The sequence below is a fragment of the Eupeodes corollae genome, chromosome 3, assembly GCF_945859685.1.
Source record: "Eupeodes corollae chromosome 3, idEupCoro1.1, whole genome shotgun sequence".
In the NCBI taxonomy this organism is placed as follows: Eukaryota; Metazoa; Arthropoda; class Insecta; order Diptera; family Syrphidae; genus Eupeodes; species Eupeodes corollae.
In genome coordinates, this window is record NC_079149.1 from 114,015,757 (window position 1) to 114,159,935 (window position 144,179).

Consider the following 144,179-nt stretch of genomic DNA (forward strand, 5'->3'; position numbering starts at 1 on the left):
TTTACGAAAATGGATCACTACACTATCGCACGACGCATACAAATTGTTAAAACCTACTACAAAAATGGTAGTTCTGCCACAGCCACATATCGTCCTTTAAAATGAAAAACAAAAAAATTGTGAAGACATTTTAAGAGACTTGCTTGGTTATAGATATTGTAAGGGTTATCATCGCTTCGCTCGTTCCAATGAAAATATCGCTGTTATGAGTGAAAGTATTGTCGAAGACCCAAATGTGTCGATTCCTCGTCGTTCTCAGGAATTAGGACTGTCTTACGCCACAATATGGCGTATTTTGCATTTGGATCCATATAAAGTCCAGCTCACACAACTTATTTATTCCGAATAGAGACTTTAGAAGAAAACACCGTACGTCTTGCTAGTAGAAGATTTATTCAAAGAGTTAGCTGTTTTTTTTAATAAATAGGGCACACTCAAGAGGTTATCAATACCCTTAACATGTTTAAATGTAAAACCTAATGCGAGCTTGAGCAAAATAGTGAGAGATTAAAGAGGAGATACCGGTGCACATTGGGCATTGGCAAAGTTTATCATTCACGACGTCCTAAATTCATCGATTTGGTGATTGAACAACAAGCGGTTGCGTGCGATTTATCGAAAAAAAATTTCTTCTCTTGGGCCCAAGAGTTAACTTTCGTCAAGTTATGGCTGAGATACCGACAATATGTGTCAAAAATTAGTCGAAAAAGAATCGATGCTTGCAACAATTCGCGTGTTAGTCAATTAAATGATTTAGTGTTTTACACATAATTTAAACGTTTAACTTTTATAATACAAAAGAAATGTCATGAAAACAAAATATTTTATTTGTTTTTTACTAACGTTTACTTTTGAAACCGCAAAATGGATAGCCGTATATTATTGATTCGGCAGATATTTTCAGTCAATCCGTTTCTTTTCAAATTTATATTTTGTAAACCCTTTTTTAACGTCTTTCTTCCATATTTTGATGTTATTATCTGTAAAGCAGAGTTTATTTAAAGTCGATATCTGCCGAAATTTAGCTGACGAAAATAAGTATCTTGAACGTACAGACCTTTTATTTCGATTCTATTGACCTTTACACGTTGGTAAATTTCAACAAACAACACCGATTGCAATAACAATAACCAATTACAATAACTTACCTTACAACTTCAGATTATTTTGAGAAATAATTGGGCGTTTAAGTATTTCAATTTAAATTTATTCTGCATGTACATTTCTTAATCTTAAAATAAAGGTACTATTTTTAAATAAAATCGAGTTCGTGCGAACCTGTCGTGCTTTTAATTTTTTGTTAGAATATAAGGATGGGTAAAACGTTTCGTTTAACGTTGAGCCACAGAAAATTTTAACCAACTCTTTTTTTCCACAGAAGTTGAAGACATGGATTTGGAAGACATAATAGTCCACGCAAGATGGCTCACCATGCCAAACAGCATATGTCAAAATCCATGTTTTGCCCATCACATAGCAAAGTCGTGTTATCAGTCGTCTTAGTGATGTGAATTGGATGTCTCGGAGGGGTAGCCGTGAATAATTCATAACAGGTTAGAATTTGGAAACGATAGGAGCACACTGTTAACATCGACAAAGCCCTTGCTTAACTACAGCTTAAAACCATTAGTAAGGCCCTAGAAAATTGAAGTAAGAGAATGTGATATTAGGAAGCCTGCTGAGGTAATCATCTCAACAGCGTTCTGTTCCATAATAATAATTGGTAATATTTCATATAATTGATAAAGCCATAATACATGGAATAAATGTAATATTATTCATTTAATTGCTTTTGGTCTATCCTTAAAATAGGTGGGAAATGCAAGCTTCAACTGTATTTAGAAGGTAATAAAACTTAGAAAATCTTCTTTAGTTAAGAAACTAAGAATTTTATAATTTTATTGATGAAAGTAATGTTAATATTATAGTTTTCAAATATAACTTCTAGTTTTTGTAATATTCCAAAATATAATTTCTAAATTGTGGTACTGCACTTCCAACAGAAATAAAATAACAGCATACAATTTGAATCTTTATTAGTGTAATATTTGTAAGCAATACCTTTAATATGTTTGAAAGAAAATCTTTAAAAGTGAAATTCTGTGAAAATTTAATAAAGTATTGAACCTCCTACAGCACACGTCTTTCTAAAGATTCGACTTTAAAAGTGATATGAACTTTGACTTATTTGGTTGAAATGTATATGAAAAATAAAAAAAAACTGTTTAGAAACGTCCCAAAATTACGTTTCAACTTTAAAAACTTTTCAATTAGCTTAATTTTGAGAAAATCAACTCTTGAGCTCTATATTTAAATGCAAATTATAATCATCATCCATTCAAGTCCAAAAATAATGTTGTAACCATTTGAAATCCTAAATATCCTTCTCTTGATACAAACTATATAAATTCATAGCAATACACATAACAGTACATAAACATTCAAGGAACACTACAGCATCCGGCAAACAAACTGAAAATCATTCGAACGCAATGCCTCTATTGTCAAATCTGAAGGAAATTCAGCTTCAATCATTTATCAACCAGGACAGCGTCATTTGCGGAAACTATAGAACTCGAACTCTGAAACTCGATATTCCTATAAACCTAATGCTTCTGGGTTCTGACATTCTGAAGCGTTGTAACTTGTACAATGTACAAGAGGAGGAGGGGTTGGGGAAATCTTATTCTATGCAGGCGCCTTTTGTTCCGTCTCGGTATTGGTATCGTTCTCGGTTACGGCATCGGGTCTCTCTTGATGATTTCTACAATCTATCTCTGCACCAAAATACTGCTAACAGTGTGGCAACAAACGTTATCCTCCTTATCCTTATACCGCCGCCGTCGCTGACGCTGGTGTTTGAGCGCCTGAGCCATTATGGCTCTACTCCTTTCGTTCTGCTGTAATACCTTCCATTCTAAAAATTGATTAATAATTGCGTCTGGTCTAGGGTGCTATTTTCTGAATTATTTTGTGATGATAAATCACAAGCGAAGAAGAAGACGAAGATTACGGAAATTAAAATCGACCAAATGGCAAGACTTTACTTCGATTGTCTTATTTCTTCTGTGATAAAAGGCAGGCGGGGTTGGATGGGAAAAGAAGAAAGAGCATATCATTATATCAATCGATCCTAGCCCCCAAATGATTTACACTCCATTTAAAGAAGAACAAAAATATACACACAAAATTAATCGCTAATAATTAAAATGATAACTAAGCCACGGTCTGTCACCGTCACCATCACCATCAGCATCACAGTCACTGTCATGATGATGGGGTGCAAGGATAAATATGATGTTGAATTTTGATGTCCTTGTGAAACAAAACGTGAGCTATTAAAAGGCATACAAGAAGGGGGGTTAGAAGGGAGTGATGAAACATGATTGTTATAGCAAAAAAGTTGAACAGATCATTAAAAATCCAATTACCGCTAATAACCAGGGTAATCATCCAGCATCATCATCACAAGGACAAAAAAGGACACGTAACATTAACGTATATAAGAGTATAACGAGGATACACCGAAAAAGGCGATTAACTTCTTGGTGTCTTCATCGCAGCCATCGAATGTATCATCGTTAGGTATTTTTGGTATTGCCATCATTCGAAGGACCATAGTAGATATACGAAACGATGCCATCGAAGACGTCGACAACCAACGGCAGCATCATAAGAGTCAGCAAAAGACATACCAAAAAAGAAGAAGACTTATATTTTTCTTTCTATACCTTATCCTTTATAGGCGAATTCAACATAGATCCAGACGGACATATTTTCCCCCTTTCTTTTCAAGGAGAGATTTTGCTTCTTTTTTTTTTGTTCGGTTTCTGTCTTGTTTGTGTAATCCGCTTTTAGTTAATCATGTCATGTTATTAGTTAGCAGACAGAGAGCAAGTCCTGAGTCACCCCTCAACTTTGATTCTTTTAATTACATTGAATCCATCATAGAGAGCATTTTTCTATGTCTATATGAGATTGTGAATGGAAAAAGGACACCACCCAGAGACACATCACGAAAACCCTCTTCTCTTATTACTCTTATGTTCGGCTCATTGTGTATAGACTTGTTGTAATAACTTGTTCATGCTCGGAATTAATTTTGGGCAGCATTTTTGGAGTTTCCAAGCAATAAAGGATGAAAGGACGACTTATACAATCACTAGAGATGTATGTTTACGACGACGCGGTGTTTTTGAGTGAAGATGTGATTTTTTTTGAACCTGTATGAAATTTTGGGGGAATTCCTATGAGGTATGTTTTCATTAATCGACATATCTGAAACTCAATTTATTTATGATGTATGATTTGTTTACAGAGTTTTTCTGATGATGTATGACGTTTCAAGTGCTGCATCCATATAACAGCGCTTACAAGTATTTAACATTTCAGCAGAATAATCTTAAAGCTAATGGAATTGGTTGTTTCCATATTTTGGACAACGTACCGAACTTTTTAGAGGTTGGGCGGATAGCAGTTCAAGTACTCATAGCATATTTAAAAAAATTTAATATTCAATTAAAAAATTGTTAACCTTTCCATTGAAATAAGGATTAGACAAAGCCTGACTTATTGTTTCAAAATGGTGTTGCTTTTACTATGGTCAATGTTGAACTTCTTCATTTATCAATATTGGTGAAGGTGAAGGGTTTTCTGCTAAGAATTTTTCATTTTGAATAGACTTCTATTTTGACAGTCACTTTAGACACTGTCATCTTTTGACAATTGATAAGTTAAAATAATAACCGATTACTAAAAATGGAACGATTAATGCAAATACGCAAATACGGTGAAAATTTAGCAGTCAAAGTTGTAAGACTGAAAGTACTTACATAATTATAATCATTTAACTTTGAACTAGACATTCAAGTAACGGCATCAGACAGTATTTTGCGTAATAACTGAGGTCGATCACTAGAAACCGTTTTGGAAGCTACGTTAGTAAGAAAAACTCTCATACTTAGGGTTTAGCAGATCTTAGAATGTTTATTAAAAATCCTCTTTACTCCCAAGGTCTATCAGTTTGTTTCGCTATCGTGATATTGGTGCATGGTAAGGTCCTTTCTTGTTCGAAAATTATGTTATGATTATAAATTTTCTATGGCTGGAATTGGATGATAAGATATGGGTAAATTGTGGTGCTATTTACGCAGACATTGATCTCACATGGGAATGGTTGAGAGTCGTAAGTCAGTAGGCCCTAGGGACATAATTTATTTATTTATTATTAAGTACACAGTACAGCTTTCATCTTAGCAAATATTGGGACAAACGTTTACATCATTCTGTAGTATGTAGGGTTATTGCACATGGATTTTCCAAGTAATTGGGTAAAGTCTGATATCTTGTTCTCTTATCGAAGATCCTTGTTCTCGGTATGAAAGAACTTTTACTTCGTTGGACACACTTTTTTTCTTTTTAAAAGTTCGTATAAGAAGCAATGGATATGGGTTCAAGTCTGTAATCCACAAAATAAAATATGGTGTGCCTCGGGGCTCTGTTTTGTCTCCGATACTACTCACAGCTTTTCATATTCGTTTTTAGATCCACATCTCAATAATATCTGGTACGGTTAAAGCGAGATATACCCCCCTTGCAACTATGGTATAAGTGGCATTTACATCAATGAAACTGAATATCTAGATTTTCTTCCCATATGTATTACCAAGAACCTCTGGTTAATGCGGTCAAAAATGCCGCAAGATCTTATTTTTTTTTAGAAAAAAAATGTTCTCTCTTTTTGAAACAACAAAACCTCTATAGGTACGTGGCCGGTGCTCTATAAAATTTCTTTAGACTTTTTATAGTTATTGTTGACAATCACATCATTAAATCAATTACAGCTCTGAAAAATCTTCCTCAAGTTATCATATGGCCTACGGTTTTTAACGATTCTAGTGAAATAGTCAGTTGTATTCCTTCCCTTAGACAGTTTAACCACTTTATTCGGGCTTCTAAAAATTCCATGTTTATCAGTTCAACTTTGTGTCTAACATCAATCGTACTATAAAGTTTAGAGATTCCTTCTTTAGCCATACTACTTGAATGTGGAATTCGTCTTTCATTATCATTGAAATGTTCAAAATCTCGCTCTTCCTTTCGTACTCCTTCCTCTTTTCCTAATGTTCACACTGTGTCTTTGGCATATCGCAGTTAAACAAAACCCTGAAACTTTTCGACGCTGACGATATTTGAACAAGACTACAACAAAAGTCTCTTCGGATCTAGTCTAATGATCAGCCTTACTTTTAAACCAACAATTTTCTATTATTTCTCAGAATGTGTCTCAAGGGAAAAAGTTGTTTAGTGTTTTTTAAAATCACGATTACAAAAAGAGGTTTTTTAACTTGAAATATTTGTATTCCCCAAAACTAAGTGGTAGGAGTTAAAGCGATGAGGGTTTATGAGCAAAAATGAATAATTGGCTTATTTACTTCTTTGTTTATGGCTTATAAGTCAGTTCGTTTTGAGAATTTGAATTTGTCTTCAAACAACAAAAAAAACGTATCCTTACAGGATATCCTTCTTTGCACCAGTCAATCTTTGCCGCCTTCATTTCTGTCCGTTTTCCGAAAAAAAAAATAAACACGTAAAGATTGTAAACCGTTTCCAAAAGCAATATTAACAAGTTAAAGGCTAACTTAATTTTGATGGGGCGTCCTTCGTTTTGATGTTTTTATGTATGTATGTATGTAGAAGGTATTCGTATAAGCTTCTTATATACTGAAATAAAATTCCATAAAAGATTTTTTTTCTTCTTCTGAACTACTATGCAATGCCACTCCATAACTGGTTCAGTGAACAATCTTCAAGATAAATTCATATCCACTTTCGGTTATGATACTTTATTGCCATAATGAAAATCATCTTCAAAAAGTTCTCCTTCTCATCTCCTTCAAGGATTTCCTCTCTGTATCCCTGTGTTTTGAGAATCTCCGACTCACAGCATGACTCAAAATGTGTAGGGTGGCTTTTTTCCTATACAGACATATATTCGCTATTATAGGGTAGGCGGTGGTTTGAAAGGACTATGGTTTTGGTCTTTGTTAAAGGTAATGGCCTCTGTGGGAAGAATGATGTTGCAACAAACACAGTTGGAGGTGCGTATACTTACATCATGTACTATAGTTATGTTTGCCTTTATATGGGAAGGAAATTTACTCGAAGAAGTCCTTGAGAACACCTCCTTAGCGACGACGACGAAGGTGGCTGACTGCTTGCTTAATGGGTAGGTTATAGAGGTTGAGGAGTTTCAGCTTTCACATTCAAACACTGCGATGATGGCAAAATATTATTATGTGAAGGTATGTTTCTCAATTTTATTATTTTTGTTCAAGTTATGATTACGTTTTTGGTGATTGTGTATGTATGCCAAAGACGAACTGTGAGCTGCGAGCTGAGAGCTTCGAGCTCTGAATTCTGAATATTGTAAGTTTTGACAAGATTTATGTTGTTCGGCATTTCTGCGTTCAAGTTCATAATGCCAGTAATAATATTAATAATGGAGACCATTTCTTTTGGTCTGGATCTGATGGATGTAAATTTGTTACAAACTGTCTTTAAGGACTTCAATTTTTTCTTCTATGGGAACGACACATACCTACGAGTTGTACTTTTGTATAATAGCTAAAAGTATATTCTTATTTTTCCTGTTTTTTTTGGCTTTGAATATTTTGACATGGCATATTTTTTGCATTCATTTTTAGAAGAAAAAAAGTTAAAGAAGTATTTCAAGACCACATGGTGTGGTTAACATGGTGTGAAGTGGAAAGTTATTTTACTGCTGCTTTCTTTTTTTCTTGGAATATCACATGGCCTAGTTTACAACAGCTTTGGGTTCTTTGGGATGAGCTTGGTGACAATAATTTATGGAACTCCTTTGACAGGGAATTGTATTTCAAAAAGGAAATGAATGTTTCATTGGCGGAAGCGTTAAGAACACAAAAAAAGAAGAAAACAACAGCAAACGCATGTGTGCGGAAATATGAAAAATATAAATCATTGATTTTGCGCTGTTTTTTTTTCGGGCTTAGATTAAGGCAGATGTGTGGTGATTTATTTTTCGAACGAGAGTTTAAGGTTAAGAGTTTTAAATATATAAGTGAAGCTTTGAAGAATAATGACACTATATGCCTACCTTTGTAGCCCCTACCTGCTAGAGTTTGTTCAGGATGCGAAATTTGGAGAAGATGAGGAGTAAAACCTTTGGGGTGTCTTTTTTGACACTACTCCATCTATTATTTTATATATTTGTGTTTTTATTATGAATAGGTTGATGTCAAAAGAATAAATTGTACTCAAAATTTGAATTACCTTAACGGCTATAATTCAAAATGTTAAAATAGGTTTTAACCTCTGTGCTTACGACATCCAGATCCAGTCAATAGGACATATTTTTATTTATAAGTGTGAAGGTACGATTAAAATTACAATATGGATCCTTAAAATATTGCAAATCTATGACTTCTATTGTGCATATCAATTTTTCATGAAGAACATGCAGAATTGAGCACCGGCTTAATATTGAAGAAGTTTTGCCAACAAACTTTTTTCTATATGACAGTTAATGGTACATTTTCTTCCCTACAATCAATGCCAAAAAGTCTTTGAACGACCTTTTGTAGGAAGATATCTTTACAACAGGCAACAAAATCATACAAAAGAAATAAATTAGTTCGACCAAAAGTTGGTATCATTCCACACTTTTCAATCGAAATTATTTTTCACTATAGATTATTTTTAATCCAGGAAAATTGTGTGAACAATCCAATACTAATCAAAGATCAAAAATAAGTTTGATGGGTACAATAATTAAAAAATAATAACAGATGGGGGACCTCAACATTTGTGACAATTAGGGGAAGGTGGGTGGTAAAGGGTAGTTTTCAGCTGCCACGTAATTTTTTGATAGATTAAATCTTTACTTGCATATAGAAAAAAGTATTTTCGGATTGAAAAGAAATTTAAATAAAAAATTTCATTTAATAAAAACTTTATTTTTGAAAATTCACTTTTCGCTGAATATTCGAGGGGTGCAGAATATAATTTATTTTTCTTTGTATTTTTTTCACTGCACAAGCTCTTGCATACATTTTTTTAATTATATTTGATGATCAAAAATGTCAAACATATTTTAAAAAAGAGGCTGGAATGTGACCCACACTGATAACTTCCATCACGTCTCTCGATTTGTCTTGCTTAAAAGTTTGTAGGTTTTCGTGTTGGGTTAAAAAAGTTGTCAGTTGAATTATTCTTAAAAAAATTAAAATTACTAACAATATTTTTCATATATAGTTAGTTTGAAAATCTAGATTTTTTAAATAGATTTTTAGTCGAAAACAAATTTTTACCAATTTTAGTAGCATTTCTTATATTTTTACAAATTTGATAAAATAACTTGAGAGATATCAAGAACCGAACATCAGTTTTTACCGAATTTGCGGACCGTTGGATTTAAAAAAAAACCTATTGAATATCGAAACAATATTTTCTCTGAAATAAAAATAAAATTTAAGACAGTATTTTTAATTTTTGAAAAGCTATTTGAGTCGAAAGTAAATTCTTACCAAGTTTTATTATTTTTTTATTTTAGGTTTTTATTTTTTGTAAAAAAACTATCAATTCATTTTTTTCTTAAAATCTTTCTGAAAGTTCACAACAATATTTTTTAATAAAAGTAGTTTCAAGCCAATATCTCAAGTTTTTGAAAAGATAATTTAGTCGAAATTCAATTTTTACCAATTTGGAGTAATGTTTTTTAATGTTATTTTTTTTATAAAAAACTGTCAATTCGATTTTTCTCAAAATTTAACCTTATGTTAAAAACGTTATTTTTCGTTGCACAAAATTATTTTGGAGATAAAATAGGTCTTCATTCGTAAGATTTTCAAGGTTTTTAGTTTTTTTTTTTGATTTATAAAAAAAGCCGTTAATTGGATTTTTTTCAAAAATATATTTGTTTAGTATCGCGTTACAATATACTATATACAATTTAATTTCAGTCTTAAGAAATTTTGGTCAGTGAGATATTTAGGGTTAACAAAAATTTTCGCATTTTTTTTAAATTGCTATGGTAAAAAAAACCACCGACGTAATTTTCTTGAGAGCCCTTTCTTCATCTTTCTACTTTATTATCTTTATAAAAAAGTTTATTTGAAGTCGATACCTCTTCTGGTTCGGGAACGTACGGACGTACCAATGTACGAACACACGCACGCACAGACATCTTTCTAAAAATCTCTTATATCTCTTCTAGAGACCTAGAAACATCGAGAAATGTCAAAATTTTCAATTTGACAAATCGGACCCATTGCAATAACTTCCTATGGGATGTTAATTCATTTTCAGCTCCTTGTATTACTACCCATACAAAACATTCGGATAAACAGTTTTAACCAAGTTCTGGTACTAAATTTGTATTTTTGATGTCAAAACATAATTTTTCATAATATTAAATTATGTTTATTTTTTTTAAAACGTCCAGTTTAGTTATTTTTAAATTCTTATCAATTCTACAAGACAGTGCAATATGTTGAACAAAGGTTAATTTAAGTCAATTCCTTTGCCAATTATAGAAATATAGATTACGAAAATATCAAAACGGCGCACTACAGCGCTAATTGGATGTCAGGCTAGGTTGCCTTGAGATCGCCATTTGTAGAATTCGAAAAAAGGATCAGGAAAATCGTACCAATCAATTTAAAAATTTGGAGCGACTGCTACAATGGGAGTTAAAAACTTGGTTCGGTCTCATATATCTCACAATCACATTATGCAATTAACTTAAATAAAATACTATCACATACATTGAAACTTTTCATAAAATTTATATGAAATACAAAATATTTAATAGTCAATGAATAAAAATAAAAAAGGAAATATCGTTTAAAAAATGTCAAATGTTTTCCTAATACAAAATATTGTTGTTAATACTTCCAAATAATCAAAAAATTCAAACAAATGGGACCAACGATGATAAATTATGCGTAAAAATTTCTAAATAATTGTCAGTTGATTTTTTCTTAAATTTTAACATTCTTAGTCAGTGAAGTGTTCGCATTATTCTCACCAACAATGTCTTCCCAACAGTAATCAGCTTAGTACTTTTTGAAAAAGAAAGCCATTTTATTGTTAGGGTTTTAGAATTGTTGCTGGTTGTTCGAATAATTCTATAAAATTTCAATTAAATTTTGAAATTATAACATTTGTCTTCCACCAGAATTCTTTCCATCTCAATGACCGAATGGGGTTAAAATAAAAGTAAGTACAATTAAATACCATAATTTCTAACCTTGAGGCACTTTTGCAAGCTTTCAAATCCCTGAATTTTATTCTCGCAGCTAAATCCTAATACTCGTAGTCCTTGCTTTCAGATTTTCATATTACATACGATTTTTCTTCATCAACATAATCATACCGACTTACATCGCATTCCACATCATTAGTTGAATAATTACTTTCCAAAATGTCTCTTTCAAACACATAATCGATAAATTAAGTCACTAACAAGCAATCGTATATAGAAAAGTGTGTTTTTGACATCGACGACTCATAAAAGAAAATGGCATTCCCCTTGGACACTTTCATTTCACTTGAGTACCTCAATTATACTTTCCTTGTTTTTGACATAAACCACCATCTCAGTCATAGATTTTCACAGAATTCTTTTTCGAAGGTTGCGTGTACATTTTAATCATCGACAAAACGAGGCATAGTTTGAAGTGCACAATCCCCTTTAGAAGGACCAAGCAGAACAGCTATCAACAAATTCGGGCGTCATTACGTCGTCGTCGTTCGTTCTCGTCGTTTGGTCCTATGCCTGGATGTCGTCGATGCCATAATTTATAGATAATCCAACTTCGATTTCTTCTTCCTCGATACACAAATTGTAGGTAGGTTAGGTACAACAAATAATTGTAGAGTTTAGTCGTAGGACCCTTTTTCTACATCGCATACGACTATACCCAACCGGCTTAGCATATGTGTGTAGACTAACAAACATCCTTTCCATGGACATGGACATCCCGGAAAAAACGTGATATAGAGATGACAAAATAAAAAAAAAAAACAAAAATTGAAACGAAGAACAGAGGAGGATTCCCCGAAAATATTCATCCATGTGGAAGGTGTTAAATCATCTGGAAATATTGCCTAATGGATAGTTAACACGATTTTTGCCTTAGAGCCAGGTCAGATGATCCTTGCTGGCTTGTGCTGTCCCAGGGAATATATCCAACACCAAATACCGAACACCGATAGAGAGCGGACCAATTTTAAGCCCTTTTTTCATGCGAAATCCATTCAAAAATAAGAAAAGAAATATTTTTTTTTCGTCACTTTTCCTGATGTATGCGATGGGAATGGGGAAAGCAATTGTAAGTGAGATAAGCCATTTTCTATCTATGGGGTTAACATGCATTTTCATTTTCAATCATATCCCTACCACCAACAAAAAAAAAAACCGGATTCATATTTTTGACTATATTCGCAGGATTATAAATGCCTTCAAAGGGAGCAAAAGTGAGGGAGCAAAATATCAGAATCCTTATAAATCATAAACTTGTGGTGTTTTGTTTGCGTGAAAGCTTATATCATTCAAAAAAAAAAACGCAAAAGAAGAAGGAAGAAGGACGATGAGGAAAAAGGGTCGAATAGACAGATTTATTTTTCTTGTAAAACTTGACAAACGATAAGAATTTATGTAGAGCTATGAATGTATAAGGAAGTACAAGAATAACCAACCACCATCTTAAATTGATGGTCTCTCTGTTATGTTGTTTCAGGCCATCCAAGCCATCAAAGAAAAGCTTAAGTTTTGACCTTTTCCTAATCAATCCATTAGTATTCAAACGTGACAGATGAAGGATCAAAACAACTTCCGTTACATCGCATCACACAATGTTCTTATAAATAAATATAGTATATGGGTATGGGTATTTGGAAGGCTATACAAGAGTACCTACAGCAGAAGCATTTGGTCCTTTAACCGCACATAACTTATTTAATTAAAGTTAACCCGAGAGAGGGTCAGATAATAATCGATTAAGGCGGGTATGGAAATTAGACAAAGACTCCCAGTTAAGTCAGTTTATATAGTTGGATACAGTAGTTGATAAAGGAGTATAGGATGTTTTTGAGTTTATGGTCAGTCAACGACGACATCATGGTTGATGGAAGACAACAGACTGTAATTTTGTATTTGGGTATTTAGTAATATTTAGAAGGATATCATGTTGGTTGTAGGGGATCATTGAATGTTATTTCGGAATTCCATCAGAGTCAACTTATTAATTGGTTGATGAAAATTGAAATAGTTTGCAAGTTTAACAAAATTTGTAAAACTATTTTGAAATTAATTATTGGGTTTTGCTAATTAATACAGAAACGAGTGTATTTATGATATGAAGGGAATGGAAGAATTTAATTTTAATAATGTTGTGCAGAACTATCAGAATTCTGATTAGAAACACAATTACGTTCCTTATTGAATTCGATAGTTTATATGCAACTTGAAGCTTGTATCATATCTACTCGCAGTATGTGTTTAGAAATAAGTAAGCAGTTTATCCTGATTTAATTTTTAAATAAATAAAATATACAAATTGAACACTAACCGAATTGGTTAAAAAACTTTAGTTTTGTCAAAAAACGTAATGTTATGTGAATTTTTAAACCAAAATTCGTTCAATGTCCTTATGTCCAAAAACTGTGTATATGGAAATATGCATTCTTCGGTGGAATTTGTCTGAATTATCAAAAAAATAATTCTTTGATAATTTGAGCCCTTAACGGTACTATTTTAAGTTATTACAGTATTTTAAGTTTCTTTATATAATATATATTTAAGTTTTTTTATTCAAATTTCTTGAGTTTTTTAAGCAATTTATAGTATCCCGCCCAGTTAATGGTTTTTATCGAAATTGAACGTTTTACAATTTTTTTTCTCAATCTCGAAAAATGGAAAGCTTACAGGAAAGAAGTGCACGATTTTAATTTCCTACAAAAAAGTGTTGTGCAAGGTGTCGTACGATGAGATTGATTGTTTTCAATAATAGTCATGAAAGTCATTAAGTATGAAAATTTAAAAATCTTATAGATAGTCCTGAAAAACTAAACAAAGTTTGTTTTTCAAAACATTGTTGTTTTTTATAATTTTAAAAATATGATATCATATAATTTATTTTTTGACCGATTCTAAAGGGTTTTGAGAAAACTCCTAAGAACACTCTTTAAAATTAATTCTGAAATTTCATTTTGGAAAAAAAACCCAATCTTACACTTTCCAAAATCATATGGTATTCCGTAGCAGGAGCCAGAGCAATATGTTCCGTTCCATATTTTTTTTATTGAAATCCGAATAAAACAAACATTGAGTGTAGTTTCTAGGATGAATTTTCTTCAAATTTAATTTAAAAACTAAAATATACAAATATAACATTTCATAACATTCATCTTCTTTATTTATATATACAAAACCGTGTTAGTTAAACTATTTATAACTAAAAAACGGCTGTACCAATATGAAATTGGGGTATGGCTAAGAGCCAAGAAACGGATAAAGCGTTCCCGTGGGACTTGACATAAACCGTCAGTCACTATAAAACATGGTATAATAAACACGAATCGGACTTGGAATAACAAAACGCATAATCGTGATTTACTCTATGTATGTAGCCCTATTGAATACCAAAAAAAGGAAGTTTATGATACTTTAATAAAGGCAACCGATGATGAAAATGGTGGTTTAAATTTCCTGGATGCCCTGGTAGAACTGGTAAGACATTCCTCATGTCATTAGTTTTAACCACTGTTCATGCAAGATCCAACATAGCGGTTGCAGTTGCTTCTTCTGGATTAACAGCCACATTTTTAAAAGGATGCCGTACGGCTCATTTAGCATTAAAATCACCGTTTAATCTTCAAAACATCGAAGAACCAACGTGTTATATTGCAAAAGACTCAGCAATGGCCAAAGTTTTATCGGCATCGAAAATCATTATCTAGCACGAATGCGCAATGCCGCATATACGTACATTAGTAGCACTTAGATATAGGAGATTTACACAATGACTCGATATGTTTTAGAGCAGCAATGCTCTTACTGTCTAGAAATTTCCGCCAAACAGTGACGGTAATTCTAAGATCTATACGGATTCCAACAAAATAGATGCTTAACTCAAATCGTCGAATCTTTGGCGCTATGTGAAGAAACTGCAGCTGACAACAAACATCAGAGTTGCATTGCTTAATGATACACCTGGTGAAGATTTTTCCGTAGTAATCATGCTTCGAAACATAAACCAACCGAAACTACGCAAGTGTACGCTTTTGGTGGTTAGAAAATTGATGAACAACGTAATGTATGCGACGATACTTAAAGGAAAATTTAAAGGTTTGGAAAGTACTCATTCCGAGGGTCCCGATGATCCCAACCGACATGCCCTTTGAATTAAAAATACTTCAATTTCCGATCCGTCATGACCATCAACAAATCACAAGGCAAATCCTTAAAAGTTTGTGGTTTGAATCTTGATCATCTATGTCTTTCCGATGGTCAATTATACGTGGCATGTTCACGGGTCTGACGACTATCTGCGTTGTTTGTTTTCGCTCCTGATGATAAAACAATGTCGTGTTTTTTAAGGTACTTAAGTAAAGAACAACCTATGTACTTAAATACAGATACAATAATGAATGGTTAATGCAAGTACTTGATTTATTTATGTATTTTCTAATAAAAATATAAAATCCGAAAATCTGCTTTTTATTGACTTTAAGGCGGAACAAAGTTAAAATTAAAAAGTTAAAAATTAGGTGGAGCAACAGTCATTTGAAAACTAGGACCTAGTGACAACTCTCTTATTCCTGTGTGCTAATAATATTGTCAGTAACAGAGGGGACCTACAGTTTTCAGCCGATTCAATACCTCGTTAGAGAAAGTAGCAGTGAAAACAACTTAAAATGACACAAGCAGGGTTTTAACCCAGGAACTCTGGCATCACAGCCCACCGCCATAACCATTACGCCACGGCTACTACTTATAACTCGAATAGTTCACTAAAAAATACTATTACCTTCAGCTCATATATGAAATTGTATTGTAAAAAATAAAAACTTTTAAAAAAACAACTAAAAATAAGTACGAATCCATTTTTGATTCAAATATTTTGAGAAATAATCAAGGTATTGATATTTTTTTGGTTAATACAAAAAGTTTATAACATCACAAAAAATAAAAAAAAATAAACAAAAATTAGCTTAAATTATTAATTGCATACTTTATAAATATATGTGTCTGTTTGCCAATGGAAAATTATGAGATGGGGTAAAACATTTTCACATCGCCGCATACTTAATTACGTTTTTTTGAATGTCAGGAACTTTCTCGTAGGCTTAAGAAACACTAAATATTTTAAATAATCATTTCCTTTTCATATGTTATATTCAAATGCGAATTTTTTAACCCAAAATCATGGAAGATTTTTAAGAACATTTCTTTATTTGTTCATAATAATGTATTCAATTTTTAACAAAACCTATGTAAATTATACCGAAGTAAAATATCTAACAAGACATGTCAAATTCAGTTCAAATTCAAAATAAAACAATACTTTTTTTTTAAAGATTTTAGTGTCCTGAATTTAAATCTCTGCTTTACATTTTTTATCACATGAGGTTCTTATGATGTTTAACTTTAAAAATAATAAAGACAACCAAGAGCGAGATTTTTAAGGCTAAGTCAAAACTCAACATATCTTTTTACAATACGTGTACGATCATTTTTCAAAGTAAAAATCTTTGTCTTCCGTAGATACAATTCAATTCATTTTTGAACCTTTCTGAGTTATTGAAAATTCTCATTAGATATGAGTCTTTATTTGACTCTATGTAATGCTTTAAGCAAACGAATAATTTTAATTTTGTGTACACTACGCTTTGGAGTGATGATTTCGAATCCAATCTTTGATTTTAATTATACCTGTTTTAAATATGATTTTTTTTTCAAAAAACTGATATAGTAGAATTATTAAAGCGACCGATTGGTTGTAAGAACAAAACTTACTTTCAAAATGTTTTAATTTTTTCTGTTGAAAACTGTTTTAGTGTCAGTTTAAGCGTTACTTTCACATTTTTCTTAAAAAGGTATAATCTAACAACTTATTAAGATTTTTCGAAAATAGTATGAAAAGATGGCTTATGACTCAAAAAATTGGTTTTCACTTTTGTTTTTAGTTATGATAGTTTTTGAGAAAACTTCTGGGAAAACCACAGGGTTCTAACTTGCTAATAATTGTACCAACAATTGTAGACAAACAAAACAAATAGAAATGGTTTAATAACTTTCTCAAACTCACTTTAAAATTATCGATATGAAAATTGGAAAGTAATATTTTGAGCAAAAGCAACACTGCATCTCTCTTGGTATCCTTTAACACCAAGAGAGATGCTGGGAAATGGTAAGGAAGGAGAACATGTACCAAGAATTGACGAAATGCATTGTTTAGAGTTAACAGTTGATCTATCGAAATTTTGTTTTTGAGTCATAAACCACCTTCTAATAGGCTGTGGTTAAATAATTTTGTACAATGAAATCGAAGTGACAAACAGTTTTTCACCTAATCAGGCTACAGGCCACTGCTTTGATACATAATTCTTAAATGGATGTTAATATTAATTCAAAAATTATACTGGAGTGTTTCGTCATATATAAATTTGGGAAACAATGAATTATGACATTGACACTGTGTGCTAGTTTTTGCATACTTACGTGTCCCTTTTAACATCTCAACCTTAGTGGTCTGCATCTTCCTTCTTTTTAAATAAAATAAATTCTTTTTTAATTTTATATATTTATATTTTTATTAATTTTTGTTTTGTAAGTCTATTCCGAAATATTTAACATTGTAAACAGTTTTTATTTTCTTATTATACAATACAATATTTTAACCATCAGCTTTGGTTTTTTCTTCTAAGCATTTTGTAGGTAGGTATATTCTATATAAAGTTTTCTTTTTTTTAAATATTTATTTTTGTTTTTAAGTTTTAGTACGTAAGTTAAGTTACACAGTCGATCAGATGTTTAAATTATATAGTTTTCATTTTAGACCTAAAATTATTATATTTTACAATATGTACTCGTATAACTTTTTTTGTAGTATTATTTATTTATAGTTTTCATAATTATTTTAATTACAATAATAATAATTTAACGAATTAATGCCATACGTTAAAAAACACTCTGTTTTGTTTGTCTTCTCAGCAAATAATAATAAACTTACGACTATTTTTTAGTAGGTATAGGTTTAGGTATTTTTTACTATTTACATTCTTTATAATCATTTTTTTTTAAATATAGATAACTATGTTTAATAATAATTAAATTTGCTTGCGTTTTTTCTTACATTTTGTTTTTAATTGTTAAATATCATCCTAACTAGAATCTAAGTTTAATTGTAAAATATAGAGAGACTCACATTAGGGATTTTGTTTTATAGGATCATTTTATGGCAGTTCTGCCCGAGACTATAATTGTGTGTGTGTTTTTTTATAGGCAGAACAATTTAATAGGTAAAAATCAAGCATCAAGTACTTCATACCCCTCCCCCCATTTTCGTCCCCCTTCTATCTATGTCTACATACATTGGCATCTCTCATCATCAGTCTTAAAACATAAAAATACAACAGTAATAGAATTCATTCCTTTATGGAGGAAAAGTCCTTTATCGCACAGCAACAACCCTATTTAATAAATCATCAACCATACATCTCCTCCCCACCACCTCTTTACAATCTTCTATTTCTATTATATTATTTCTCTCTTACATCACACCATATTCATGCAGGAGCAGAATCTTTAATTTCAAAGAGTTTGCTGTATGCTTTTAGGATTTTCGCAAAGGACTGATGACAGGTCACACGTTATCCACCTGAGCATTATAACTAATAAGACTCCGATCACTAGATGGCGCATAAATCACATCGTTATCGTTTGCTGTGGAAATTGTCGTCGTTGCAGCCACCGCTGCCGCCGACACCTGTCTACGTCTATTGTCAGCCACCGCCGCCACCGATGCCATTAGATTATCACTTCCATTGTCATTCTGTTCCAGGCTTAGAGTGCTGCTGCCGCCGATGCTGCTGCTGGCTCCAATGCTGCGACTGTACGAGCCCCTCGTTGGCTGGCCCCGCCAATTGAGGTAAGTATTATCCGGTGGATTGGTTTCGCCAACTTTTATATAAAGTTGCTCGTCCTGGGCATGCAACAGCGAGGGTGATCCGCAACCACTATCGCAACCTGTTCCAATTCCACCGCTAATGCTGTTGCCACCACCGCCACCACCGCCGAATCCCGAATCGACCATTACCGTCGTGGAGTCGAAGTCGAGAAGACTTTTGCTGGCAGAAGAAGCATTCGACACTATGGTTGCGTTGTTTGCAATGTTGCTGCTGCCACTATTCCCCGAAGAACCGCCATTGTACTTGATCTGATGGGATTGTGGCGGCAAGGTTGGTGGTGGTATCGCCTCAACACGTTTTCCATTGTCACCCAAATGGTGGCTAAGGAAGTTCTGATTCAGATTTTGATTCTGGGGGTGTGATACTTTGAAGCGATTGTTGTTCCGTCTTATTGTTCCCATGGGGCTGCCTTGATGCTGCTGCAGGACCCCCGAAGCCGTGGTCGGGGCTGGCTGCATTCCAACATGGGTTCGTGGGTTAAACGTAAGGCAATTTGTCATATTGTTCAGCTTGTTCTCGGTTATGTGAATCTTTTCCTTCGGGTAGTAGTATTGTTCGGAATAGGTGGACCTATTTGAATTACCCCCACCTGGATACATATCGTTGGCGGTTTGGTAGACGTTTGACGAATTCGAATGCTGATGATGGTGATTACCGTGATGGTAGCCAATTCCACTACCGCTGCCGTTGCCAGTGAATCGCTGATGTTGCATTGAATTTGGATAACTCTGCTGTTGTTGGTGATGGTTGTAAAGTTGGCCATGGGTTGATTGGCTGTGATATCCGGTCGAGCCACTGCTGTATTCGTTGGGATAACGGCCCGTACCAACTATCGAGGAAGTGGCATAGGGGGCCGGGGAATGTTTTCCAGTTGTACTGCCACCGTATTCACTTGGGGCCTTGCCAAAGCTCGACACCTCAGCATAATCCGTCGGAATATTGGAATACTCGCCCACGTACCTGCAAATATACAAAAACCGAAAAAAAAAATGAGAAAATTGTAAACGACCCTTGATTAATAAATTGCCAGATTATCGGAGTGCGAAAATAATTTTCTATGGATTATAAACGATTTACGAAGTGTGGTGGTATTTTATGTCGGTACAGCTATCAGAGCTTGGGCAGTCGCATATACATACAGAACCGGACGCATTGGTCGAGGGCGACATGTTTTGTGACCGGGTGAGATAGCATTGAATTTTATGCGATTCGACGCGACGCGGATGGCCGCGGCTGGCTGTGGCGGGCGTGTGTTGGCCAACAACCGACCAGTTTTACGAATGAATATTTAATTGTAAAATCCTTTGGGGGGTAACGAAGGAAGGATTTTTGTACAGAATTCACAACCCTATATAGGTAATGATAAACTCTATAACATAGACCAATGTTTCTTTCTCGAGTTGTGTTTTTCGAGGGAAAGAAGGGTGGATGGAGAGTAAGCTTTTTATCAGTCAGCAGGTATAAAGGTAAAAACAATACGACGCAAGTAAGCCGCTTAAAATGAATTTCATTAATATGCTCGTGGGTTTTAATGAATGCCATAAATAAATATATACATACGTAAATTAAGGAGCGTCCAGCCAGAATGTGAGTAGACTAGTTTTATTTTATGCCCTTTTAAATTAAATCGTATTTTAAATTTTTAATAAAATGGAAGACACTTTACGTATCAACTCAGCGTCCCTATATTGGACGAGCGGTAAGTCTTGATGTAGTTTTTTTTTGTCACAAGTAAAATCAACTTAAGATCTCAAGTATTCATTATGATAATTTATATGAAGCGTAAGGCATAAAAGAAATAATGAGTTGATTCATCAGTAAAATAAATATTAAAAAATAATTAAATATTCAAAAAGACATCGTGGAATATTTTACAATATTAAAGAAGGGATTTGGAAAAAAATATAGTTCGAATACATCAATATTAATAAAGTCAGCAAATTTTTAAGATTTTTATGGTGTAAAAAATATTGGGACGAGTAAATATTTAAGTACAAAATGCTTCAAAAATTTAAATACAAAATAAAAAGGCAACAAAAATGCCAAAGATTAAAGGTTTTTAGACATTAAACTAAAGCCCCATTGTCATTTAAACAAAAAGTTTAAGAACCACAAATTTGTGGATAATATGGTTATCATATTTTTTCCGACAAGAAATACCAAATTTTGATTTTGTAGACAAACCTTACTTTTAGAATTGAATTTCAATATTTGTCTGAACTCAGGAAAATTTAAATAAGTTTTACTAAAGTTTAAATAATTGTATATTATTTTATTTAATATTTTTTTAACATCGGTTTCGCATTAACAAGCGTTTTCCTTATAATGGTGAATTTCCTGTACAGTAAGTAGGTTTGAAAAAGAACATGACAAAAAAAACCGATTCCAAAATTAAAATGGAAGAATATAGATATATAAGTTTTAGGAACGAAAGCATTTTACCCAACATTCCTCTTTTGAATCAGTATATTTGAAAACTGCCAATTTTCTGATTTTTGTTCGATTTCAAAATCAAAATAAAAAATAATAATTGGTCTGTCTGACTCTAATCTGTGATTTTGACGACCGGCGATTTTTCTTAATTTGTTCGATTTCAAAATTAAAATAGAAAAATAAATCTGGACAAATTAATAGTTTTAAGAAGATGATCATTTTATCCATATTTTATTTTGTTAAATCAGTAAATTTGAAGAACATTTCCTCATTTTTTTTACTTAAACAAATCAAAATATTATTAGAAAAATTGACAGTTTTGTCAAAAACAAAAAACAATTGCCACAAGGCGACAATAAATGCCACAAACGTCATTACACGTTTAAAAAATCAATTTAAAGATTGGCAATTTTCTGATTTTTTTTTGTCAAATATTGGTTAAGAAACAAAGTTCATTACAGAAATTTGAGCTCAGAAACCAATTTACAGTTTTTTAAACAACATTTTTGGCATTTATTCAAATCAAAAGGATTATATCTCTTGAATTTAAGGATATGTGTCATTTTATCGTACCTGAAATTTTAAAGCAATCAATGGAGATGGACAAAGGTTTTTAAAAAGAGTACCAACTTAATGGAACACAAAGAGTTAAGAAATTTATAAGGAGCACTAAATGCTATACAAAACAGAATCAGTCAAATTAAGCTTCACACAATCTTTTTTTTTACAACAATGCTTAAATGTATTTATTTCAAAACATTTCAACGGTTTTTTTTCGTTAACAATCCTTACCATGTTTAAAAATAAACGTGCATACAAAAAAAGATGTTTAAGAACGCTTATACGTTGGGTCTAGTGCAGACGCAGTATAAAATATAATAAATATCAACGAACACACCCTCAAATGTGACAACAACTGTCCTCTACATTTCACAATCCGATTATTTCTTTCAATAATATTGTTTTATATTTAAGTATACATCTTACAGCCGTCTAAACGTGCAATTTTTTTGCGACAATACATGCCAGAAACGTCATTATCAGCTATTGTAAGATGACGTTAAAAATTGTCAAACGTCATTGCTTAAGACTTTTGACATAATACATAATCTGTGTAGACCTTAATTCGAATAATTGAATAGAATATGATATTTAAATTCCATGTTAATATTGATAGTTTTTTGACAACAACTGTTTTCTGAATACTGACTTGCAAGATCTGACACTCGTCTGGACTAAGGTTAAGCCATTTTGAATGATCTATCTATTGGATGGATAGATTCTTAACATTTATATTTATGTATATATCTTACAGCCGTCTAAACTTGAAATTTGCCAGAAGCGTCATTATCAGCTATTGTTAAATGACGTTTAAAATTGTCAAACGTCATTGCTTAAGACATCTGACATAATACATGATATGGGTAGATCTTAATTCGAATAATCGAACCAAATGATAGTTAAATTTGAAGATATCATTGACAGCCCTTGTCAGAAAACTGACTTGTAAGCTCTGACAATCCGTGTGAACTATTGTTAAGCCATTTTAAATGATCTATCTTTTAGGTAAATAAATTCTTAACATTTAACAAAATATCTGTCCTATTTTGTGAGAAGAAAAATGGATTAAAATTATTTCTAAGAAATGAATAAAATTCGAATTTCTACCAAAAGGTTAGTCAAGCATTTCTTTCTCTCTGCAATCCAAAAGTATTCAGAATCGTACATTTAAGAATTCAAAATTTAAAATAAGAAGTCATTTAACACAAGATTCATATGAATATTCATTCATTTTATATGAATCTCTACCTTAAAAAAAAACAATTTGTCTTTCATTAAATATTTGTGTTACGAAACGAAACCTTGTCTGACTAACTAAATGTAGACGTGTATAAAACTAACATTTCATATATATCTATGGATGACCATTAGACTAATTAAATTGTAAATAACAAAAGTAACAAAAATAATTCCTCTGGACATGTAAATTCAACAACTTTATACAACTCTATATCCAGAAACATTTATGTTATTTTGTTAGAATATGCTTCTGCTCAAAATATAAAGGAAGAACATACATACTCTTATATAGAGAGAAAGAACCTAACAAGCCTTTTCAAATAAATTATTTATGTTTCTAGCAAATAATTACCGTTGTATGTTGCTGTAAACGCCCTGAAAACCTTAAGTAAACATCAACACATATTGGTTTATCATTTCAAAGCCTAAAGAGAGATAGAGCAAAGGGAAAAAGAGGGTCTGTATAAAGTTGTAGAAAAACAATAGCCAAAAACTTTACAACCTACAAAGAGTGAGAGAGTTGCAAACCGTAATTATATTGCAAAACTCAAATACATATACGCCACAGTCAGTGAAACGATATTCACACAAACGTATGTAGATAGGCTCTTTCCAAAACCTAGTAACCCAAAGCAAAACAATATACAAACAGATATAATGCCTTCGAGTTACAATTCTCGAAAATGCATCAGTTACAATAATTTTGTCAATAATCTCGCTCGAAGGACCTTTCTGTATACAAAATTGCACCAGACACAACACACAACATACATCACTATATATGTATGTATGTACATTTTAGTTTGTGTAGCATGTTTGAATGTAATTTCGACCGACATATACATACAGTATACACTCTCAATCTATGTCCATTTACATACCTTTGATTTCGATGTTGTTCAGATGGTAATGTTGTTGTTGTTGTTAGACAAACGGGTGCATAGTCGGCAATTTGATCCTTTTGCATGTCCATTGCATCACTAGCTGAAGGACGCCAAACCATACCACCAGTCGAGGCATCCAACCAAAAACCATTTCCATTGCGCGATAAACTCGGCATTTTGAGGACATCGTTTGGATGATGTGTGCCTGCAGGACGAAATGAAAAAATCAAAAAAAAAATATTGTATGGTTTATATTTTTTATTTTTTTTTAAACAAAACTGTCATAATTAATATCTATCTACACAAGGAAACAGGACATCATCAACAATAAAAATAAAATAAAACAACAACAAAAGAGGAAGTGAAATAGAAGCAGAAAATACAAAAAAAATGTCCTGAAATTATTATTAAAAAATAAAAAAACAATATGAATATAGGTTGACATACATAGATGATGTCCTTTGGATGTGCTATTCGTCTGCCAAGGAAAAGGATGAATATCTACACATACAAAATTTGTTATTGTTTTTGTTACTGTTGTTGTATTTGTGTGCATGTGAATGTGGTATTTTCTGACAGCTTTCTTTCGAAATTTATGGCATACTAAGTTTTTATTTTTATATTTTGGTTTATTTTTTGTATTTGTATTTGTATATTTTTTGGTTGCCTATATTATTTTTAATTAAAAATTTGTCCGACTGTCAACTGGGTGAAAATGAATAAACACCATAAAATGTCCTGTCTGTTTGGAAATATATATGTATATTCATACATATCTATATCTACTGGTGGATAAATTGTTATATGGGTGAAGATGGGGAGCTTTAGCTAGGATGCAGCCAGTGTGTACTCGTATATGGAAATGAATCATCATCATCATTCATTTGGCACTCTAAAGACACACACGTTGTATAAACAGGGGTGGATTTAGTCAGTTGTCATATAAAAAGGTTAAGGGCATTTTAAATGTTTCCATTTATCAGAAAATAAGGTAAGCATCTATTAAGACGCTTTTCGTTTTAGAGGTTTCATTTTGAACAGCCTATTATTTGGGAAGTTAGCACTTTCCAAGCTGTCATTTTTTGACATTTGACCGACAAAGCTACGTCATCAAAAAAAATAGAACATAGAAAATATAATAGAAATAATCTTAGCCGTATAGGTGAGATTATTGCTTCTGTTATCCGATGGGCTGAAGAACATTCATGTTTTTGTTCATTTCTCTTCAATCCTTGTAGTTAAAAATTATCAAACTATCAAACTCATTTAAGAGTGATAGAATCGATCACCAGCAATTCTGCTAGAAAATTGTCTGACCGTGTTGTATTCCTTGAAAAGGTAACTACAACTATCCACGGAGACCTTGTGATTTAATATCTTTAGATGATTTTCTTTGTACTCATGTACAAAACACAATTTAACACATTTTCTTTCTTACAAAAAAATAATCATTTATTAATTTAACTTCAAAAAATCTCATTTTCATGAATATCAAAATAAAAGCTCTTATTGGAAAACCATCTAGAGAGATATTCCTCAGTTAAAATTTAAATTCCTGAATGAAAACTACTACCAAAATATGTGAAAGAACTTTAAATTTTCAGTTTTGTTAAGAAATCTACCCCACTGCACTCTCCACCTATAGTCTGACAATATAATAGGGCAATAAGAGTCCTTTTTGCCTTATTTAACTTCCGGACAAAATTCCTTAGAATCTGTCCAGGTTTGAAGTCTCTTTGAGTAAAAGTTAAAAATATTCATGCATTTTGTTAGTTAATTTAAATATGACACACACACTTATTTTTTCTGGCCCGGGGCCCGACAATCATCTCCAACAGCCTTGTTGACATCCTCAAAGGTATTTCGCGCGTCAGCAGGACAATGACAAGGAGAATAGCGGACTATGTATGTACCTCCTGTATAGACTATGGGAGGTGCAATCAAACAGAGAAAAGTGCAATTAAAGAACGCCTCCCCGTGGCATTCCTTTCCTTCTCTTTACCTACCATCAGTCAACATACAAACACCCTACCATGCCCAGCATGACTGCGAATAAAAGTTAAAACAAAAAAAAGGAGTTATCAAAAATACTGTATCTTCTCTACGTCAAATGTGAGAAAACACAGGAGAGCATTCAGCGAACGAGCTTTATTTAATTTAACACTGTGCTAACGTTATCCTTATCCTTGGCGTAAATGTAGGTATACGAATCCAAGTACCTCTACGTACCTACATACCTACGAATATTCGTGTTTGCAGTTATTAAAGCAACGCGCGTAGGTGGTATATGAATTGCTATTCCAACTTAAGCATTATATAGAGAACCTACCTATGAATATATAGTATAAGGACGAATATCCTAGCCATAGGATGATGGGATCATGGGAATTCCACGCGTGTGCTAGACGTTTGTTTTTTCGCTTTGCGTTTTTTGAATTTTTATTTTTCCGAGTTTATGCAATTCTCATTCAGTCAGTGTGTGTGAGTCCTTTTTTTGTGTTCTCTTGTTTAAAACTGCCATGTCCTTGCAGAGCAGTCTTTATAAAGGTAGTTATATCCTTTGGATGTTCTCACATTACACCTGAAAGCTAGCTACTGCTGCTTTTGTTGCTGTTGCTGGTTGGCACATGAACGCAGTAAAATAATAAAAAACTCATCACACAACCATCGCAAATGGCGAATGGAATGAATGAATGAATATGTAAAAAGAAGGAATTAAAGTAGAAAACTGCATAAAACGGAAACAGTTAGTGAAGAGAGGGGTACGAGTATAGTAGGTACAAAATATTACATGGATCAAAATTGAGCTCTTGATGATGGGATGAGTTGATATGGTAGTTAAAAAGTTGGTTATGGTTTTGTAGCTTTCATTTTTTTTCTGGTGAAGTTTAACATTTTTTAATAGTTGAATATTTTTGTACAGACTAAAATTTTAAATTTAAAAATACAAAAAAGTCAAAATGTGGGTTGAGAATAGTCTCTTTGCAAATATAATTTAATTAATTTATGCAATAAATCAAATTGGTTAGGATATGAACAAAATTAAAAGCTATAAGTGCAGATAGCTGGTTTGAATTAGAATTAAGTTAATTGTGGTAGAAATGGAGAGGATCGAACATTTTATTTTGAAGCTGATTGGCTAATTTGATAACCAGTTCTTGAAAAAGAGAAAACTAATGAATGAATATGTGTGATCTTGAGACTCAATGTCCTAGTAAAAACACGTTTTGGCGGCGCAAGTAGAAATTCATTTTTGAAATAAGCTCCTTTGCACATACCCACACTCAAATCAAGTTTGTAATTAAAAAAAAGAAATATTTCTTGAGATACGAAGTTAAAAGCGATTTCAGAGCCAAAACTTCGAATTTCTTGAAGCTACACAAAAGAGAAAGTCTACAATCTTTCTTATTGATAGTCAAAAAATATATACAGATAATGGGCCATACAAAAGTTGGGAATTTGTTTGAAAAAAAAATTGAATGAAAAAAGTAAGTATACGCCTGGGTGTACAATACGAAGACAAATATCATATTAAGCCAATTTGAACTAGTCGGTTGAATAAGGAAGCAAAAGTATATTGACTCATAAACTTGACTTCAAATCAAAGAAATATAATTTAAAAGAATGCGTTTTCCAGTTTTTTCCATTTTAGAGATTTTCAATGTCTTCCTTTAAAATATTTAAAAAAATGTAATGTACAAAATATTTACAATTTTTGATTGAGCATTAAAGATTTTTTGAACTTAGAATTAGATGATTTTAAAATACGAAATTAAAGAATTTGATTCTGTCATCTAATTGGGTTTTCTTAACTAAAATAAATTAGGTGGCGCAACAGTCCACTGAGAAACAAGGCTTAAGTAAGGTTAGGTTAAAGTGGCTGTCCATAATGGAATCGGACATACTTCGGCCAATTAAATGGCTCATTGTGATACAACGTACATTTTGAGGCTTCCTCCTAAGCTCAATGGAACAATTTTGCATCCCTTACGAAACGTGAGAGCCTGATTATGCTTATATGATTTAGATCGTTTAGATCGTTAAAGAAGAATTTTCCTAGGTAATTCTTGCGTTTTTGAGCTAGAGAAAGGCATGTGCAGAGAAGATGAAGAACCGTTTCTTCCTCTTCCTCGTCCATACAGCTTCTGCAAAAGTCATTTGAGAATACGCTTAGCCACGTGGCGTGAACCAGGGCCTAGTGACTTATAACTCTCAACCATTCCTGTACGCGAGAACTGTTGTCAGGGATGGAGGGGACCTGCAGTTTTAAGCCGAATCCGAATGCATTATTTGAGAAAGCACTTTTTATGACAAGAATTACTCTTGGAAGTTTTGTCAATTCCTCGCAAGAGGCAGTACCCTTGAGAAAACTTTTTTTTAATGGCACAGGCAGGGATTGAACTTTAGACCTCTGGTATGACAGTTTAACGCAATAACCATCATTCCACAGGTACTACTATACTAGATTACATGTAATAAAGCAAAGTTAATTGGTGATATCATTGAAGTTCTAGGGTTTTTAAATAAAAAAATAAGTTGTGAAATCTACAATTAAATACTCAAAAGGTTAATAAAAACAAATATAACTAAACAAGAAACAAAATATAAACTCAATTGCTTTTCAAATTCAGACGTTTTTTTCAATACAAATTTGACGAAAATCAATTTTAAACCTCAATAAAGTTTTGTTCATTCAAATTCAATTCTGAATTTTTGTCCATAACAAATTAATACTTTTACTATTAAACAAGCTTCAAAAGGAATGCAAGTGGATAAAATTAAATTAACTATTAAGTTTTAAAGCTTCCAAATGTTATATCAATTTCACTTATTTCAATAAAAAAGATTATAAATTTAAATCAATTAAATAATAAACATTCTTCAACAAAAAAAAGTATTTATGGGCCTCAAATATCTATAAAAATAATTATAATTAGGTACTTAACATTTTCATAGAATTATGAATTATACCCGTGATGTGCTTAAATTCACGTCCATAAGTAGGTGTTATTATTTTAGTTTAATTATGAACTTAAAAAATTAAACAATAGATAGTTTATTCTAAAATTATTGTAAACTTGACCATATATTACTAACTAATAAATGTTACCTACCTACACACAAAAAATGAACACCAATTATTTCAATTTTAAAAATACTTAAAGTAAAACCCACCAAATAAACAATTATGAATGTCATTAAAGACAAAAAAAATAATATAAAACAAATATTTAAATTTCAATTTCATTAATAGCATTTATACTTATTTTCATTTACATATATTTCCTTTATATTACTTATTTCCATCAAAGATATATATGTATTGTGCATAGGGTCAACTAGCCGAAATGATTTAATTTTCATCTGATTAAAATTGATAAATGTCCATTAATATCATTTCACTTTGGGTATACTGTTCCATGTACTGTACATAAATGCATATACATAAAAATTTACTGTGAGTAAAAATCAAAATTAAAACAAACAAAACATTTAATACGAAAATAAAAAATGCAGAAAAACAGATTTACCATATTCACATTTCGCAGTCAATTTAACACCACCAACCAAAAATAATATATTCAGTGTTCATTTGACTGCACTTCAACCGACCTACCGGGCTCTCATATGAAAAACCCAAAAACAAAAATACCAAAAAACGTAAAACAACAGAAAAAGCAAATTCTACCAAAATATTTTGTTACAGTTCAGCAATTAACCCTTTCAAAAAAAAACAGCCCTTAAAAAAGAAAACCAGGGATGATGAACCACCCACACAACACAATGATATAGAATATGTAGAAAGATGACTGTTATATAAAAATATGTATATTTATAAGTAAATGTAAAAATATATATCTAACTAACCTCGAATTGAATTTAACGCCGATTGCTTCATCAGCATATGTTTCCTCTTCACAAAAACCATTGCACCAAATGACAACATCATCACAGCCAAAATAGTTCCCAATAAAATGATGAACCATGGTTGAGTAAGGACATCATCTACGTGTTCTTGATTGATGGGATACCTAGACACATATACATACAAAATAAAATTAAATTAACAAAATAAATTAAATACAAAATAAAAATACATATCCCCAAAGGGAATGTGCATTTTTATCGATTGAAGGATTTTTTTTGGTTTTATTCCAAAAAGACAAAAAAAAAACTTACCTTTGATTAATAAACGGATCTAATCTCTTTGTTATTGGATCTAAGCGCAATGTTGCCGGTGAACAATATGGCCCAATGCCAGCTTTATTGCCACCAGCCACACTAACCGTATACATAACCCCTTCGGTTAAATTTGCTAAAACAAGGGTTGGTGATGCAGCATCGATTGTAACGTTCGTCAGGATACGAGATAAATTCATTTTCATATCGACTCCACGAACTACAACATGATAGTGAAGGAGGACTCCTGGATGATGAAATACAAAAAAAGATAAAAAGAACAAATGAAAAATAAGTTTAGAGAGATTGAAATTTTATTATCATGCTTAGGTTAGAAAAGGTGAATTTTCCATTGATAATTTGTATGAATATATTCTCAAAAATAACTTTATAGATATTAATTAAATTTCATATTCAAAATGTTTTAAGTATTTTCATAAAAATAAATACCAAAATTTTGAAAGTTTTGTACACGTTTCTTCAGTTTTTTGACAATATCTTTGTTATGTAAAGTAATTCCAATAATTGGTTTCACTTTTGAAGTTCTCACCTTTTAATATTTGACAATAAGTAAAAACAACTTTATTACAAAAAACGCATACAAACAGACGTCTACGATGTATTGAAATTGTTAGAATTTACTACATTTTTTTTCATTATTGTGCATATTTTTCGGCAAAAGTGAAATTTGTGGAAAAATTGAGCTGTAGAGACAAATCAGTGACGTTAAAATTTTTAATTGTGTGCCTCATTTAAATTTGTCTGATATTATTGTTGCTGTAGATCGTTGTGTTGACAAAAACCTAGATTTTCCAATTCCTCGTCAATTTTCGGAATCAGGAATTCTACTGACTTAGTTGTTAAAGGATTTGGAAGTTCAGATAATGAAAGAACTCAAGCCGGTCAATCACAAAAAACGTCGTACCTGCTCGGATTAGGCCCTTAAAATGCAACAAAATCAACCAAAGTTTATTAGAAATTATAGTAATGAGGTAAATTTTCATATCAGTGGTTATGTTGGTAAGCAGAATTGTCGTATTTGGAACGCGGAAGAGATAATTTTTTGGTGGCCATCGGAATATTTTGATGTTAAAAATTAAATTAGGCTTTGCAATAGTTCTTCATGAACCGGGGTTTATTGACTTGCATCTCTCTACCATTCCTACAGTTTTTTTTATCCACACGGCTAATTTGAGAAAGCACAGTTTAACGCACTAACCATTTGGTACAAGATTTTGATGCTGATAACGTTTATTTTCAACAAGACGTAGGTGGAGCTGCGTATCACACAACCACCTAAACAATTAAATCGCAACTTGAAAGAACCCGTGGAGTGGTAATTAGTACGTGAAACTGACTGTAAATAAACATTAATTAATTTATTAAAAAAGAAATTAGTTTTTTTAAATATCAAAATGAAACCTATTAGTGGAAAACCCTGTACAAAAGGCCTTCCAATAAGTCTGTTCACTCTTTATTAATCTTTGTTTACACTTATGCTTCCAAAAAAAGCAACATTTTTAAATCAAAGCATAGATTTTAGACTTATTCACTTTACTTTGAATTAAGATGGGCCTTAAACAAAACAAAAATTGTTTGTATTAGAATTCATTAATTATTACTTTAAACGTTTGGTTTCTGCATTTAAATTGAAAGCCTTTTAAATTAACAAGGAGTTGCAGTCAGCCATTTATTTTCATCCCACTTTGTAGTCAAAAATCTCCTAAAATCGAGTTTATAAATGTAAATCACTTACTATTGCGAAATTCACCTTTTTTCTAAAAAAAAAACTTTTATGTTGGGTTAGAGGGTATGTATACTGTATTTTAATACAATACACTCTCCTACTAACCCCAAGTAGATTATTGAATGAACATTTATAGAACTTTTTTCTAGATACTCACCGTGATATGGTTTGAGAATTGGTGCTTTCCATTTCAAGAACACAGCCGATGAATTTAATAGAACAGCTTCCATTCCATATGGGGGTTCAACAGGAGCTGAAAGAAAATTCATACAAAAAAAAAGTTGTTAAATTTATTTCTTTTCATTTCATCTTGTTTTTTTTTTTGCTTTGTCTGTGTCTCTATCAATTTGCCAGACATTTACGCGCATTTAAAAGAGAGCTCTAAATATATTCATCCATCAAGTCTTTTTCGCAACAACACAAAAAAGCTGCCTACACAAAAACGCTTCTGATTGCTATCACCCGCACTCAAATCAACCCAACCTAACCAACCAACTTACTCATATGTACTTATATAGGATGGAGGAATCAGGATAAGGATTTTTTGTTGTTGTTATTTTTATTTGTTCAACACACCGCCGCCGCTGAGCGGCAACCAAAAAAGGATGTCAATCAAAGGGATACTATCGGCGCCGGGTAATGTGTGGATTTTTTTCAAACCCTCTGCATATTGGGGTTGTGTTTGTTCATATAAAACATACATATTTATTTGATCATCACAGAGATCATGTCGACAACGACGACGGGCAGGAAGCAAAAATTGGAAAATTGATTAATTTTTTGGCTTTTGTGAAACGAGAAGTGCAATGCATGTATCGGATGTCAGCACTATAGTATATGAGAAAATCAAAAACAACAAAAATTACATAGGGAGGTTTTTTTGATTTTAAATTTATTTCAATATGGGAATATATTTACTACCCTACTCCAAGGATTGCATGCATATGTGCAAAATTTCATTAAAGGCAGTTTTTTCGTTGGTTATTTTATACTTTTAGATGGTATAATGGTAATGGGCAATTTTTGAATGGCGGTAATGTAATATTTTTGAGATTTTAGATTTTTGGTAGAATATTGACCCCATAGGAGAAGGAGTCCTTTGTTATTCGGTTAATTTTTATTGAAGTGAACTTTTTTTAATGAGATGATGAATATCTAATGGCGACGAGCAACGGGGGAGATGTAAAATGTATGTAATAAGTACATTTACTGAAAAGAGAATTGACTTTTATTACAACACATCTGTTCACTTTGTTAGAGTTTTGATTAAGTGACTAGGAAACTAGAAAATATCCAAAAACCTTTTTTGACAGACTTTTAATATGAGTTCTATATTTCAAATCAGAACAATTATAAGAGCAAAAAAGGTAGGGTATGTTAGGTTAGATTAAAGTGGCTGTCTGGGATATACTTAGAACAGTTTTTGACACATCGTGAAACCACATGAACCCTTGAGGCCTTCTTCTGATCTCAATTATACAAATTGAAGTTTATAACGAAACGTAAATGACAAACGTAGTGATGTCAGTGTGTCTGAAATGAGTTAGATTGTTATAGAAGAACTCTCCAAGGTAGGTCTCACGTTTTTGAGCTAAATGATTACCTTTTAAAGACAACGTTAGGTTATGATACCAATTGTCAAGGTACGGCAAATTGAAGGAAATTTAATGCACTCAAAAAATTAAGGCAAAATTCGACCTTTAATTACTGATGACATTTACTAGCATTGCATCTTAATTGAAGAAATAAAACTGCAGTCAAAATTGGCTCACACGTTTAGGAAGCTTTTTTTGCTAAACTGCTAAATGTTTACCTAATTTTACTTAGTTTTCACAAATTTCATGTATGCTTAAGAGTTTGTATTTCAGTTTTCACTAACGCTGTTTATTTTGAAGTCAAATGTCAAAATCCGACTTCTTTAAAAGAGATAGCTACCTAAATAGAGATCTATTCAAAATAAAAACTATTATAGAAAAAAGCTATATTATCATTTTTCCATGGAGTACCTCAGGAGTCAATTTTTAGAACACTATTGCTAAGAATTTTTATTAATGATTTTTAACTTTTTTCGAGGAATAAGAATTCCAAAAAAATCTTTTTCTTTGTACTTCTGAAGTGTGAGTGAAAACTGTAGTTTGAGTTTTTAAGTTGAACTAAGTTCTTTGCTAACAAAAAAAAATATAACTAATTGCTTACTTAAAGACCCCAGAAAAAGTTGTAGCTGTAAATGTGGAGATCATTTTATGGTATTTCAAAACATTGAAGATATTTTTATTAAACTTCAAGTTAAAACTATTTTTGTATCATCTGATTTATTTTAAACTTTTCTTGGAAACAAATCAGCGAAAATCAGATTCCAAAAAAGATTTTCAAATCCTGGGACGACTTTGAGGAAGAATAAACGTATCAGAATGGTACCTAAACTTTAGGCTCCGAACTATTAAGCATATAAAAAAACTGGCCTATAATTGTGATAATTGTAATCTTCTCTAAGAGAAAAGTAGCTGAAGGCTTTGAGAGCTAATGGTATCCACTTTGTTAATGTTAAATCTTTCATAATTGTCTTTAACTCATTCAGTTCTGAGTCCTCTATTGTTAAAAGTTTTTACTAATGATTTGTTCGCAATGTTAATAAGTCTTAAGATTGAAAATTTATATTTTGGCTCTCTTTAGAGAAATAAGCAATTAAGTTGAGTTCTTATTAAAAATCTAAGTAGACAAATTTGAAATTCTTTAATCTTCTAGAACAAATTGTTCAGTGAATAGACTCTTTTAATTGATTGCTAGAGTTCTGACAGATATTATCTCCTTATGAGTATACTACGTTAATGGTTATAACCCTTTCTTTTGGTCATATTCAAGTTAAAAAATCACAAGGCACTCTTCTCTTCTGTCATTCCTTTTTAGTTTAAACCTAACAAAGTCCATCTTTGGCTTTGATTTAATTCACCATTGTCCATTTTGTAAAAAAAGGTTATAAACACAAAGGTGTACCCTAAATAAAATCTTAATTGAGGAAGTTACCTATAGACTTTTATTTTTGCAAACTTTACATTTTCACACAAACTTTTGCCCCAAAAATCTAGCAATATACACTTAATCGGTTTGAATACAATTGGAATGAAACCAAAGTTGCCTACCAGGCATTATTCCAGACGAAAAACGTGCAAAAAACCAGACCACAATTTTTTGAGAATAATTAAGCCCAATAATGCATGCCTCTTCATCAAACAATAACAAAAAAAAACAACGAGAGAAATACAAAAATGGGAAAGGAAAGCACAGGAAGTCAAAATAAGAAAAGCAATTCATTTTCTCCCACAAAATAAACTTCGCCTTTTCCAATTGTCAACATAAACAACTCAACATAAATGAACACATACAATTAAACAAAATAACATATACAAACATATTTACATCACCTGCAATACAATATTCGTATGCATAGTGAACATAGAAACAGACATAAAAATTGCTCAAGTGAAGAAGAAATTAAACAAATATAAAACACCATTGGGGAGACTATCTCTGTTTTATTTAAAGAAAACAACTCAATTGTCTGTATGTTTGTATGATAGCAGGATACGAAAGGATATAGGTATGGGAAGAGAATCCTTTTTTTCTTTTCTTATTTTGTTTCGTTTGCATCAAAACACAACCGCTTGTTTCTTTCTCTGTTCTGGCCTGCCTGAAACAAAAACATCAGAAAAGGATTCAGCAGACGTGTGTTCTGCTTTTGGTTGGTTCTGTATCTTTACGAGTATGTGTGTATGTCGAGAAGTATATGCGTGTGTTATTCGAAGGAAAAGCATCATCAGACATTGTTAACCAAAAGGATCCCAGGTATTTAAATAGGAAGTCCCGCCGATGATGCTGCAAGCTTTTTTATTTTTTTTTCTTCTGAAAAAAGCAAGGACTTTTGTATCTGTTCACCATAGACATACATACACAGAGGTACTATTCATATATGAAGAGGAAACCAAAAATAAACACTAAATCGACAAATAAACCGCTGAACAAAGAGACAGACAGAAGAAGATTTTCTATACATACATAAATGTAGGGTAGGTATGGCGATGTGTGTTGAAAGAAAAAGGGTTATTTTCGGGGACTTGTCTAGATAGGTGATGTTGCAAAAGGATGTGAAAATCCTTGGGGATTTCCTTCCGTCCTGAAATAAAGTCAAAACAAAAGCCCGCTTCATTGCCGCACCGCACCATAGCTCCAAATAAAAGAAATGCGAAATAATCAGAATCCTAAAAAGAATTTGGAGCATCGAAGAATCTTCATATAGCCAGGGACGAACTTGAGAAAGACTTAACGTACTGAAATGGTACATAAGTCTTAGGCTATTAAGCTTTTAAGACTGAGCGTTGATGAATGTCTTAAAATCATGAAATTTTTGTAGGAGAGAAGTATCTAAATGATCTTTCTAAATAATTACTTCCAAACTTTGACAGTTAATGACGGCCATTTTGTTGAAGTTACATATGTCAAATTTACTTCCACTCATTCAGTTTGTCTTGCCAAATTATAATCAATATAATAGTTCCACAAATAGAACTACAGTGTGTTGGATACAACATGAGTGGTCAGTCAAACAACATCTTTATGACTTATACGTCAAAGGAAATCAAGTTCTGTCAAAAAATTGTTACTGCTCGTTAGATGCCCAAAAGAATGTTAGGCAGGTTCGGTCTTACGCAGATTCATAAGATCATTTTGCGGAGTAACTTCTTACTGATCTGTAAAAAATATAGTCACTTTTCATGAACGTGGTAGAAGAATAAGAGACAGTTTAGGACTATTGCAGAACACTTATCAAATTTTGAGTCGTCAAAAAAATTGTCACTGTTTGGGAAAGCGTCAGGAAAACTCAAGGTTTTGCAGATAAATTCCAACAAACCCAAAAGCTGAAAATACGATGATCATATTTCAAAGATCTTAGGTTTCTTGAATATTTCGTGTGCAATTGAAAACTGACCCTTCTTTCTGCATGAATGAAAATGTCCAAAAAAAATTAAGAAGAGAAACCATAGCGTCCAATGTAATGATCAAAATTCTTTCGTGTTTTGAGAGAATGGTTGGAAAATTCGTGGCATTTTTGGTAAACATATTGTTGCTGCTTGTGATATTGAAATAAGAAAAATTCGAGATGATATTGGTCTTTTTCAGATTGCTGAACTTTGAGTCTTGACTTAGCTCTGCAATCAAACAAACTTCAACTGATTTAAAAGCTGGAAATTAGTGTCAGAAACTGACACTAATTTTCACCAAAAGAGCATCTTCAGAGACCAGAATAATTTCTGGATGTCATTTCCTAGGATTTTTCGCGAGGTTTATTGCCGTATTTCCAAGGATTAAATATTTGAATGTATCCACTAAATCTTTAGTCCTCGAAGTAATTACAAATGCACTCCACTTTTCCCACAATTCCCATTCAGGGCCTTAAAATTCCCTTAAATACAGCCCTTTTCTCCATATGCACTGATGATGTGTACCTACGTTTGTATGCTAAATGAACTCCATTTAAGGATAAAACACCAAAAACAGTCTTCTTCCTTCGGATTAGTTTTTGTTTCTTTTCTTTTTGTGTCTGTTTATTTTTGTTTTCAAAGATCCGAAGAGAGAGAGAGTGAAAGAATGAAACGAAAGACTTAACTGGTGAATCGACTTCAATTTAAATAAAAGAATGCAATGAATGAAAACGAATGAAATGAATCAACAGCGAAGAACAGTTAAAAACAACAACACAAGACAGAAAGACAAATAAACATATTATATAGCATCATCATCATCATCGCAGCAAGCACACACAACACACCATACAACATACATACCGTTTTTAAGCTTTGAAATCACATATACATACTCATATATAACAGAACAACAAAAAGGATAACTTACCATCCTCTAGAGTACGTGCGATCCTTGAATTGGATGGTTTGCCTTCGACAGACTTATAGAAGGGTACGATAAAAAATTCATACCGTGTGTACTTCATCAGACCGGTAACTGTACATGTTGATGCTCCGCCACCGTTCAGTATCGTTAGCATTTTGTAAACCGTACCAGAAATGCTGTTCTTGATATTTAAAACACTGCTGCTGGAGCTACCGCTGCCGCCATTATTTTTGGTAGAGTGTTCAAGAGTAGTTGGTGGGTCTGTTGAGTCTGGTGCTGCCACCAATGCATTCGAGCGTGTATTGACGACGACCGTTGAATCGGGTAATTGTCGTGCATAGATGTAGAATCCTTCGACGTATTTGCCATTGATTATCTATACAATGGGACAAAAAGAAAAAAAAGGAAGAAGATACATGCATCAGGATATTTTGTTGATGTTGTTGTTGGAGGAGCTCTTATAGTGAAAATAGAGAGCTATTCTTTTTCCGTACTAACCTGCCACGTTAATTTCATGGTTGTCGATTCTGGAGATGTCGCATTGATCAGTTCCACAACGTCACCCGAAAGAAGGCTCGCTCGAGCCTCACTTAAATCCAGACCGCTGTTAAAGCTCTTCTAAAGGAGAGGAGAAAAGAAAGGTTAACCATCGAGATAGCTCGTTTGTGTGTACAAAAATGCGCTTTGTTATTTACCATTCCAACAGCTATGGGTTCCGACAAGGCACTTGGCAGTGATAGGCCATGCGAGTTTTCGGCACGTATCACGAAAAAATAATTGACTCCGGCATTGAGGCCTACCTGAGTAAACGAGGTATTTTGTATGCGAGCCCCCACCGCTATCCAACCTTCGGTCTCGTTCTTCCCGAACATCTCCACTACGTATCCCTTCAACGCTGATGCCCCGATTTTATTGCTGCGAGTCCATGAAATCGTGACTGTGTCCTCTGTCTTCTCAACCACCTGGGGTTTGCCAGGTGGCCCTGGATATGTTGACAGCTCAGGAGCCCTGAAGAACTTAATATTCGGATTAGTTGGAGCCTCTAACTTGAGATATCCACTCCACGAGGACTTTCCATTTCGATTGCTCGCAATACAAGTGTACAGCCCTTCGTCTTCGGTCTTTTGCAAGTCGCTAATAGTAAGAGCTCCTGACTCTGAGATATTTCTTCGGTCATCGTCGGGGCTCTCATCGACAGGTATCCCATCCCGATACCAAGACACAATTGGAGCTGGCGTCCCCATCGTTCGACAGGGTAACGTTACAATCGACTTGACTGGCAACGTTTGATTTGCTGGGCCCTGAGCAATTATCGGTGGTGGGAGTTCAAATTGTGTATCCACTGTCACAACAGTACGACTGCTCACACTGCCGACAGCGTTAAGTGCATTACAAACAACCACTTTACCAGAATCCTCTCGAGCGAATCGAATAATTGACAAAACACTTCGTCCTTCAGGTGTGAGGGTGGCTTCCATGCGGCCATCCCGATATCCGGGAAACATCAGTGAGCTATTTCCTTCGACGGACCAATAAAGTGTTGGCTTTGGATATCCGGTTGCTTGGCACTCAAATAGTACTTCATCTCCAATTTCTACAAGTTGATTTTTCGGACGAGTAATGAACTTTGGAGGAGCTTAATGGAAAACGGATGTCAGTTTGTTAAATATTTTATACTATACTATTTAGATTTATATATGTATGTTTTTAGCTTTGATGGTGGATAGATAAATATATGGAAGTAGAGAAGAATATAAAAAAAAAACTTACCATGTACTGTTAGGGTTCCAGTGGCGGTAATTGAACCGACAGCATTGTCTGCTTCGCAACTATACTCGCCCATATCTTCGAGTGTAACATCGTCTAATTTAAGGCTACGATCTTCAAGGATGTGTACACGTCCTAAATAAATAAAACTTTTATAGTTAAGAAAAGTGAGAGAGAAAAGGAGCAAAAGGATGTTAATACATATTATATACCAACTCATGGGAACCGAAGCGTGGAAGGACGAAGAAGGATAACAAAATTGTTTGTATCTGTGGGCGATGTGATTGTGTTTTGGAAAGGATAATACTTAGACTCACTCGTAAATGCTCGTTCAGGACTACTAAACAAAACGAAATAGCTATACAAAATAAAAACGGATTTTCCTACCTTCCTAACCGTTTGGTTGCACAAGAGCGGTGTGAGGTGGCGGTGGCGGCGATGGCGATGAGAAAAGTTTTGTGTGTAATTGCACACTTTGACACTGAGTGTTAGATGAAGTTTTAATTAGGAAACAGAAAGCTGATGGCACAAATAACGCGCGAGATCCTCGTGGATCCAACTTCAACCAAACTCCCACTCACAGAGCTGTGTGCGGTGGAACCGCATCAGCGGCCTCTCAATTTAAATCAAACCAAAAGAGGATTTGTATGTTATGTGGTGGTGATGATGACAAACTAAGAATATTATTGAAGTGAGTGATATGATTGCGAGATTCGTCTTAATTAGTTAATGCTTCATTGGAATTGGAATATAGACAAAGTTTTGTCATTATCCTGTAATGAAAACGATTTTGACAAAACAGTACGCGCATCAATTTGAATGATGTTGGTTTTAAGTTAAGACGTATTTTGTATGGTTAAACATGGAGAAAGGAATACAAATTTTTCTTCCAAAATTTGTTTATAGAAAGTTTTAAAACGTAATTGTTTTAGAGAAGTTTAAATACTGCTTAAACTTAATTAAACCAAGGCCCTTAGAAAAATAGAATAAAAAGAAGTAAATTCTCAGAGCAAGGGTTCTCTTCTAAAAACTTAAGCAGGTGCTATTAAAATTCTCGTAAATCAAACTTAATGAAGCACCAAATTTTATAAAAAGTGACTTTAAATGATGTAGAATGTTAAATTGTTTGATTAATTAAAAAGGTTATTTTGTATGCACTTCCACTTCAAAAGTGCATATTTATGTTTTCCTTCCTTTTAAAGCGAATAAAAGTACAAACTGTTTGATTTAAATTCCCTTAGAATAAATTTATTGAAAGTGAGATTCATTACTTAATTTTTAAGGATTTTTTAAAAAGTCAAAGTTGCAAAAACTAAGATTTCTTTTCAGTTTTAAGCTTTAACCCTTTTTTAAAAATAAATTAAAATTTAAAACTAAACTAAACTTACGAAGGTTTTAAAAAGTTGTCACATTTTATTTTTGTTAATTTCGTTAAAAATATAAATTAGACAACAAATAAAACTTTCAAAACTAAAGACATGTAATATTGAGTAAATTTATTCCATAATTAACTCAAGGTAAAAAATGTCACATCCTCAAACCTAAAAATTCTTTAAAATGCTCTAAAGACATAATGTACCAAAAATAAAAAACAAAATCCTATAAAGAGTGATAGTCGGCTGTCAATTAGCGAGATTAAATACAAAATGCAACAATGTCGAAACAAATACTAACAAAAAATAAAATACACACAATAAAGAGCTTACATAAAAATAAAACTAAAAAAAAAAGAAAGACTCGAGCTATAACACAAGACAAGCAAGAGACGAAAATAAAATCTCACACCATCCATCCAAACTTTTACTAATTGACAATTTGATGAGGGTTTTTCTCGCTTTTTTTACCCTCTCCCCTCAAACTCCACCTCCATCTCATCATCTGGATTTTATTTATTTCCTTGCGATGATGTTTCACTTGCCCACTTTTGCTCTTTAAAATTCAAACAATTTGTGTCCTTCCTTCCATCATCATCGGTGGGATAGGATATACAAACGAGGAGTATGTATAGATATGTACATTTTTGTATACAATTTTATGCTATAAAACTTACGTAATGGCATATTGCCACCAGATGCAGTACGACGCCACAGGACATCAGGCAAAGGATCACCACCAATACGACATTGAAATATCACAGAGTTGCCAACCACTGCGGTTTGATTTTGTGGTCCTCGGATGAGGAATGGTTTAACTGGAATTTACAAAAAAACAAAAAAGAATTAAATATCTCAGGATATAATGAACATATACAAGTACGAGTACTGTATGGGAAAGTGTTCATGTGATTCGGAAAATGCGTATCCACTACCAATAACAAAAAAGGGATACTTTAATAGCAAAATCCCATCTATAGAATCAACTTGAACGCACTATACCTTTATATGTATTCGTATGTATGTTATCTTCTATACTATTCCATATAAAATGCGACAACACTCACCGTGAACTTTTAGAAATGCAACCGCAGATTCTCGCGTTCCAACAATATTCTTTACCACACACTGATATCTACCATCGTCTGATTGTCGTGCATCCTGAATTGCCAGATTACCACCATCCACAATGCGTATCCTCTTTGATGCACTCAAATTTAGTGTTTGTCCATTTTTACGCCATGTGATTGTGGGCTCGGGTGAGCCACGCGGTGCACCGCATTCCATCAATGCTACATCACCCTGTGCAACACGGGTGTTTTGTGGTTCCAAACGGAATTCCTCACGAAGGACTAAAAATATATTATATATGTTTGTACATAGGCATGTAGAAAATTTAATATGAATAGATACGAATGAAAATCAATGATATTTTGTATTTATGTAATGTCCATATATATGTATGAAGGCGTTATGTATGTTTGAATGTATTTTAGCTCATAAAATTAGTTTAAAGAGATATTGAAATAAGTGTGACCAGACCCAGAGATAATTTAGTTTAATTTTAAATCTGAATAAATAAAAACTCTTGCAGCCGAATTGATATAAAACGCCTTTTCCTTATTTATTCCGCTAGTTTACTAAGTCAGGAATTGAGAAAAAGGCTGTGGTTTAATACGTCCCATGAATAAAACCAAAACGTTCGTGGAATAGTAAGTGACGTTTACCGGAAATCCCTTAAGAAAATCTACTACAATATATACGATTTGAGTTAGAAAACGTCGCTTAGTAGGAGTTTTGTTTTATTCATAACATTTTGAACTTAGTCCATGGAATAAGACCTAACCTTTCGCTAGTCCACGTTTATTAATTTGGCTGTTAAAGATTTTCTTACTCAGATGTTTAATTATAAACTTATATTTTCCAAATGTTATTTTTATTTTGAGCTGACTTACTAAAATTATTGTTTTTTTTATCAAATTAATTAAAAATTTTAAAAATCTGTTATAGTTTGTATTGATGTCTAGGAAAATAGAAATACCTTACTCCTTGAAACTGACTATTCTTATACGTTTGTCTTTTTTTAACCAACAAACTTAGACAAGTTAGTTAGTTAGCTTTAGACTAACTAAAACATCTGCCTTACTTTGACTAAATGTTTTGCGTTAAACAATTTTCTGACACTAAACTGTGATTATACACAGCAGTAAAACTTAATACGACCGGCTCATTTAAGACTAACCTTAGCCAAGTTTTAACATAGGTCCGACTTAATTTGACTAACTCTTCAGCTTAAAACTATTGTGCAGCCTTAAACTAAACTTTTTAACTTTAGAAATCTAAAAATCTTTAACCAACTGAATTACTTTGGACAGTTTTTTGACATTGGGAAACTTAAAACATCTTACTAACTTTGATTAAATGTTTTGCTTAACATAATTTTTGTAGCTTTTAACCACTCTCTTACTTTAGAAAGGTTTTGATCAACTGGCTTATATTGGACGATTTTCTTATCTTCGAAAACTTAAAACATCTGGCTTACTTTTATAAACTGTTTAACTTTGGCTTACTTTTATCAACTGTTTAACTTAAGACACTTTTATTATTTTGAACTACTGCTGTAGTGTAGACAGGTATTAAGCTTTAATCATTTTACTAAATTTGGACAATTGTGTAACGCTTTTGTATATATCTTTCTTTAATGAACTTTTAAACTTCTATTTGGCTTAAGACTTATGTCAAACTTAAGCATAAGACTGCCTATGTGAAAAGTACAGACTAAGCTTTCAATTTGACATTAAGACAGCTGTAAAAGCGCTAAAAAGGGTTAACATTTCAATTATTTGTATGTTCTATTAATATATAAACTTAAAATACATTTGATCCTGCTTTAAGCTATTTACATAAAATTAATCTAAATTAATAATTAAAATATTTATTTTTTTTTTCCTTAAAACTTAGACATGGTCACCATAATGTAATTAAAGATGACGTTGCATCGTGCGTCGGTCGTCGGTCGTCGCGTCATGGTCAAAGTGGTTAGAGATCAAATCCCCACATTTAAAGCCTTTTTAGATTTGTCATGGTATTAAAGAGATAAAGTTCATCCATACCCATAAATAGGTTTCTATGGAGAAATAAATGTGTAGAGTTTGAGAACACATAAAATGCAACAAGATAATAAGCAAAGGACTTTGGCTATAATGATTCTAATCGTTTTCGAAAACTAGGAGGGGAGCGACAAGAATGCTTAAGTTCGTAGCTGAAATTACTATGGTCAGACTTGTAATTTATACGCATATAACCATTTCCACCCTTATTGGCAAATAATCCTACCAAACATAGATGAGCTTTGTGCTCGCTCCCCTTTTCAAAAAACTTACTCTAATGTTTTATTTGAAGTAAATCCCTAGTAATTGGCTATCAGATCAGGTGCTTTCTGCGCTGACTTATTGGTCGCATATGAAATTTACAAAGGAAATGTGATTTTGAAGGAAAGAAAAAAAAAATACCCTCAAAGGCTTCTACTTGAATATTCACCAAAAAATATTCCAACGTTTAAATCTTGAATATTTATCAATTTATTACTAAACGATTAAATTGATTTTGTAATTTTTTGCTTCATTGCAAAATCCTGCAAAAGAAAGCCAAAAATTGCCCAAGGAACTATAATCGTCCTTGTTCAGTACAACCAAAGTTTCCGCACTCCACAGGTACATAAAGTCCTTTTCTGAATTTCTGGTTTATACCTAGTACGTCTTCACGGTCGGTGTATACAATGATGGGGGGATGCAATATTCAATTGAGATCGCTTCCTATTATCTTCCCTTTTTTTTTTGCTTGCAACTCCTTTCTTTTTATTTGCCTTTTACAAGAAGTCAGATAAATTAAATTCAATTACTTGTTGGCATCGACTTTTATATTTTTATTTGTAACAAAAAAAGGAAGTATACAAAAAAAAACGGCACAATCGTTTGAAATGCGAAGATGGCGACCGACCAGGGCAGACGAAAGACGAAGACGAGAAAAAAAATGTTTCCAAAGACGACAGGCAGAAATTTCAAGAGAAGATGATGAAGTAGAAGGTGGGATATAAGGTCTGTTGCTTTTTCATCTGCAGACGAAGGATATGAGATGTCCTTACTGTAGAGGTTTGAAAAGGAGTATGAGTAATTTCCCTTTAACTTAAGATTCTTTTTTTTTGTATTTTCTTGAGACGAGTATGTTTGTACCCACATACATATATTTGCTAAAGATGGTTATATGGATTTTCTTGAGACATTTTCTTTGTACGTTAACGTATACAATATTCTGAAATGGAAAGTCTTCATTTCTTGTGTGAAGACGAAGGCTTGTGCATTTTTTCCTTTTTTTTGGAAAAAAGGATGGGTAATTAGTTAACAGGGATGATGATGATGATATATCGATGAAAGAAAATATCTTGATATCAGATGTTCAACAGACAGAAAATATTTACTTTAATGTGATGGGCTAAGCGGAAAAATGCTTCTTTTCATTCTTTTTTATTTTTCATTTTTATCATGTGACTCATTGTTAGTTGGTAATTTAATTTAGTTTGAACTTCAGACTCTGTAAATATATTTTGGTGACAGTCTTTGAACTTTCTTTATTTTTACTGGACAATGAAGTTTCGATTTCAATGGTCTTTAATTTATTGGACAGAATTGTACAGGAATAGAATAATGTTGGTATTATTAAAAAATTTCTCGAACTATTCTGAATAGGCTTAAAATCTCTAATCACTTAAAATCTTTTTCAAAAAAATAAATTTCTTTTTTTTTAACGAGAAATGCTGTTTAAGGGTCATTGTACTTTTAATGGATTAAAAATGTTTAAATGGTCTGTTATTTGAACATCATGTAATCGAGTTTCATATTAATTTATTGTTTCAAAAAACGATACACAATTGTTTAAAATAAGTATTAAAATAAAAGGAAACAGAAGTATTTCAAATTTCACTCAACGATAGTTCTTATTGAAAAAAAGATAAGTTTTCAGTTCCAGTTTCCAATAAAATCGGGGAAAATTCACTAAAATTAGTGTATTTGCATTTATTACATATTCTTTTTATTTTATTAACTGTCTATAGGAAGTTATTGTAATCGGTTCGATTTGTAGAACTGAAAATTTTGACATTTCTCGACGTCTCAAGGTCTCTAGAGCAAATAAATATAAATAGAATAATAAATAAATGGTTTTTAGAGCTTTCGACTTCAAATAAATTTTAGTATACAAATAATAATGGAGAAAAATGCAGAAAGGACTCTCAAAAAAAAATTGAGTGGGTGTTTTATTTGCCATAGCAGTTAAAAAAAGTGAACGTTTTGGTTAACCTAAAAAATTAAACAAAATTTACTAAATGTTATTGCAAATTTTCGACTTAAATATCCTTTCATTAATTTGAGATATTGACTAAGGTAATTTTGAATTTAAAAAATCGAATTGACACTTAAAAATATTGCCTTCAAACAAATTTTATCTCACAGAAAATATTTTTTCCCACATTTGTCAATTTTTTGATACAAAATTAAAATTTACAAAAATCGTAAGCACATTTGGTAAAAATTGATGTTCGGTGCTCGATATCTTGTGAACAATAGAAGATATTGACTTCAAATTAATTTCATTCCAACTTATATTTGTTTATATAAGAAATATAAACTTTAAAGAAATGTTACTAAAATTGGAAAAAGTTGATTTTCGACTAAAAATCTTCTTAACAAAAATAAATTTTGAAATCAGTACATTTCATTATATGCAAAATATTGATGGTAATTTTTAAGTTTTTAAGAATGATAACTGACAACTTTTTTAACGAAACACGAAAACCTACAAGCCGTTTAAGCAAGACAAATTGATTGAAGTTATCAGTGTGGGTAGTATGCCAGCTTCTTCTTTATTTTGATTAGTTTAGTTTTACTTTAATTTATTTCAATTTATTTCACAATTTTTTGTATTTGTTTTGTGTAAAGGGTTTTCCAATAAAAGGTTTCATTTTGAATTGCCGTGATTTTAGCAGCTATCATATTATGACATTTGACAAGTAAAAACTACGACATTATTTAAAGTGGCATGATGGTTAGTGCGTTGGACTGTCATGCAAGGGGTCTTGGGTTCAATCCCTGCCTGTGCCACCTTAATTTAAAAAAAAAATAATAATTTTCGCGGGTACTGCCTCTTGCGAGGAATTGACAAATCCTTCAAGATTAATTCTTGTCATGAAAAAGTGCTTTCTCAAAACTAGCCGTTCGGATTCGGCCTAAAATTGTAGGTCCCTTCCATTCCTGACAACAGTACTCGCACACAGGAATGGTTGAGAGTTGTAAGTCACTAGGCCCTGGTTCACAACGGACTGTTGCGCCACCCCATTTGATTTGATTTGATTTAAAGTGGAATAATAAACTGTTCCATATCTGACAACATTATTCGCACACAGGAATGGTTGAGAGTTGCAAGTCACTAGGCCCTGGTTCTTCATGGACTGTTGTGCCACGTAATTTTCAATTTATTTATTTTATTTAATAATTATTTCAAAACAGCAATAAAATTGTTCAAATAAAATTAAACAAGGGGCTGGTATGCGACTCACACTTATATTTTCTCACCCCTGTCTGTCCATTGATTTTTTTAAAACTTTACTAAAACATTAATAACAACCTTATTGTTTTAGATACACAAAATTTAAATTCAATATCTTTCTTTGCACTCATAATACTAGAGTCGAAAACCATTTCTTAGCAGCTTTTAATTGTGTTCTAAGGTTTTCGTGTTTTGCAAAAAAATAGTTGTCAATTTGGACTTTTCTAAGAAATTAGTTTAAAGTTAGCAACAATATTTCGCACACGATTTAAAGCCACAAGTTAGCTTTTAAAAATTTTTAGTAACATTTTCTGAAAGTTTTTATATCTTAAAAAAATATGAATGTTAAGTTAACAACAAAATTTAGCTTAGAATTAAATAATTTTGAAGACAAAACCTTATTTTTTTTCGAGATATTCGAGACTAAAAATCAGTTTTTACCAATTTTATGTATTTAAGTTTTTGTAGTTTCTTATTTTTTTACGAACGATATGACAGTTGGAGTTTTTCCAACCTTAAGTTGTATTTTTCTTAAATCTTTTTTAAGAATTCGTCACTTCAAGTTTTCTTAAAGTTTTTATTAGATTTCAAAAAAGCAATTTCTTAATGTATACATTAACGTTTTTATTAAAAACAATTATTTTTTGGCCTACCAACAAAGGTCCCCGAATATACGGACGTATGAAAGTGTGAACACACATTTACACATTCATATCTTTTAAAAAATTGTCTTTACGAAAAGTTGGAAAATTTGAAAATGTTCAATTCGACAAATCAGAACGATTACAATAATTTTCTATCGGAAGGTTAAAAAAGTGATCATTTTGTAGCCAGAGTTTATTGCGTTAAATTAAGTTAGCATAAGAACTTAATCCATTCGATCACCAAAAACGTCGATCTTAGCTGATAGGGTCTTGACATACATAAAAAAAAGTCGTTTGTTCATTTAATTGGTCCGTAATTATTTTTAAATAAGGCTATTGGAACTATTACGTTGGATTGTTGTTCTAAACCAAATGCAAGCTTTAAAGATGGAATTCATGAAGATGTCGCAACATTTCATAAAAAGGATAAATTATTTCTGCAACCATAACGGTCATTTGGCTTGAACTGATTTACATTGTTAATAGCATATCTTTCTTCTTTCAATGAAATAAACTTCCATTAACTCTTCTTAAAAAATCCTGTTTTTTTTAAAATGAATTGAAACCTCTTATTGTGATGATTTTAAATTAGCTGCATAAGATTAATATTTACGAATTGACCCTCATTGACTGTTTTTCATTTTTAAATTAAAACAAAATTTCAATTTTTTGACAATCAATAACCCTTACTCAAAAATTATTAAAACCACAAAATAGTGCTGACATCTTTCTTTAATGAAGAAATTCTATAGTTTCGTAAATGCAATTAGGGTTTTCCTATAGTATCCCTATATTCATTTATAAAATTCCAAAAAGTATCCATTACAGCTGTTACCTACATAAACACATGCATACCCATACCTAACCTACCCGTTTAAATCTATGTAACTACTCTATACTGCGTGTGTTGTATGTCGTCGCCTTTTATTTTCTCATTAACAATATAAAATACAAAACACCAAAAACCAAAACCCTTTTTTATAACTCAAAAAAACTCCCCCCATTAACCCTTTTTGACTTTTAAAAACTCATTAAAATTACAAAGAACAATTATTGTTAAATTAATAATAACTCAATTCGATACCCACTCCTTTCCTATTTGTAATTGTACCTAGTCTTCGCAACGTACATACATACGGTATCCTATGTTATGTTATAGGAAATATGTATACAAGAGTATAAAATCTTCCAAAAATCTGTTACCTACTCTACTCATAGAACCAATACCCGAAGAATGTTGTATAGTGAGGGTCTAGGTCTTATAAACTTTTAGCGTATACAACACCCTCAACTTGTGTTTCTTTATTAATTACAGAAAAAATACCTACCCTACCGTATCTAGGAAAAATTGCATCGTAGTAAGGAAGTAACCCTATACACTCGTTACATTGTAACATCTGTGGGCTTTTGTATATCGAATTTAATTTAAGAAGAATACAAAAAGAAATCAAAGACAATACAAAAAAAAACAACAACAATGAGTATAGTGGCAATATCCCGTTTTTAATATTATTAAATTAATCAAAAACGTATAGAATATTTTAGCCAGAAGGGAATTATTATGGAGGACTTGACGTTCACACTTAAAATAGTATTATAATCGATCATGTGCTATAGTTAAAGGAAGTTATATACTTACAAGCAACTTGAAGGGTTGCATTTCGACTTTTAGCAACACCAAACTCATTCTTCCCTTGACACCAATAGACGCCAGCATCGCTCTCCCTCCGGGAATGGATTACCTAAAAGGATAAACGAAAAAAAAGGATACAAATTATATTAAAGCCATCATAAGTCCTGGTTGTGTGTGGATAGACCAAAAAATATAAAAATAGTAAGTAGTGTGCTTTCGTACAGCGAGGTGAGGGAGAAAATCCTCTCAAAATTATGAAAAAGATTGAAGCAGAGACAAAAATAAAAAATAAAATTCAGAACATGACACAGAAAACAGCTCGAAGCAGCCTTCCTTTTTTTCGTACTCATGTTGATGTCGGTTGGTTAGATGGTTGGGCGGAAGGCTAAGTGAGTGAATGAGCATCATTGGAACAGCAGCAAAGGTGGTGGCATCCTCAACGTCGTCGCTCGTAGTCGTCGTCGTCCTCGGCGTCATCATTTTTGTGCAGACGACGGCAATGGCGACGAAGACTACGACGATGACAACTACGACACAGATGACTATGATGACGGAAAAAGTCCCTTGACTCCAATTAGATGACATACTGGCGACTTTCGTTTCAAGTGCAACCAGACAAACGCACTTCAAAGTATCTTAACCAGCTGCTGCCATAACTGCTGTTTATAGCAGCTCACGTTTGAAATTACAATTCACAGTCACAGTAGTTAGGCCAGAAGAGTACCCATACTTTAATTTAATACATTTTCGTTTTACCCTTCAGCATCAGTTTCTCCTTCATCTTCTCGGTTTTTACCACCATAAGTATGAAGATGCTATGATGATGATGCTGTAGCCGTATATTATTTGCTCTTTGAAGTGGGTCACAGTCGCGAAGTGCATAAATATTCATTCAAATGAAAAAAAAAAACAACAAGATGAAATAAGATACGAGTAGGTACTACTACTCGTCCTCGTGCTCATATGTATGATAACTTTCGAGGATGACATTGCGCTAAGACAATTGAGCTTGCTCAAGTCTCACATACTTCTATAGTTATATATAAACTTCAAAATAAGATACTTTGATGATGCTGGAATACTGTTTAGAGGAATGCGTGTGCAATAATTGAAGTAGGTTTGCGTAGAAGTTGACAATTGAAGAAGATTGATGTGTATTGTAGGTACTCTTTGATGAAGTTGACGGAATATGAAATTATTTTATATACGTACGACCGATTTTTAAATTTAATAGCAGAAATCTAGCTCATTTTTATTAAGTTAAGAGAAGAATTTTTTTTTTAATATCCCACTTCTGATACTTTGTAGTGTAGTTATTGACATTTTTCATTCTGAATGAGTGTTTTTGAATATGATGAGTAAAATCTGATCTTGAAATGATTTTGCATTTCATTAAGTCAATGAAACAAATTATTAATCTATCAATGACATTTTAAATTTAGTTAGTGATATTACCCAGACCAGAGGGACTAGTCAATGAACCCATAAGGTCACGTGCTATGATACGCTTTGCTTATAAAAGAAGCACATTTTATAGAAATTATAAAATAGTTAAAGGTGAAGTTAATATCATAATGTGGGTTAAAAGCTTTGTGATTCAGTATCAGTTCGTCATAACTGTTGTAAATGTCATAGTCATGTCGTAACGTTTATATTTAAATTTTGTTTGGTACTTGAATAAAGACTGGGGACAATAAATAATACTTTCACCCACATCTATAACCTTTCAAAATATTGGTTAGATTTTTATATGCACCTCCATTTGGAAATTATTTATTCTGAAGGTTATTAAGCACGGCTGGAATTCGATATCTGTCAAACGAATTTTTTAAACCAATATTTCAGTTGAAAGTCTGATATTTACTAAAATAGATTTTGGCAAAATTGTGAAGATATTTGAAGAGACTAGACCGGTTACAGATGTTGCAAAGCCTGTGTATTATCATTTCGATGGTAACACTGAAAATATTGCTGCTCTAAGTGAAAGTGTTGCCGAAGTACCAAATGTGTAGCTTCGTCGTCGTTCTCAGGAATTAGGACTGTCTTACGACACATTACGGAGTATTTTGAATTTGGATCTACACATACATCCATATCCAAAGTCAAACTCACACAACAACTGAATCCAGCTGACCATTCACAACGTCGAAGATACGTCGAATGGGTGGTGTTATTTGGGCATCATCCATTAATTTCTGGCTCTGAGCTCCTTGGACGCCATTATAAATCCACAAAAGAAATATAAACTAACTAGCTAACGAAGAAGGCATTGAAGACTATACAGAATCTTGAAATATGATTAGAAAAATAGGAATAAAATCTTTATTTGTTGACTGCTTCAAATGACAAATTTAAAGATTCCTACCAAAAACTCGCATTGAAGTTATGTAAGACTTTTTCGTGGGTCGCTTTCGTAGGTCAAACTTAAATTCATTGAAAATTAAAACATTTCAGCTTGTCTAAGGAATACAAAATGTTGATGATATCTCACACACACTTTATTAAGTTTAAATTTCAAGATAAGAAGAGCTTAACGAAATTTCCCTCTACAATATTTTTCAATTTACAAATTAATTTCAAATTGATGTAATCTTAACATCAACACATCACTATACATATCACTGAATTTTAATTAAAATAAAACCTATACAATTATTATATACACTCCTTTACCCATACATAAATCCCTCCTTAAAAAAATATATTTCAACTTGAAACTTTTATACAATGAAAACCGTAAAATTACCCCCATATACATATTCGTAGTTCGTATACATACCTTTAAAAAAAACAATCCACCAGCTGGTAATAATAATCGATGTGATCCCGTATCGACTTTTAATTCTTGTCCATCTTTATACCATTGTATTGATGGCATTGGATCACCCTCTGCTTTGCAATTTAACGTTAAGGGATCATTTTTTGGCACAGTCACGTCCATAGGATGTTCTACGATGCGAGGATTTTCTCCTGAAAAAAAAGAAACAACAGAATTTATAAATAACACTGAAGCCATAGGTAAAAATTGATTTTCAATGCAAAAAAAATAATACGTAAAGGAAGGTAGGTATATCGAGATTTGTATCTCCATTCAAAAAAAAGGATAACACAAAAAATATAGCAGGAGCAGATGCATACCTACACTACACATTTCAGAACAGCAACCGAAAAAAAATCAACCTTATCTAGAAAAATCCATTAACTCATCAATTAGTAGGTTGAATGAACAAGAAATACCCTTTGTATTTGAAGTGCCTCAATAAGTTGCAGGCTTTTGTTGCTTTGTGAAAAATATTTAAAACTCTTACTTACCCAAAAAAATTTAATAAATATTAACGAACTTTATTTAGTTACAACTCTCAAATAAACCTTTGTTTGTGATAAGCTGGGAGTGGAAGGTATGAACATTCCTTAAGTGTTAAGAAGGTAGCACCAGCAAATGTGTTAAACTTTTTTGTAACGAATCTATAAACGTTTATAAATTATATACTTTCAAAACTTCTACAAACCTTTTAAAACACCTAGAAACTTTGATATTCTCAACTAAAACCCATAAAACTTCAATTTTTACTGAGTTTTACTTTCAAATATCTCAAAAATCTATTTTAAGACAGTGTTGAATATTATTCATCATTGACAATAACAACTATAAGTGATCTATTTTATTAACTTTATGCCTTGATTTGAGATAATTTGTATCATACCAAGACTTCGACAAAACCCAAAAACTTAGATATAATTAAAGCAATTGCATAAAAAAGAGGTTTTTAGAAATGTAACAGGACTTCCAGGACTTTGAAAGTCTTCTCAAGCTCAGTTGTTCTTAACGATGATATGTCTCAACAACCTGATTTGAGTTTTTTATAAATTCCAGGACTTCAAAAAACACACAACTTGTGATCTTTCAAATATCTCTCAAAACTGTTTTAATATATATTTTTTTCACTTTATAGGACTTAAGAAATTCCACAGAACTTAGTCTTCTATAACTCAAATCTAAGATAATAATTTATTTTTTTCCAATAGAATAGCTCATCCCATCCAGCTCCTATAAATTTTCCTGCTAACCTTTTGCTCCCTTAAAAAAAACCCTAAGTCCATAAAATGAATGTCCTCACCATTTATTCTCGCTAGGACCATCAACACTTAAAAATTAACTTAATTTCCAAAAAAAAAATTGAGGAAGAAGGAACAAATTTAAATAATCAAAACAAATAAAAAATACCAACAACTTAAAAACTCTTAAGTCTGAAAATAAATCGAACATAACATTGAATGACATGATGTTTACAAAACTCTAATAGAAATTCACATCAATCTTAGATAAATATTTTTAATTGAAAGGGTAGATGCCTAACCTCTAACAGCTAAGTCTTATAGCCATAAGGTAAATAGTCGTCAAAAAAGGACCTTTATCCATTTATTTCATATACATTTAATTTAAATCGTCCCTACGTTTATTCCTTTATTAATTTTTTTGCTCCTAAAAATAAAAATTAAAAATTTCGCCTTTCATTTCCAATAATCGTAATCCCTTTTATACCTTACATCACTTCCCAGTCCCCTCGAACTTCTAGCGGAAAGAGGGATATATCCTCGCTTTGAATAGAATACAACAAAAAGAATCTATTTTATACTCATAAATATTCACTCAAGGTATTTTTTAGTTCTTAAATAATGCCTTGTTTATACCTTCCGGCGCGGCGTTTTTCTTCGCCGTGCGTCACCGTCATCGTTGAACCGGAGCGCGCGGCAGCAAACGTCTCAAGGACATCCTTAAAATCATCATCAACAACAACAGCAACAACAGTAATCAAAATATATACAACAACAGCAACTAAAAATAAAAAGGACGAGAAACGTATTTTTGCCACATAATTGAATCCGAAGCGAATTTAATGGCAGATTTATGGAATAATGGAGTGGGAGTAAAGTCAAATTAAGTCCTGGCATATTTATACAGTTTTATTATTTTCTTCTTTATTTTTTTTTCCTTGTATATATAGAACCAACAAAAGAGAACAAAAGATTCCAGGACAAAAATCAACGACGACGACACAATATAAAACGTCGTTCCCGCAGTTATGAAGAAAAATTGGATGATGGGGTAGTCCTGCGGGGGAGGGGGTTAGGGTATATAGAGAATGGGAACAGAGAGGTAAATACATAAATCCGCCCAAGAGAATTCATGATAATTGCTGTTGTCAATTTGCAATTTTGTTCGATAAATTCAATCTGACCTTAGTTTCGTGTTCAATTAGATGTCGTTTATGGCGAGTTGCTATGTTGTATAGGTACCTGGTACCTCTACCTATCTTCATCCCCCTCCTACTTGCAAATTTTCAGCTAAAGGACCAAGGACGATTTGGTTTCTTATATAGATTCTACTGCTCTTCTCTATGTATTATGGTATTTAAAATATTTAAAATTCCAAAAGGTATTTCTCTCTTTAATTTAACCTGGAAATTCGAATATCCTTATGCTAGGATTTTTCAGTTTTTTTTTTTTTATTTTTGTAAGCCTTATTTAAGTTTAACTTTATATCTCTACTCTATTATGCATGTTTGTATATATAGATAGAGTTACCTATTCTAGCTACCTTTATCGTCCTGCTTGGCTTGGTATGCAAATTTTCTTTCTCCATATTTCTCTAGTTATTTTAAGGATAAGAATATATAGGTAGGTACTTTTTTTTCTGTTAGATTTTTCCCTATGGTTCATTTATTTCGAAATTGCACAGGAAGCTGATATAGAGACAATCGGGATTTTTTTTTTCTGTGTGTGCTCTGCTTTACTGTGTAATAGTGAACCCAAAAATCCTTAAAGCAAAAAACAGGAATTTCTCTAGTAACTGTGTAACTGGGTGGCTGTGGCATAAGGAATGCTGCAAATCTCTGCAAATTGCAATTATAAAATAAATACATTCCTCTTTCTTAACTTCTCTAAATTTCTATATCGTCTTCTTAGGTATCTATGCTCTACATCTACATACATATAAACATGAATATGTATGTATGGCTGTGTGTGTCTTTTTGTAGGAAAATATTTCAAGCTTTTTGTTAGATATTCGAGAGGAAGAGTATAAAATTTATAAAATCTCCCTGTCTCCATTTTTAAACGTTGGGCTTTACATTTTCTGAATAGTAAAGCTAATAGAGAAAAGGACATGACTATAAGAGGTAAACGTTAGGTATTTGAATCTCTGGAAAGATGAGAATTCAACCCCCCCTAAGGCCCTTTATAATGGGTGCGAACAAGTTTGCATAAAATTCAAATAATCGTGGTAATTTATTTAAGAAGAAAAAAACTACCTGTACATTATTGTATACAAAGGTATTCAATGTCACCTTTATTGCTCCCTAAGCAAATAAGCACAAACAAGTTTGGGTCAGTAATTTTAAGGTTATTTGAATTTGTCGAAGGATTTTTCTTTCACGTTTTATAGAAACTATGGAAGCTATGGAAGAGTAAATATAGAAAAGGATTAGTGATATATTTTTTAAGGGATGTTTTTTTGGGTTGTGTCGTATTAAATGAGGGTGACATTTAAGTGACATTTTTAGTAACATTAGAATATAATTGAGGTAATTTAATAAGGATATATTTTTTTAAAGCACGTGTAAATTTGATTTAACAGACGTTGTGTTATCCTTTTATCTATGGAGGTGGTATGAAGTTTAAATCAAAGTTTCATTTTAAGAAAAAGTATACGCCGTAGTGAACCACTTAAAGTATAAAATAGTTACTTTTGAAGGAGAATGGAAATAGCAAATAATTACGCACCGAAATTAATGAAGCATGACTTAAATTATCCAAAACAAGGAATAAGGTATGGAGGGAGCAAAGTTGTTGGTACGAGCTAGTCTTGCATAAAAAACTTCACCGAATTTCATGATATTATAAGAAGTGGCATAACTAATAAAGATAGCTAAGACAGTGTAAAGGGAGGGAGAGGAAGAGGCAGAAATTAAAAAACACAGCTTGTAAAACGCTCTAACATTTCCATTGACACTTCAAAACTTTTTTTCCAATTTTTAATGACTTAACAAAAAGGAAAAAATATTTTGCAAAAAAAATTCAACCAGTTTTCATGTTCTCCTATTTTTTGTATTGAAATTCTATTGATCATTGGAAACGAAAGTATAGCATTGATTTAAATTTTCAAAGTTTCTGGTGATACAAGAAAAAAAAACAAATTTTTGGTTAAATTTACATACCCCCACTTTTAATTTTTTAAGACTTTTAGAAAAACACTAATGAGAGTTTCTATTATATTTTATTAAAAGTAGGATTTTAACATTATCACAATTAATAAATAAAGTGCAATGCCACGCCCACTTTTTTAGAAAAAATTTCAATAAAGATACAATATTCTACATTTTTAAGGCTCAATTTCTGATTAATACATTTATTGAATAAAATATTTTTTATTTTTGTTTTTAAAACCCTAAACGCTGGTACGGTTCGAATATGTCACCAGCTGCACAAAACTGTGTTTTTTTGTGGGTGAATTGAGAGCTCTTGAAATGTTTCTGGCTGATATTTACTCCAAGATCGACAATTCTACTTATTTACTTACCCCGACTATATTAACTAAACACACCATAAATAGGAAAAAGCGCGCGACGAACTTACTTAACAGAGAACGCTTTTTGATACTAAAAAAATTTTAAGACGATTCGTTGTTAAATTATAGACCAAATTGAAGATGTTTGACAGTGAAACAAAACACGAAACGTCCTTCAGCTGTTTAAACCATTGTTGCCAAAAAGATAATAGCTAAAAAATCACTCTTTATTTGAATTTTTAAGAGCATGATGTAGGCATGTGTTTTTCCCATCAGATCTTAGCCAGTAGATTTCTAAGAAACCTTTTTATTTATTATTTGTTTCAATCTTGACTGTTACAGAGATTTCAACCATAAAGGATTACATTTACATTTTGAAATAGCTCTAATGTATTTGAAACAATTGGGAAACACTCAATTAACACCTTTGTTATGTTTTGATAACTTTCGAAACGATTCAAAACTCTAAAGAATCTCAAAAAAATATATCAAAAGCATTATTTCAAAATCTAAACTACCTTTCAATCTCTCTTCATAAACAACACAAAACCTATAAAACAACCAGTTATTAGTTGCAAAACAATTTCCATCCAAAGGCAAGTATGTATATTCTTTTAGCCAAAAGCCAAACAAAAGGTAGGCACTTGATTTGAGTGGATATATGAAACGAAGTCTTTGCACCCTTTTATATTATTCTTATTCATTCATATTCCCGCACATATAAAATCCTTACCTGGCTATATCCCAGAATAATCCTGGATTGCAATAGGTAAAGGTATGTGTTTTGATATGCTAACAAAATGCACGTCCATGAGTCAACAATGGAAAGCACTCAAACAATCGGAATGTGAGAATACAAAACACAACAACGATTGTGTCGTTCTTGTGTGATTTTAATACATATCTATATATATTTATGCTATATAACACACTTCACACTCCGAAACTTCATGGCATAACAATCTTTAGGTATATGCCTACTATTACGTGTCTGAAGAAGGTGTCCTATTCTAGCACTCTTTTGCATATATTGCTCTGCATAAATAAATAAGCGAAGAACCAACATATCTTGCAAAAGAAAGAAAAATTGAAAAAAAAAACAAATCCATGCAAATAAGGAGGGAAAAAAATGAATATCAGGATCCTGACACGGCCAGATGAAGATGACAACAACGTTTGCTTGGGGGTTTTGCAACAACAACAACAACATCAACATTTCTCTCTGTTTATGTCAGAGACAAAAGCTTCCTCGTTCCTCCTTCTTCCGAGAGGTGAGATTGAAGGTATAGAAATATACATACATCTGAATGAAGGTACAACAGGATTGTTTGCACATTTTCCTTTATAGGGATATGGAATAGGTGTACCCTAAGAGCATCAGCTTCCTTATACCAGAGTATACCAACCAAGCAACCGAATCTATCTTCTAATGCACTAAAGATGAAGCACTGTCATACAAACACCCAGCACACCGTTATATGAGCGGCAAAACTATGACGATGAAGCTGCTGCTGCTTCAACTTCTCTGATGATGATGATGATGATTGTGATAACCTGGAATAAAGAGGTCCTTTTCTTGATATGGTTTTTGCTTCATATATATCTCAAACGACACTACTACAACGAATACGGACGATGATCTATAGAATTAGTTCAGTTGACGTTTTCTACCGGAACTGGAATTCTAAGTCATCAGGGTGGTCCTTAAGCAAATATCCTTTAAGATAAAGAAGAATACAAAAAGAAAAAAAACTAGAAAAGAAGGAGAAAAAAAAAACACGAACGACTTGTATTTATTTAGCTTGTTAGAGCGAGAGTTTACGTAGTTAGCTCAGGTGCAATAAAAAAAGAACACATAGAAAAAACAAGGAAGAAAAAAAAACACAACTTTACTTTACGACCCCAAGACCAAGAGAGTTTATCATCATCATCATCAACCCATCCTCATCCTTGCACTCTGTGCTATATTTACCTTTCGACCACCATGTAGGAGAATGATAGAAGTCAAGTGGAATTTCGTCCTTTTATTTAAGTTTGTTTAATGTTTTTTTTCTTCGTCTGTTTTTGTTTTATATATACGTTTTCTCATTACACAGGATGTTTGGTTGATTAAGGTTGAATAAAGCAGGACTCATGATGAATGTGAGAAAGGAATCCAAAAGGCAACTCTGATGCGAGGGCTAGCAAATAGGTTTTTATTATTCTACCTCAACCTCTCTCTACGTGTGTGTATAAAAGGCTTGTACCTAGTGTCCTGACCACATTCCCATACAAGACTGTACGAATTATTTTTACCTTCATGCGAGTAAAATATCGGCGAACACAGTTGGTGGTCTTCCCACCGCCGGCCGCCGCCACATACAGATAATGAGAATACTTTATGACATTGACTGGTTGTATATTCTTTTTGGCTTTGGAGAATTTTTGGTTCCTTTTTTGTGCTGAAGGATTCAAACAATTTTCCGTATGAATGTCACGTTTTATCACCACTTCTTATTGTCTTATATACTCGCTCGTATATATTAATTAACTTTTGCCTGCAGATGATTCCAATAAAATATAAAAAAGGTGTAAATAATCTTCCAAAAAGTAGGTATATCATACGCACATACCTTGCGCTCAAACATCAACAAAAATAACATCCTTGATAACACCAAAAACAGGAGTAAATATTATTAAGTAGGTATATATAGGTTTAGAAGGACATGCACGCGTCAGGCATCCCTTCTCCTCACAAATTTGCCTTCAAACAAAATGAAACTTCATTAGGGACCTATCTCATATGACTTTGACTTAATTACAAGATATAAGCAAACCAAATCCTCCCATCATCCCCATCCTCATCATAAGAATCAACATTCTCACACAGGAAGACAAAGACCAAAATGCCTTCAGGCCAAATAAACACAGAGTAAGAGAGCTTCCTTTTCTCCTTTTCTTTATTTCAACAGAAAGAAAAAAAAACGAAAACACAAACATAAGAGGTTCGTTTGTGCGAATTTCGTTTTTGGGGAAATTTCATTTGATTTGTCCTGAGGGCCATTCAAATATTTGTACTGCGTTTTCTTATACAAGTATGATATGGCACATTCCTATATATCTACATATACGACACCTAACAGAGACAAAGAGAACGAAAAAGAGAGAGGAAAACAACGTCGAAGGATATACGACAACAAAACTCCAAAAACCACTTTCGCACCACCACAATATACATTATACACATAAGTATATTTATTTTCAAGGAGACACTCGTAGAGTCTCATGTGTATTCTTATATTATTTTCCCTTTCCCTTCATTTGGTTATACTTACCTCTAGCTCTATATATAGTAAGCATAAGCACACATATTAGCATAATTTAGTTTAGTCCTTTACCTTTCCCTGAGGCTGCAATTATTCATAAGCGCAAAAATCAAAGAGGTCCTTTTTTCAGAATTCATTTTCTTCTTTACTACTATAAGTGTGTGCCGTTTGTGTTGTTTTTTCACATCACACACACATATATACATATATAAAAAAAACAAACACCTACAATAAGTAGGGACAAGCATAAGTTGGATAAGTTTTTACTTATGTGTCTTAAATTTATGGTTACCATTCATTTAAATACGAATTAAACTGGGAACGTATTAAAAGGAGTTCGAATTAAATGAATTGATCATTTGAAGGATTTTTTTGCTTGTGTGATTATTTTGAAAACGAATTTTATGTTGAAAAGTTTCGTTCCTTTTCTTAAAGGCTCTCTTGTTCAAAACCAAAAATTTTGTTATTGATTCAAAAGAGTTATGATCAAACGAGTAAAATGATTGAATCTTTTGAATGGTTTACTTGATTTATTTTTATTTTCGCTCTTTTTTTATTGTTTTATTTATTCAAAAGAGTTCAGATAAAACAAGTATTGAATCATTTGAATGATTCTTTTCGTTAAAATTACAACATTTATAAAAATTGTGTGGATTCGTATGAACAAAATTTAATTTTCTGATTGATCGCAAAAAAGTAAGTCCAACAAGCAGAACACTATCTCCAAAAGTGGGATGAACAAAACTTTTTGAAAAGAATAATTTCTCAAAAAATCATGTTAGCTTCTTTTTTTCAAAATATTTACAATTTTTACAAATATAGTGGGTGGATCAAGTGGTTGAAATTTCACTCTAATGAACATTTGTAGTTCGTCACGAAACGTTACAAATTTTCCCCAAAGATGGCTCTTAAAAAATAGTCCAATACTTATTAGTATACAATAATTTAAGAGGGACAGTCATAGAATTTAATTCAAAATCTTCGAGTATCTATGAATGTTTGTAATTCTAGAATGTTATCAACTTTTAAGAAGCTTCAAATATTTGGCTTAAAAAAAATCCCCAAGAATTAAAAATTTTCCCAGCTAAAATTTAATGAATTTTTTCAACAAATTTTAAATTCTAGTTCTCATTGACTTGGAGAAAAAATTTTTGAATATCAAGTGAAATTATTATCCATATTAATTCGGAGGGATTTTGTTTATATTTTTTATATTTTTGGTAAAGCACACAAATATTTAAAAAAGGAAACCAATTTCTCTAAACATACATTTTCTCACTTTATGAAATTTCTCCTGATTTTTAGGGAAATTCCTCTTGTTTAAAATATTTTCAACCAAAACAAATATTACAAAAAACAAAACTTTTCTTTCAAAAATACAAATTGAGAATTTTCCGTAAAAAAAAGATAGTTCTTAGGCTTGGGAAATTTCTTTAACTTTTTTAAGGAAAAAAAACAAAGCATAACGTTGGCAATCATGTCCACAAAAGTACAAAAGCCCCAAAGTAGGAGTAACTAACCAACAGGAATATTATCTATCTATTCTATCTCCAAGGTTTTATAATGCAAATGTAAGGACACTAAAAAGTTGAGAGATGATGCGAAGCGATGGTTGGGTCGGTCGTTCGGTCCTTGGTGCTTGGTTGCTTAGTCCTAGAGTGGAGCCTTGATGCACTATACTGCAAGTGCGGCGGCGGCAGCGATAACACATGTTATTCTAGTCGTGTGCATATGAAATTGTACGCTTGTTGCCACTTGACACAACAAAGTTAAAATGTGTAGATATAGAAGCGCACGTTCTTCTCTTCGGATTGGGGGTCGTCGTCATCGTCGTCGTCGCAGGAAGAAGTGTCCCGGAAAAGTAGCCCTTTAAAGCTGTTTATTCAGCTGAGTTAATTTTATTCGAAATTTAGTAGTAGAAGAGTTGAGTTTCCAAGTACAAACATACACACACATCTATATTTATATAAATCCACCCTCGTCCTTGATTCCCTTATATTCGCAACATCAACTACAACAACAACTGCCACACTGATCAGGATTCTGTCTAAAAAGCACTAAAGTGCATGGGGTTTGAGTGTTGAGGGAGTTGGGGTAAAAACTTTTCACTTGCATTATTTTATGTTGTTTTTCTTTTATTTTTTGAATAAAAAAGTATTTAAGTTTCAAGATGATGCATTCGCATCGTAAAAGCTAAAAAGATGAAATTTTTTAGACATCACAAAGATACATTTAGTAGGTAGGTTTTTATTTATGTATAGCATCATCAGAGCAGCAGGTATATGATGATGACGATGAAGAGAAGTAGTGAAGCGCAGAGCATAAACAAATATGACATGGTAAGTTTTTTTTTTGACGTTCGTTTGAAAAGTTTTGCTTGCGCCTGGTGAGTTGAGATGTTGTTGGAAAAGGAAAAGCCCTTAAGTAGCGTTGGGCTGTCAATTTGAAAATTATCATTTAACTGAGAATAATGACTACGATGGCGACGATGACGACGACGATGGCAAACGGCAGCGACGACGACGATGAAAAGTGCGGATGCGGAGGTGGAGGTTAAGTGGCTTTTAATACTTCCTGATGAATGCGATATACCTATAAAGTACCTATAGTGTAAGCGCGGCAGGGGAACGATGGCCTTTAGAGATATAAAATATGCTTTTTTGGAAAGATGAAAAGGTGTTGTGTCTTGTGCGTTTGGTTTTGGTGTTTAAAATATTAAATAAGCTGACAAAGTTGTTGACAGAAGTTAATTTTATGTTTTTGTTGCTTTCTCTTAAGAGTGTCTCTTTTTCCCTTTATAGGTTCAAGTGAACGATGAGTATAAAGAAGTTTATGTAGTAGGTATTCATTCCTGCCGATATGGTAGGAGCGATTAGGTCGAAAAGAGCCTTAAGTAAACTAAAAAGTGTAATCGGATTTTCAAAAAGAGCCTTTTTGATAAAAAATAACATAAAATTTATACTTAAGACTTAAAACTTGGGTATTTATGGAGGTTGTGTGTATTTTTTTTACGATGGTGGATCATTTAATGAAAGAGTAGGTTTTTCTTTTATGTAAAATAAATATGATTTCATTAGTTTTATATGGTAAAGCTTAGACTGATGCAAGTTTATCACCGAAGAGGAGATCAGTTAAATTCTTTATTATGGAAAATACATCGAGAAAAGCTTCTAGTGTTTTTTGTTTGCCTTAGAGGATTATTGAAACTGTTTGAAAATTGATGATAATTTGATTTTTAAACTATCTATAAATAATGTTCTTAATGTTACGCCAACGTTTTAGAGAGGGTTAAAGAAAACTGTGTATGCAACACATTAGCAAACAAATATTTCTTTAAGTTTCGATTCGATACAACAAATAAAAAAAATAACATTGAAGATTTACTTAGGGGAAATTAATCCGTTCAGTCAAATAAAAACTGATGCGGTATTGATGTGTATATGATGGACGGATGTGCATCATTATGCAAATAGGAAGACATTTAATATTGTTATATTAAGCTTTTAAGTTTAGAAGATAAAAATTGGTTTTAAGGTGATTTTTGAAGAAGCAGGTGTTGGTTTATTGCTATAAGCATCACCCACCAGATGTAGGTTTATGGGGTGTTTACCATAGTTTATTTCTTAATGGTTTACGTACTTTCACGGAATCTAAATTATCTTTAGTGGGTGTAGTCAAATGCACAATATAAAAGCCTTAAAATCAACAACAATTGGGAACAAATATTGGAATCTTTTAAGTTGAATTCCGTTGCACTTAAACATTTTTGGGAGAGTAAAATCTCGCGATTACAAAAAGCTTGAAAACTTTAATGATATAGAGTTATGAAACTTGTGTTCATTTCTAACTTCATAAAGAAAGTTATCGTAATCGGTCCGATTTATCAAATTGTAAATGTTAACTTTTCTCAACGTTTCAATGTCCTCAGAAACTAAATCAAAGATTTTTAGAGAGATATCTGTGCGTGCGTTTGATCGTATGAATGTTAAAACTTCCGTACATTCAGGAAACCATACCTCAATAAGCGGTTGAAATATCGTCCTCAAATAAATTTTGTTTTACATAACATCGAACGATGCAGACACGCCTTTTAAAAAAATTAACTGGGTGTATATTTTTACAATAGCAAGTTAAAGAGAGAGTGGACATTTTGGCTGATGCAAAATATCTCACGAAACTAATATAAATTTTATATTATAAATAATCGTGATATAGTTTTGAAAAACCCTGAACTAACGTCTATACTAAATAACATAGTTTTGATTATTCAACAAAATTTGTAGAAAAATCCCATAGTCAGTTTTTTTTATAAAAAAATGAGAATTTACTAAAAATATTACGCAGAATTGCTAAAAATCATGTTCCATTTTTAACAATAATTTGGTTAATACAATTAATATGATGCATGTTACTGCCGTCTGCCTGATTGACAACTAAAAGTTTACCTTTATATAGACTAAAAAAGAAAGTGCAGTAAGATCAGAACGCTTCATTTAAAGTTTGATCTATAGTTGAGTGATGTTTTACAATATGCATATAACTTTGCGACTTCCATTTCTTGTAGAAGGCTTATGATTTCAGTATTTGAAAGAAAGCCACTGCATAGGATACGTATAGGAATCTAAGCAGTTTTTCCACTTGTTCATATTTCCGACCTCTCCAAGCTTGCGTTGCATAAGAGATAACTGATTCCGATACAGCTTCGAAGGCCCTCAATTTACTGGTATGCGCATTTTCCTTCTTACTAAAACATAGCTCCCATGCTACGTTCATACCTGTTTACGCCTTAACAAGTTTTTCAGTGGAATGTGTTTCCATGCTCAAGTTCTTAGTAAAGCAGACACCTAGATATTTGTATTCTTTCAACAACTCTACTCTTTCACCATTATAGTGCCATTGCTCGCTTGCATCCGATCTTTCTCCGACATTCTTAAAAATCATCACTTTGGATTTACATAAATTTACCATTAGGTTCTACATTTTACAATATTCAGCAAGCTTATTTATCATTAGCTGAAGAGACTAATGTTAACGCCTGCGTACTCGATTCTTACTGGTAATGCTTCGACGGTATCATCAATGAAGAGTGCAAACAAGCTTTGACTGAGTGCACAGCCCTGTCTAATTCCTGATTTCGTTTGGAACCACTCTGATAAGCATTGGCCATTCCACACTGATGTTTTAGTAGTCTTGTATAAATGTACTGTACCGAACTTAAGCGATATTCCTAACTGGAAACAAGCTTTGAAATCAACAAAGAATGCAATTAGTTTCTTATTTTTCGATAGAAATATTTTTATACTCCGCTGGATTGCTGGCAGTGGAGTACAAAAATGTGATCGACGGTGGAGTATCCCGATCTGAAGCCAGTTTAGAACTTCCTGAACAGATTATTAGAGTAAATCCATTGATTTAAACGGCTAAGCAAAATTTATGTTAATATCTATTATGACGAGTTCATCAATTTTTGTTAAAGTTGTATAAAATTTGACAGACGGGCCTCTTTTTTTATGTAAAATTTCACAGTAAATGTTTTGTTCAATTTTAAAAAATATTTTTTTTTCAAAGATCAGACTATTCAAATTGAAACCTCTTATTGGAAATCTCAATTCCACATCTTAATCGAAAGGTTTTTGTTTCAATAAAAAGGAAATTTTAAAAATTCTTCTTCTGGCAACACTCTCAAATTCCTCTTAATTTATTTTATTATACAAATCCAAGAATAATAGCCTTGGTTTCTGTTTTTTCCGCATGAAGATAATCTATATTCATTCGGAAAACAAGAAGTTATTTATTCATACGATAAAAATATCCTTAAATCTCATCTCCTTAAAAAATCATCTATCTACTCCAAAATTAAGGCCTATATTCATTCAAATCATATTCAAGCCTTATAACATATATGAATATAAAGTTCCTAGCTGCTTTTTATCTCATTATATATGTATGAGTGCTTGTATCATATTTTTTTTGTTGTATATGAGAAACCAAAGTCCTTTTGTATTATCTAATCTATGATAACCGCACGATAACTCCGCAATGGCGAATAAAACACAAAAACAACAACAAAAAAAAAATGATGATGTGATGAGTTAAAATGTTAAATATTTCATAAAATTTCTTGTGAGATGTTTTTCGCTCTTCATATTAAATCTGTTCCGGTTTGTTTTTGTGGCCCAGTTTGATTTTTTTTTGAAAAGTACAGAGGCTCTTCATACAAAATCTAGAATACAAAAAAAAGTACCGCAACAAGGACGAAAGAAAATATATCTAGCTTTGATAACAAGATAGGTTTTTATGGGATTTTATCATATAAAAGATACGATCAAAATGGTTTGAGTGGTGAGGCTAGATTTTTAGAGTATCTATGGTTGTTCACTCAGTACCCACCCTAGAATGTACATTGTACATCTACTCTATATTGCGGCAATCTAAATGCCGCTGTTTTTCTAAGTTAATTCGGCTTTTCAAACCATCCAATAGCAGCAGCAGTATAGAAGCCTCAGCATCAGAGGCCCATATACTCATCCGCTGGATTGCTGATGTAGTTCTATATCCATCCCATCTCTCCTATGCTCTTAAATAGTCCTATATGTATGATGGTATGGGGTATATTTCAAACCGAACAGCAAAAAGGATGCAATACGTGCTAGGATTAAATTGAAATTCTTGTTTTTTTTTGCTAAGTTCGGAGTTCTGGGAATCGCCCCCGACTGTGTGAAGCTTGCATGTTTTATTCGCTGGAATGATGCTAACGATGACTAGGATGATGCTGATGATGATGACGATGAAGAAGATTTACCCAATTTGGTAAATGTAGGCCATCTGCGGATGGGAGCTAGAATGTTTTGAGCTGAGTTGATGGGTGGGCTGTTATATAGGGTGAGGGAGAATATCCTATTTGTTCATTCCACATCCTCCATCATTTAACCAACTAGAGATAGAGCGAGTTCAACTCAAAGGAACGAATATATTTGAATAACTGCGTGACTGGATGCAACCAAAAAAAAGAAACCACTGAGAGTTAGGTTTTATTTTAACACACAAAACATCAACAACAAAACTCTAGCAACCAAATATACGAACCACTATATCCAGCTTCTAACAGGAACCATTCTACCACGAGCCGCCTCCACTTTCACCACCACCCCACCACGCCTCTCAACTCTTGGCAAAAAAAAATACGTAGGAAAACAAAAATAAAACCGAGAGGAATAATCTTTTACTAAATCCTAGCTTTTCCATCGTTTTAAGGATTTTAAAAATGGAAAAAAATTAGACTTTTACTGTGAAAAATTGACTTTTATTTATTTACGTTTTTTTCGATGAAATTTTCTATAAGTAAGCTTTTTATGATTTTTTTGTCTTGTTTGTTAAAAATGTTTTTTATTTTTAATGAATAGAAAAAAGTTAAGAGGCAAATGGAGTAAAAATGATAAAAATACTTAGAACCAAAAAAAAAAAAACAACGTTATCAAACATAGCAGCTTTTTGTTTTACTTTGTTAATTAGGATTGTGTGCTAAAATTGCAAAAGAAGCACGTCAAGATGGATTAAAGAAAGTGCATCAAATATTGCTCTGCACTTTGATGAAGAAAATTTACGTTGCACGTTTGAAAAGAAGTTGTCCTTTTAAAGATGTTTTTTTTTTTATTTTATATATATAAAGTTAAGTTTAAAAATTTACTTTGAAAATTATTGAACATTTTTCAGAAAAAGAGAGTTTTTTTAAACTTCTGGTTTATTTAATTTCAATTAGTTTTTCTTATGAAGATTTTAACAATTCTGTTTATATAAGCTTACGATAGCGAGTTTGACCTGTTTTTTACTAGAATTATAAACTCGAAATAGAATTTGGCTCAAAAGAAGCTACATTCTTAAGAAAAATGTAACTTAGTTAGTTGAAAAAACAAAATAATATAAATGAAGCATTGAAAATCTTGTAATTTGGCGTTTTTCAATAACTGGTTTCATTTTGATATTGAAGCAAATGGTCTTTTTACAGAAAACGATAAATGTTCTTTTTATCGTAAGGTACGTATGAAGGCCAAATTAAATAACCAACCAAAAAACCGCTAAGAACATTGACATTTTTCTGCATTTTAAGTACCCAATCAGTGAAGAATCTTTGTAAGGTATTTTCAAATAATAGGTTTCATTTTGAATATAAAGTTATTTGATATTTTTCAGCAACGAAGCACATTTTCCTTTTTTGGATATGTCGTATTTGGAGTTCTGAGAATCCTCAAGTAATTGAAGAGAGGCAATTACATCCACAAAAAGTCACTGTTTGGTGCGCTCTTTGGTCCGGGGTTGTGATTGGACCTTACTTCTTCGAAAACGACAATGGAACGAATGTTCCTGTAATTCCGAGCGATATGGTCATATGATAACCGACTATTCTTGCATTCTACTGAAGAATGCGACTTGGAGAATTTGTGGCTTCAACAAGACGGTGCCACATGCCATGCAACTTAAGCGAATATGGCTCTTTTGCCAGAGACATTTTCTGTCCGCTTTATTTCTCGTCGTGGCGATATCAACTGGCCACCAAGATCATGAGATTTGACACCGCTGGACGTTTTTGTATGGCTACGTAAAAGACTTTGCTTATGCAGATGAACCTTTAACTCTTGAGCACTTCAAAACCAACATTCGTCAAGTTATGGCTGAGATACCAACCATCATGTGTCAAAAAGTGGTCGAAACTGACGTTAAAAGAAACGATGCTTGCAACAATTCGCCTGGGAGTCATTTAAACGATGTTGTGTTTTATTTACGTTTACTTTTGAAGCCGCAAAATGGATGACCCGTTATAAGAAATATCATTTAATAATGCTTTTATTTTGATTTCGATGTTGTTTTTTAATACTTTAAACAAATTACTTTGTTTTTGAATTATTTTTTTAAAACTTTTTCATTTTTATAAAACAAAACCTTGAAACCCAAAAGCAGCCAATTTTAGAAACAAATACATGCGACTAAGTCGTCTTTAACAGAATATTAGCTTATGATACATTTTCAACTTAACAACAACCTCTTACATTAAATCCTAAACAATTTGAGTGCTGTTTGAGATTTCGAGACATGTTTCTGTGGATTTTTCAGGATTTGAGAAGTTTTTCAGGAGAGCAATCCTACCTTTCCTATGCATACATACTCCTATTTTGTGGTAATATTTTGCTCATTGTGAAAGGTTTGCAAAGCATCTTTCTTCCTATTGTTTTATGCATAGTCTTTTTTTTTGTTTTTACTCTTGCTAAAGGACATAACTCTTTCTTCATGCAGGATGCAGGTTGCAGGACTGATTGATTTTAATCATGGGAATTGTGTTGAAAGAAATACGAAGCACCTGAAAAAAGGACTTCTCTTCGACTACACACGCACATTCATCAAATCGAACTGTGTTCGTTCGCAGGACAAATAAAAACAACACAACATACACACAGCAAAAACAAAAAGGACAAACTAGCAGAGATGGATGTTGAATCACTTTTCATTGGGATAAAATTTTTGAATTTAGTTCCTTTTTTTTCTTGGTTTTTGTTGATTTTTCACAGGAAGCTCCGATGATGCTTTTTTAAAAGAGGGAGAAAAGGACCTTTTTTTAAATTTTTTATATTGAGTGTTATGTTCTGAGCATTGGTACTGGCTTTGGAGGTAGGTCTTTTGTTGCTTTTTGATTTGGCGTGGGATTGTTAAATACTGCATCAGCAATGCTAGAAGACCATCAAACATCAGTCGTTCGTCGTCGTAGTATTGTATTAGGTTTATTTGTGTTCATTCTTTTTTTGGAAACTTGGTCTCGCCTCCTGTTCATTTGCTCTTCAGAGGGAGAGTTTTATGTATTGGGAAAAAATATCCTTGGTTCGGGTTTTGCATCTATCTATAGTAAGTCCTAAGTGGGTTCTGAAATATCCTTTATCATTCTTGGGGATTGCATTTGGGTATAGTTGTTTGATTTTTTTTTTGTAAAAGGTATGTGTCCATTTTGCTTATGGACATAAATGCAAACAGGTGCAGAGGTACTGAATTGATGGCATCAGCTTCCTAGTTTTTGTATAGTTGGTATCGTTTTATGTATGTGTGTAGGTATAGAGCTTAAGTTTAGTTATTTTTGTTTAGTCTGGTTCTGATGTATAGTTTGCCCTAATGGAAGTATGATTTTGAATTGATATGTAGATGGGTACAGAAACTACATATAGGAACATTTTCATAGACATTTCAATGTAAATTTAGGATTTTGCATTTTTGTATGTTATTTTTGATTTGTTTTTTAAGGAATCACAAAAATGTTTTGGGTACTTCTTTCCATTACATGTCTTAGTTAAATTGAATTCTTAAAATGCATACCTCTTGTTTCTTTAGTTAAATTTATGATTTTATTTTGTTCAGTGGAAGATTAAGGCACTGTCAGAAAAATATTGTAACTGAATTAAATTGTTTGAATTTCGAATCGAAATTTCAAAAACAGAAACTTTTTTCCAAAACGAAACAAAATTAAATAAAATTTATATTGTTCAATATATTCCAGTCTTTAAAAGAATTTATATAGCATTTTTGTTAATTTCAAATAAAGAAAAATATATAGAGACTTCAAACTTTTTTTTGTTGTTTTCATGTTTTTGAATCATTTTTAAATTTCGTTATTTTTGTCATGTTTCAGTTTGTTTTGAATAAATGAAATTAATGCACACAAATTTTGCTGTCTTGACTCTTTTAATTTTATAAGAACTTAAATATACATAACTCATTTTTGTATGTAATACAATTTTTATGCATCAATATCCTCAATTTTTCTCAGGATACTTGAGTAGGGAAATTGGTTTTAAAAATTATTGATATATTTCAGCTATTAATGTTTAATGAACATAATAAACAATTTCTCCTACGATATTGTGTATAAAATGAATAACGTTGATCTTAACATATTAAAAATTTGGACCAATTTCTATAACTTTTTTGTATAAATAAATAATAACATATGATTTTTGAAAACTTCATTCGTTGTTAAAAAACATTTTTCTTTGTAGTATTCAACTATTTTAGAGTAAAGGAATAACTTGTCCTTAGGACCTTCGAGTCATAAAATATTTTTTAGAATTATTGGTGTTTGTTTTTTAAACTCTTAAACAAAATTTGAAACTTGATTATTTAAATAAAAATGTTAAATTAAAGTCGTAATACAAAATAATAACAAACAAAAGTTTTATTTTTTTAAATTTTAGTTTAAAAACATCCTGTCTAAAAATATTGATAATATTGATTGGTAAGCAAAATGTATTCGAAAGAAGTTGATATCTTCACTCGATCTTAAGACTTGCCTAACGAAAAAAGGGTTCTCGACATGTTTCTTAAATAAGTGATTTAAATTAAAGAGACCTTTTACTAAGAGAAATGTCAACATTTTTAATTTTAAATAACGCCCGATTTTAATGACTTTGAGTGATATTAAGTTTTTGCAAATATTAAGATTTTATTTGTTCAGACAAATCACGTACCTTCACATAGCTCTCAAAACGTTTGGTAAAACAAAAATAAAACGATCTTTACCTTTTATTGATTTAATAGCTTAACTTCACATTTGTGTCCTTTTAAAGAAATATAATTAAATATAAAAATTTGAATACCATTTCTCTGTCATCGAAGATTCTCTAAAAATGTATGTAATGGAAGATTAGGTTAGGTTAAAATTGCTGTCCGTGATGGATTAGGAAACAATAAGGCCAGTTTAATGGCTCATTGTGATACCACATGAAAATTGAGGCTTTCTTCAAGCTCAATATGAAACTAGTTTTATAGTCCCTTACGAAACGTGAGGGGCTAATTATGTTAATATGATTTAGATCGTTATAGAAAAATTCCCCTATTTAATTCTTGCGTTTTTGAGCTAGAGCATGGCATGTACAGAGAAGGTGAAGAACTGTTTCCATATCTTCCTTATCTAGAAAGCTTCTGCAAAAGTCATTTGAGAATACGCTAACTGCGTGGCGGGCTTTCCTATTAGACAGTGTCCGATTATGACACCTATTATCGAGCTTATATGCGATCTGCTTAGAGATAGCAAGCAACTTGAACGCTTTAAATATAGTGTTGTTGTGACCTGACATGTGGTGATGATATTCCAGCTGGTGTTTACCTTGTTCATAGCGTCCTGCATAAGCAATAGTTTATAGTAGTGATTGGTGCCATCTCCATTAGAGATGGTCGGCAGTTATGGACTGTTGTATAGGCAATGCTTGATTGAGTGTTGTAAGCTGCATTTATTACTACCAAAACCTTTTTTTCAAGCTTTTTTGACCCATATATTGGTATATTCTCTAAAACCCGAATAAAATGATTTTTGCTTTTTCTTGATTTAATACCTCCACTTTACATTTGTGTCTTTTAATGGAAACATAATTAAATACAAAACATTTGAATTGAAACTGTCAAATCTCTGTCATTGAAGATTCTCTGATAGTATGTACCGGAAAGATGACATCGAATTTTTTAACCTCCGTACTTTTCAAACAACATTTTTTAAAAATTACTTTTTAAGATCCAACAACATTTAAAAAAAAAATAGACTTGCAGTTATTAGATAACCTTTGATCTGTTGTTCATTATTTGTTGCCAAATAGAAATTCTTTGAATAGCTTAAAAGAACTATTTTTAATATATGCACATCAAAAAAAATCAAAACTGTGTTAACAACCAGCTGATCATTGTTACAAAAGTATAATTCCCTGCATTTCCTTTTTTAAATAACTTCAAATTCTCTCTTCAAAAAAAAATCTCATTTTAACGAATCATCCCCTCAGGAGCCCGCATTTATGAGTATATTTATAATCAATATGCACAGCATGAATAAAACTCTCAAATCCCCTGTACAATAATAATAATAATAAATACGTGTCTGATAATGTTACCTACAAACACACACACACAAATACATACATTGTAAATGTGTATTGTAAAGTGTATAAAATGTAGATATGCATATTAATAAATCTTAGGGATTATATCGTGAACTTACACCATATTACCCACATTTAATAGTTTTTTAATCTTTTCCGAAAAAAAAATAGATAAACATATTAATATTTTGTTTATTTTTAACATTTTACATAAATGCTTCCTCATTTAGTTCCCTCAAACACAAATATAGAACAGAGTACATAAATGTATTAAATGTCTCCCTATTTAAAATGCTATAATAAAGATACCTAAGTAAAAAATTATGTATATTTTTTTAATCCGTCAACAATGTCATTAAAAAAAAGAAAAACATTTTTCTCCCGTCAAAGTCAAAGTTTATCAATGAAAACAATTTATTTCCGAACATCCAAAAAAAACAACAAGATTGAAACTTGGCTCTGAAATATTATACCGTATCGGAGTATAAAAATACACGACATTTTTTCTTCTAACGGAAGAAAATACTTAAATACTCAAACTGTAAAAAAAACGAATTCCATAATCAAAATCTCATAAAATGGAAATTATGAATTTTACCCGGAAAATTTTGTCCATCACGTTGTTGTAGTTAAGTCTTATATAGATGCTCGAAAGGTATACAAAAGATACAAAAAGAAATTCATAGAAACTTTCCAGTGCAATACAAAGAAACACCATCCACTACTATTATACAATGTTGTCCATATGATAATGATGATAGACATACAAACAAAAAAAGGATTTTTAAGTTGAAAAATTTCATGTTGAGTATGCTAGCTGCATAGTGTTATAGTAAATATTGTAACATTGTTTTAGATAGGTCGGACGTACCCTCCTCTCTCTTTCTCTCACTCTTCTAGAAAAAATCACTTTGTAACAACATACCGATACTGAATACCATGCCAAAGGTCAGATAATGTTAAAGTGCAACACAAAATACCTAGACTCAAAAAAGAAGACTTCAATGAAGAGCAAAGGAGCAGCAAGTTGAAGAAGAACGGCAGCAGAAGCAGATGAAAAATTTAAACAAAATGTTTATCTCTATTCTACACTGTCATGATCAAATTTCAACCATAATGTTTTTGTTGTTTTTATTGTTGTTGTTTTTGTACCTAGCTATCATCCTTGAAATACAAAATCGACTTTAGTGTTGCAGTTCAGTTTTTGTTTGAACCATCTTTACCTACTCTAGATTGTTCTTCTGCTTCTTAGAAGAAGAAGTCCTTTTTTTAAGTTACACCACTCATGAATTTAAACAAAAACAACAACAACTACAGCACAAAAAATAGTACAGTTTGTATCCTTTTTCAGGATTTTACTTATATGTAACTATCATATGTGTAGGTATGTTGAATTTATATGGGAAATCAACCATCCGCTAGAAAATTTACCGCTGACAACTAAATGTGCAGCAAAAGGTTTTATATATATTTTTGATACCTATACCTACAACTAGGACGACGAGAGATGGCGACGGTATGAGTATGAGTATGTGATGTATGTATGTATATTCCAGGATATGGCATCACGCAAGTGGAAATAGAATTAATGAAATTTTCATCCTTGTCAGTGAATTCAGATGAATCTCTATACACTTCTCGATTTAGGTACCAACATACATATAAATGTAATGCTCCTTCTTTTGCACATCAGGGCGCACCACATTTTAGTTGAAATTCTATTATACCACCACCATCCATATCCTTACACTAACGAAGCAGAGTGCAACGACGACGATGATGACGACGGTGATATGAGATCTCTGGGATACGGTCGGTGGGGTGTATAATAAAATATACTGCAGGAAGGTACATTACATATAGCCACGGGGGGCTGTTAGATTTTCTAAGTTAAACTAACTGAGAAAAAAAGACAAAAAAAGAAAAATCGAAATAATAAAAAATGCAGAAACAACACAAAATCAACTCCATGTTATAACATTGATATGGTTAAGGTTTTAGGGTAAGGGTTTCGTTTGGGGGTGAATTCTTCCCTTTATTGTTTTTTGTTTTCCTGTTGTAGTTGAAAATGATGCGATTTTCGATCCAACGAAGCATTATTACACATGTGTAATGACATTATCCTTTAGATTGTCCAAATTTCCCATAGGTATACGGAAGTAAAATAAAATGAAGATTAAGGAGAAGCAGAAGAAGAAGAATAAAATCCCAGTTGCAAAAATGTTGATGAGATGTGGTTTTTGGCAAAGGGTGGTTTGAAAAGATTGAAAGTTTGTATTTGGGCTGAATTGACATTAATAAACAATTGCAAGAAGATAGTTTTTTAGGTTAAAGAAAAATATGTCAAATTTTTAATATAAGGGTTTCCAATAAACGGTATTATTTTGAAATTTAAAAAATCAAGGAATGTTTATTTCATTCTAAGGATGAAGGCATCAAACTAACAGTGGCAAAAATATTAGCTACCGACGGCTTCGTTGATATTTTTCAAAGGCGATTTGCAAATTTGCGGCTGTGTCCTTCTTATTTAAGGTCTTAATTCATTTATGGAGCAATTGAATTGACTTAAGTATCAAAGAAAAATTCTGAACGTGCACAATCACAAGATCTCGGTGGTCACGAAACTTATCCTCCAATAGGTTTGTCCATGTTGTTTAAAATGAACATCATCTACATTAATATCTTTTAAGTGTTGCAACACAAAATTCTGGTATTTTTAAATAAATTAGGTGTAACTAAACCTATTCAGTGTAAACCACAACAAGAAATGACAAATTTCTTTCTTGAATTTCCCGAGCCCCAAATGTGACACTTCCGATTATTAACGTAGTCTACAAAAATAACCCTTTTTCACAGAAGATGATTCTGCGATGATAATCCATTTCATTTTTCTGGGCTGAGGAGATGTTTCAGGACGACCAAAAATCCCTTGGTTTTTCAAAATTTTCAACCATTTTTTTTGTGAATTTTAGCAATTGCAATGCATTTTAAAAAGTGTATGGTGCCATTTGCAATTAAATTTTTATTTTTAATTGTCAAATGTCAAGAGATGACAACGCCAAGATTGACAACTACTCAAACAGCTGTTTCAAAATGAAACTTCTTTTTGGAAAACCACAAAGTCTTTGGATCTTTAGATTAAAATTGCACTATAAAATGGCAGTCTCAAAATTCAAAATATTTAACAACGGTGTATTAGTAACCCCAAGATTCTAACAAACTACAAGTCTTAAATGCAAAACTAAGGAAGTCAGATAGTTCCAAACGTTTTAAAATGCAAAAACGTGTGATAGCTCGTTAATGTCATGCTTTGTGTCCTTTCGTTAAATGGCTGCGAGATGATTAAAGGTTAAAAATCTTCAATTATTTTCTGTTTTTTATAACTTTAGAAGCCATTAAGTACCTTTAAGAATTAAAGCTTCCTAGACCATATTTGGAGCTATATGAGTTGCAAATTAACTTGAAAGCAAAGATTTTTATTTTTTCCTCTTCTTCGTTTGTTTTCCTAAAAGTTCTTCGAAATCATTTAACAAAATGTCAAAAAATACACGCTTAACCATTTTGTTCACCTCATCCGTTATTTTTTTCTCAGGTTCCTTATACTTAGTAAATGATACCAACTCCTTATCGATTGCTAAATATAAGAATTAATCGTTGCATTCAAGAAAATTATGTTTTCTATTGTATCGTGCCCGGAGGGTTTTTCTTTTTTTCTGTTTCAAACAAATTGCATCTTATACTTTCGTGTTTATTTACGTGCTAAGCCGAAGGGTAAACTTATAGATATACCTTTGGATTCTAAGAAATTCACCCCTTGCAAGGATACAACTTATGTATTTTGTATTTTTGTTTTTCTTAGTGAAAATGATTGATTTCACGCTTAAATGGATTCAATTATTATTATTTTTGTATATATTTTGTTCTTTATAGCGTTTCGTCCTTACTATTGGGATACAAGGATAGTGATGTAATGTTGTTTCATATTGGTGATATGTTTTTATATTTTTACCCTCTGTCATCAGTTTTTGTAATTTCCTGAACAAATTCACTTATGACTGACTTGATTATTGTTCCTTATACGTATAAATATATGTATGTGGAAAGAGGGTGGTAGTTGGTTGGTGAATCTACTAGCTCTTAAACGTCTTATGGGTCTTTTTGATGCCTTTTTATAAACGTACAAGATTTTCTTTTCCCTTATTGCATTATGGGGTATAAATATCGTAGAGTCAAACTAAGAATAAATCATTTGCAGATATTAAATATATTTGATGACACTTGAAAGTGTCTATTGCAAGGATTTTTATTTTAATATAAATGTCACCCTCTATACAATATAATTTTGAATTACTGCATACTTCGAAAAGTAATTTATGCAATTTTTTTTGGGGGAATTCATTTTAAGTGTCTAGTCTATGAATTGTGAATATTATTTTCATTAAATTCGTTCTGTAAAAACATTAATTATTAATAAAATTGTGTAGTTTATGACACGTAACTAAACGGGTGAAGATGAACCTTCTGAAATATAAACTGTAGTGGTTACGATTACACATAAATTTAAATCCAGTTTATGGAAATTTTTGGATCAAAACTTATACTAAACCTAAGCCGAAGAAGTTACCATTCTTCTTTTTGCTCGTGGTTTATTTAGGTTTGACTATTAAAACGCTAGCGTTATAAAGAGCTTTCCAATTCCGATTAAACAGTTTTGAACTTTTACTTGAAATACACCCTCTAACTGCGAATTTCAAAACATACTACTAACCGAATTATCAAAAAAATAATTTAATTTCAGAAGAAATTCTCTAAATTTTCTCAGAAATATCATTTCACTTATCTGTTTTTTACCGCAAAATTCTAAATGCTTACACAATTTTTCCACTTAATATTTGTTCTCATTCCTATCGTAAAATATAAAGAAAATTATTTATCAATAAATTCCAGTAAAATAATGTGATGTTTCCCCCATTCTTAAATTTATGCCACATAAAGTACCTATCGTCTTGAGATAAAACATTAAGCCGACTAGAAAAAAATATCTGTTAATGATACTGAATCCACAAGAAAACCGAAAATACTGCCCATGAAACAGATAAAAACACTTTCAACCACTATTTTGGAGAGTTGTTTTTTTGTTTTCAAGTAAAAAAATCCATAAATAATGTTTTTGTTTATGTTGTGTAAAACCACACAATAACAACACAATTTCAAATTGATTAATATACTGAGAAAATTATTTTTCTTTCTAAACAAACAGTACTTAAGAATATAGAATAAGAAATAGAAAATACAAAAAAGGGGGGATGATGGTTCTTAAAATCCAATGCAGACATCTTAATGGCAATCTTAGCCAAATAGTATTTATTTTTACCCGCGTAAATAGCCAAACAACAAAACTTTTATATCCTCAAGGAGCCATAATTACCGCACAATATTGGCCATTTTTTTGGTTTTATCCAGAAAGATCCTTGGGAGTGGGTTTATTATGTGCTGCTTTGTAGAGGAGGAGAGAAACTCCAGCAAGTAAGAATTCTAAAGGATATCAAACTTAACCTCATTCACCCGTCTGTCTGTCTGTGCCTATTGCGTATACGCAAAAGGCAAACTAAAGGAAGACAGAAAAAAAACACTAATTTCCTTTAAATCACTTCTCCATGAAAAAGGAAATCATTTCGGTTATCAATGAATTGGAGGGTAATTCACAATGAGGCAACAATTTTGCTGAAGAGGACGAGAAAAGACGGAGGAATAACAACAAAATAAAAATAAAATAAAAAAATTAAATGACAATCCTAAAGAAATCTGTCAACCGAATAAGGTTTTCCTTTCCTCTTTCCTCACTTGGATGGGATGTTCTTCTTCTTGAAGGCAAAAATTCAATTGATTTGGCAGATTGGGGTTGATTGTGACGAGATACCCAATATAAAGAACTATAGAGAGATCGAGAAGAGCAGCGAGGGCCACTTAGTCTCCCGTTGTACCACCTACAGTCTACAGACATCTCTATATATGTGTATTGAAAGTCCTTAACGGTTGTATTTTGATAAGAAGGCAACTTTTAGGGCGCACTATCATTACGCCTGATTTTAAGCTTAAATTGGTATTTTGTGTCTCAAAATAAACTTTAAAATAATTTTTTGTAAGGCTACTTGTTTACAGTTGCATGTTACAAATTTGTATGTAAGATCAATTGTCAAAAGTGTTATAACTTTTGTCCCAAAAATAAATCCAAGATTTGAATTTGACGAAATTCGTGTAGATGAGAGTTAACAACCTCAGAACCAGTGTCGCATTTTATTCCAAACCCTTAGAATTGTATTGTTATAATATTAGAGTTTGAATTTTTGAGACACAAAAATGCTTTTAAGGACTTCATGCAACAAGTTTTCCGTTCTAACCAAAATTTTTAGAGGTGTCCCAAAATTAACACAAGACTTTGAGTGGTTGTAATTTTTACAAATAAGTGTTAGTAACGCTAAAACCAATGTTACAAATTTCCAATTACTATCTTAAAGCAGAATTTTTGAGACAAAATCACAAATATTTAGAAAAGAATTTTAAAATTCATTCAACAAAAACCAATTGACTAAGAATTGAATCAAGATTTAAATTTGACAACATCTGGTAACCTCTCAACTAGAGTCACAAATTACTTCAACATTTTCCTGAGTCCGGATTTTTGATTTAAAAAAAGAAATTGTAACAACAAAGTGTAAGAAACGCAAATTAATCGCAACAATTTTTTCACTGGAGCCAATTTTTTCAGGAAATAAAAGTTGTCCCAAAATTGTCCCATTTTGTATGTATTAAAAAGTTGACATCTTTAGTATCAGTCTTTTAGGGATTAGAATTTGTTTTAGTTTTGCAACTATTCCCTTTAGTGTTGAATGAAGTGGTATAAATAATTCCATTTATGTAATATCGGACTCTGAAAATCTGGTCCCAAAACTTTACTACTATTGAAATTGTTTGATGTAATATTACGTTTTTTAAAAGTTACCAACAGAATCCCTAACAAATTATCGAAAATTCGAATTAGTTTTAGACATTTTGGGACATTTATCAAACTAAATTTTGGGACATCTTTGAGCTAATGATTAACAATTCCAATATTGACGACCTCCAAAAATTTGAATGAACGTTATCTTTTGTAAGTTTTTTTAAGACTAAAAAACAACGGCCCTAAATTTTATTCAGCAAAATATTTTGACCTCTGTCGATTTTCAGTCCCTCATTATTTTTTTAGAATAATTTTAAAAATGGTTTCTTATAGCCACTTTTCTAGGGCCCTCCCCCCAACTTCCTCTCAAATCCATCCCTGTCTATGTCCCTTATCAGTCTCAGTTGGAGTCTCGGGTGGTTTAGTGTGGCGAAATGCTGGCAAACGACAAAATTATTATAAAGGCGAACACACATTTCAAGAGAAACCATTAGCCTCTATTGCCCAAAGCAATCGTTGGCTGCCTTGGCTGGCTGGGTTAGTTTGTTGGGTATTGGCGGCAGCAGCGGGGGGGGCGATAGCGGTGGCCACCCGCCAACGAAACGACAACAAACGCATTGAAAAGCCACCAGCATCAGCAACAGCAACAACTCAGTTGAATAGCCTAAATTTGTGTTTGTCATTTTCTGGTTGATTGGATAGTCGTAGGATTAGATAATTTGCAATGATACCCAATTTCGTCTCCAATTTAGCCCACAAGTTGGGCGCTGAGAGTTTCCTGTATTGTGTACGTTCATATATGGCGGCGCGCAATTGTCGGGCTGATGATGATGATGATGATTATGATGATGGGAGCTGAGCTGTCTTCGTAGTCGTTGTCGTCTATCTGTTCGAATGTGCTTATTTTTTTTGTTTGTGTTGAAAAATTCTTGGCATACAAAATAGTCTGCCGGATAAACCGGATTGAGTAATATGTTTTTGTGACTATTATGACAAGTCGCCTCTCCAAGCTAGCTTATACATCTTCTACTTCACTATTGTTCTCCTTCTACGTTGTCGTCTTCGTCGAATAGTTGCTTTGCTGTATATTGCCTCTTAGTTGGAACTTTATACAAACGACACAGTGATCTGTCATAAATTTATGATAGTGCATTATTTTTTTCTTATTTTTTCCTCTTATGACGTCTTGAAAAGCGGAGCAAAACATACACTCAAGACTCATATTATAGATATATTTTATGTCTGATTCTGTGTTTGTATCTTCTCTAAGCTATAAAACGAAATGACAACGAAACGAAAAATCAAGCTAGTCTTCTTCTAGTTGCCATCGTTGTTGCTGTTGGTAGAAATGTTTGCGCCCAGCACCCATTAATCGTCCTTGACAGGACTTGGCTAAATCTCTGTCGGATTAGCTCACATTTATATAAGTACGGTACGAATACAACCATCATCAAACAACCAGAGCAGAACCCAAACATAAAAAGGGCAAAGCTGTCTTATAGTTGGCAGAAATTGGCATGCAAGCGCCAACAATTGTCATAATTTGATAATGCAATAATGGAATTGCTGCACATATTCTTCTCAAGAAGTGTGTGCCTTTGTGCTTGTTCTTCCACATACTACGTAGGTATACTCAATATATGAAAAGGACGTAGATTAAGTGGGTAAATACAGTTTTTATTTTTTATTTTTATTCGTTGGTGAAAAGTCTGAATGGGATATTGCATCGTTTAAGATTGTTAAAGTAAATTGTTTGCAGACAATTGAAGTTGATAAGGTTACGGACGGAATTGAAATAATAAATATTAATGATGATGAAATTTTTCTTCTTTTTACTTTCAATCCTTTAAATTGTTTGCTATAGTTGTAAAGGGGAGATATTTGTAGGAAGGGTAGTTACTTCTAGAGGAGTGGACGCATGAAGAATTTAACGTAAGTTTGGATGGGTGGACACATGGAAGTTATACCTGGGTGAGGACTATTTGAGTTTTAGAAGATATTTTGTTTGGTCTTTGTGTCCTGAGCTTCTCTAATCCCTTGGAAACACGAAGAATTACTTCAATTTTCAAACATAACATGACAACATCATTGTCTAGAAGAACATGTAATTTTCCACAAAACAAATCACACTTTTTATTTGTTTTATTTTCCGTAAAATTTACCAAAAAGAAAAACTGTGCTAAAATCTTGTGACAAAAACATATGTCTGTGCTTAAAAGCCATTTCAAATCATTTCAAAAGTTTTGATTGCATTTCAAAATTTGTTAAAAAAAGGACGTTAAAGATTTCATTTAGTTAAAGAGGTCAAGAGATTGCATGTAAGAGCATTCCATTTGGACTTTTGACAGTTGATAGAGCCTAATGCAACCTTAAAAATTAATTTTTTGTTGTTAATTTGTCCATATTTGAGAGTGCAATAGTTAAATTAAAGACTGTCCAAAGTTAAACCACAGTTTCATAACAATCGAGCTACATCACTAAATCGACTGATAACACAATATTATTTCGGATCAAAATAAATTAAATCAATTGGGTGATGACACAGTCCATGGAGAACTAGGTTCCTTGTGGCTTACGACTCTCAACCATTCCTGTGTGCGAGCACTGTTATCAGGGATGGAGGGAACCTATAGTTTTAAGCCAAACGGCTAACTTAAGAAAGCACCTTTTCATGACAAGAATTTTTCTTGGATGATTTTTCAATGCCTCTCAATACTTCAATTCTAGGCCTTCATATTCGTTTCCAACTTCCAACTTTACAGCATTGGTTGTTCGTTTTTTTTCTGGTATTGTTTTGGAATTGAATATTTCCCATGATCTTTTCCCATAAGCTTGAGTTCCTTAACATTTAATTGTTTTGTTCAACACAGAAGATGATTTCTTTCCAATATTTCTAAAAACCTTATACCCAACTAAAAATCTGCGGATTTTTTCGTCAGTATGAATGGAAAAAAAACATACAAATATTTCATAAATTAATCAACTGCTAACCAATCCTTCATTTTAAAATGATGTAGTTATAAATTAGTTATAACCTAACATTTACATTAATTCAATATATTTTATGCGTGTGATTTTTGGAAGTTAACAATATTTCGCAAGCAAAACAAGTTGTTGATTTATGTTCTATCAGGTACTTGACACTACGTTTAATCATTTTTGTGTTTCTTGCCGTTCCTGCCAACAGTCTCATAACTCACAGCTGTAGGCAGTCAGTACAAGAAAAAACCCAACTTATTCCATTTTTTTTGTAAAGGTCATCAGCCTATTCAAATTTATCTTGTACTTTTACACACTTCAATAAAAAAAGCTTTAAAAAATAAGAAGTACAAAATCATCTCATTGTTAATCAATTTCTTTAACAATCAAATCCATATATGGTGTATGAACCATAAGATCCCTATGAATAATTTACTTAACTTGAAAATGTTTAACAATTAATTTTACATCATATACAGTCTCAGGCACCTCAACCAACTCAACAAAAAAAGCCAAGCCCCTAAAAGTGCCGCATAGAGTTAGAAGAACAGACGAAAAATTGAAAAAATATTCATACCTCAAAAAACCATCCATTTATGATATTTACAGAAGAAAAGGAAGAAAAATGTTAGACTTAATCAAATATTGACATCTCAATAGTCTCCGATTCATTAAAAATAAGAAAAAATAAATGGGATTTTTTTTCTTTTTCTTAAAGAAGAATAAATTGAAAGAAATATGACCATCAAACCGCCGCATTATTTATTTATTCATAAGACCTTCTCTCATCGGTTATGAAGATAGTACGGTGGCGGGGGCGATGTTGGTGATGTGGAGTCTATAGGTGATAGCTGGGCTGGCGGGATCTTTTTCGATAGACGCTTCCATATAGATACACTTCCTACCTTAACAACACACACACACACCTCACTCTCCACCTACTCTTTAAAGTCAATCATCGAATTTATATATCTATATATTTTTTTTGAATTAAGAAAAAAAAAGTTTATTTAAGAACAAACGAGAACAATCATCGACGCAGAGGTGGTCTCTTTGGTGGAGCCAGCTTCAACGTCGACGTCTTCTTCTTTTTCGTTGTCGTCGTCGGCACAACCACTCTGTCTACATAAAGTAGGTACCTTCCTTCTAAACTACACGAATATACGGACCTACACTATACCAAGCCAAGGCACTTAAGAAAGATGAATCTTTTTTGTCTAATGTTTCCATCATCACAAGGTTTCCGGAATCACCGTCCCGCACTACACTACCAGTGCCTATACCTACCTTCTATCTACACAAGTTACAACCTTATAATAGTAAACAAAAAATCTAATATTCAAACTAATCTTGTGTTGTTGTCTGTCATGAGTTTGGGATTCTGGATGTCGATCGGGACCATTAAAAATTCCATTCTATATAGATTTATGCGAGGAGGCACTAGAATATGGAAAAAAGCACGAAAATTCCAATGAGCAACAAAAAAAAGTGCATTTCCATATAGAAGATAACCAAAGCCATCGACTCCTGGACTATAATGGAAAATGGAAGCAGTCAGTCAGCGCCAGCGGCAGTGGCGGTAGTGGCGAGAAGAATTTATGATGAAACTTTAAAGTTGCCAACCAAAAATATTATCGAAAATGTATCTCAATTATATGCAAGACATCAGAAAGGTCTTGAAATATAGAAATTTTAAAAGCTTTTAAACGAAAATTCAATAAAAATTAATAATAAATTATTCTTAATTATGTAATAAATTCAAGGAGTTTATTTAAAACCGATAACAAGCTAAAGAAAGGCGGTGCTTTGAAACCTACGACTCTCCGAAACGATTTTTCGAAATTCTACAAACTTTTCATTTTTGTTGATCTAGAAGAAAGTTGTCTCTCGGAGTTATTCAATGAAATGAAGTATCAAAACTTCGGTATCAGTTATAAAAATGTGAGTAAATTATCGTTAACATCAATACTTTCCAATACTCGCCGTTACACTTGCATCAGTATCATTTTTGAATGCTTTATGTCGAATCATACTGGCAGCTTAAAACCGCACTGAACAGTAACGCATTTTGAGAATTCAGAGGCTTTTCAACAATAATCCTTGGATCTTTCAAACCTAAAATACCTCTAAGATGAAAATAGGCTTCATCACTGAAGATAACTTGTTTTTGAATACTTGGATCGTTTTGATGCATTTCAAAGATATGAAGTTACTGGTGATCAACCGGTTAAAGCTCTTGTGTAAACTGCATTTTAAAACCTTTAAGACCTAAGTTTTGTAAATTACGGGTAAAGATCGACGCGACATCGACGTTTAGTTGTAAACGTCGATTGTTATAAAATTTTTGAAAAAAATAGGGCTTAAAAAATTCATAACTGATTAAAAGGTCAGTTTCGAATCGTTGTATATCGTTGATAAGAAGGTCAGTTTTGAATCGGTGTATATTGTCAAAACAAAGCCAGCATCATCAATCCCCTTCAAGAGATTTTAAAACATTCTTAAAAGTGTTTGGTTCTTGTGATTTTAAGTTTTCAAAAAATGTTTCAAGATTGTAAGTTATAAACATGGGATTTTCTGAATTAAGGAAAGACTTTGATAACATTTTCCTTTATTTTTATTGTTTTTTGAAAAATTGAACTGGGTTTAAATTATTTCTTAAGTTGGTAACCTTGTCCCCCAAAAGGCGGCAGTTGGTATTTATTGAAAATAAAGACCTTGCAACTTTTACGAACCAGCAGCATCGATCTGTTGCACTAAGATCATAATCATGTTCAAATAAATCACCTACATGTACTTATGTACATATATCGACATAAATAAACCTCCCAAATGCGGTGCTTGGTAGTAGTTGGTTGCATGTAAATATCCCGCGAATTCGACGTGTGTATCTTTTGTGGATGTAGGGATGTGGATACAGTTGTTGCCTCGAAAACCCGCATGCATTGCATGCACCTTTGTAAAATCGGTATTCAATTAAGGTAAAATGATTTTGGCCGATTATTGGTAGTGGCTATAAGACTTTGGTCAAGACTCAAGACACATATCCAAACCTTTTATCCCAACAAAGTTGTGGATAAAGAAAAAGAAAGATAGCAGGTATACCAAACAAGTTGTGCATCTGCGAGTACTTGGCATGACCAAAGTACCCATGAGGATGCCTAGATACGAACAGCAACAACAAGAAAATTGATAGGAGAGATGTTCTGTGTGCATTCAATAAAAGACTAACCGCATCATTTGTTGGCCTTTTATATATATTTATATAAGAAGAACCTCTGCCAAGATGGGCTTTTGTGGTTTTTGTCCAATTTTTTTTTATTTTCAAGAAGCAATACTTTTTTTTAATCAACTTGTTTATGAGCAATGGGTGGCTCTTAAAGTATTTTGTTCTTATACTATTATGCACTTATCCCATAGGTAGTATCTATATAGTAATTAATATGTAAAGTCCAGATGATGTACGACTAGTGGATGAGGGTTTGTCGCAGTAATTAATATTATTTTCTTTATTTTTGTTTTCTGTTCTAAAGAATAAAGCGCAGTCAATTTCCATCAGCATCATCAGGTATTACAAGTATAAACTTCAAACCAACAAGAAATATAAATTACAATTTTGCCGAAGGACATATGTTTATGAACTCCTTGTGAGTTCTTTTTCTTAACGAATATGAAAGAAATATGCAGAAGAACTTTTTAGTAATTAAAACAGTTTAACCAAGGACACCAAGGATGTATGCATAAATGGAGATAAATGTTTAGGTTTATCTTATTTCTTTTTTGACATAATTTATTGAATTCCGGATCATATTACTGAGAGTCAGAGATTATAAATTTTATGATTAGACACAGTTTAGCCCGGGAAATTAATCAACTTATTTTTCTCGTGAACAGAAAAACGATTTTGATTAAAGACTGAACGTGGAAGAATCTTGTATCAAACTCTGAGGAAAACACGCACCTGGCAACTAAACCAAATTTAGCAACAAAAGTATGGTTTGACTTTAAGCTTACGATGAAGATAGAGGCCTTAGGGCCTGATATTATTTCGATCTTTCTCTTAAAAGATTAAAGAACTAAATTTTTCATACGTTTTATAATTCAGATAAAATGGTTCACTTGGGCGTATACGCATTTTTTTCTTATTTTTGTTTAATGTTTACAAAATGTGAAACTCTGGTGAGTAAATCAGACTGATATAAATCGAAATCTTTGAGTACTTTGGTTTTCAAGGATCTGTGTGATTTTTGTAACTACATTTTTATCTTATGTTTTATCATTTAGAGAGTATAGTCCACTTGGGCGTATACTCGTTTTTTCTTAATTTTTAATTTTTGTAGAAAATGTTTGATCCTGACGAATAAATCAATCGGAATTTAACAATGCATTGTGTTACTTTTTTTTTTTATTAGTCATCATTCAAAAAGAAAAAAAGTTCACTTGGGCGTATACGCATTTTTGTATTTATTGAATTTACGTAAAACGATGATTCTGGCCAATAAATCAGGCTGAATTTTATTGATATCTTGATTGTTTATGTTTTTATTTAAGGAAACTTTAGCTTGTGACTTAGTTGCAGCTATTGTTAGTCTTACAATCAACTATGTTCGCAAGGTCTTAAGCTTCGTTGCCAACATAAAAGCGTATGGGTATTGGTTGATCGTTTATTTCGCTAGTATAAGTCTAATCGATAGCTCGATAACTGTGACCTAGTCACACTTATTTTGAGCCACGAATTTAACTGTATTTAGAATGTCTAAGGCCAGCACGACTGCATATGTATAAGGGTAATCGGTAGCTTGACGTTGGTCAATGTGAAATGGAGGAGTAAATCCTTCATTCTGATGAAAAATGACAATCAATTTGACTGATTTCCATTAAACCATATGACCACGCGATAAATTCGGAAGTCCCCATGGACCCCAAGTAAGTCCTTACTCCACTGATCCTTTTCAATGAATTTTAATATAATTTATAATCCATTTAACTTAAATAGAATTGCAAATAAATATCAACTCTAAAGTCATCAATTCAATTCCCAATTTGAAACTCAAATTACATACCTACGCATCGCTCATCTAAATGACTGCCATTAAATGGGATTGCCAACCAAGTTGAGCTGCTAACACCATATCTACGATAAATGCAAAATAATTATAGTATAATTATAGAGTAATACGCGTATCTGCGAAGACGTACTTGTACACCATCTAATTCTAATCCCATATATCCTCTTCCTTTCTTGGAAATTCCATTCAACATAAATGACAACCAACACACATGTTGAATTTTTATATAGAATGCCGCAAATATACTGTAATTAATCTTTTCTGTTTTTCTTTTTTTAATTTTAAGTAAAAATAAATTAATAGGTACACTTTACTGAATCAAATGAAGTGCATCCATATAATAAATCTCGAAAAGATTAAAATAATATTCAAGAGCTTGCTGGTCCATGGCAAATTGATTAAGTTGTTTATTATTTCCTTTTTTTCCAGAACTCCCTCCCAAATCTTCCCTTTTTTCTGCTCTTTCACCTCTTGATCATCATCATCATCCTCCTTGAACCGAACCTGAGTCTTTCATCATAAAATAAATAAAAATAAAAAGGATAAAGATTGTGAAACAGAGTAAGTGAGTGTGAGAAGAAATGAAGAGTATGATGGAGATTTGGGAGGAAGGATGTGTAAGATATATAAAATGACTGGTGTTTGGCTTTTATTACTTTTGTGCTGCGCGATATATTCCTCTTGGATGAGCTTCAGCAGGCAATGAAGATGGGGCTGCTCTGGCTCAGTTTCTATGGAGTTGGAGTTCCCTATATCACCATCATCATACATACTCGTATATGAGAAGATGATGGTGTTTCTATTCTTTGGTGTAATTCAATTTAAAATATTTCCATTCCATTGTAAATAATTACTTAGTACCGAGGACGAGATATACTCTTACTGACACCACACATCGTTTTTATCTTATTCTGATGATGGTGTATGTATAATGTATCTTTAGTTCTTTATTATTATCTTTTTTTTATTTTAACATAATGTGTCTATATAAAAATGTATCTGTTCATCTTCTTGTGTAGATATATGAAGCGAGATACATTGCCCTGGTGTTCCTCGTTTTTATTTTGTTCATTTCTTTTGTTACCACCTCTTCTTCTCTGCATTTGAAGAATGTTCTTGGATCTCTCTTGAATGTGCGGTGTATACCACCGAGCGCTGCCACCGCGGCTTGGCTGTATCTCGATGATAAATTATATTTTGGCTCGCATCCTTCTAACATCCTTTTTGTGTGATGTGTTTTTTGTATCTTTTTACTTAATGTTATTGTAGACGGCCATGGAGGAAAGAAATTGTTTTTATATATTTTTTTGTTGGTTCTTTTGTTTATAAGAAGGAAACAAATATTTTACTTATATCTTTTTGGTCTTGATACCTACCTACCTACCATCCTTTATACTAATGTTGAACTTCTTAGTGCAAACGAAAGTAGAAACTTCAAAGATGATGGGATGGAAAGAAAAAAAAAGTGTTTGTCCAAACAATCTCTCGCTGGGTGGTCGTGGAGAGATATGCCACAGGACGTTTAAGAGAATACAGACAAATACAAAAAGATGTCCTCGTAAAAGAAAACTAAGAAAATTATTGTTGTTTTCTTTTTTCTGTCTTTAAATAACTGTAATGAGAGTAATAAGACTAACAACAAATAATATGCACTCATATACCTACACTTAGAGAGAAAGGTGGGTATCTATGTATATATCTGTTTACTTTGTCCTGTTTCAGTTTTCTATGGTTATTTTTGTTTGTCCTTTTTCCTAATTTTTCTTCTTCTTATTTTCATTTCTTTAAAAATATATCCTTGTACCAACTATTTTTTCTGTGAATTGTTTTCACTGCGAGATAAGTTTTATAACATCTCGCAATTATTGTTTGTGTTAGTGTGTGTTACCCGCAGCAGCTGCTTCTAGGAGAGTTGTAATTTTATTTTTGCACATCACAAAATAAAAAAGAAAAGAAGGAAAAAAGGCAATTTTCAGAAAAACTCACAAAGCAAAGCAAAAACGAATAATAATAATGAAAAACGAAAAAAAGAAACATCCTAAAAAAGGTAGTCAAGCGGCAACCGATCTAGGGATAATCGCGTAATGAAACATTGTATCTGTAACTACATTTCTATCCGCCTACTTTGTCCTTTCGAGGCATGGGATTGAATATAGGTGTACAATAAAATAGGGTACCTATCTTCATAAAAATTGTAGGTAGGTAGGTTAAGTGAGGCTCAGATAGGTTTTACCTATGTTTGCTATTTACCTACACCTATAGGAAAAGTCCTGTTGCAAGAAAAAACATTGTTTAAAGGACTGCAAAAGGATATATTATAGGTTAGGTACCAAATGAAATAAAATAACTGCATAGGTAGAGATACATTCCAATGTATGGACTTGTATTATTATAAACTGATGCATGCAAGGATTTTTCACTATAGGGTGCAGTTTTTGTGTTCCCTCGGTTAACATAAATTGTCCTTCTTTTGCATTGTTATATTCTGCTAAAAGAGGAAGTTTTTTTTTAAATAGATCTACATTTATCTCTTACACAAAATTTATATGTATTTTTTGTCCATATGTAGGTATAAGGATTTCTTTTTATTATGATATTTTATTCTCGTCCTTTTACCTACCGCCATCCATCCAATAACTGAATGCACAATGACAATGTGGGATAAGGGACAATAGGAACTTAATTAAGATGAAAAAGAATATAGTGTGATGTTGTTGATGAAAAATGTCGTCGACAGAAAATATCACATCCTGTTGTAGTGAAAAGATAAAGGATAGTTAGACACAAAAAAAATCAAATAATGAAAAAACTAGATATTATTTTAATCTTTGTGGTTTTTCATTTAATTCTGTAGACTACAAAAGTATTCTGTTGTTTTTATGAGCAAATGTCCAGGGAAATAGTTTTTCCCGCACCAGTTGGCATGATACATGCTTCAAAATTATAGCGTTTTTGTTTAAGCTGAGTTAAGTGCTTTTACGTTACCTTTTTATAACTATAATATATCGCTTGTTCTAACAAACAATTATGGCGCAAGGAACACACTCTCCTAGAAAACTTACAGTAAATAATTGCGTCAGCTTAATTTCCAATACTTTTTGTTCAGTGATTTAAGATTAAAGATGGTATTTCCCCAAAATGTCACAACTTATTTTGCAGAAGTAACTTGAGCAATATGCCTGCTATCAACTGTAACAGTTCAATAGTCTTTTATGGAAGGCCCTCAATTAATTATTAAATTTTTTCAACAGTGGTATTTACATTAAATGTCACAGTGCTTTTTTAAAAAGGCCTTTCCATTAGAGACTAATGAACTGTTACAGTTGATAGCAGTAATATTTTTCAAGTTACTTCTGTAAAATTAATTGTCATTTATTTAGTCAGTTTTAAGAAATCAACACAAGCTAAATATTTATTAAATGCTGTGTTATTTAATTGTGTCGGCTTCTTCTTAAGGACTTTTTACAGTGTGGTTGATAAATTTGAGTCGTATAAAAAAAAAGCTAGAAGAGGACAAACGACTGTTGTTTTTGCTGAATGAGCGCTTAAGCAAGTAGAAACTAACCTATTTTACCCGTCTTTAGAGATGATTCTTATTTATGGATAAAGTAAAACCATCCTTCAAAACCAACATTTTTAAGCCAGATATGTTAAAAGTCACAAATTAACTACTCAGAGATTTGAACTATTTCATATTCGGTACAAGATGGCATTAAATGGCCATTCAAACGAATAATAATTTCTTGTGATATCTTATAACATATTTTTGTTCGTTTAAATGAAAGACCCTGTATACCTCATGCACTTACCCTATTTTAGACTATATTGAGTAAAAAAAAGCAAATAAAGTCTTCAACAAAATCATTTAGAAATTAGTATTAGCTAAGAACTTTGTAAGAGCAAAAACAATTAGCCTAGCAAGTTCCATAGAAGTATAACAATATTTAGCATATTAGTTGAAATCACATTCAAAATTAAGCTGAAGAAAAATATGAGTTTAAAAAGCATATATTATTTATGCAGATTAGTTAACAGTTTCTTCATTTTTACCTTCTTAACATAAGAATCTTTAAAACCCTTGGTTTTTTTGTATTCCAAAATCTTCTTGATTTTTAAACGAATAACCTCGTTTATGAATTTTGTTCGTCTTAAAATCTCAAATGAATTCTAAAATATTAAATTAAATTTATTTATAAATTAATTAAAAATTCAGTTCAGACACATTAGACATCAGTAGTCCATAAATTCACCTCCCCCAATATAAAAATGGCTCCAACTTAATTGTGTGTGTATGTAGTAGATCCATAAACTTAACACATATCGAGCTTGACATGATATTAAAATTTAGAAAAAAAATCAAGAAAAAAAAACTCTTACAAACGACCTTTCCACTTAACCACTGATTGACATGCTCAAATGTTCACTGAAATGACAACAAATAATTAAGTCATCATTAAAAAGATTTCCCCTTTATTTCTGTCTTTCTTTTCATAAATACCATCAACCCATTCGTTTTTATAGGAGGGATGCCTACATACTCGTATATAGATTGATGAAAATGCATTTTTATTTTTAGTTGGTTTTCTTTTTTTTCGAAATGAATTTAAAATAAATTTCCAAAACTCAACCCACGTATATCACACTTTTAAAGAGTTTTCTTATTTCGACTGCCTCCTCTGTAGTTTTTTTGTTTGGTTTTCCAAGAATCTTCATCTAAAGAATCTCAATCTTTTAACCTATGTATATGCGTTAGCTAAGTCATGCAACGTGCTACATTTTTATTAAATGTATCTAAAATTCAAGACAGAACAAACAACAAAAACACCAAAAACACCTCCATCACCTTATGCATCAGTCACAAATCATTAATGTCAGAGCAATTAGTACGAATACATAGATAGATTTTATACTAACACTAACATAACAACCTGAAGAATGAAAAATTAATTTGGTATTCCATCAAGAGCCTACGCTCTTTTTCTTGAGCTGCAACACAACTGGCTTGGCTAAAGACCTATCCTAGTGATAGGTCGCACCTTTTTGGTTCTAGGTTCGGTTTGGTTCTTGAATAGAAAATTAGAAGAAGAAAAGAAAGATATAAGTCTTCTTATATATCTAGCAGATAAATCACCTCAAAAAAAGGGTCTTCCTCTTTACGACAACGACAACTAAGACGACGACAATGTGGTGCTGGCTGATGCACATTATTTTCAACACTTGGATATGCTTTCAAATGTTAAACATAGATAGGTCTAGGTATACCTGTGCGTTTTGTTGGATTTAGGTATGTCATCTCAAATAACCACCTTTTTGAACTCTCTAACGTTTTAAAGTCAGATGGAATAAGAGGGAAACAAAACAAGCAAAAGATAAGCCCTATATCTAACATACCAACCCTTATATTTTTCTTAGGTCTTTGGCATCAAGTCACATTTTTATATGGAATAGATGGCACATTCTGTGGCTAGAGAGAAATTCAATACTTCTGTAGAGATACTTGTTGGGTTGTTGGTGGTTTTGTTTGTTCTGAATGATTTCCTGCCGATTTCCATCGAACTTATATATATATGTGTTTTTTTTTTCAAAATATAAACTTCCTCGATAAGAAGAAAATATCTCGTATTCGAAAATGTTATTAGGTGGGTACTGAAGTTTTTTTCTTTTCGTCTTAAGTGTCACTACTTGAACCCCACACACATGCTTCTATATTTCTTATAACAGGCAGGCCCACAATCTCAAGACACGAGACACCATCTTATACTCTCATACTACACCACACCATTGAACTGAACGTACCGCTCTGCGCGATATCCAAAACAACATAAACTGACACAGCAAAAACTCCAGGAGTACCTACTTTCTTGTTGCATGTTGTATAACGAGTGCTGGTTGTTGCCTTGCCTACACTTAACTAATTTGCTGCCATCTCTTGAGACAGTTTATGGCCTGGTTTTTGGTCGTTTCTGCGTTACTATATTTGCCTACATAAGCTACTTGAAGATAAGAATTTCACAAGGGAAGTAATAGTATCTACCTAATAAATTGATGAGGTTTAAGTACTTGAAATGTTTAAGATAAAAGAAACGTGCCATATGTTATTTCAAGAACATTTTTGTGTTGAAAAATTTCCTTTTACTTTGAATAACAAAAACTCTGCTTAAGAGATTCTAATTCCTTCCCAAAAATGATGATGAAGGTACTTGCAATAATATATTAATGGTTTTACAAGAGTTCAGTGGGGTTCCATAGGGATGACTATTAGAGCCGGTACTTTTTTATTACATACAAACTACATAACCTCTGCTGAATCTTTAGAGAACTACTAGCTCTAAAGATTCAGCAGAGGTTATGTAGTCTGACCTTATTGAGGTAGAGCAGCTGGTAGTGCTTGATACTTAAATCAATGTCTTTCCATACTTTCCGTATGGTGCTGTAAGGATCATTACATTGACCTACATTATTTTAACTGTATAAAAACGAACTAGCTAGTAGTATTTTAAGCAATCAAAAAAGGTGATTCAGTCTTACCTGTTTATAACACAGAAGTTGGTAGAAAATTTTTCCTTTTCTTAACATTTAACATCAGTAAATCTGCCTCTTTGAGATCGTTAAGTTCAAGTTGTTACTTTAAGGGGGGGGGGGGCGTGGGTTCATTCCAAATGTATACTGAGGGTTTTACTATTTTATTTGAATACAAATTAACTAGCTGTTTTCTAAACATGTAGTAAAATTGGTAACACTAACACTGGTTTTTGTAATATTAAGTTCCACATTGATCGTCATTTTCAAAACATTGAGAATTGTTTTCTCTAAATTTGTAAGTAAATGCCCCTCTGGGACCAATATTTGGATCAATTTAAAAAAAATATTTGTGGTTTCTTTTAAACATTTTAAAAATTCGATTCGATTAAAGTTGTTCTAGTAGTTGACAGTGCCAAAGGACATTAAGTAGAAGAACTACTAGTGGAGTCCAAGAAGGATCAATACTTGTCACTATACTATTCTTAGTAAAAATTTAAATGAAGTTATAGTATTTTAAACATTCGAAATGGGTAGTTCTGTCTTGGCTGTTTGGACACAGCAGTTAGAAGTATTTTTGATCTTCAAGTCAAGTCAAGTATCACGGGGGTCCATACTCGGGCCACTTTTATTTGTATTATAATAAAATGAACTCGTTACTTTATTATCATTCAACAAAGTTCAATCAGTTTACTTGGGAATATTAATTTAAAGTTTTGTTGTGTGGTCCCACAAGTATCAATACTCAGGCCTGTGTTATATTTAACACTAAGAAAATCAGAAACTGTCTGTATAAAACTTTTATAACGAACAACTTCTTGAAAATCAATGTTCTAAAAGCTTTTTAAACTTCATATTTCTAACAGAACAAACCGAAATTTCCATCAACTTCTTTGCTTGTGAAATTCGTTCTCAACCCAACCCCAGTATTCATTTAAGACTTGTATATAGAAGGCCTTTAACCATATCGAATTACACAACATCGACTTTGCGTAAATGGGCGACAGGAACGCATTCTTTTAACCCCAAACGCTTGAGATTTCTTATCTTCTTCTTCTTCGATACTTGTTGCAATCGCGTAGGTTGACATTCATTTGGATTTATTAGCCTTGCAAAACAAAACTGATCCAAGAACCAACTGAACTCTCAGAACCAACCGACCAACCCTCCTCTATAGACATTATAGGCGTTTATATAGAAGGAAAACACTAGCACTGTGCGACAACGGCTATAAGACTGTGGGTATAATATTGATGCTGGATGGAGTACTGCTGGTGTAATGTTCATGAGCGTGTGATTCTTGATGACGCCGCGCCGCCGGTCGCCGCGCGCCGCTTTGCGTTTATTTGTCCCGTTCATCATGTTTTCCTATCATCATTGGCATCATGGTCGTCAACATTATATCGTCCCATTTTTGTGCACACACAAGATTGTAGGTTTTTTTGTGTGTACGTTTATGCAAGTACTCATGTTTCTGAAATAGTAGAACCTGTGACTGTGCCTCCCTGCATCTGCATCTTTGTTTATTATTTTTAAAGACCGTCGACGTCGTCGTCCGTTTGTTGGTCGTTTAATGTCCGGCGAGAAAATGAAAATAAACTTAATTTTTATAGTTTTAAAACTGGTCGTGCGTCAAGCGTCACATCGAAGACCGAATGCATCGAGACTTCGCAGACTTGTCTTCCTTGTTGAGATTAGAAGATAACGTAATTTTCTTTACTACCCACCATGGCCCAGTCACAGGCCGAGTCACCACCACACTCAAAATAGTGGATCGAATCAAATAAAAAAAATTATAATAATAAAACTGACTAATTTAAGATCACTATTATTATGTTGTAGAATATGAGCTAAGGTCTTTTGAAGATTGAATAAGCACAGCTAAAGGGAAATGTGCGTTCGTTCCGGTTGCTATATCGTTTTCAAACATCAATTTTCAGGGCCCCTAATAAAATATTTAAGAATCAACGTTTTATATTTTCGGGTGACCCGCATTCCCCGATGCAAATCCAAATCCCAAGAAAACGAAAAAAAAACATATAATCAATTAATCCCCCAGGCAGCATGATCGTGCCAAGGCACGATCTTGTCTTTCTATAAAGATCAAAATTCTTTTTTCTTTTTGTTGTTTTTTTTGTATGTGTAAGAACCAACCAGCCAGAGCCAGCACCACATATGGTTTCAAGAACGCATATATCAATCTTTTAAGAAAAGTAATCTGCTGGAGATCGGTTATTGTTTAAAAATGAAGTAAAAAAAACAAGATACATTTATAGAAATTTTTGGAACTCCATCAGACTTCGGCTCAGACAGAAGACCGAAAACTGGTTAGCTGTTGGATATTTTTCATTTCTGGAAGCGCGTAATGTCCTGCTGTTTTTATTGACAGAAAATAAAAAAGATGATCAATGTGATCGGTTGGCATTGTAGCATAGCCTGAAGGCGATACCGTGGAATATGGGGAATGAAACAAGTAACAAGCATAAGTGATCGTGGTTTTGATGGGCTTGGTGCGAGGAAAATTAATTTTTTATAAAGTGATGCCATATGTTATGGGAAAATATAACAATAATAATAATAATAATTGTTGTTGTATGGAAATTTTGGTATTTTATAGTGGGAACTTGTTAGCCTTATATTAGACATTATAGGACTGAGAGGTGTGCCATAACATATAAATTTAACGTCAATTGCGCCAGGTTCATTGACCAAAGAGATGAAGAACGGTGGTGGTGGTGATATGGCGGGTGGTAACCCTCGGTGTGGCGTTTTATGTTAAATGATGAGTAACAAAGTGTGAAGAAATTGTAATTAAAGTCAGGAAAACGTATATAAATAAGGATTAGAGATGCAGTCAATTTGAAAGGATATTAATAAATCAACTGAGACAAATAAAATGAACAGTTTTTGATGATGATGCGTGGGTTAAGCTTCTGAAATGAAGATGAGGTGCAATAAAACGTTATGAAGGTAGGTTAAATACGGCTTTAAGTTTTCCAGAGACAAAAAGTCTACTTTAAAATTTTTAAGTAAATGCTAATGTGTTCCGATAGTAAAAAACATTAATCCTAGAAACGTTTTCTTTAACTTGGAAGAAAAAAGGCTTCAAGTTTTAGGTTTGTTATTAGATAAATTTATTTGTCTTCAAAAAATGCAAAATGCAATCAAATGTTCAAGATTAAATTGAAGTGAAAAAACAGAGTGTTTTAAAGCATTCTACATTCGCAGAGTACGACTAAAGAACAAATATCTCTTCTTGATAGTACTATCAAAGTTCAAACAGTGGGATGTACGATAAGTAGTCCTGGGAGCAAGAATATTTTTAATTTTATTGGTTAAGAATCTGTCTATGAAAATATTGTCAAAAAATTATCGAAAACCAATTTTTACAACAAAAAAAAGTGCAAAGTATATCTCATTATTTTACGTTGTTAAAACATGTCTTTTTAATTAGATACAAATTTGTACGTTGTGAGTTCATCGGAATTTCATAGTCAAAAACGACTAATATTTTCAAATTTCGGAAGTTAACTCGAATTTAACTTGAATCTTGCATTGAAAAATTACGCTTGAGTAATAAACAAATTTAATTATGTTCAAGCTGGATTTTTAAAAATTATAAATATAAAATAAGTTTTAAATATGTTTCAGGAAAAGGCTTTTAAACAAGAATTAAAACAAACCCATGTTTACCAAACAGTGTGGCTTTCGAAAATTTTGAAATTCAGTTACTATGAAAACGAAAAAAACATAGTTCTAGGACCGTGTTTTTATTTTGTTTAAAACTCGTTTTATTAGACAAAATTGAAATAAAGTTTAACAGAAGAAGCAAGTACTTAATATTTTTAATACTTTTTTGATGAAGATGCAATTAAGAGTGTGAAGGAAAAATATTAAGATTTCAACATTAGTCAAGCTTTTGATAGAAATAACTTCGACATTCTTGAAAGTAACTTCGTAAATTTGTATTAAAATTATTGCTTTTCAATAACTTAAAAAATAATTTTAATTCACGTTTTTCAAAGTTTAAACACTCTTTCATTTTTGATTGAAAATATATTGAAGCAGTCTGTTAATTAATTACAAGTCAGTTGATTTTTCTTAACATTTTTTTGGAGTAGATCTTCTTATATTGAACTTTTATTGAAATGGGAAATTTGGAAAAAAATAAAAGTGTTAATTTTTTCAAAATAATGCACTTTTTTAGGACACATATTTTACTAACAGCAGTAAGGACATTAAAATCATTCAACCTATCACAATCAAATTTAGAAAGTCCAAAGGATAACAATAAAATCAATTTAATTTTGAAATTAAAGAATTTCGTAAAAACTCAACCAAACAAAATTATACCATAAATATTCCATAGTTTAAGCCTTTGTTCTCGAAGGTGGCAGTTTTATTTCTATTAAATTCGTTAACCTTCAACGTTTTGATCAAGAAATATTAAATTTCTGATAAAGTTTAGAAAAAAACTTAACAAAGAGATCTTATTGATATTATAAAAATGTAAAAAGAAACAATACAAAATAAATATTTATAAATAACAACCAATTCGAAAGTTATTCATAAGTTCATGGACAAAATAACACAATTTCAAAAATCCTTGAAAGACTTTAACAAAAATTCTCCAAATCAAACAAAATCGACTAAAAATTTCCAGATTATCCGAGTGTTATTAAGTAAGCAAAAACACAAACAAAAAGTATGTTTAAAATACGCTACACACAAAAATATATTCAAATTGATCTCACATTGGGCGCCACTTATAAGATAAATGCATTTTAATTGATATAGATTGGAGTCTTCCAAATTGTTCTAAATGCATTGATATGTAAAAACATATGCTCTTCTTTATAGACAACTTAACTTCTGTTAAATAACCTTCAATTAAACTTGAAAAAGAACTTTTCCTTATAGCTACTAAATGAGTATTTAAAATTTTAAAAAACTCTATAAGTTTTCTTCTTTTAAACTTTTTAACATTTATTCACTCAATCAAACAGACCAAAAATCTACACATATATGTATACCCTTTAACCTTTCCATTGGGAATTTTAAACTCGAATCTAACTTATCAAATGCTATCCAAAAGGATCTAAGAGAAAACTTTGCTAAAAACTTTCCCCTTAAAATTTGCATTCTAAAGAAATAAATTCAAAAATTAAGATAAACTGCAAAATCCCATATGGATTGTATTTCGTACGTATTCAACAAAACTTTAATCAAAATCATCCAATTCAATCAAAAAAGAGGGTAGATTATATGAACATCATTTATGTATATAAACTTAATGTTACGACAAATAAAATACCAATAGAAACAATTAAGTTCTACACATTTATGTTATGTTATGTGTGTGTGCTATACGTGTGCCATCACACTTTATATCTCTCTAACTTGCCTCGAGGACGACAAAACGTGGCTCAACATAACTACACGAATATTTATGTTAAATCAACGCCTTAGTGACTTAGCTAAAGTTGTCCCATGAGTAAAATAAACTCCGTAAATCTAAAACACATTCAACCCTGTTTTAATGCGTAGCTGCTACGAGTCAACAAAGTCTCTGTGGAAAAATGTGCCCTCCTTACTGAAGGTAGGTTGGTATAACCTAACGCACTATAAAAACAACAGATTTACGAATCCAAACCACCACCACCAACACCACCGACCGTCACCATCATCTATTACTTTTTTGTCAAGGATAAAAATGACGTACGTCGAGGTTTTTGTTTTCAAAGGAACTGAATTAAAAAAACAGTCTTACGCATGATGGAGTGATGGGCCATTTTAATAGCTTTGAATTAACGAGTACCATAGGTACACCAGCAGCAGGATGTGCTATGCACAGTGCACCCTTAATATAAATTTGAACTCATTAGTCATATGACTTTTTTTTTCTTTCAACTTGAAATTGACACGTTTTGGTGGTTAAGGGGGATTTCAAATCAAATAGATACAAAATGACAATTAGTATCTTGTAGTTATTTTTGTACTCGTATATTCCCCAAAAACCTCATCTATATGGTTGGCTGATGCATCTGCCATCGTCCGCAGCAGCATCATCACACTCTCTGCACAACCAACACCGACATCATCACGCGACATCAACTACAAGAAAATCACGTTACGCACAGTGAAAGTGAGATGTCATCGTGCAGAGTGCAGCTATTAATGTTTCCCCCGAGATATGGGGCTTGGGCTATGGCTATGGCTATGGCTATGGCTCTGATTCTAGAGACTAGGGTATCATCAGAATTCAGAATCCGTAAAGGGGGAGAGCGTGTGTCATGTATTGTATATTCTCAATAACACACACGCGACAGACCGTCACAGGAAGATGTGTCTAAATCTCTTAAATTGCCTTTCGGCAGGCGCACCTAATTTTAAACCCATTTCGTTGATGTTCGGTGCATGATGTTCGAAAGAGCATCATATCATCAAAATTTATGCGAAGGATGATGTTTCTCTAGAGTATTTCCCTCCGCGTCCGCATGTCATCAGATAACAAGGTACCTTCTATATACCTAACCTAGATACAGCTATTCATATAGGATATTTCCAAATTGGATGTTCTAACAATAACATATAACGTATGTAGGATGTAGGTGCCTCTATGCCTACCTCCCCAAACAGTTAACAAGGAAACGCTACAACATACGACATACAGCATACTATGTACATAAAGTACCTATATCTAATAACTTACCGTGTGCAGCTAAAGTCCGCTGCCGGCTGAGAAGACTGCAGATTAATATCACCACAAATGTAAGACATCCTCCTCTTGTGGAACTAGATGCTCTTGTCAGCATGATGTTTGACATCAAGCAAGGACGAACAAGATGAAGAAGTTAAGATGCACCCAAGGAAGAAGATGATGATGGTTCGTGCTTTGGGCACAATTTACACACAATTACAATTATTGTGTTGTTTCTTCGGATAGATATGTATATAAATATCTACAATTGTATGTTAGATTAATCCAAAATTTATTTATGAGATGTATTCGTATCCTTTTTTGATATAGAATTGTCGGTAAGGTAACTCTTAAGTCTCACTAGTCACTGGGATTTGTATATTCCTTTTTTTATCCTTTTTTAAAATGAATTTTCTTTCACTTGCACTTTTACATTTTTTCCAAATTTTCTTCCATTTTTGTTATAAAATTTTTAAAATCGACGAAAAAAAAATAAAAATTCAAAACTATTCCCAAACATCCATTGCGGATAGATTTATCTGGGATGCACGTCACACCACCACATGAGCTCTCTCCGGTATCCCTTGGATGAAGCCGCAGCAGCAGACAGAAGTACAAAAGAAAGAACTAAATCCACAAATACCATTCGTAAATATAACCCGCAGATACAATTTATTTGCTGACTACGACGATGACGACGACGAACACAACACACGACTTCCGTTCAAATGTTAAACCGAACCGAACGTACCGGCAAACAGTTTCCAACTGAAGACCAGCGAAATGCAGCAAGTATCTTCATCCAATATTCCGCTTCGTAATACACGTTGTCGGATTGTTTTGTGCTGCGGCGTGATGTAGAAGAAGAAAAGATACAAAGATACGACAAGAATCGGATTTGAAATTCATTGCCACAGATTTTCGGGATTGTTTTGTATTTTATTTCAATTTTGTTCCTTCCTGTTGGGAATGTGGAATTAGAACATAATTATGTCAAAGAATGCTATGGAATTAAAACTCATGCTGTTGGAATGTTTTGAAATATGGATTTTTGACATAATTTTTTGTTGTAAATTGAGTTCCATGCGCGTTACGGTTGAAAGTGAAAAACCCTGGAATTGGAACAAAACCCCATCATGGAATGATTATGAAATAAATTTAGTTTTATAGATGGCCTCGTGTTGATTGTGGGGGGCTGATGCTGAAGCTGATATCTTCTGGAGTGTACATAATATTGTTGTGGATATAAAAGTAGAAACAGTAAAGTAGAAAAAAAATCTCAAGGTCTTCTCCGTTTATAAGGACATTCATCTCTCAAGCACATTGACGTCAGGTCGACTACATTATGTGTTTAAGGGAGAAATGCATTCTGTACACCGAAACTCAGTCCTTAACCGAATATTTGCATTGGTTAATTAAAACTTTGAAATTTTTTTCTGTTGCTATTTTGGGATCTTTTCTCATCTTTTTATCTTATCTTTGACCTGACCTAGGCTCTGTGGAAATATGTAGATATAACCTCAAAATGGAAACTGGAGAAGGATGTTGTAATAATTTAAATACGGATATCTACGATGGATTTTTTGTATAAAGTTGTGTGTTGTTGTGTTTTTTTACTTCGTCATTTTCGTCTTCTATTTAGATTTAGATGTGAATCGGAAATCGGGAACAAAAGGATGTTGGTTGAATTTTTGCATCTTTTATTTTTCTAGGCTTTGTTAATGTGGGTTGAGGTTCAAATCATTGTTTTTTTCTTTTATTTTTCATATTTCAATGTAAGAAGAAGAATTTATTATTATTTTTTCTTTATTCATATCAATGTCAGTTTTGTTGGATGAGAATTGAGAAGAGAAGACAACAACAAAATAATAATACAAAATCTAGGGCGCCCTTTTGTTGATATTCTCTAGACTATGAATTTGAATTTGAATTGAATGTGATGTTCTATGTTAATGAGTTCGTTATTATTATTATTTATTTTTTTTCTCTCTCTCTTGGTGCTGATTTAAGCCTTGGAAATATATAATAAAGGTTTGGCTTGCGCCAATATTATAAGGAAGAGGGTTTATTTTTTGAATATTTAATCGATTTTTGTTTTGTTTGAAAACACCCTGTAATTAGTTTTTGTATAAAAAGGAATAATGCAGTTCGAGCACAAGGAGCCTTGTAATTTGAGATGTTGATGTAAAAAGGAATATGCGTATAGTGGATCATTAAAAGAAGTTAAGAAGTTGGGTAGGTATGTAAATTTGTACTGAATAATTTACATAGGTTTAAGTATTTCTAAAAGGTTATGTAAATATTAGAAGAAAATGTCTTCATAAATCACTATGAGTTATTTTTTGAATCTATTAAATAGCAATTGTTTTTTGTTTTTAAATAGAAATGATATGTAAATACATGTTGTATTTATCGTAGGTAATGTAATTGACGGTTATAAGGATTAAAATGCACAAAGAAACACAGAGGTGAAAGGGTCAAATTAGCATCCTTGATAAGGAGATATTTTTACTACACTACCTTAACTAAGTAAGTTTGTAGATTATATATCAACATTTAATAAAAATATGAAAATAATGTTTTTAGTTCTGATATTTTAAATAATCAACAACTTTACGAATTATTAATGAATGTCTTTGCTATCTATTCATATTCGTAATTGATCAATATTAAACATTTGATTATTTAAAACTTCAAAATGTAATAACTTTTTACTGATAATAATTTCCTGGGAATTTACGACATCTTTCATCGTACTCAATTATATAAAAAGTTTTTTCTTCACTTAGGTTATTAAATATTGAACTATGATATTTTTATATTATTTATGAATTGATAGTTGACTCGATCGCAATGAGGGCATTTGTTTTATTTATTGTGAAGCTTGATAAACTGTTGATTTTCAAATATAAAGAATTTCATTTCAAAATGAAACTTGAACTTGATTATAAGAAAACAAATATATTTGAGGTCAATATTAGAAAAAGATATTTTTTTTTATTTTCATAAAATTTTAAATGATCTAAAACGGGCATTTTTCTGTACAAGTTGTTATAAAAGTATTCATAGCCATTTGCTATTAATGCTATATTTAAGAAACCACTGAAAGAATAGGCTGAAATGCGACTCACACAGATAACTTCCCGTCCTGTTTGTCGATTTGTCTTGCTCAAAAGGTTTGCAGATTTCGTGTTTTGTTAAAAAAGTTGTAAATTGAATTAATATCATGAAATAGATTTTTAGTCGTTAACCAATTTTTACCAATATAGTAGCATTTCTTAAAATTTTTTATTTTTTATATAAACAAATACAAATTGGATGAATGAAATTAATTTGAAGTCAATACCTTCCATTGTGATACCGAGAACCAAATATCATTTTTACCAAATGTTCATAGTATTTGACTCGAAATTAAATATATATTAAGTTTTAGTATTTTTTTTTTAATTTTTATTTCTTGTAAAAAAACTATATAGGTATAAGATTTTTCTCAAAATTTTACTGAATGTTGAAAAGAATATTTCTTATAAGTGAAAATTAGTTAGAAGCCATAATCTTAAATTTTTGAAAAGATATTTGTGTCTAAGATCAATTTGTACCAACTTTTGTTGAATTTTCTTTTAAGTTTTTATTTTTTGTAAAAAAATTGTTAACTCGATTTTTCTCAAAATTTTAACAAATGTTGAAAACAATATTTCATACAAGATGAAACAAGTTTTAAGCCATAATCTTAAGTTTTTAAAAAGATATTTGAGTCAAAATTCAATTTTCACCAACTTTGAGTAAAATTTTTTTTGGATTTTTATTTTTTATAAAAAAAAACTGGAAATTTGGTTTTTCTCAAAATGTTACCAGGTGTTAAAAATATTATTTGTCGTTGCTCAAAATTATTTATAAGATGAAATCATATTTTATTCGTAAAATGTTCGACGGGACAAATTTTTTGTTCAGTATTTTGTTTTTTCCAAGACTATACTGGTTCGATACCACGTTACAATTTATAAAATAAAATTTAATTCAAGTCTCTAGCGTCATAGGTTTGTGAGATATTTGTGGTTAACTAAAATAATCATCTTATTTTTAACTGCTATGGAAAAAAACCACCGACGTAATTTTTTCGAGAGTCTTTTCTGCATCTTTCTTCATTATTATCTGTATAGTGAAATTTATTTGAAGTCAATATCTCTAATGGTTCTTGAGCTTTGGACGACGAATAAAGCGTCGCGAACCTACGGACGTACGACATCTTTCTAAAAATCTTTTATTTCGACTCTATATGGACCTTGAAACGTCGGGGTATGTCAAATTTGTTTTAATTTTAAAAATCGGACCCATTACAATAACTTCTTATGGGAAATTAACAATGGCTATGAGATCAGAAGTGTATCGGTATAGTTTTCACATGAGTTCATGTAATTTAATAACAATTACTTTGTTGAGGCTTGATTAAAACATTTTGAGACCTTTTTTTTCGATAAAATGTATGAGTATTGATCTTGTAAATTTTTAATATTTGGTAAATAATATCAAATGAAAACAAAGAATCTTTTGGGTCGTAAGTTGTCGTATTCTATGAAAGCATATTTATTATATCAGATAGCTCTAAAAATTTAGAATTTTTAAAATATCGAGTTTATATCAAAATCCCTGGAATATTGCAACCGAATCTACTTACATCAGATTATGCTTGATTTTTTGTCATCATCTTCATCGGCTCGACACCTGGATTGTGGTCTAGGTCATTTTATTAGTCCTGATAGTGAAATCAAGCAATATCTAGGTGCGCACCTCAAGGCTTCTGGCATTCCGCTCCAAGCCATATATCTAACGTAAATATGGTCTGCCACGCTGTATGCCGCCCACCGTAAAATGTAATACAAAGGACTTTCCGAGCTGGGTGTCCAGCCCACCAGAGTCTACAGAGCTAAAATTTTGTGACGATATCTCCTTTCAGGTAGATTGCATATATTTTATTTGTTTCAATATTTGTATCGCTTCAATTATTGTAACGTCTACGGAATCTTCGAGTTATATACAAATTTCAGTAGTTTTCAAATTAATCAATGGAAAAATTATTTGCCAACTGATTAAGTCATGTCATTTTTGACATGGTCTCCATATATAATTTTGGAAGGTTTTCTCATTAACTGTTAATTTGTTTAAAATTATGTTTTAATTCCGATCTCTAACTCGATTCAAGCAAACCAAAGTATTTACCGACTGTAAGTATGGGATGGGCATTCTCGAAAGTTTAGCTTCCGGTTTGTTACATAGTTCGTGTTGACCAACTAAAAAGAGGGTCATATTATTTAATTGAAGCTGGTCACAATAAAAGGCGGAATAATTTTATACACCTATATATTGTTTCAAACAAAAAAAAAACAACCTTTTATAAGAAGCGGAGTCTTATCAAGTGCTCTGGTTTCTATATCATACGACTGAAAACGTTTTGTGTTAATTGTGATTTGTATAAACCAACTTAAACTGCAAACAAAAAAGATCAAATATTTTTAACTTACAGAAAAATGAGCATATACCCCAGTCCATCAATTTTATGTCTCATTCGTTTTTGTTAATTCATTTAAATACTAAGGTAGCTAAATAAAAAGTTCTTACTTAGCACCATACTAAAAATAAGTTCTTTAACACAAAGTTTTTAACAAATTAAATATTTATTTTAAGTAAAAATATAGCGTTATTTTAATTTTAACAATTAACAAAAACAAATCTTTATTCAAAACAACAATATTCCGTGTTCTATTTTCTACTCAATTATAATTTTTTGATAGTTTTGTTTTAAAATCACGGCTTTCTTAGCCGAGTTTTTATACCTACTTCCACTTTTTTCTAAATCGTATATTAAAGAAAAATTATAAAATATTAAATAATACTAAGCTTTTGAAATATACCTCAGTAAAAAGTACAAAAACAATACAAAAAATGGCGTTTTTGACAGGCTATACTCTAAACAATCATTTTTTTGATAATTTAGAGTGATTTTTAATACCTTTTTGGTTTCCAAAACTTCTTTTTAGTTTTTGGACTAAAGTCCAATTAAAAAAAAATACGTTTTAGATTAAATTTGTACTGCTGATCTCCAATATAAACTTCAGTTTTTGCTTCAAGTTAAAACTTAAAAAATACTCGTTTCGAAATTATTATCTTAGATTAGTGGAATTAAAAATGTTGAAATTTTTCGACATTTCATCTCTGTGTATGCGTATGTTCGAACGTTCGTACATTTGTACGTCCGACATAGCATTTTTCGTCGTAAATATCTCAAGAACCAGTAAAGATATCAACTTCAAATAAGTTAGGTAATAACATCGATGAGATGCAAAAATTACTTTAAAAAATAATGAAGTTAGTGGTGTTTTTACTACACCAATTTAAAGAAGAAGGACAAATTTTGGGTGACTGCAAATATCTCATGAACCAAATTTTAAATTTTGAATCATAAATTATGACTTGACCCTTAAACAAATCAATTAACTTTTTTTTCATAAATCTTTGTAAATTTTACGAACAAAGAAATGTATATCTTCAAAATAATTTGTATCTATTTTTTTTAACACGTGGAAATATTGAGAACAGTAAAAGTAATGGTTTTTTACACAAAATAGAAATTCAAAAAAAAACCCTACTAAAAGTTAGTAATAATTATTTTTCATCTCGAAAAAAATAAGAATCTACACAAAATTGGTGAAAACTGATGTTCAATTGAAAAGCTTTTAAAACGATCTTGACCATACCTTGGCTTCAAAACTTAATTTTATTCAAACATTCTAAAAATTTTATTAAATTGATAAAAATTGGGTTTCTAGTTGAAACGTACTTAAAATGCCAGGAAAAAAAGCTTTTTGTAAATTTTTAGTTAATTTTTTAGAAAAATTAAGTTCCAACTTTGTTTTGCAAAACACAAACACCTACAAAAACAAAACAAAAAGCTATGGCCTGCCACGAATGAAAAGTTATCAATATGGATAACATTCCAGCATCTTTTTTATATTTTTTCAACATACTTTTGAAAAACTTGACGAGAGTCTTGTTAAGAGATTGAAAGAGATAGATTTGTTATCAAAGCAAATTTTTGATTGACTTATTTTTTTTGCGTATTGTTTAAAAAAAACTGATTTGATTTTGAAGTCAGAAATGTACTTAGGTCATCAAAATCCTTCGAAAATGTAGACTTGGCCAATTTCATTATCATGTTAACATCAGAATTATTACATCAGTGGTAAAAATTAATTTTTCTTGAAATCAATCAAACATTTTTTAACTTCTTATTTTAAACCTTGCCTTAAAATTTTGAATCAAATTTGTATTTTACAGATTGTTTTGCAAAATAAATTTGGTGACAAATAAAAATTGTTTGTTTTTTCTAAGAAAATTCGTCAAAGCATATTTTTTTGAATCTAGTTCCTTTTTCTTGAAAATCCAATGATGTCATTTTTTTGCTTCAATTTTCTTAAAGTTCTTATACACATTTTTATAAACTATAAACATAATATAATTTTCAACTTTAATAATATTTACATAATATACTCAACTCTTAAAAACTTGTTTTTATAGCCTTTTTTGTCAATGGAAATATCTAACTAGGCGTACATCGACAAGAAGAGTTAATCTTAACATTAAAAAAGACCTAACTCAAACAGCATGTTTTCAGATCTTATGCAAACTATTAAAATTGTATATCGTAATACTTAAAAGCTATTAATATATATTTAGGTATAATGGATTAAAAAAGAAATAGACGAAAGTATACAGGTCAGTAATAATAATTGAAGCGTGAATTTTTGTATCTTATACCTTTACTTATCTATCTAAGCGTATACCTGTTTTTTTTTTAATTTTTCATTGAGTAAGCCAATTAGATTAAATGTACAGATTATAGATACGACGAAACCGGTTCATCAATGCGTGGTAAATAATATAAAATACAATATAGGTTGTGAGGTCATAAAATAGATTGAAAAAGATAGAAAAAAACCCGACTAGAATATAATAATACTCTTACAAAAAAAACACAGGTTACCGATATAAATTAAGAAAAACACTTAAAATGTCCTTGGCCATTGCTATACAGTATACCGCCGCCGCCAAAAGGAAGTCGATTCGTTTCCTTAACAATGTGTTGATAGAATTTTTCCTCTCTTTTGTCCCATATACCTACCTTCTAAAGATATCCCTTAAAAAAAAAAAAAAACAGAAGAAGAAAAGAGGAAAACGAACAAATAAACATTTTATATGCGAAGCAAATATTTATCGACAGGTGCTGGGTGAGAAAAAGATTTCGATAAGAAATCATGCATCGCAGGTCGCAGGTAAACCATCGTTGGTTGTCTCGTCCACAAAATAAAGACCCAACTTGGAAACACGACTTTGGAACTCGGCTATACAAAATTGAGAAACAACAAATTTCCATTGCCATCAGCATAGGTAGTTAAAATTGACGCCTTTTAGCTGGAACAATATGACCAAAAAATTTACATTCGACATAAAGATATGTCCTTTGTTAAAGGACCAATGTACAAATGTATATTCTTAACTTTTTTTGTACCTATAGTGTAGGGACATGGGTAAACGAATGTCTGTTTGCATGGAATATTAAGGATGCACCTAACCAAACCTAATCATGACATAGTCGTATAGTGCTGCAGCAGGTATAAGGGATATCTAAATAATGTGGTTTCAACATTTGAAGACTTTTTGTTTAAAAACGAAATATTTACTTGTATCTGACTTTGGAAGCTGGTGATGGACTGCTTTCTCGTTTTAGCAACAACACTAATGCAAATTCTTGGAAACACAAACAATGGAACATATACGTTGCACCTTTCATTCGGTTTTGTATATTTACACTAAATAAGATATTCTTCAATTCTGTTTTCACTTTATTTTATTTGTTTGTGTTCTTAAAATCCAGAGACAAGAAAAAAAGTTGCCTAAACACAAATTTATAAATATTTCCATACAAGTTTCAAAATGTGTACATCTCTTTTGTGTTTCATGTAAATATTTTTGCAAAACAAGAAGAATCTTAAATAAATTTTAAGAAACCCTCAAATCTGAAATTTGAACCACTAAATTGGAAGTAGTCTCATGGATAAGTGAAATATATTTCCGTAATTTGATACAATTATACAAGAATTCCGAAAAAATTAGCTTGCAAGCAAACAAAATATTTGTAGATGCAACATTTTAAATTTTTTTTAAATTTTCTAATAAACAAAATTAAATAAAATGAATTACAGTAAAATAGATCTTAATGCCGAAAGGCATAAGTATTAAGTGCTATATTTTAACTAAGATTGTCCGTATGGTACCAGTAAGTTAGTTGTAAGTTATTGTTAACAAGGCTAGCTTTAAGATAGTTTTAAGAATAAATTAATAAAAATGAATTTTAAAAAAAAGTGCGTTGGACTGTCATGCCAGATTTCTGGGTAAACTGTAGGTCCCCTCCATCCCTGCACAGGAACGATTGAAAGTTGTAAGTCACTAGGCCCTAGTTCTCTACGGACTGTTGCGCCACCTAATTTATTTTTTGTATGCGTTGTTCGATAGCTTAGCGATCCATTTTTGTGTTAAACTAATTTTGTGACATTTTTAAAACGAAATTGGGAAATCCAAAATACCATTTTTTGTTTACTAAAATAAGGACAGTACTTAAGTTCAGATAAGACAAAGGAGGTCTTAATTAACTAAGGTCCTAAGACCCCCCCTGTCAATAGTTATTTTTCTCCAGTTTCCAAAATCAATGGATGTTTATTCCATTGTAAAAAGGAAAGTTTGCCACGGATTCGGTTTCTTTTAAGCGAAATGTTCTTGAAAAATTCGCACATAAGGCCTTGAAACGGCTATAGAACATGCCATTGTTCCCGGGTTTGTAAGTCACAAGGTATCCAATTATGATCACCTCTTCGAGAAATAACAAGGTCATCAAACTTTTTTTCCAAAATTTTGATTGCTTCTATATGGTTGTACCAAATGTAGCACCATCATTTGGAACCGATCATAGTAATCACTTCACCATAATATTGCACTAGGCCTCATTTTAAAACCCAAAAACATTACCAAAAAGTGACACGTTGCGTTGAGAACCGATAAACTTTTCAACAACCATTCTTGGTTTCTCTGAGCAGAGAATGTAACACTTTTGCCCAATAACGCAGTCTCCGAAATCGATGTGGGCAATTACTGAAGATAATTTTCAATAAAAATTCAGCTTAAATTATTGTGTTAACTAAATTTTGAAAGCCTTGAATCTAATATAATCTAATATATCTAATGTCATACCAGAGGGGTTAAGTTCAATCCCTGCTTTTCTTATACTTACTTATATTTGTTTTAAGTGTACTCTAAGATTAATTCTTGTCATGAAAAGTTCTTTCTGAAATAAGCATTTCGGATTTGGGATACAAAATTGTAGGTCGACTTCATCCCCAAAATTACTCGTGCACAGGAGTGGAATGTCACTAAGTCATGGTTGTCAACGAACTGTTACGCCACCTAATTTATTTATTTGTAAGTGTTTAATATATTATATTATTATTGACTCATCTTAGCTCATTGATATTTGCGTTATTTCTTGATGACTTGGTTGATTGGCTTCCTCGTGGAGTGGAGTTTGAAAGCTTAAAAATAAAAGTAATTATGTATACTGATGACATTGTCATGTTGGCAGAGTCTCCAGCTTCACTTAAGCTTATGACCTATAAGCTATATGATTATTGTAAAAAAATGGGGACTGATGGAAGTAAATTTTGTAACATCTAAGATAATGGTATTCCAAAATGGTGCAGGACGGACCCCAAGAGAAAAAAACTGGAGATATGATGGAGTAGTATTGGAATTAGTCAAGGATTATGTTTATCTGGGAATGACTCTCAAGTTTACTTTGAACATGGACAAACAACTCAAAGCCAAGGCCGATGCTGCAAGAATGGATATTTGCTCGAACTGAAAGAAAATTTTCAATAATAACAATATATCAACAAACGCCAAATATGAAGTTTTTAACGCAACTGCAAAACCAGTTCTGTTTTATGGAGCACAAATCTGGAGTGTTCGGAAATATGAAATTGTTGAAAATTTACTTCGATTCTTCCTTGAAAAAGTATTTCTCTTTCCTCTAAGTATGCCTAAGTACATGTATCATTTGGAAACAGGGCTTTCGACACTCTTTGTATCAACATTGAATCGAAACCGATTGCCAAATATTATGTTGAGAAGTGTCAGTGTTGAAAAACTGTATTCTACAAGGATTGGAATTGCTGCAAATTGTGGTATTATTCTACAACTGAATGGATGTACTGGTCTCCAGATGAAAAAAGTAATGTACTAAGTTATCCAATCGATCGATAAAAATGAAAGGAATACATTCATAGAAAAGGTGAAAACATCTATGGAAAGGGCCATTTATTCATCTTAACCTAAATTGTATACCACACAGAGACGAATTGGTTAATATTTGCTCACTATGCAATATGGGAATTAACGAAAACACTACAACTTCATCGGTGTATGTCCAATATTAAAGGAGCTAAGGAGACTCTTTTTTGGAAAAAGCTATCTAGGCGACAACGAAACAATAAGTTACCTAAATGGAGCAGATTGGTTGCTGATCCAAAAATATGCCACCTAGGCGATGATTTATAAAGAAGAAGAATAGATGAACATTTTTAAACTATCTTTTTTTTGTGTCTACTAAAATTCATGTTTTTCTTTGGAATTTGTAAATAAACTTAAAGTAAGCAAATTTTTCATTTTTCAGTAAATGTAATTAAAGTTATTTTGTTTCGAATAAACTAAAAGTCACAACTACTCTCCTTTTTATTGTTTGATTTAATTAAAATTAAATTATGCTACAAGTCAACAAGTACCAATTACTAAAAATTGTATGATTTTAAATTGAATATAAAATTAAATAACATTGTCACTCAGCATCTCGGACTACAGCAGAAAAATACTCAGTTGATCTTAAGCAAAACATTGTGTTTCGGTTCTTTACATTTTTTACTTATCAATTCAAATTTTTACAACATTTTCACTATTTCCAGCCGAAAAGGTGCTTCATAAGGACTTAAAAGTATAAAGTTTATCGAAATGTTTCTATATGATTGCAATTTCAATGCGTTTTCAAAACACGTTTTGTTCTATTTTAAACAATGAGGTGGTTTTAAAATGTCAAAAAGTGACAGCTTTAAAAGTGTCAACTGTCCAAATAGAGGGCTATTCAAAATGAAACCTCTTATTGGAAAGTAAAATTATGCATAACAATATTTAAAGGAAAAAGGCTCAAAATGTCAAAAAATAATTAAACCCAATTTCAAAATTAAAATATAATTTTAGACTATGTTTTTTTTTTTTCAAATTCCCAAAGTTAAACAATAAAATTCCTGAACACACAAAAATTCCTGTACAATTTTATTAATACCTACAAAGAAACAAAGACAATAATATGAAATCGCATAATTCATATCAAAATGACATTAACTGCAAATTGATTTTCGACATCGTCGCATCGCTTAGATACATAAACCAACAACCATTCAATAATAATCCCTTAAAACTTCACAAAACGACAATAAACCAAAACAACATTGCACAATCAGGTGTCCCATGATATTTAACTCATAAAACGGTTGAATCGAGTTTCTGGATATTGCCACTACTGTCAGGTCCCTCCTCCATATCGCCATCGCAACCGTCACTGCTTTAGCCCTAACAGAGCACATAACCTGACAAATGAGTGGGCATTCGAAAAGGCCATAAAATACAACTTATCCCAGCCAAAGGTTCTTCTCGTTCATAAATGATGTCCAATAAAATGATAATAAGTAATAAATTTAATTCGAACTTAGAAACGAATCCAATGAATGGCAATGGTTATATATAGGATAGGTTGATAGAGGTTCCTAAAAAAATATTTCCCAGGATTCCTTAAAGAAAATTCCCATAAATTAAGTGACGACGAATAAGGCGGCTTAGTCAAGTAATTGTAGGCGTATTGATTCAGCAGCTAAATCGTACAATTTTCTCACCTCAATCAAATAGAAGAAAAAATACAGTTTTTTATTGTTTAAGTAAAAAAAAAAAGAAATCAAAAATTGTAGCAGTTGGTCAGAAACGTAGAAGGAACAAAATTATCCCCTTTTGTCCGATTATTTCACGAAATCTTCCACACTCTGACATTAAATCAATTACTGCATCTGCTTATTTGATTCCTGGGTTTCGTTTTCGTGCTGCAGCCTCCAAGGAAGAATTTCGTTCCGACATAAGATACCATCTTCTCTTCTTGTCCAATGTTCATATCACGAAGGATACGACATTTAAATTTAAATACGGTTTCAGAAACAAAGAAGTAACAAAACAACGAACCGAACAAAAACAAAAACAACAACAGCAAAAAAAACTTGAATCTAGGGGCGTTAATTGGAATTTTAACGCCTTCTACTGTTCGTTGAATTTCTTGAATCAGTCAGTTGTTGGCGCAGCCTTCGTGGTCTTCAGTTATCGGCTGCGCATATGAAATTTAATACCTTGTACCTAGGAGCTAGCTCTCCGAATCCAATCCATGTCCATATGCGCGACTGCGTAAAATTTTTATTGGAAATTTGAACCGCCAAGAGTAGCAAGAGCAAAGAGGAAGCCTTTCGTCTTCGTCAGGGTTTTTATTACCGGAGGCATTCTTTTCTTTCTGAGAATAAACTGTGATGTGATGTGAGTTAAGTTCGATATTGGCAATAATCTTTTTGTCGGTTACTTAGTGGTTTTTTTAATTTAAACATTGGAATGGGATTTTTATGTCGTTTCGGCGAAGCTCTCTGAAAATACTACATACTACGAGATTATGGTATTAAAATTATTATTATTATCAGGTCTTTATATGATTCGAATTTATTTTTTGCCAAGAGACTGTAAATGACTTAAATTGATGGCAAAGAAGTCTTTAAAATCTTTTATTGGAATTTAATGTCATGAGCCATTTCATTTAATAAACAGCGGTTTTTTTAAATTCAATTTCTTTTTGGAATGATATGCTTTTAATATTCTCTTTATCTACGGTATTATAGCAGTGAATAAATAAATTAATTTTTAAGGAAATAAGAAACTAAAAGCAATTTGTATCAACCAAATTGTTGCAGTAAAGATTTTGTTCATTATTAATTTAAGAAGGATTTTGTTGACGATTCAGTATTATTATTTTGTAGTTTAAGTTTTCCTAAATTGTTTTTGAAGAAAATGATTAAATAGCTTTTATTTTTACCTCATAAAAAAAATGTCCGAAGTTGACTATTTAGTGCAGAATTACTCGCAGTTGATACTTTAAAAATTTGTACATTCAAACAAAATTCATAAGTACGCCTTAGAGTGGTTTCTTTTTAAATCATACTTTATTTTAACTGTGATCGTTGTTTCTCACTCGAAATCTGAAAAAAATTCCAGTTCAACAACGTTGGAAAATATTGAAAAGTTATTTCCGAAGTTAATGATGTGTATTTTAGCCCAACAGTTATTTAAGAAAAAATAAGTATTGGTCAAAATGAAGCCTGCTGTGCTTAAGTTGTTGTTCGGTTTGCCGATGGTGTCAGATTCAACTCGCGGACAAGAGCTCGAAAAGAGGATGTTTCTCTTGGATTTATTCCCTATCCTAACAAGGTCTCAGGATTGAGGCAACAACTATCCACTTCAAAGTTGGGACCTAAAGACAGCTTGGACATTTTGTTTGCATTTTTTGCTCCAAGAACTCAACGTTTATATCGTGAAGCTGTTGCATTGACAGTTGTGACTGATTATACTATTTTACTTGCGACGTGTAGTAACTGTATAGCAAGCTTTGTGAACTTAAAAATTTTCGAACTCGAGATTTTAATCAAACATGACATTGCGATGGAAAAGAATTCAAAAAAGATTAGGTCCCTGATTCCGTAGGACTGTCTGTCCGATCTTAATCCAATTTAGGCTACGCTTTTTTCATTGTTTTTTTTACGATTTAGAATAACAGTAATTCCCATACATTCCCATAGTTTTTTTCAGATTGACAAGTAATCGATTTTATTTTAAAAAAGAGGCTGATATGCGACCCACACTGATAACTTCCCATCCCGTCTGTCAATTTGTCTTGCTTAAAAGTTTGTCTGAGTCGAAAGTAAATTTTTACCAAGTTTTAGTATTGTTTTTTTTTAGAGTTATTTCAAATTTTTGAAAAGTTATTTGAGTCGAAAATGAATTTTTACCAACTTTTTTTTAGGTTTTTAATTTTTTGTACAAAAACTATTTTTTTCAAAATTTTACTGAATGTTGACAACAATATTTTATGAAAGATTAAAGTAGTTTAAAGCCAATATCTACAATTTTTGAAAAGATATTTGAGTCGAAAATCAATTTTTACCAACTTTTGTTATTTTATTTTAGGTTTTTAATTTTTTGTAAAAAAACTGTCAATTCGATTTTTCTCAAAATTTGTCCTAATGTTGAAAACAATATGCATAGCTCATATAAGAACTCGTGGACTGTAGATTTCTAAGTAACTTTATTTCTCATTAATCATAGTATTTATATAATCTTAAATCTAAGTAACACACCTGTTCGCTTCTTATTTGCTTATTTTGCGGAACTTGCAAATGTAGTTGCTTGCAAGTTCCGCATTACATTTATTCTTTTGTATTCTTTATTTATTATGATTTATGTTTGTCTAAACATTTTGCGGGGCCTCAGGTTCGATTTGTGTCAGTGGGGTTTCGTTGCACATTTTACTTAGTATGTCAAATCGTCTATGGGTCATCATGGGTGGGTTGATTATAACTGCTGACGGTGGATTTAGGTCATGTGTTCGATGTGTTTGGCCTCGGACTTTATATATGATCGCTAAACATATAATGGTGATCGTCAATGTAATTGAACCGGTAGCTGCATGGTGGCTGATAGTTTTCCAATTGTGCGGCATATAATGTACGGCTTTATGTTGTTGTCTGAGGGATCTTAGATGGTCTGACGTTTTTAGGATGGTTTCTTCGTTTAATACCTTTGGCTGAAATTCTTCTTCATGGTTTTCCGAGATATTCCAGTTCATAGGATGAGTGTATGTGCCCTTGATCAGTACTGTATCTGTTTTTTCTGAGATGATGATGTTCTGGGGTGTTCGAAGAGTACACCCATCATTTATTTGAATGAGCCCAATTCTGTTCAACTCGACGTCTTCGTGAATACCATTACATAATACTGCTGCTGAAGTTGGTCTGCTCGCTATGAATAGCCATGTATTTCTTTGATATACATGCTTAAATGTTATATTTGGTATGGATAGTGTTTCGTAGCTACACCTCTTCTTATCTCGTCTGTGATATATTTCATCGATAATGCAATTTGGGTTGGTATCAATTTTACTTATTACTGATGGGGAACACAAATACATGTGTTTATCTTCTGGCGTGCATTGGTTGAATTCCCATTCTGATAGTTCGAAATATGTTTGACTGTTGCAATCAGATGCAATTATGGCCTTCCGAATGACGGGTATGGTGTATGAATCATTGGTTAACTGACGCGGGATTGGAGTGGCTCTTATAACATTGTATTTTGATGATGTACTAAGGTGAAGGAACCAATGTGCAATGATGTGAGTCTCATTTCGTTGAACGTCCATCTTTTGATCAGGTTTTGGGATGATGTTTATATCTTGTGGTAATCGCTTTGACACATTTTGAATAAGAACCATTAGTTCTCCTGGTGTAATGCTTTCAAATAAATCTGCTTTTTTCAAGGATATCTTCAGTAAGGAATTATAACGTCTACTCAGTTCTTCCAGCACTCCCTGAGCAAGATTGTAAGCAGCAAGCAAATGTATATCTACTCGATTTATATCGTTCTTATACCAATTATTTTCAATTTTATTAATTTCAGCTGTTGCTTGATTCAACTTATGTGTTAAGGAATTCAGTTTATCTTTGGTTTGTTTTTCTAGATCTTCAACTAAACCTGTTGTTCTCAACATAAGGTTAGTTTGATGTTGATTTGCTTGTAATAATGTAATTTGATCTTCTCTTAGTGTACTGATATCAGTGTATACCTCTTCATTGACACCAAATATATTTTGTAGCATGGTACCCAATAGTCCTCGTTTCTGTCTACTCTGAATTGATTTAATTACGTCTATATCTCTTAGCAGTATTGCTTGTTTGTCTTTGAGTTGATCAACAAATTCGTCACAGTGTATTTCCTTTGCCCTAGCTTTTGCTCGTTGACAGATCTGTATCATTTTTGTTACCGTTCCATTTATGGTTTTTGTATCTTGGGTAACATTGAGTGGGTAGGTAAACTCTATTTTGAGAGTTCCTCGCCTTATTTGGGCCTCTCCTAAATGTTCAATGTATAGTCCTGGTGTCGGATACGTTATGTTGAATGTTGCTTCTGTCGTTTTTAGCCCACACATCCAAAGCATCCAGATTGTCAGCATAGATAGTGGTTTACCAAATGTTTTGTTATTAGTTCTGCGACTTTGGTATTCGGTTAGTGTTATTTTTCTTTTCTTTTCCGGTTGTTCCTCCTTTTGTACTTCTTTATGATGAAGCCAAGAAACCGGTCTTATTTTTCGTTTTCGAGGTTGTTTTATGTTTGGTAGATTAACTGACGCGAAATTTGCCTGCAAAACATCTTTAGTATCATGTAGTGTGGAGTCTTCATCATCTTCTTCTGTAGGTAGCTTACAAATTTTGACTATTGGTCTTTTAAAATAGGAATCTGTGCCAACTTTTACGGTTACTACTCTTGTATGACCATCTTTTCCAGGATGAACCTCAACTATTCTTGCTAGTTTCCATTTTGCTGGAGGGAGATTTTCATCTTTTAATAGTACCAAGTCATTTATTTTTATGGGTTCCTTTTCAGATTTCCATTTAGTTCTCTGTTGCATCCTTGAAAGATACTCGCTTGACCAAATCTTCCAGAAATCTTCCGTCACTTTGTTGACTAGTTTCCAACGGCTAAGGTTACTAAGGGGTGTGTCGTCATAATCTGATCTAGGTGGGCACACCAATGGTCGACCAATTAAAAAGTGTGCTGGTGTCAGTACATTCAAATCGGTTGGATCATTACTAAGAGGACACAATGGTCTTGAATTCAAACAAGCTTCGATCTGATATAGGGTGGTGGTTATTTCTTCAAATGTAAGTGTTGTGTTACCCAGGATTCGCCTTAAGTGATATTTTACCGATTTTACACCTGCTTCCCATAATCCACCCATGTGTGGTGCTGCTGGTGGATTAAAGTGCCAATGAATTCCGTCTTCAGCTAACTTCTTTGCCATGTATTCGGATGATTGCTTTATTGCATCTTGAAGTTCTTTCTCTAGAATTTTATTAGCTCCAATGAAATTCGAACCACAATCGCTATAGATGTGTTTGCAGTTTCCACGTCTTGCTGCAAACCTTTTGTACGCAGCTATAAAAGATTGACTTGTGAGATCACTAACTGCTTCAAGATGGAGCGCCTTAGTTGTACAGCATATAAATACCGCTATATAACCTTTGTATGTCTTCATTCCTCGGCCCTTAGATATTCTAATTTGAATGGGTCCAGCATAGTCGATCCCAGTGTGACTAAACGGTGGGGATGGAACAACTCTAAATTCGGGAAGATTTCCCATGATTTGTTGCGTGTTTGAGGCTTTGTATCGGCAACAAGTTACACATTTGTTTAGTATTTGCCTTACTCTGTTTTTAGCACTAAGTATCCAATATTTTCTTCGGATAAAGGCAAGTGTTTGAGAGTTTCCTCCATGCAGACATTGCATATGTGCATCTTCTATGATTAGTTTCGTGAAATGACCGTTGTGAGGAAGGATAATTGGATGTCGTTCTTCATATGGGAGACTTGAGTTCTGCAACCTTCCCCCAACTCGGAGGAGTCCAGTATCGTCAATTATAGGGTTCAACATAAGTAACTTGCTTTTCATGGCTATAGGTTCGTTTTTCGTTAGTTTTTTTATTTCTTCTTTAAATTCTGTGTATTGGATTTGTCGCAATACTAGGTAAAGTGTTTCTTTCAACTCTTTGACTGTAATATATTCTTTAAATGTCTGTAATTCTTTAGACCTACAGCTCTTTATAAATCTTCTGCAGTGTGACAGTACTCGTAGACATTGGTTGATTGATGAAAATTGTGTTATTATTGCATTCTCTTGGTAAGAAGAGACATTTGCCAATAACAGGTTTACCGGGTCTTCCTTTTCTTCTGCTGGCTTCTCTAATTTCTTGAGTTGCCATAAGTTTTTATCTAATGTTAACCATGAAGGTCCATACCACCAAAGTTTGTGATTGATTAACTCTGAGGCATTTATACTTCGTGATGCACAATCTGCTGGGTTATCTCCTGTTTTGACATAGTTCCAGTTACTTTGATTAGTTATTCTCTGGATTTTTTGAATTCGATTTCTTTCAAATGCATCGAGTTTACTATTTGACCCTTGTATTCTGCCTAATGTTATCATTGAATCGGTCCAGTAAAACATGTCTAAATTTTCTATTTCAAGAGTTTTACTCACGTGAACCATCAACTTACTAAGGAGCTCCGCTCCACACAGCTCTAGACGAGGTATCGTAAGTTTTGATTTGATGGGTGCTACTTTCGATTTTCCAGTAAGAAGACAGATATTTGTATCACCACTTCGTGTTGTTATTTTTGAATATACTACGGCACCATATGCTTGTTCTGACGCATCACAAAACCCATGTAATTCTATGGAGGTAACTTGGATTGAGTAATTTATGTATCTTGGTATTTTGATTTGTTCTAGAGCGGAAGCTTCACTTTGGTATTTGATCCATTCTGTTGCAATTGTTTCAGGGACTTCGTCATCCCAGGATACTTTGGACTTCCATAGTTTTTGAATAATTAACTTTGCCCGTAGGGTGACTGGAGTTATCCAACCCAGAGGGTCAAATATTTGAGCTGCTTTTGATAAAATAATTCTTTTTGTTAATTTAGTGGAATCATTTTTAATGCTAACCTTGAAATGGAATGTGTCTGTTGCTGGATTCCAATTAATACCAAGGGTTTTTATAGTGGTCTTTTCTTCATTTTCTACTAGCTCAATTATTCCTAGCTCTCTTTGCTCTAATGGGATGCATCTCAAAAGTTCCTGGTTATTACTCGTCCATTTTCTGAGGTTAAATCCACCTGCTTGCATTAATTCAACTAGTTCTTTCTGAATTGCTCTAGCTTCGTCAATAGTGTGTGCTCCCGTCATAACATCGTCCATATAGAAGTCTTCGTGAACAATCTTAGATGCCTTTGGAAATCTTATCGCTTCATCATCTGCCAATTGACGTATTGTTTTAATGGCAAGGTATGGGGCTGACGACGTCCCATATGTAACTGTTGTTAGTGCATATTCTTTAATCGTTTCATCGGGTGAGAATCTCCATAATATCCTCTGATAATTCATGTCTCTCTCATCAATTTTTATTTGTCGATACATCTTTTCTATGTCTGCTGTAAAGACGTATTTATACTTCCGCCAACGTAGAAGTATGGTTGCTAAATCAGCCTGTAACCTAGGTCCAACTAGCATGTTGTCATTCAGACTTTCTCCATTGTCTGTTTTGGATGAGGCATCAAAGACTACACGGAGCTTTGTAGTAGTGCTGTCTGCTTTTATTACTGCTTGATGTGGCATATAATACACTTCATCATCAGGATTTGTAATCTGCTCAATCGGTTTCATATGTCCAAGGGTTAAATACTCTCTCATAAATTTTCTGTATTCTTCCCCAACTTTATTATTCTTTTTAAACTTTTTTTCCATTTGTAAAAGTCTAGCCATTGCTCTCTTTTTCGAATCACCTAAAGTTTGTTTATTTGGTTTGAATGGAATTCTTACTGTGTATGTTCCATCGTGATTTCGTCTATGGTTTTCTTTGAATTGTTTTTCGCAGTCATCATTTTCATTCGTTGTTTCTTCTTGGTATGGAGTTTCTTCTATTTCCCAGAAGCGTTTAAGTTGGTTGCTTAGATCAAAGAGTTCAGTTGTAGATATCATTGTTATGATTTGTATGGGATCCTTTGATACTGGTATCTTCCCTGATATGATCCAGCCTAGTTCTGTATTTTGTGCCAATGTACCGTTTTCTGATTTTTTGATTCCATCGCAAATTATCGAGGGATATACATCGGCACCTATGATGACGTCAATTGGTCCAGGCTGGTTGAAGGTTTGATCAGCCAGCAAGTAATTTTTCCACATTGAGAACTTGAAGTAAGAATTGGGAAGTTTATTTGTTAACTTAGGGAGAACATACGCATCAATATTGATTTTGAATGTTGATGAAAATCGAGGTTGGACTTGGATATGAACCTTTCCAAGTGATGTTCCTGCTGATGATGCTCCAAGACCGGATACTTTAACGTAAGCCTTAGATTTCGGGACCGATAACATCTGGGCTGCCTCCTCAGTTATAAATGATGCCTGTGCTCCAGTGTCAATGAGTGCACGCAATATTTCAAATTTACCATTGTATGTGGTTACCTTTATCATTGCAGTGGCTAAAAGAATTTCTTTATTATATTCTGCCAATGCTGTTTGGATGGTTGTATTTCTTGGATTCTTAGAAAGGGCATCATTGTGTAATAAAGTGTGATGATGGCCTTTGCATATGCTGCAGGTTCTGCGACTCTGACAGCTTTCATTCATCGTATGGCTAAGACAATTGCGGCATAGGTTTTGGCGTTTGACGGCTTCTAATTTCTGGTTTGGGTGTAATGCAAGAAATTCATTGCATTTATAAATGCTATGTGCAGTTTTTCTACAATAGCGACATCGGGTTTCAACTTTTGTTACGAAGTTTCGAACAATTTGCCTTGGATGGTTTTTATGTTCTCGTTTCTTGTCACCCAGTGATTCTAACGATTCGAAACGATTCGTTAGAAAGTCATATACTTGTTGTAAAGATGGAACATCCTTCGTGTTTGGTAACGACTGCTCATACAGCCGTAGAGATTCAATATCTAATCTTTGTGTTATATGATATATTATTATTGGTTCCCAGGAAGAGGTGTCAAATCCAAGATTTGACATACCGTATAAGCACTCTTTTGTTGTATCATGCAACTTTTTTAGTTGGGTACTGGATTCTGAATCAACCTTTGGTTGATTTAATAAGGTATGGAGATATGAATTTACTAATCTTCGTTTGTTGGCATATCTCTCGTTTAATAAATCCCATGACACCTTATAGTTGTTGTTACTAACCTCTAAATGTCTTAATAGTTTGGAGGCCTCACCTTTAAGATTATTCTTGAGATACTGCATTTTTTCAACATCTGATAATCTGTTGTTGCAGTGTATCACTTGATTAAAAATATCATGGAATTCAATCCATGTGTTTGATCTGCCATCAAACATTGGTATCTGAACTCTTGGGAGTTTAACCTCATGGAGTGAGGTGGAAGCAGATTCTGGTTTTTTCTTCTCTCTGAGTGACACCATTACTTCCGAATACCTCTTTTTCAACCCTTCAATTTGGGTCAAAAAATTAGCTTTATCGGTTTCGTCATTAAATACCTCGAAAAGCAATATTTCCTCATATATTGAGTCTATTTTTTTCCATTCCTCCATAAGATTCGTGGTCTGGAATTCGATTGCCGAATTACTCATATCTGTGTGGAGGAATGTTTCTGATATTTGCCTTTCGAACGACCCCATTCGTATTTGTGCTCGTTTCATATTACTTGACTGTGTGTCGTTATGGCCCAGATTTATTTTGTCTGTGTTTTGGGTTCGGATTTCTTCATTTTTTTTGTGGTCAAGTTCATTGTTTACAGTTTCAACTTTTTTGTCATCGTTGCTGGATTTCCCCAATGCAACTGCATATGCAATTAACTTATCGTTAATTGTTTCCATGACGCGTTGCACCTGTTCATAATATTTTTTTGTAAAGTATTCATGATTAGGTGTATTTAATTTTAAAATTTCGTCATGATTATGTGTGAATTGCTGCCATAGGTGGTTGACCTCTGATTCTCTTTTTTTAACGTACTCTGTTGTTCGTCTTGCTATCGGTTCCTTTCTTATTGACTCTAGCAATTTTGCTAAATTGTTGCCAATTTCCTCTTGTTGATTCATCAGTGTATCCATAGTTCAAGTTTGGGGTGTTTTTTACGAAGATTCTGGTGCCTTCTGGTTACGAATATACTGGTGTCTTCTGGGTACGAAGATTCTGGTGTCTTCTGGGTACGAAGATTCTGGTGTCTTCTGGAAACGAAGATTCTGGTGTCTTCTTTACGAAAATTCTGGTGTCTTCTGGATACGAAGATTCTGATGTCTTCTGGATACGAAGATTCTGATGTCTTCTGGATACGAAGATTCTGATGTCTTCTGGTTACGAAGATTCTGATGTCTTCTGGTTACGAAGATTCTGATGTCTTCTGGTTACGAAGATTCTGATGTCTTCTGGATACGAAGATTCTGATGTCTTCTGGTTACGAAGATTCTGATGTCTTCTGGTTACGAAGATTCTGATGTCTTCTGGTTACGAAGATTCTGATGTCTTCTGGATACGAAGATTCTGATGTCTTCTGGATACGAAGATTCTGATGTCTTCTTTACGAAAATTCTGGTGTCTTCTGGATACGAAGATTCTGATGTCTTCTGGTTACGAAGATTCTGATGTCTTCTGGATACGAAGATTCTGATGTCTTCTGGATACGAAGATTCTGATGTCTTCTGGATACGAAGATTCTGATGTCTTCTGGTTACGAAGATTCTGATGTCTTCTGGATACGAAGATTCTGATGTCTTCTGGTTACGAAGATTCTGATGTCTTCTGGTTACGAAGATTCTGATGTCTTCTGGTTACGAAGATTCTGATGTCTTCTGGTTACGAAGATTCTGATGTCTTCTGGATACGAAGATTCTGATGTCTTCTGGTTACGAAGATTCTGATGTCTTCTGGTTACGAAGATTCTGATGTCTTCTGGATACGAAGATTCTGATGTCTTCTGGTTACGAAGATTCTGATGTCTTCTGGATACGAAGATTCTGATGTCTTCTGGTTACGAAGATTCTGATGTCTTCTGGTTACGAAGATTCTGATGTCTTCTGGTTACGAAGATTCTGATGTCTTCTGGATCCGGCTCGAAGGACCAATGCATAGCTCATATAAGAACTCGTGGACTGTAGATTTCTAAGTAACTTTATTTCTCATTAATCATAGTATTTATATAATCTTAAATCTAAGTAACACACCTGTTCGCTTCTTATTTGCTTATTTTGCGGAACTTGCAAATGTAGTTGCTTGCAAGTTCCGCATTACATTTATTCTTTTGTATTCTTTATTTATTATGATTTATGTTTGTCTAAACACAATATTTCTTATAAGCAAAATTAGTAAGCAGCTATTATCCCAAATTTTTGAAAAGATATTTGAGTCGAAAATCATTTTTTACCAACTTTTGTTAAATTGTTTACGGTTTTTAATTTTTTGTAAAAAAAACTGTCAATTCGATTTTTCTCAAAATTTTACTGAATGTACTATATTTTTTGAAAGATTAAAGTAAATTAAAGCAAATATCTCAAAGTTTTGAAAAGATATTTGAGTCGAAAATCAATTCTTACCAACTTTTATTAATTTTTGTTTAGGTTTTAATTTCTTGTAAAAAAAACTGTCAATTCGATTTTTCTCAACACTTTGCAGAATGTTGAAAACAATATTTCTTATAAGATAAAATAACTTCGAAACCTAAATTTCAAGTTTTTGAAAAGATATTTGAATCGATATTCAATTTTTACCAACTTTGAGTAATGTTTTTCTTAGATTTTTATTTTTTAAAAAAAAATCTTTCAATTCGATTTTTCTCAAAATTTTATCAGGTATCAAAAACCATATTCTTCGTTGCACAAAATGGTTTGGAGATGAAATCATATTTAAGTAGTAAAATTTTGGAGGTGACAACATTTTTTTTCAGTTTTTTTGATTTATAAAAAAAGCCGTTAAATGGATTTAAAAAAAATATACTTCTTTGATATTACGTTACAATATATATTTAAATTTAATTCAAGTCTCTAGCGTTTTTGGTTCGTAAGATATTTAGGTTTAACCAACATTTTTACCTTTTTTTCAAACTGCTATGGAAAAAAAAACACCCACGCTCTTTCTGCATCTTTCTGCTTTATTATTTGTACAACAACAAATGAACAACAATATTTGCAAATAATATTCTCAAAACATCAGTTTTACAAATCTTGTGTACAATATTTTGTTGAATATTATTTCTTATTAATAAACTGTAACTGGATTTTTTTTAAAAAATTTTCCAAAAATTAGAAACAATGGTTTCCATAAGATTAAAATAGTTTTAAGACAATATTTTTAATTGTTGCCAAGATATTCGAGTCCAAAATCAATTTTTACCAACTTTAAGTAGTATTTTGTTTAGCTTTTTATTATATGAAAAAAAATCACTTCGATGTTTCTAAAAAAAAAATCACCAATTCAAAAACTTAAGTCTTCTATACACAAGATTATTTTGTAGGTATTATCATTTTTTTCGCAAAATATTCGAGTTGACAAATATTTATTCTTCAGTTATTTTTTTATAAAAAAAACAGTTGTTTGATTTTTTTCACGTTTTTTTAAATAGTAAAAACCACCTGCTCAATTTTCTACACCTTTTGAGTTTATTATCTGTAAAAGAAAATGATACATATTAATTATTCTTTGCAAGACATTTTATTAAAAAACAGTATATAAATAAAAATTAAAATGTCAATAGACTTAAGCACCGATCAAGATTTTTATTTCGATTTATAATGCTCCCGCCTAACAGAAAACGAAAGTTATTTGTTCGATGAAAAAAAAACTGCTAAGTTTATACACAGTCGACTTTCTAAATATTGAAAATCAAAATTCTATAAAATTTTTGCAAATATCTGTGTGTTTCTGGATTTAAGAGCGTCAGCTCTAAGATTTGTCGGTGTGTTCAACAAAGTGGTAAAGGCAATGTGATGTATCGCTAAGTAATTATTTTGGTACAATAGACGACTAACATGAAATTTCTCAACTAACAGGAAACAGAACGATTTCAAGGATTTTTTATAGGTTTAAGCGAAATCGTATTAGAATTATAGAAACCTTAACTGAACATAGTTGCTTAATTCTTCGTGAATAGCTGCAGTGTTAGATGTTACATTTAGACTCAAGTTTAAATAGACTCGAGTTTAAAATATGACTATAAATATATCCAAATGTATTTATAAGTCAATATCTCTGCGAGTTCTCGAGATATTACTTAGGAAAAAAGGTATTCTGATCGTAAGGACGTTCTGGAGGCCTTGCAATCTGGAGAAATATAAACATTTTTAACTTGATAATTTGGACTTATTATACAAAAATTTCCTATGAAGAAGAATATGAGTTTTTGAGTAATTAAGAAATGTGTCAATTTCAATATTTTTGCACGTAAAACATTTATCCTTTTACAAAAATACAACAAACTCAACTTTTTTTGGTTTTTTTCCCAATGGTTACCCGTTTTCTTATGAAAGCTTAAAGTATTTAATCAAAACAGTCATATGAAATCCAAATCATAATTTGAGATTTTGTAACTCTTTGATAATGTTAAATATCTAATCCTTATTTCATTCTGAGAATCATAATCAAAAGTTCTTTCTAAAAAAATAATAAATATTTCGATACAAAAAATAATCAACCTAAATCAATACCTTTGTAAAATATATTTTTTAATTTATACAAATTCTAAAGTGAAAACAAATATTTATTCCATTTTCGTGTCTCTATTTTTGAACTAATCTATCTACCTGCCGTTTTGATTGAGTTTATATTAAAAAAAACACGTATTTAAATTATTATCTACCGAACGCAGGTAAAGTAGAAAAAATATAAACAAACAACAATTTTATTCGGTTTATGGAATAAAGTTTTAACTCTAATATTCCATACGTAATGTACACATAATTACCAACTGGACTCTGCTGTTGGCGTTATTTCATCGAAAGTTTAATTCTCTCATAAAATTCAAATTAACCCCACAACATTACCGAGATTGCATTTTTTAATACGTATAAATATTTATTTTTAATATACGTACATATGTAGAAAGATTAAATTGAATTTTGTTAGAAAATACAAAAATTCATCATACTCGTAAAAAAGAAATATTTAAAATTTAAATCATTGACTCACATAAAATTGAAATATTTATTTAAAGTGTTTTCGTTTTTTTTGTTTTTGCTTTATTGATTTTAATTTAAGCTAAAATCTAGCACACACATTAAAATTAAACTTTAACATTTAAAAAAAAACTAGAAAATGGAAAATGGAAATTTTTTTAATGACAGTTCGTGACAAAATCATACATATGGCCAATGAGCAACTGGGAGACAAAACAACAATAACAACATTGAATTTCAAAATCCACCTTATTTATCTGTAGCGGATCATAAGTTCGTATAAATGCTTATCTTATACTCCTATAGTCGTAGTCGTATATGCTAAAAGATGCTTACTTTTTATTTTATTTACATTTCGTGTTTAAATTCAGTCTTCGTTAGTTTCCATAAGTATCTATAAGTCCATAGTGCATGTGGGTGGGATATAGAGATTTCAGATTCCAATGTGGCTGACAGGCGGCGGCTTGGCCCGATGACGACCGACGCGACCGACGTAGCGCGGCATGGCGTGGTGGTTCCTCTTAAATATGCCGCTTTCCCACCATATCGCCAACATTGATCGAATAGAACGACAAGCATTATGGTTGGTTATTTTTATTACCCTATACCCCAACCAAATCATGTGTGTGTGTGTTTTTTTCATTGTTTGTTTAATTTAAGTTAATCCTTGATTTCTTCATTCATATATTCAGTCGCAGTCAGTCACTCATTTTTATTTATATACCGCTCCTCGCTCTTCCGCGTCGTTGTCGTCATCGGTGGAAAATCATAAAAATTACAAAAATAATAAAAAAGGAAAACAACATTCCCAACAGATGTAAATATTTGATAGATATTGTTGGACGGAGGAACACTGAAGAGCGCCTTTTTTGTTTCCACTTTTATTCAAAAAAAGGAGTACCTAATCCAAATACGAGTATTGAGAACAAATGAACTGAAATCGCTAAGCACAATAGCTAAGCTATACCGAGCTAGTGATAGTAGTGTCTTTTTTTCGATTCACGTATCCTAGCGCCTTTCGCCCTGTGAAAAGGCTTATTGCATCTACATATATACTCGTTCATCCAATTTCCATACAAAATCCTTTGCAGGACGACTCTCGCTGCATTCGTCCAAAGCAAATAAATGCGGCGGCAAATTGTTTGCTTTGGTGCTTAGCTTAGGATTTATGATTTATTTATTTTTCTCTTATTTAGTTTTTTTTTGTTTTGTTATAAGGTTTGTTGTTGTTGTTGTTTGGTTTGTTTCTATGATTTTGGAATATTTCATTTCATTTCATTTTGGAATATTCATAAATAATACGAAATCAGTAAAATGCGTTTAATTGGTGTAATAAAATGAGTTAGAATGTTTAGGAAAATGAATGAATGAATTATTTGCAACATCATGGGATTTTTATTTTATTTACTTTTTTGTTGTTGTTGTTGCTGGTGAAAGCGGTTTGACTTTAATTACTATTTTTGTGGGAGAAATTTTGAAATGTTTAGTTATGTCCTACGTGTATGCAAATTAGAAATGAGTTAAGTAGTCGGGGAAAAATCTGATGATGGGAAAGTAAAACCGCAGAATTATAGCTTATGGGAAGAAAACTGAAAACAAGGACATTAAGTAAAAGAAAATATACACTGTTATGAATTTTAAATACACTTAGCTTGACAAATATTGATGCTGAAATGTGGTAAAACATCTCAAATTTCTCAATAAAATATGAATTAAGTAAGGATTTAACTGATAAGTTTTTTTTACTCAAATCAAATATTATATTCACTTGAAAATAATTTTATGCCGGGAAAAAATATTTTTGAAACACCAAATAAGAAACAATAAATTAACATTTCTTACAAACCAAAAATTCTATCAACAAATTTTAAAAATTATTTTCCACCTAAAAAAACTAAAAAATAGTGAACTGTGACGAAATTTGATCATTTGGTACTAAAATTCACAACTATCGAAATATACCGTTTTGTTTTAATAATTCAAATAGACTATAAAATTAAATTCTTTAAAAGATGGTCATTTTAAAAAATTCAGTTTGGCGCCGCTACAACTAATAAATATACTAAAAGCTTTATGACTTACAACTGTCAACTACTTATGTCAGAAAAAAAGGGGAAAGCATTTGAATACTTAACAAGATTGCTTTAGGAATTCGTTGGTGACTTGCCAGAAACAGTACCCGAAAATAAAAAATATTTTTAGTATCAAAAGATAAATAAACGCAGACCTCTAGTATGACAGACATACGCAAGCATAATCTAAGTGTTCGAGGTGATATATTGGTAAGAATCGAAAGCTTAATTTTGTTTTTTTGACAGGAGGAAATCTTCAAAAGACACTTGGTAGTATTCGACACCAAGTAGTGTGGGACTTTTAACCACTAAAACCACCTCTTCATCAGGACAAATCTTGAAGGATCGACTTCCGATTTTTCTTTCTTAACTTTTTACAAACACTTTGGGAGAGGTTTAAACTTTTAATACTTTCCCATGTTTTTTTTAGACCATAAGCTCATGAAGCTTGGTTGTTCCGAACATGGTTTCTTATATTCAAGACGGCCTCCATTTCAGAATTAGCATGACTTTGCAGTGTCTGGTTGTGCGATACAGCGTATTTTTTATCAACTTCTGCAACCATTTCTATTTGTAAGTCACGATGTAGATCGGTATTTATTATGTAATAAGGTGCATTAACTATTCCATGAAGGACTTTGTTTTTTAATTTTTGGATGATTTCGGTATTTGTTTTCTTTGTACAGCCCCATAATTGGATTCCATAGGTCCAAACAGGTTTTAGTACTTGATTATACAGCATTATTTTGTTTTGGTTTGATAAATCAGGGTTGTTACCAAGCAACCAGTACATTTTTGTATGCATCAAGATTAGTTTTTTTCTTTTCTTTTTGATGTGCTCTTTCCACTTAAGCTTTGCATCCAAAGTCATTCCAAGGTATTTGGCCGAATTGGTGTAAGGTACAGCTTGATTATTAATGATTATTGGAATATTGTTTATCTTTTTATTTGTAAAGTTTATATGTGAAGATTTTTTTCATTGAGTTTGATATGCCATTTTTCGGTCCAAGCTCTCACTGTGTCGACGGCATATTGTAGATTTACTGCTGCCTTAGAGACACATTTGTCGGGTACCAAAACTGCGGTATCATCTACAAAAGTAGTCATTATGGTGTGTTTACCAACTGGAATATCCCTTGTGTATAGAAAATTCAAGGTAGGACCTAGGACACTTCCTTGTTGTACACCGGCTTCTATTTTCTTCAATTCCGAGTATTCTTGATCGTACCTTACTCTAAACAATCGGTCTGATATGTACGATTTTATATTTCTAAGTACTGCCTGGGAAGATTCCTTTGCAGTTTGTACTCAAGTCCCTCATGCCAAACCTTGTCAAAAGCTTGAGCAACATCTAAGAAAATAGCTGAACATACTTGTTTTTCTTCTAATGCTTTTTCTATTACATCCGATATTCTATGAACTTGGTCTATGGTGGAATGTTTATTTCTAAAGCCAAACTGATGGTTTGGGATTAACCTTCTTTCTTCTATGATTTTGCTAAGTCTCTTCAGAAACAGTTTTTCAAAAACTTTTGCCATAATTGGTATAAGCGATATTGGTCTGTAAGCCGTCATTTCTGTAGGTGGTTTACTTTGCTTTTAAGCAATTTGTTACTTCAGCAATTTTCCAATGGTGCGGGACATACCGGTGCTTAGAGCATGCATTTATTATATATTGGAGTTTTATGAAGGCTTTCAATGGCATTTCTTTCAAAACCTGAGCAGTAATTAGATCGTAACCTGATAATATTTTATTTGGTAGTTGATGTTAATACATACTTTTTATTTCTTTAAGTCTTACAATTGGTATTTCATTTTCATCTATCTTATCAACAAACTGTAAGTTATTTTCAGCCGCGTTTGATTAATAAGGCTTAAAAACATTCGCAAGATGTTCAGCGAAAAGGTTAGCTTTTTCTTTCGGGTTAACGATCCATTAAGCTAGTTTTGTAACTTCGGTTTTCTCAGGCGCTTGGCTGCTTTCCATAACAAAAAAAATCGGTTAAAGTATCAGTCGTTAAATTCTTTAGGAATGAACTGAGTGAATCATTTTTGAATTTGTAAATTTGTTTTTTAAGATTGTTGCTTATACGGTTAAACGTTGTTTTATCATCTGGAAATCTAGTATTTTGCCATTTTCTTGGAGCTCTTCTTTTCTCTATTATCAACTCTCTTATCTCTAAAGAATATTTTATTTCATTTTGTCTTCTATTTATCAGAAAATATTGGAGTACTTTCTTCAGCGGCCTATTGCACATCAGCAATAAATTGTTCCAGTTCATGGTCAATTTTGCTCGATTGTATCCATGGGAGATCTTAAATTTATAAAACTTAAAAGCCTTTCTCTAAAATCATTCCAGTTTGTTTTCTTTTTAACAAGCTTTAGATTACCATTCTCTAGTACTTCCGATTCACTTAGTGATAGAATCAATGGAGTATGATCTGATGACAGGTCATAATTACCTTCGACACTAATATGATTTCGTTTGATTCCTTTAGCTACGAAAAAGTCAATAACGTCTGGTATTTTGTTATTATCGGAAGGCCAGTAAGTTGGCGACCTGGAGGAATAGAATTCGCATTTACATTTACGGCCTGTTTGAAAAAGTCTTTTGCCTTTTGTTGATATAAGTCTTGAACCCCTTTCTGTTATAAGAATCGCGAATCCACCTTTTGCCTTGTCAGCTGGATGTGGAGCGTGGTAACATGAATAGTTTTCTATTACATTATCTAGACTTTCCCATTGGAGAAATGAGTTTCGGACACCAGGCAAATATCGATATGTTCTAGATCTAAAAAGATTTTTAATTCGGATGAATGTTGTATAAGACCCTTTGCATTCCATGTAGCGATTTTAAGTGTTCTGTCCATCATTGTTTTTTAAGAGCAACTTTTTCGCTTAGCAGTTTGATATTCATCTAGAAAATAAAATTCTATTCTTTTTAATAGATTTTATATTAAGTTAAGATTATTAAGTAATTATTTTAATAAAAGCTTTGTAACTATTTTGCATCAATTCAAAAGTTATTCACAAAATTAAAAGAATAACTTTTTAAGAAAATATTTAGGACCCTAATTGGCAACATAAAAAATTACTATAATGGATTTTTAAGCTCCTTCGTAACAGCTGACAAAGTAATATTTTTATTTTTAAATAGTTTTCATTAAATTTTAAAAAATTTCAACTATTCACTTGGCGCATACAATTTTGGCTAAAAATAAACAAGATTTTTTTGGAGCAGTTCTCTAAAGAAAAATTTGAATACTTATAAGAAATGGATAATCCTTAATTCAAGGAATTAAGATGCCTTTAAAATAAAATAAATAAATTGGGTGGCGCAACAGTCCGTTGTGAACCAGGGCCTAGTGACTGTTGTCAGGAATGGAAGGGACCTACAATTTTAGGCAGAATCCGAACGGCTAATTTGAGAAAGCACTTTTTCATGACAATTATTAGTCTTAAAGGATTTGTCAATTCCTCGCAAGAGGCAGTACCCGCGAAAATAATTTTTTTTAAAATTAAGATGGCACAGGCAGGTATTGAACCCAAGACCCCTTTCATGACAGTCCAACGCACTAACCATCATGCCACGGGTACTACATTAAGATGCCGTTACAAAAGAAATTAAGCATTGTTTTATTAGCTTTATTAGTGATAATGCGCGCAGCTTTGTCAGGTAGCGGAGGGGTCCAATGGACTTTAAAATCCTTTTTAAAGCACTTGGGTAACACGGACGATGTTTGCTTACTCTTTCATAGGATCATGGATCTCCATCAAATGACAACAAGTGTGGAAAGAGAAGCTAAAGTTGTGGGACAGAAAATGAATTCCGGCAAAACAAAAATGATCAGCTTCAGAACCCGATTATCCTCTCAAACAAATATATCCTCTTTACCAGTGGAAAAGGTGAAGAACTTTCAGTATCTTGGAAGTATCGTCTCCATTTTACTGGTGACAAAGTTAAAGTGCGTACTTTAAATTAAAGATTTTTTAAAACTACTGTTTTCCTTAAGGTTTAGCATAACATCGATGTAACATATGGAAGAAGAAAAAACGAATTCAAAGGAATCTAATAGTTCATCAAATCATCAGTGGTTTGGATTCTATACCACCACACCGCTCTCGAAGTAAAGTCTAGTGGGAATTATTACAGATAATAAATCACAGATTATAAATATAAATATTATCTGTGCTAAAATGTTACTTGGTACCTTCTTCATCTCAATACTAAATAGTCTTTATAATAATGTTTGAGATTCACGCTTTTAAACATGGTTTAAAGAGATCTTAACATTTTTTGAAATTATTTTTTTTTTCAATTGAATTTTTAAAGTCTTCTTTTCCTATCAATTACAATATTATTGTCCTAAAAGTGAAAAAATAAAACAACTTAAAAATATATAAATAATAATAAAAATAAATAATAAAATTCATTAAATTTAAACGAAATAAAAAACAATCACTTAAATATCTAAGGATTGTATTTTCTTTGAAATTTTAGGCAGAAATAACTTCAAACCCGATTTATTTTTATTTACTTCTTCTTTGTATATCTCTTATTCTAAGGACTTTCTTATTGTACAAAGACCATACATACATAGATAAGTACAAAATAAATTGCTAGTCCTTATTATTTTGTGTTATTTTGAAAACATTAAAAATAATAGCAAATTGAAAGTGCTTCATTTCCAAAAGACCAGATGTTACCTACCCAGAATCCCGAATCTTTTGATCTCATTTTAACTTCTTCTGCTACATCCTTTATATGTTTGGTGTCTGTGTAACAATTTTTCTTTTTGTTTACTTTTGACACATTTTTCATTAAATTTAGGTAGAAGTATATTATTACTGAAAATCGATCCTTTTTTGAAGATAATAATAAAAAAAGAAATATGTTTGGGTAATTTCGACACGCTAAGCTGACTCGAATGTCAATAATTTCTATAGATCAGTATTGGTACCTTTACAAAACTGCAATACAAAAGGTATAGAAAACGAAGGTACGAATAGGTATAGATATCTTAAAATCTCTGATCAAAGGTCAAAGGAAGGATGTTTTGTAGCTATTTTAGTGTGTGATGTGATCAAAAAAAGTAGCATTTATAAGAGAGCGGTATGTTTTGTGTATTGTAGGGACATCTCAGATTATTCACGGGAACTTGAGTGGCTTCTGCAAAATCTTATATTGCGGCGCATGGATATTTAATAGCGAAACAGAGAAACAGAAAACTAAACGGATTTTGACGGATTTGATGCGATGCAGTACAATAAATTCATATCCTTCGGTCATAAATATAAAATTTTATGCACACTTTTTATATTTGCTCGCATTCTATTGTTCGGTTCTCAGAAAAAAGTCGGATTGGACTGTTTCCATTTCGACTTTTCACTACGGATTATGTGTCTGTTTTGATTCTTATTCTTTTTTTTCCTGTTGTGGATGCTGGTTTGTAGTTCTTTATGTGGTCTACAAAGTCTGAACACACAAAATCAAACATTAATTATTAATTAGGCTCGTCCTGGCGGTATACGTATACTATATAGGGAAGAGATCCTACTACTGTTGCTGCCTCAGAAGTTATACCTTACCTATCTATGTTAACGTTCACGGGCAGCCAGTAGTGGCGACGAAGACGACGACGGATTAGTGTCCTTTATCAAACTCACATGTAACAAAGGCGGATGTGCAGTAGACGTGGCTTTTGTCTTCAGCATAAATATTGACTTACAAAAATAATCCAAGGAAGGTTGTTAATTTTGAAGTCATCTTTTTTGAAGGCGCTTCTAATTTAGGTAACAAGTTCCTGGAAATATTCTTTAGAGGTAATTATGTAGTTGAAGAGGCTACATCCTGTAGCTAGATTAGCCTATTAGCCTAGTTTCATATTTAATTGGAGACATACAAATCAATTACAAAGCTTTTTTTTGAAGATTCGTCATTGGTTCTTAAAATCAAGAAAAAACCTTAGCTAGCTAAAAAAATTTAAAAATAAAGTTTGACCGCAAAAATCCTTTTACCATGAAATCTATACTCACATTGAAGATGTCCCTTCTGTTTTGTAGTTCTTCGTTCATCGTTCCTTGTTCACATATACGTCCATTGGACAGTAGTTGAAATTGTTCAATGATCTATGCTTGATCCGATTATAAGCGAGAAAAGATGCTTCTCATATATCTGGACCTTGGTCTTTCGTTGGTAACCATCATCATATCTTGCAGACGATGTATTTTTTTTTCATTTTTAATAATTTATAAACGAAAGCAAAACAGTTTTCATGTGAAATAAGTTCGTTTTTTTTTAAGAACGGTAAGTCTTTGTTGGTATAGTTAAAGGAGCTTAAACCATCCTTATGTCGTGTTCGGTTTTTGAAAACGATACATAAATATTTTGTGACATCTGGGTAATTGGCTAGAAATATGTCCTTTTTTTGCTGATTTCTTCAATATTTAGGTATGTATACGAACTTATATTGTGTAGGTTAGGTAAGCGTATGAGAAAGTATAAAAAGATTTGGTTTTTATATTTTTAAAATGAAAGTGAAGGTTAAAGTTATTTTCAGGTTCCCATTAGCGAATACAAAAGGAAAACATTAATAAGGGAAAAGTAAAATCAGTTTAAGCATTTTATTGTTTGTTTTTTTTTCTGATCAGATTTGTTATTAATTTATTTGATAAGAGATACTTTTATGAGAAAAGAAAATCAAAATTATGAATAAAATATGCTTATTTAGTGATAACATAATATAATTTCATAGGTTAGGTCAATTAAGGGAATGCATGTAAGTTTTCAAATTTTAAGCTTATTTATAATACTTTTTTTCTTTTAACTTTATGAGTAATTCCATTCGGATGAATAAGAGAATTTTCAGGCAGATAGGCCTCTAAGGGCTATAATTGAAAGTAATATTGTATAATTTGTTTGACTTTTTGGAAAATTCAGACACCAAACATTCAAGAAAGAACTTAAAATTAAACATTTGGGTGCGAGTATGATAACTTTGGCGAAAAGAAAAAATAACTATTTTTTACTTTTGGTAGAGCTGCTCAAAACATATTTAACTATGGTTTCTCTATCTCCCCTGATTAAGGTGATATGGGAAATATAAAAATTGACATAAAATCTAAAAACAATATTCAAAGACACACGGGCAGAATTGAAAGTTTTCAGGGGTCGCATCAGAGCTTATTCTTTTTAACTTCCCATAGGAAGTTATTGTAATGGATCCGATTTGTCAAATTGAACATTTTGAAATTTCTCGACGTTTCAAGGTCCCTAGAGTCGAAATAAAAGATTTTTAGAAAGATGTCTGTGCGTGTGTGTGTACGTACGTTCGTACGTCCGTACGTTCGCGACTTTTTTCGTCTTCCATTGCTCAAGAACCAGAAGAGATATCGACTTCAAATAAATTTTGTTATACAGATAATAAGATGCAGAAAGGGCTCTCAAGAAAATTGCGTGGGTGGTTTTTTTACCATAGCAATTTAAAAAAAGGACAAAATTTTGGTTAACCCTTAATATCATACGGACTAAAAACGCTAGAGACTTGAATTAAATTTTATATAAAAACTGTAATGTGATCTCAAAGAAGTATATTTTTTGAAAAAAAATCTATTTAACGTTTTTTTTTATAAAACAAAAAAAATGAAAAAAAAAAAATTGTCACCAACAAAATTTAACGACTAAAATATGATTTCATCTCCAAAACAATTTTGAGCAACGGAGAGTAATGTTTTCTGATAAAATTTTGAGAAAAATCGAACTGACAGTTTTTTTTTTATAAAAAATTAAAAATCTAAAAAAAATAATACTCAAAGGTGGTAACAATTGAATATCGATTCAAATATCTTTTCAAAAACTTAAAATTTTGCCATTGAACTGATTTTATCTTTTAAGAAATATTGTTTTCAATATTCTGAAAGATGTTTAGAAAAATCGAATTGACAGTTTTTTTTACAAAAAATAAAAACCTTGAAAAAAATTAATAAAAGTTGGTAAAAACTGATTTTCGACTCAAATATCTTTTCAAAAATTGTAGATATTGGCTTTTAACTACTTTTATCTTTCAAAAAATATTGTTGTTAACATTTAGTAAAATTTTGAAAAAATCGAATGGATAGTTTTTGTACAAAAAATTAAAAACCTAAAAAAAAATTAACAAAAGTTGGTAAAAATTGATTTTCGACTCAAATATCTTTTCAAAAATTCGAAATATTGGCTTCAAACTAATTTCATCTTATAAGATATATTGTTTTCAACATTCTATAGAATTTTGAAGAAAATCGCATTGACAGTTTTTTACAAAAAATAAAACTCTAAAAAAAAACATTACTAAAACTTAGTAAAAATTTACTTTCAACTCAAATAGCTTTTCAAAAATTTTGGCTTCAAACTTATTCTATTTTACAGAAAATATTGTTTTCGATATTCAGTGATTTTAATATAAAAATCCAACAGTCCGTTTTATCATAAAAAATAGTACTCAAATTTGGTAAAAATTGATACGTGTACATATAGACAAACTTTTAAGCAAGACAAATCGACAGACGGGATGGGTAGTTATCGGTGTGGGTCGCATCCCAGCCTCTTTTTTTTAATTTAAAACAAGGTTATAAACCTTTTATTCGGCGCATAACGAGCATAAAAATGGACTTCCAAACTTTGACAGTTGATGGAAGCTAAATTTTTGAAGCAAGATTTGTATATTATTTGTTATTTATTAAGTTTGTGTATCCGTACAAAATTAAGGACACCAAGAAGTTAAAGATGATCTAAGAAAGACAATAGAATGTTTCTGGAGAATTTAAAATATTGAACTAAAAATTCACTGAATAGAAGGTTTCTGGAGAATTTAAAATATTGAACTAAAAATTCACTGGATATAAATTTTTGGCGAAGAAAAATATTCATAGATTTAGAATTAAAGTGCGATCAAAACACTCGTTTAACATACAAACAAAAATTTACTGTGGCGCGATGGTGGATGAATCTCAAGCCGTCCGAGGGCAGAATGAAAGTTATCTGACATTCGGGTGATTTTCACCTACTAAAGATGGTATGAATACTCAAAATGCAAAAACGGGCGGTAGGTATATAGAAAAGCATATTGGTTTAAACAATCTGATATACAAGACAATTGATACAATTGATAAAAAATACCACATTCTTCAAGTGCGGCTAAAAACAGAATCTTTTTGCGCAGTGCGTAATAAATTGAGGTTTAACGCCAACATTTTTCATGGGTTGCGGGAAATACTTCTTGTTAGTTAAATAAAACATTGTTTAAAAATAAATTACTAGCTACTGAATACTATTGAATTTACTATTGTACACTTTTTCCTATTGGATTTATCGTAGCCGCACCTCAGAGCAAACAAAATATAGTTTAAAGTGTCTTATTTCGGAATATCTGGGAAGTCACTTTTTCACACTATTAATACACGCTTTGAATTAAAAAAAATTCAAAGTAGTACATTTTAGGCCAAATGAACATTTAATTCAGTTTTAAACTAGCAAGTTTTTTTTGGGCCTTCCACTACATGTCGATAATCATGACCTAGAACCTAAAATCTTGATTGAAAATATTTCGAAAACAATGTGCTACTAATTTGTCTGATCGTAAAACTTAACGATGAGAAAAAAAAGTTACGGTGAAATTGCTAAAATAGTGGATAAAAGTCGGGCAACAGTTCAGACCATAATTAAAAATTATAGAGATAGAGGTCACGTCTCAAATAATCCTCGTTCTGTCCGCCCAAAAATACTCTGTAGTTGACATCCAAAGTGTCATTAAAAAAGTCACCAAAAATCCCCGTGTAAGTGCCCCAAATTAAGCGGAAGATATTGCGAAAGAATCAGGCAAGACAATTCATCCAGAAACCGCGGGCAGAGTGTAAAGATCGCAGTGTTAAGAAAACCCTTTATAAGCGAAGTAAACCGACGAAAACGTTTGGAATTCGCAAACCTGCACATAACGGATGACCATACTTTCTCAAAAACGGTACTTTTCAAGGACGAAAGTAAGTTTAACATATTCGGATGCGATGCGTAAATATACAGCGAAGATTGGCGATTTATTCAATATTGAAAAAAATATTTTCAATTATATATTACAAAATTTTAAAATTCTTATCTCTTAAAAAAAAAACAGTATCTTCAAATGTTCTTCAAACATTTTTGAACAACTCACCAACATCAATACCTGAACAAACGCCACCACACGCATCGACGAAGCAACGACACCCAATACAAAAAATTCCCTTTTCCCCAAACCTTTCAACATCCAAAATAACCTTTTACCTTTTCGATTGTAAATAACTTAGTCAAAGGCAAAGGTACCACTTTTTTTGACAGAACTTCTATGTCAAACATTCGAAATGCCACCTCATCTCGAAAATAGAGGTGACTAAAACGATTTGAGCACAGAATTGCGGAAAACAAATGAAAATAAAAGAAATTAGAAAAAAATCAAAACAAAAGAAAATACAAAGAAAAAGAAACTGAATCATCATGAAGCGATCTTCATCCGATATATTTTTATTATATTCTCGTCGAACTCTCGTATCTATGCTCATACTCAATGCCCAGACGTTAAAGACGATTTTTTGTTTATTTAGTTTAGACTCTGTGGTGCACTGCACTAATTAATCAGCCTAAACACTTAAGTGATGCTCTAATTTAAGACCAATTTATAGATATACGAGTGCGTATTTATTTGTACGTCTATATTCCCAATGCAAAAACGTGCACAAAAGTCTCTAATAAACAGCCAACTTACGACTTTACGAGTGCAACATTAAGTTTGTTCAAGAGGTTATTTTTGGACGGACAAATACGCAATACGCAACGCATTACAAAAGGCCGCAACAAGGAAAACAAAATTCGCACAAAAATCTTCTCCAATCTTTTATTTAGTAAAGACCGGCCAAGTTCTGTATAGAGATGCCTAAAGCCTATGTATAGTGTATACCTATAGAATCTCGACGGCGGCGTTAATTGCTATTACAGATCATGCAGTTGGATCGCATGTTTCACAAGCTTCTATAGCGAAGTCTTCTTTTATTATGCGCCATCCCATCAGGCATTACTTAGGAAAATGCCCTTTTTGTTGCAACAACTGGCAACTGCATGCGTCTATAGTGAGTTGCATTTTTATGCAAACATTATTGTGTGTGCAGTGCAGATGAGATATATGAAGATTTTAGTTTTGTTGGCTTAAGAAGTTAGAAGAAGTTCCCTTATTCCCTTTCGGAATCGTGTAAATATACCTACCATTGGAATTCTTTTATTAACACTTCTAGGTTCTAGAGTTGTGCTAATGAGTGTATTCATCATTGTTGACTGAACTTATTTGTATTCCAACACCCAAAGTCACTTCGACGGACATTGTGTATGAATTTGTGTCTTGTAATATGGCGGCTTTTAACAAAATTATCACTAAACTAAATAAACATATTGGTTTGCTGTCTAGAAAAATATATCATTTATGTCTTGTGAAAAATGTTGACGATGAATCAGGAAGAAAATACAACAGTCATTTGGAACTGAACTGAGAGGATGTTATTTAGCGAAAATGTCTTAAGGTGTAGGCAATCAGAGTGATCAAAGGGCTTAAATTGCGGCATTTAAGAAAGTAAAGTTACATCTTTTGGATTAGCCCAGAAGTATAAATAAAGTCAACATTTTTACAAATTTGTTAAGAAATTAGAAACTATTCAATCTGAAATTAAGCTTTTGAACTAATAGACTGACGTCCGATTCCGTCCGAATAAGTAGCTGAAACAAACAAATTCAAAAAATGTATTAAAGTCGAAGGTGTTTCCTATATAAAATCACTTCCGATTATTTAAAAATTTCATAAATCTACATAATGGCATATTTCTAAAAAGTGTCGTTTTTTAGGGTTAAAAAGTTGCAGTTTTTTAATTCCAAACTGACGATTTCTTAACGATTAAGGAAATACAAACACCTTGCGGAATTTTTGCCGGCAAGGCGTATGTGATCGTTCCACAAGAGGTGGTTGGTGACACACATATCGAAAATATCGAGATGTTCAAAGGGGGTATTTCTCGCTTTGAAGATACAGACAGCATTGGCTTTTCGAAGCATTAAATTCCATCCGGTTTCACTTATTCTTCATTGTACAAAGCTGTTTGGGTCGTAATTTAATGAACTTGTCATATTTTGTCATTGCAGTTTCACATCCGAAGAAGAGGAATGTGAGTCTGAAAAGGCATATGAAAAACTAAGAGTATTATCGTTAGCGAAATAATGTATTGGATTAGAAGTGGTAGACAGAAGATCATTAATTAAAATGAGAAAGAGTGTTGGAGATAGAAGAGAGCCCTGTGGCACACCAGCATTTATTTTGTAGTTTTCAAATTTGAATCCATCCTATATTACTTGTATTGAACGATCCGAAAGGTAATTACTAATCCAAGAAAATAGGGATTCATGAAAGCTGAAAACTCGCATTTTCGATAAGAGAGCCTGATGCCAAACCCAATCAAATGCTTTTGAAATATCAATTGCAATAATTTCACTTTCTCCACAGCGCTGTAGAAATTTTCTCCACTTGTTCGGTAAAATGAACCATGAGATCACAAGTGGACCTATTGCTACAAAAGCTTTACTGAAGGCCATTAAGAAGATTTCGATCTTCAAGATATTTCTTGAGCTAAGAATTAATGAGCGTTGACCTAGGAACGTAAGTAGAATCGGTCGGTAATTAGAGAGTGAGA

At 32.2% G+C, this 144,179-nt stretch overlaps 1 protein-coding gene across 1 annotated transcript; it reads right to left on the reverse strand.

Moving 5' to 3' along the window:
- Nucleotides 1-17,836: 17,836 nt before the first annotated feature.
- On the reverse strand, nt 17,837-102,948 carry LOC129951551 (protein sax-3-like). Its single transcript, XM_056063761.1, has 14 exons — nt 102,192-102,948; nt 52,981-53,171; nt 50,208-50,310; nt 42,392-42,676; nt 42,002-42,142; nt 39,955-40,086; nt 38,880-39,820; nt 38,683-38,802; nt 38,188-38,560; nt 32,438-32,533; nt 30,534-30,780; nt 30,222-30,385; nt 24,351-24,558; nt 17,837-20,196 (listed from the first exon to the last, which is right to left on the reverse strand). Exons 1-14 carry the CDS (start codon nt 102,304-102,306, stop codon nt 18,912-18,914), a joined length of 4,401 nt encoding a protein of 1,466 aa, XP_055919736.1. The 5' UTR covers nt 102,307-102,948; the 3' UTR covers nt 17,837-18,911.
- Nucleotides 102,949-144,179: the final 41,231 nt, after the last annotated feature.

Excerpts from the sequence above, each read along its gene's own strand:
- LOC129951551 (XM_056063761.1), bottom strand. The coding sequence starts at position 102,306 with ATGTCAAACATCATGCTGACAAGAGCATCTAGTTCCACAAGAGGAGGA. Across the intron at positions 42,143-42,391 it reads TGCATTTCTAAAAGTTCACG|TTAAACCATTCCTCATCCGA; the intron begins GTGAGTGTTGTC and ends TGTAAATTCCAG. Across the intron at positions 24,559-30,221 it reads GGCGTTAAATTCAATTCGAG|GCACACATCATCCAAACGAT; the intron begins GTTAGTTAGATA and ends TTCGTCCTGCAG.